General features: G+C 41.2%; 2 protein-coding genes across 9 annotated transcripts; one reads left to right on the forward strand and one right to left on the reverse strand.

The window, feature by feature from the left end:
- Positions 1-16,384: 16,384 nt before the first annotated feature.
- Positions 16,385-67,095, reverse strand: DCAF17 (DDB1 and CUL4 associated factor 17). 2 transcript variants are annotated; one of them, XM_089519767.1, is made up of 16 exons: positions 67,013-67,095; positions 66,427-66,503; positions 61,607-61,831; positions 58,313-58,416; positions 54,641-54,731; positions 50,762-50,898; positions 49,880-49,958; positions 46,750-46,839; positions 46,131-46,238; positions 38,869-38,974; positions 37,473-37,615; positions 35,301-35,410; positions 34,166-34,253; positions 32,393-32,476; positions 30,125-30,280; positions 16,385-19,512 (listed from the first exon to the last, which is right to left on the reverse strand). In XM_089519767.1, exons 3-16 carry the CDS (start codon positions 61,778-61,780, stop codon positions 19,324-19,326), a joined length of 1,659 nt encoding a protein of 552 aa, XP_089375893.1. In that variant the 5' UTR covers positions 61,781-61,831; positions 66,427-66,503; positions 67,013-67,095; the 3' UTR covers positions 16,385-19,323. The 2 variants fall into 2 exon arrangements, with proteins under 2 accessions (XP_089375893.1, XP_089375894.1); XM_089519768.1 differs by having other exon boundaries at positions 66,732-67,081.
- A 129-nt stretch (positions 67,096-67,224) lies between these two features.
- METTL8 (methyltransferase 8, tRNA N3-cytidine) lies at positions 67,225-108,196 on the forward strand. 7 transcript variants are annotated; one of them, XM_089523278.1, is made up of 12 exons: positions 67,225-67,374; positions 71,010-71,167; positions 75,215-75,537; positions 76,574-76,729; positions 83,957-84,048; positions 93,974-94,326; positions 94,909-94,958; positions 97,650-97,713; positions 99,519-99,658; positions 100,602-100,708; positions 100,800-100,865; positions 107,761-108,196. In XM_089523278.1, the coding sequence occupies exons 4-12, from the start codon at positions 76,587-76,589 to the stop codon at positions 107,946-107,948; spliced, it is 1,203 nt and encodes a 400-aa protein (XP_089379404.1). In that variant the 5' UTR covers positions 67,225-67,374; positions 71,010-71,167; positions 75,215-75,537; positions 76,574-76,586; the 3' UTR covers positions 107,949-108,196. The 7 variants fall into 7 exon arrangements, with proteins under 7 accessions (XP_089379404.1, XP_089379410.1, XP_089379405.1 ...); XM_089523284.1 differs by lacking the exon at positions 97,650-97,713 and having other exon boundaries at positions 93,974-94,180; XM_089523279.1 differs by lacking the exon at positions 75,215-75,537.
- Positions 108,197-144,179: the final 35,983 nt, after the last annotated feature.

Genomic DNA, 144,179 nt, shown 5'->3' on the forward strand with positions numbered 1-144,179 from the left:
CTTCCTTGGCCCAGCTTTGTCCTTTTTCACTTGCTGCACCATACTCCTGGAATTGCCTCCCTGAACATCTGCGGACTATCTCTTCTCTTATTAGTTTTAAATCTAAATTAAAGACTTTCTTGTTTTCCACAGCATTTGGAACTTTATTTTAATATTGTTTTATAATGTTATATTTGATTACATGTATTAGTTACTTTTATAGAATTCTATTTTATTTCCATAATTTGTTTATAATTACTGCATAGTTTTATATTTATCTTTCCTTAGATTGTACGCCTATGGCAGGATTTAATGTTTTGAATTGATTGTATCTGTAGAATCATAGAATTGTAGAGTTGGAAGAGACCGCAAGGGCCATCCAGTCCACCCCCTGCCATGCAGAAACTCTCAATCAAAGCATCCCCGACAGATGGCCATCCAGCCTCTGTTTAAAGACCTCCAAGGAAGGAGACTCCACTACACTCAGAGGAAGTGTGTTCCACTGTGGAACAGCCCTTACTGTCAGGAAGTTCCTCCTAATGTTGAGTGGAATCTCTTTTCCTATAACTTGCATCCATTGCTCCATGTCCTGTTCTCTGTTTATTGTGCTATAGAAATAAACAACAACAACAACTATAGGATTTTCTCCCCCAGGTGCCAAAACAACAGCTAATTTTGGATATTATGCACTTGGGCTTGTGGAAGTGGGTTGGATATGTTCTTCTCCCTGAACCATAGTAAGCAACTGTGACAGGGACTGGCAACTCTGAGCCTCTGGATGTTTTAAGTTCCCAGCTGCCCTAACCAACTCAGCCAATGGCAAGGTATTGTGAGAGAAGCAGCCCAGAAACATCTGGAAGGTTACAGATGTCTATGGGTACCGGCAGGACTTAACATATATTCTGAGATAATTATAAGGTGTCTTTGAACTTTGGAAATAGCATGTCTTAGAAGATTCTCCCTCCCTGCACCACACACAAACAACTATTTGCAAGACTTTTTAATTCAGCATACAAAGAATGAAAAATGTACACAACAATCATTTTGTGGAATTAGTGTGGCTGTGAGAGACATAAAATGTGAGTTCTCAGGGTGGTCATTCTTTCATGGGAATCTAGCCAAGACAGGGTCATCCTGTATCATGACACTTGCAGGGGAAACAGGCAGCTGGAATGTCCTGCAGGGGGAAAACATTAAGGACAATTCCAGATAAATGGTAACTAGTGCGACGGAGTAAAAGTCAATGCACTGCTATTTCAATTAGTTTCAGGGCAGAGTACAAAGTGGCAATTATTACCTTTAAAGCCCTACATGGTACGGGTCCAGGTTACCTAAAGAATTACTTTCTCCCATACAATCTGCCCTGTACACTCAGGTCCTCGGGAAAAGTTTGCTCCAACTGGCCAGGACTAGACTGGCAACAATTTCCTAGAGGACCTATTCATATGATGCCTCCAACTGTGGAATGAGCTGCCAGAATTGAAATGACAGTTAAAAATGCTTATGGCATTTAAAACAACATTAAAAACACACCTCTTCTGGCAGGCCTACCCAGTTAATTTTAAAACATGACTTTTCAATTTGTATATCTTTAAAAACTGTACTCATATGAATGTATTTTAATGATTCTCTAGTACAGCATTTTCACTGTTGGTTTTATGCATTTTTTTCTTTTTCTAAAAAAAATGTGTTTTGTATTCTAATATGTTGTATCACACTTCAAGCTTTGAGGAGAGGCAGGAAACAAATAAAGTTATTATTATTATTATTATTATTATTATTCCTTCTTCCCTTCCTTAATGGGAGGGTAACGGGAAAAGATGGACATCCTTCCACAGGCAAGCAAAAGCCTTTGTATATTAGCTGAACTGCTATGGAAAACCCATTTAACTGGGTGGGCATTCCTACCTTTACTGAGGCATTTAAAATTTGTTTTTGGGTTATTTGAATTTCACATTGTTAGTTTCCTTAAGTGTCATTCTTTGGGTGATACGCAAAGTACTTACCCATTTGAGGATGAAAATACCACCAGGTGCAAGAATAGCAATAGCAGCTTCATTTATATATCACTTCATACTGAACTAAGCAATCTCTAAGCAGTTTACAACTGTAAGCTAATTGCCCCCAACAATTTGAGTACTAGAGACCTTGAAAGGATGCAAGCCTGAGTTGAGCTTGAGCCCTTTTGCTGGTATTGAACTCGCAACCTTATGGTTTTGAGTGAGTAGCTGCAGTACAGGCATTTAACCACTGCGCCACTGCGCATTATGGATTTATAAACACTGACTAACAACTACCAATTAAACTATTTTGTACTATACATCCTATTTACCCATTTACTAAACTATTGTTATTATGTAGTATAATTCTTTCCTCTAAATATTCTTTTGTTATGTCTATCTCCTATTGTTTTATAATACACTATATATTTCATCTTTCTCCTCCTCATTCCTCTTTCGTCCCAGACTTAGATATAATTCAAACATAACATTATTTTCCTCTACCAATAACCTAACATGCCACTATTTACCCATTATTTGTTCATGCTAAGCTTATTACAACTTCTTCCCCCCCATTGCTCCTTCATAAAATTAATTACCAATTCCCAATCTTTGTAAAAACCTTCTAGCGATTTATTTTTGATCAACTGTGTTAGTTTGGCCAATTCAACTATATCATACAATTTCCACATCCATTTCTCTTTATCTTTGCCTTCCACTTTTGTGAGAATGTGATTCTTGCCACTGTAGACATATAAAGTAGAATCCTTCCATATTTTCTCCCATGCTTTCTTCAAACAAAAAAACTATGGATGGACAAATACTATTGAAATAACTCTTTTTATTAGGTGGTATTTTCTAGAAATTAGATGAGGTATAAAAAGGCACTCAAAATTACCTTATTATGTCTGTTTGGGCCTCAGCTACTGTCAAGATTGGCCATGCTTTTAATCATCAGATCTGTAGTTCAGCATATCCAGGCTTAAATGAGGCAAATAAGAAACATTGTTCATGGAGTGGAGCTGAGCAATTAAGAATTTATTCTTAGTATAAATAATGTTTCTCCTAACACTGATGAATAATATTGCAAATGCAAAACATATTTTACAACATGAGGATTAAGACTACTGCTATTTGGATTTAAGTGACATACAGCCTAGGGGTACTTCTATGTCCAGAATGTAAAGATTTTTATGAACACAATCCCACTATACCCAAAGCAGGAGTTCTGTACCTTGCTGGGCATCCTTTATTTTTCCTTTTATGGAAAAATAAAGAGCCAAAGAAGGCTTCTTATGTTAGAATATACTTATAAATATGTAGCTGAACCTTTCTCATATACTTTTCTTAACATTTATTTATTCATTTTTCATTTCTTCAAAGAATACATTATTTCATCCACCAAAGTTTCACCTCGGCTTCTTATGACCAAGCCAATGTCAGGACTTGGCATAATCTGGCTCCTCCCTCAGAAGAAGGCCTAGTGAAAACCTTTTAGAGACTGAGTACCCAAACTGCAACCCAAAACCTACTTATTTCTCACAAAGTGCCAACACGGCAATTTAACCTGAACACTGAAAACAACTCATACATTAACATCTCCAGGCTTCTTGGAGTGATCTTCCACTATCTGTTTTTGCCGCTGGGGCCAGCGAGGGGGGGGGGGGTGAAGTGCGGCTCCCAGGCATTAATGTATCAATCCATGTAAAAGTCGACCCAGGATTTTAAGGTCAAATTCTGAGCATAAATTTCTTGACTTGTCATTGAATATATATGGTATCTCATACCTAGCACTATGCAGTGGGCCCCTGTTATCCACTAGGGTTTGGTTCCAGGACCACTCTGTAGATACCAAAATCCATAGATGCTCAAGTCCCATGATATTCAGTGGCATAGTAAAATGGTGACCCTTATATAAAATGGCTAAATCAAGGTTTGCTATTTTGAATTTATATATTTTTAAATATTTTCAAGCTGTGGATGCTTGAATCCATGGATAAAGAATTTGTAGATACAGAGGGCCAACCATATGTGGATACGGAGGGCCAACTGTATTATTTGCTCTTGTCCCTTACCACCATTCTTGCTTTGGGCACCCAATGAAGATTGTGTCTCCTGGGCAGAGATGTAAGACCTCTTTTATATTCTGTGAAAAGCTAAGGACACTGATGGTTTTAACTGCATTCTGTTATTGTGCGCCTTCAAATAATTTCTGACATATGGTGACCCTAACCCTTGAATGTTTTTTTTCCAAGATTTGTTCAGAGGAGGTTTGCCATTGCCTTTCTGAGGCTGAGAGCATGCGACTTGCCCAAGGTCACTCAGTCGAGTTCATGGCCAAACTGGGAATTGAACCCTGGTCTCCAAAATTGTAGTTCACACTCAAACCACTACACCATGCTGGCTCAGCCTTAATTACAAACTCATATTATACAAATACCTACATAAACACAATCTTTTGTACCTTTGCAGTTATAGGAAGATCCCAGATTTCAACTCAGTTGATAAATGTGTAATTTCTGATGTCTGTAATATAAGTCTTCCCTAATCTGCTAACTGCCCCAGTGTGTTTGACTACAGTCTACACTATCCATGGCCATGTTTGGGTATGATGCAAGTTGTAGTTCAGTGCATTTGGGTGGGTGCTATGGAGAGGATGGTTGGTTTCTGCTTCTTTAGACCAAAGGAAACCAGAAAGTGACTCAGGAATGAGAACATATTGTTTGCTTCTTATGCCATGAACCAGAAATACACAAAGTCAATGGTGGGCAAAATGTCTTCAGTAAGGCATCCTCTCACCTCCAGTTCTTCTAATCAGAGTTAGAGAAAGGCTTTTACAGTCAGTCCTCTGTATCCAAGAATTCAACCATCCACAGGTTGAAAATATTTTTTAAAAAAATATAAACTGAAAAACAAATCTTGATTTTACCATCTTATTCAAAGGGCACCATTTTACTATGCTGTTGTATTTAATGGGACTTGAGTATCCAAGGATTTTGGTATCCATGGAGGTCCTGGAACCAAACCCCAGCAGACACCAAGGGCCCACTACTAACAAAAGGCTATGCTCAACTTTTGCATAATTTTACAATGAAAGTCAGTTTCCTCCTCTTTGGAGCTGTTTAGAGAAAAGAATATTTTAACTGATAAATTTCTATCCAAAAAGAAGCAGAGGGATTGATTTGTTCCCCATATTTTAGTATTTTTACCTTGTTCATAATAATGTAGGTATTTCTGTTGTTCTCTCTCCGCCACCTATATTGTTTTACAGTTTTTACTTGTTGCCTTTTGCTATTTCACCAAGGTGGCTAAGAGCTCATCCCACAAGCAAGACTAAATCCTTCATCCTTTCCTTTTCTTCCTCCCCATCTTCCACATTTATATCCCTTCCCAGGTACTGGAACTAAGGTTGGTTTAATTAAAACAAAAGCAATTAAAGTAATTTATAAAAACATAAGTAAAAACATTTTTTAAAACCTGTTAAAATTGATAGAATTAAAGCCATTCAAACAGAGCCATTAAAATACAAAGGATACAAAACAGCAAAACAACACCACTAAAAGCTTTTGCGGTCAATTCCTAAAAGTCTGTTGGAACAGAAAAATTTTCACTTACTAACAGTTTGGCAGCAAGGAGGGGACCTCTTGGCTTCTCTAGGGAGGATGTATAAAGCCCAGGAGCAGCAACTATATTCCCCTAAAAGATGCCAGGAAGATGGCAGGCCTGAGAGAAGGGTCTCTCCTGAAGATCTTAGAGCCCAGACAGACTCACAGTGGGGAGACAGGGTCCTTCAAATAGCCCAAGCCCAAGTTGTAAAAGGCTTTATAGGTTATACTAATACAGCCACCCCTACTTTTTTGCAGGGAATCTGTTCTGCCCCCCCCCCCCATGAAAACATAATTTTTGCTTATATTCAAGCTTCATTGGCTTGAATATAGGCACACACACCATTGTTTCCCCCTCCGTTTGTCCCTTGTGCATAAGTGAGGGACGCGAGTTCAAAAACCATGAGAACGGAGGGAGGACTGTACTCTGAAATGCGCCCAGAAACAGGCCAGTGGCCAGTGGAACTGTTGCAACAAATGAATAGTGTGCCCCCTGTAGCCAGCGCTGTTAAAAATCTGGCTGCAGCTCTTGGGGCCAACTGAAGTTGCTCAGCCCTTTTCAAGGCAGCCATATAGAATGTTTTAGTGTAATCCCAATGGGATGCAATTGAAGCATATTCACTGTGTTCAAATCAGGTATTTCCAGGAATGGGCACAATTGATGTCCTAGATTTGAATCATGCAGATACATTCCTGGTCATGGTAGAAACTCAGGCCTCCTGGTTCAAGACTGAGTCAAGGAAAATACAAACCTGCGTTTTCAGTGTAATCCCAGCAGAGACAGAATCTCTATTCCTTGGTCAATCTTTCAATTGATTAGGAGGATCTTTGTTTTGTCTGGATTAAGCTTCAGTTTTTTTAACTTTCAGGTTTTTTTACTAAACTGGGCTTTGCATCAGTAACACTTCACTTTTTATTACTTTCAATCTCGAGGCAGGACAACTCCTCACTGTCCTTGTGCTCCATTTTGGGGACTCAAGAGTGAAGACAAACACTCCCTTTCACTGGCTGTTGATGACACATGTTTGGAAAATTTGGATACATATTTTAGGCACAACTGTCTTCATTCTTCTAGAAGCCAAGACTTTGCTTTGTTGTTGTTGAAAATGCTCTTTCTTTCCAAAGGGACCATATGGAAGCTTTCAGGAATATTTTGTTACTCTTCTCATATTACTTTCTATTGAGGATACTGAACAGTTCACAAGATGATTTCCAAATTATATCTCATTTGCATTGACTGAGACAGACAGGAAGGTAAATCTATTCTAGTTGTAATATCTACCATATCAGTACTCGGCCTCACAGCCAGCATATGACTTTGATGCATGGCGATACAATTCTACAGTATGAAATATAAACTTATGATTACAAAATAACTTAATTGTACCAAAAAAATTAAAGAAAGAAAGAAAGAAAGAAAGAAAGAAAGAAGACAGACAGACAGACAGACAGAGAGAAAAAAAAGGAAAACATATCAACCAGGCAGATGCTGGATGGAATATTGTTAGTGTGCTTTTTCACTTCTTTAATTTCCTCTTCAAGAAAGCAGTTCCAACATTCCTCAGGAAATCTTTAATGGGAGCCTTTGACAGATTCTGAGCCATCTTAATTTCTCTTTTCTTTCTCCTCCGTCTACTTCTACTGGGTCTCATTACAGATAAACCTAAGCAAAGCTTTAAAGTAAATGTGAACAGAACACAACATAACCTTCATATTAAGAAACGTTATATGAAGAATCTGTTAAAAAATGTAACAAAGTCTGGAAATCTTTTAGGTCAGTGCTACTCAAAGTGGTGGTCCCTGGACCAGTTCCTGTCCCTCAGCAATTGTCAGTTCCTAGCAGTGGCATTATTGGGTGGGGTGGGTGTTGTAGTGGTGTGGACCGCATTGGGTAACACTCCGGGGGGGGGCACTCAGAAGGCTGGGTTGGGAGCAGGCGGCTGCTTCTGGGTCCCATGTGGCAATGGCCCCGCAAACATGGAAGGCTGGGGAGGCAGCTGAGAAGACAAAGTGCTCCCCCCACCTCACTGCTGCAGTGCCATTCTGCACACTGCAGCGAGTGGAGGGAGTGCCCTTTTGGCCCTGTCCCTGGAAGCCCCACCCTCATAAGCCATGCCCCTCTGCACCAGGTGACACTCTGGGTATGAACACCACTAGTCCACAGCACATTTCAAGGAAAGAAACAGTTGTAACCACTGAGAACAAACATGATGCTGATCCTTGGCCCATTTGGGAAAAAAACCCCTCTCAGATAGCCTGGGATATACAGTCAGCCCACCTTATTCATGGATTTTTTATCCAGATTCTTGAAAATATTCACAAAAAGTCTAAATTCTAAATATTGTACCAAACCTTGCTTTTCCATTTTATATAAAGCACACAATTTTACTATGCCACTGTATCTAATGAGATTCAATTATCAATGGATTTTGTTATCCACGGGGGATTCTGGAACCAAACCTGAGCAGGTAACAAGGACCCACTGTACTGTTTTAGGTGGTTTTCTGTTTGGCAACTTCTCCTGACATCTGTAGTAAGAATACAAGGCTTTGACATTTTTATCTGCTTGTATTCATCCTTGCTTCTTCAATGTCATCATGGAAGTCCAAGTCAATGAAGTTTGGACAGCCTTGACAGGATTCCGTTATCCAATAATCTCTTATTTTGTTTAGGTTCAGAATATTACAATTGTCCTTCGCTAATCCTATAGGGCAGTTATATTCAAACAAAATGCCCTGTTTAAAACATATGAGATTTAACACGTTTTCTTACTTATATCTATCTTACCTATATAAGATGGACAATTAGGATATTCTACTGGAGTTAAAAAGAAGACGTCTTGGGATTTATCACTTTCAGCACAAACCATACAATGTCTAAAGATTCCCTCAGTGTTTGTACTTTGCTGGAAATCAACTTGTCTGGATCCTTCATTAGTCGAATTCATTTCCTGATGACATTCTAAAACTAATAATGTTGGTACAACCAAATGATCCACCATCAGAACTGAGTCATCAGTGAAGTATAATTCATTGTGTGCTTACCTGTAAGGAAGATGTGCCAGAGTTAACCTCCACTGTATATTTTGAGACTGGCAAGAATCATGTCTACATTTATCGATTCTCTTCATTCACAGCGATTGCCTCTTGAGTAGATTTGGCAACCTCTGTGATCACCATATCTCCATGTTCATCTGCCATGTTGTCCTCTAGGTTCAGAATTGGAAGGCAGGGCAATCAACCAACACTACTGTTCCAGGCATCTGGTAAATACAGTGGACCCTTGTTATCCGCTGGCTGGGATTTGGTTCCAGGAACCCCCGTGAATAACAAAATCCGTGTATGCTCAAGTCCCATTAAATACAATGGCATAGCAAAATGGTGTCCCTTATATAAAATGGAAAAATCAAGGTTTGATACTTGAATTTGATACCTTTTTTTGAATATTTTCAAACCGTGTATGCTTGAATCCATGTATAAAGAATCCGTGTATAAGGAGGGCCAACTGTAACTCAACTTAAAAACAAAGTCCATCAGTTTAGCAATCTACTTGGAAATATTTGGTTTTGGTCAGCCAGATCCCCAGGAAATAAATAAAGCAGATAGTGCTTTGTGATTTGAAAATAAATAAAACTGTCTGCCCACCAGGTATTTTCTGAAGTGCTGTAAAGCCCCCAGACATGACAGTCCTTCCCTTTCAATGACATAATTTGTTCAGTGTCAGTAAATGCTTCAGATGCAAAAGCAATTGTTAATTCCTCCTCCATTTTTAACTGTGTTAAGAAAGCACTCAAACTACATTCAGAAGGATTGGTTTTTTTATTTTAAATTCTTAATAGGTTTGTAAAATATTTACTTTCTTCTGGAGCTTCCTTAAAAATGTTGTGTAGCAACATGTCTGTCAACATGAAAGCAAAAAGAAAGAAACTGCTGAATCGTAATGATTTAACTTAACTAATGAGTCACTGTTAGAATAATAAATGACCACTGTCCTCCTGGTATCAAAGGAAGTGCTAGATGTTCTGAGCCAATGTGTGATTCTTTGAAAATGTCCTCTACATGCTGCATACCGTTGAAACTGTACATGCTTTTTCCACAGATGATGTAATAGAGCCACATTTACAGCAAACTATTTCACAAAATGAGAATAATACAACGACCTAAGATAGACCAAAGTCTGCCTTTATTCTGTTGTTCTGGTGCTTTTTTTATAGCTTCTACAAAGACTAACTTACATGAAATGTTCTTTTTGTGTATCCTCAACATGGATACAGGGACATAGTGGCTTAGTGGTTAAGATGCCAGTTCTTATGATCAGAAGGTTGGAAAATTGGCAATGCAAGGCCCAAGTGCCACGTGATGGGGTAAGCTCCCATCACTAGTCCCAGCTTCTGCTAACCTAGCAGTTTGAAAGAATGCAAATGCAAGTAGATAAATAGGTACCACTTTGGTGGGAAGGTAACAGCACTTGGTGCAATCATGCTGGCCACATGACCACCAGATTCATCTTTGGACAACGCTGGTTCTTCGGCATAGTAACAGAAATGAGCACTGCCCCCTACAGTTGGTTACGACTAGACATTCTGAACATGTTACCAAGTTGTAGAAAACTGGCACGAATGCACATTGATAGTAAAACCATGTTGTCAATGTTGATGTAACCCCCCACCCCCCAGAATAGTATCATATTCTGTTATCATTTTGCCATGGACTAAGATGTCATCCTGGAAGTATTAAACTCATGACATAACAGCAAAAAGAATGCATTTAATTTGGTGAAATACAGAAACCATAGAAGCCAATCTTTTTCAAATGAAACAGACCTTCTGGTATGACAAAATCTGTGTACTTTCAAGATTTTATAATCAGAGGAATCTGGTGATGCCCTGCAAGACTTATCTAAAGTAAAGAATGAATCTTCCTTCAAGGAAAACAACATTCCATTGATATAGAGCAAAGAATGACAATATACTACTATGTTAAAGTTTACATCTCTAAAATGAAATGCAAATGTGAATAGATCCATTTTGTTTTTGTTTTTTCCAATATATCTTAATTCAGATGAATTAACAGTTCAAAATGCCTGCCTTGCACAATTTTAATGACTCATCTTTTAAAGCTTGCCATGGTGTTAAGGAAACTTGCCTCACCTGATGTTTTACAGATAGTACATTAACTTCCATTTGAATTTTGTGTCCGAAAAACTTGGCAACAGCTGTAGTATTGGGGAAAAAACACCTGAAAACTGGGTGGTAATCTTTACCTCTGGTTCATGCTTCCTTTGTAATACAAGCTACATGCTATTAGAGCCCAAGGCTATGTGCTCTCACCTCTTTGATGATCCCACCTTAATACAGAAATTTCTTTTTTTTTTTTTTTTGGTCACATGCACTTTACCTTCTGCAATGTGGCTCTTAAAACTGGCTTTGAAACATCTACTGACAATAGGAGGGTCAACATAAGCATCTGGTTTTACAGTGCGCTCGTGTCATACGTGGGCGCCTTTTATGCAGCTTTCAGCTTCTGCTGAAAGCCACATGACAGAACTAGAACTAGAATGGCACGGGTGCCTGTGGCACGCGCACAGCACTGCGCCGCATGCATGAGCCCCATTATTTTTAATGGGGTTTGAGCATACATGCTATTTGCTTTATGTGGGGAGGGGGGTCCGGAACGGATCCCCGCATAAAGCAAGCGTGCACAGTTTATCTGGAGTAAAACTCAAGAAGAAAACAAAACTAGCCATCATACCAAAATATGATCTAAACAATATCTTACCAGAATTTATCGACAATATAAGGAACAAATTTGTGTTACTACAATGATGAATGCAAAGAAATAAAAGACAATAACAAAAAAGGAAGAATGAGAGACATATTCCACAAGATACAAGAAATTAAAGGAAATTCGAAACCAAGGGCTGGGACCCTCTATGACAATAAAAATAACATAATTCAAGACCAAGAAGGAATAAAAAGATGTTGGATGCAATACACAGAAGAGTTATATAAAAGAGATGACAAAATACAAGACACATGGAACAAAGAGCCATATGAAGATGAATCTCAGATTCTAAAAAGTGAGATGGAAGTTGTAATAAGGGAAATGGCGAAAAATAAATCTCCAGGAACAGATGATATTCCAGTCAAACTGCTGCAGTCCACATTGACAGAATGGATTGGGCTAACTAACATATGTCAACAGATATGGAAAACAAAACGATGGCCAACAGATTGGAAACAATCAATATATATCCCCATCCACAAAAAAGGAGACACAAAAGACTGCTGCAATTATAGGACCATAGCACTAATTTCCCACATAAGCAAAATTATGCTCAAAACTCTGCAACATAGACTCCAACCATACACGGAAAGAGAAATCCCAGAGGTCCAAGTGGGGTTCAGGAAAGGAAGAAGCACTAGAGATCACACTGCAAATATACGATGGCTAATGGAGCGCACCAGGGAATGTCAAAAGAAAATCAGCATGTGTTTTATAGACTATAGCAAAGCTTTTGACTGCATAGCTCATGAAAGGCTGTGGAATGCCCTTAAAGACATGGGACACATCTGATAGTCCTGATGAGGAATCTGTACTCAGGACAAGATGCTATTGTTAGAACAGAACATGGAGAAACAGAATGGTTCCAATTTGACAAAGGGGTCAGACAAGGCTGCATCTTATCACCCTACCTATTCAACCTATATGCAGAACATATTGTAAGAAAAGGAGACTTGGACAAAGAAGGAGGAGGAGTGAAAATAAGACGTAATATCAACAATCTAAGGCCCGTTACAGATGGGCATAATAGTACGGACTCAGTCCGTACTAGGGTTAGAAGGGGACGTCACTTCCGGACGCCCCTAACCCTAGTACGGACTGAGTCCGTACAAAATGGTGGCGCCCGTTCCACACAGGGGCCGCCATCTTTACGTAGCGGACACACTGCGTCTGCACGTCGCGCAGCGCATATGACGCTACAAGTGCGCCATTGGTGCCTTGCGGCATCATAGCCGTGATGCATAGAGAAGCGCCATTTTGGTGCTTCTTTTTAGCTGCGCCGGGAAGCCTCACGGTTTGGCCGCTGGGGCTTCTCGGCACAGCTAATGACAGCGCAGGCAGAGTGCCGCTTTTCGGCGCTCTGTAATGCGCCTAAGATACACATACAACACCACAATACTAGCAGAAAACTTCTCAGACCAGGAACAACTACTGTACTAAGGAAGATCAAGGAAGAAAGTGCAAAGGCAGGCTTACTGTTGAACATAAAGAAAACAAATAATGAACATGGAGAATCTACACAATTCAACCTAGACAATGTAGAAATAAAAACAGATTTCTCTATGTACCGTGGTAAAAGATTTCTCATGCTTGGGGTCCTAAAATGCAAAGATCTACAAGTGAGCACAAAATTTAAAATCATAAAAGCCACTGTATTCCCTGTTATCATGTATAGATGTGAGAGCTGGACAATTAAGAAAGAAAATAGGAAGAAAATCAATGCATTTGAGATGTAGTGGTGGAGAAGAGTGCTGAGAATGCTGTGGACAGCCAGAAAGACAAACAAATGTGTCCTACAGCAGATCAAGCTGGAAATCTCCCTGGAAACCAAGATGACAAAACTGAGGCTGTTGCACTTTGGCCACATCATGACAAGGCACAGCTCACAAGAAACAACAATAATGCTAGGAAAGGTGGACAGAAGTAGACAGAAAGGAAGGCCACATGCTCGATGGATGGATTCTATTAAGACAGTCAGGGGTATGAAGTTATAGGGACTGAGTAGAGCAGTGGAGGACAGGGAGTCTTGGAGAGGTTTCATCCACAGGGCCGCCATGGATTGAGATCGAGTCGAGACTACTCTGGAGCCAGGATTCTATTCCCAGCTGGACCATGAAACTCATTGGGTGACATTAGGAGTCACATACTCTCAGCCTCAGGGGAAGACAATGGCAAACCTGCTCTAAATAAATCCTGCTTTAACGGTGCCATAACTTGGAAACGACTTGAAGGCACACAACAAGAAAATAGCTTATCAGGAATTACGGTGCAAGGAGACACAGAGCCAAGAGGCCAAGTTCATGTTCTCCTTATTTTAACCTGGAAGCTGGAGCCAGAATACCATAAAGGCACCAGATCCTGTCTGATGCTAGAAGCTAAGCAGGGTCAGCTCGAGTTAGTACTTGGATGGGAGACTGCCAATGAATACCATGTGCTGTAGGCTATATTTCATAGGAAGGAACTGGCAAAACCACCTCTGAGAATTCCTTGCCTAAAAAAAACCTTGAGATTCATGGGGTTGCCATTAGTTGACTGGCAACCCAAAGGCACATACACACATGCTAGAGCTTGATGGTTTGTGCTTCTTAAGGGTATGTCATCCTTATTACCATGAAAATGCATTTCTAAGAGCACATATACAGACACCCTCTCCCTCGGTATTTGTTGCAAATTATCTAATAATAATAATAATAATAATAATAATAATAATAATAATAATGTTTATTTATATACCGCTTTTCCAAATTAGATCAAAGCGGTGTACAACAGGAAGTACAATACAAAGTAAAAAAACAAACAAACAAACATAACAGGCCTCTCTCTCCCTCAAGATGGTGGTCGGAAGAGGGCTCTTAGTCTTTCAGGCCAGGCCTCTCTCTCCCCAAGATGGTGGTCGGAAGGAGGGCTTTTCTTCTTACAGGCAGGCAGTTGGAGCTTGCCTGCCTCTCTTCCCCCAGGATGGTGGCTGAAGGGAGGGCTTTTTGCTCGGGACACCCTGAAAAATCTGTTTTGCCTTGGGATTCCCACAAAAGTAATTTTGTTTGCTATGTAAAAATTTCTTTGCCAGGCCAAACTGAAATGGAAGAAATTTTTTTGGGAGGCACTGACATGCCTGCACTTCATAGCTTGAAAAGTCGGAGAAGAGGCCAAAGAAAGAGATTTAGCACCGTGTACAGTAGTCTCATCCCATCAACAGCTGTAGTCAAAGGACGATTTCTTAAAAGTTTCTCTTGGACTTTGGATGAGGTTTTCACGGCAGCTGTATCCCTAATAATTTTCTCAGCAATTCTACCAAAATCACAAGTAGCAACGAGGGAATGTGAGCAGTGAAGGACATATTGATCAACTAGCTCACCTGGCGGTTAAATTCTTGAATAACTTTTGTAAATTTCAGCAGGCATGTTTATAGGAAGGTTAAAGTGACTAAGGAGAGCTACTTTATAAATATTTGTGCAGTGGGGTCACAGCAGCAGGAAAGGGTAAATGTTTACGTATCGTCTGACCCAAAGCAATAAGTCAATAAATCTGCAGTAACATCATCGGTCTGGATAAGCTGATAATTGCCAACATATATCTTCCCTTGTTTCTCTTGAAGAGGTGGTTCCCCTGAGATGGGCAGAAAGAAAGATGGCAGGCACACATAATCCTTATTGGTTGATAGATAAGAGCAGAGGCTGCAGTAAGATCAAGAAGGAAGGGATGTGAATATAGTGCCAGCTGCAAAAGCAGTAGGCCTTGCTTGATGCCTATGTCTCTGGTGATCTGAGAGCAATAGCAGAAAGAGAAACAGGTCCACAGTTGAATCGCTAATATGATAGGATAGTTTGCTGTTTTATTAGTTCTGTGGGTGCCCTTTAAAAGTTCATTGCCATTTGTTTTGTGTCTGCCCTTTCGTCAAAAAAGCAATTCTAGCCGTTTCTCAGGAATTCTTTATTGGGAGTCTCTTGCCAAATACAGCAGTCTTTCTTCCTCTATCCTCTCTTTCTTCACTGCAACGCTTTGGCTTGTCAGACCTTAAGGGCCTCATTCTAGACAAACTTAGCCAAGACTCAAAGTAACAGTTAACTGGAGATAACAACTGGCAACCGTCCTCCATTTTGAAATGAGGGGGAGGGAGCAAAAAAGCAGTAGTTGAACCTCTAGATTTGATAAATTTGTAACAGAATAATTACTATGTTGGGATTATAAACCTCCCAAATTCCTTTGATATAAACATGACTTTTGGAAGCAGAATTCTGGTTTGACTATACATAGTGTAGCAGATGCGCCAGATGGTTTGTTGTCATATAGAAATGCAAGGTGTATGACAGACAAAGCACACACAGTCTGTGCAACCATGCGCAATAGCTGTTTTATGATCAAAACATTAGCACCTTTATTTAAGAATAATTTTAAAAATACAGCTCTCAAGGGTTTAAGTAATTTTGCAGGAGCAGCTAAAAGATTGAATGGCACACTATCCCTTTCATTCCATTCGTATCTGTGTCTTAGGTACTTCACAAACACATTACACACTGTCTCTGTAAAAAATCTATATAAATAAAAATATAAATATCTGTTTGTTCAAAATCTTAAATCTCTGAAAGTTCTTCACCAATTGCTTTGAAATTTTGAAACAACGTTCCATTTGAATACACACATGTTTTTATATACCTAATATGTTTTTATATGTAGATGTCACACCTGTGACTGGTAATAATGTTTTTTTTTAAAAAACATCGCCATCTGTTGGATGTAACAGCAACACACCCCAATGGATATGCCATTTCAATTTAAGAGACTGCAATTCCCAATTCGGTTGGCGTTTGCAATCACCATCAACAAAGCTCAGGGCTAATCTTTAGAATTGTGCAGTTTAGATCTAGACATGGATTGCTTCTCACATGGACAATTATATGTTGCATGTTGCAGAGTCGGCAAACCAGACAATTTCTATATCTACACAGACAATGGAACAACAAAAAATATTGTATAACCACAGACATTGTGAAATTAAATATTAGAAATATGCGCTTTCTCTTTTCTTTCTTTTCCATTTAATCAGACTGAGCCACAGCAACGTGTGGCCAGGTACAGCTAATAGTTAATATAAAGACTGCCCATAGAAAATACACTAGAAAGTTTCAGGGTGTTTTTAAGGGGGCATAAAAGGATTTGAATCCCCTGCCTGTACTGATGCCTAGTATTGACAGTACTAAGGTCAGTGGAGCAGGTGTACTGAGATGCAGTGGCAGTGATGTGCTTGTTTTGCTGGAGTGTGGATTCTGTGGTGCAGTTGCTTCCATGACTTCAGAGGATCCTTAATTCAGGTTTGAATGAACCATCATGGTTTGTGCCTGATTGACAAACTCTAGTCAGGAGGTGCCTGCCAAATTTTACACCATTTTTGTATTTCCCCTTCATGGCTGGGCATGGAAGCCATTGTGCTTGTATAGCAGCAGCAGTATCCATTCCCAATTCGAAAATTATATATAGCAGGGTTAGGAATTGGGCACGCCTCCAGATCTTATTGAACTGCAACTCCCAACACCCAAGTCAACCTAGCCAATGAATGACAAGGATTTCTGAGAGATGTAGTCCAACAACAATCCAAAGACCACCCCATTGCCATCTATGATACTGAGTTTCTTTCTCTCTGTAGATCTGAAGTCTGAAACACCATTGCCATTCAACAACTGTAATGTTCCCTTTATTAGAAATCTAGAATGGAATTCTTGAGATCTCTTCTGACAAAACTTCCAGTTAGCTGTCTCTTAAACTTTTCATATTAAAATTTCATTTTGATATTAAAACATAGGACATTTTTTCAATACAAAACAGTGTTTGTAACTATGGCTGAAAATATTAGTTTGCATTCAATATGTAGCTCCATTTGTAAATTTTCATGTGTATAATTTGTAAATTTTAATGTGTTCTATTTTGTTTGTTCCCCTTTAAAAATAATTGTAATGACATATTTTAAATATTGCTAATATTATTACAGCTTAGGCAGTAAACATCTATTTACAAACTTGAACAAGAACATATACGTCTGTTCCTCATGAGGTACTTCAGTTCTCTGCAGCCCACTGCTATCACGATACATTGGACAACTTGCAGAAGAAAGATGAGAATTTAGATATTAATGTCCATCACTAAACATGCTTAAAAATGTGATTATGGCAAAGTGGTGATTATAGATATGTTTAGGGAGGACCCAGGGGACAGCGTTTTTTAAACAGGGTGACTTCCACCCAATTCCTGGTGTTTTAAAAAAAGTCTCTCCTGAGCGTAAAATGGCCAAGGAAAAATGGGTGCAGTGTTTCAGGTTTTCCTGGTGAAGGGGGCTAATGCACCCTTCCTAGTCTTCCATAGTTGCCCATCCTTGAGTTACATCACATTCTTTATCTGCTGGAATTTTTAAAAAAGACAACAAAGAGCACAATTATATACACCAGGACTTCGTGACACAGGTCCAAACACACTGCAGAAATAATCTGGTTTGAGACCACTTTAATTGCCCTGGCACAATGCTAGAGAATTATGGGAATTGTAGTTTTGTGATACATTTAGCTTTCTCTGTCAGAGAGCTCTGGTGCCACAATAAACTACAATTCCCAGGATTTCCTAGCACTGAGCCAGGGCCGTTACAGCATTCTCAATCTGGATTATTTCTGCAGTTTGTTTTGGACCCTAGTTAATTGCTTGATTACCAAACATACAATCTCCTACTCAAACCAACTGCCAAATATCTGTTAAATTTAACAATGCATCTTGAATTTTATCACACCAAATATCTCATATATCAACCTGGAGCGGTGAGAGATTGCTGTGATGTCCCATAAAGACCTTGGTATATTTATAGACATAAGGAACAATCTTCTTGAAGTATTGACAGAAAAAAGCTATGGATTGTATGTTAAGCAAATCTGTGGTTTTTCTTGTTACTTTGGTCACAATACAGTGATCAATAGTCCACAGGTTTTAAAACACTGTCAGCGTGCTATTTTTTAATGTACCTGTTCTCATTGTCTATTAGTAAATATGTATTTTCAGCCACAGGGTGATTGATTTTTAAAGAGAAATTAGTATATTGGAAAAGCTTTGTGTGGTTGAAAAAAACAAAACAAAAATCTTTCAACATTCACAACAGGAAATGGTACAACTCATATTCATTCCCAGGAGCATTTTTTCCCCCAGAAATGAATTTTCCTTTTACAGATATTCTCTCACAATCATGTCATAGCTTAAAAGAGACATTTCTGGCAGGAAACTTGCATTAAGCCAATATAAACAGTCTGGAGAAATGGAAAAAATAGGATCCTCCCAAATTCATACAATAGTAGGATGAACAGCCAAACTGATTTCTTGCGTCATTATCATGATTTCCAACTCACTGCTAGAGAACTTTATACAGTTTTATAAACACACAGAACTTTATCCAACCATAGCCACAGTGCCCGGAGAAATTACTTGTTTTGTACTACAATTCCCAGCTATTAGCACTATTTTCACATTAATAAATGACCTATTATTATTCACTTATGAGATGTGAAGGTGGTTGAAATTTTCTTCTTTCCTACTTGAAGTTTTTTTTAAAAAATAATAATATATATATATATATATCAGCCAAGATCCTGCACCAGGAGATGTAGCTATGGTGATATATCTACAACGCCTCTCACCGCTATCCTCCTCATAGGCTCATAGCCCCTGCCTCCAATACTCAGGTTTTGAAGAGTGAGTAGTGAGTAATGGTGTGTCCAGCCCTCTTCCAGCTTTGAGGTGCAGAGGAAGATAGTTGTAACTAAACCTCTCACGTAACAGACTTTTAAAAATAAATATTGCAATGCAATCTTAATTTGAGAAGGACTTCCTTTACCCAGATGAAGTTGAATAATATTTTTTAATTACCACAAAGAGGCTTGCAAGTCTTTGGTTGCTGTCCACAGAAAAGCTACTATAATAAGGGAAATTCTAGAAATATTCCAAAGGTCTTCCTATTTTTTTACAAAACTGTCGCTCTCCTTTTTCCTTCCTTAAGTCTTCATCTTCATTTGAACTGGTGCAGATCATTTGGTAAACATAACAATTGAAGTTCCTGTTGGACTTTTGTTCAATATGCAGAATCACGTTTCTGTCAAAGTAAACTTCATGGCTGTATGTCTACAAGGTAAACAGTAATTTTCAGTTTCATTAGGTAAGGTGGGGAATGTACTCATATGACATATAGATGGGTTGCGGTGAGAAACAACTCAGACAAGCCATCACATATTTGTTTCAGAGTTTAACTAGTGAACACAGCTCCACTTCAGACTCTTTCAACAACGTACTCCTTTGATGTCTTGGGACTACAACTCCAATCATCCTCAGTATCCTTGCTGACATTTGGGATATTCTTCAGACTAGGATATCCTCCTAGCCACATTGGCTGGTATGGCATGGAGTTGAGGAAAGATGTGACTATGGGTAAATAGCCTAATGTGACTGCAGTGTTCTAAAGCTGACAAGTGTCAAGGCTGATATTGGTTTGCCTCCTATACTGGGAGCACTGAGGCTTGTACAATAAGGTCACCACGGGTGTGTCTGTTTTCTGGGGTGTGAAAAATGAGAGAAGTGAGCCCTGGGGCTGAATTTGCCAGCACTGGAGGAAGTAGAAAATAGATTTTTTTTGAAAAAAATACTTGTTTGGATTACAACTCTCAGAATAACCCCACCCCAGGTGACTGGCCATGTGGACTAGAGAAATCTGAGAGTTATAGAACCTCAGAGTATCACTTCCAAGTTTTAGCAGAATGTAGGTGAAGCTTGGTACAGGAAAGATGGCACTTCATTTCTACAGAGATAGTGAGGCTTTGGGATTAAAAGGAAATGCAGCTGGCAAGGCAGGGTGGAGAGAGTAAAAAGAAGTAGAGTTAGGAGGCTTTCCCTGATGTGATACAAGATCTCTGTCAACATCTGAAAGCAGGTTCCCACTTCTGCTTGCTGCCTTGAATGTGCAGATTTAACAGCCCAGGCCTTAAATCAATTACATTCCACACTGGAGCACATACTAACTAGGAGATATGAGGGTTAATAGTAATATGTGGAGAAAGACCAGGGAGTCAATGCTGTTATTCCAATGTCTGTGGAGCCACACAGATTGACATTTACTTCTGGAAAGTGATTGGCTTTACCTTTGAAAACATAAGTGGTTCTACTATAATTAGAAATGTATATTAACTAATTTTTGATTAACACATACAGTGGGCCCTTGGTATCTGCTGGGGTTTGGGTCTAGGACCCCTGTGGATATCAAAATCCATGGATGTTCAAGTCTCATTAAATACAATGACATAGTAAAATGGTGTCCCTTATGTAAAATGGCAAAATCAAGATTTGCTTTTTAGAATTTATATATTTTAAAAATATTTTCAAGTCATGAATGGTTGAATCCATGGATAAAGAATCCATGAATACAAAGGGCCGACTATATTTCACAAATTTGACTTTGATAACTTTAACTAAGCCCACTATTAGACTGAATTTGTTTTACTATCAGCAAACATGCCTGCCTCCATTTGAAAAGCTGTTAGTTTTGTACCTTGCTTTTTTAAAAAAAATTAAAAAAACGTTTTATGTGTCGGTTGTATATTCATGCAAGCAGATAGTCATTTAAAAAAGTATCAAATCAATTTTATAAAATTGCAAAAGTACAGGAGTGGGGGGATAAAACCTCACAGTCACCAGACAAAAAATATAGTCCCAGCCAATTTGTGTATTCAACCCAGAAAGCTCAGCTTGAGAAAGGAAATACACTGGTACCCCGGGATACGAAAGGACCGGGTTACGAAATTTTCGGGATACGAAAAACGCCGCTTGGAAAAAACTGTCCCGGGTTGCGAATGATTTTTCGGGTTACGAAATTCTTTTCGGCGCGAAATTCAAATGATGCAAAGTGCAGCGATAGGCTTTCCAGGGATTTAAAGGGCTAACGGCTAACCCAGGGGGCTGGGTTAGGGGTTAGCTTTGGCGCGATTTTTGAATTTCGTTAGCAGCAGTGATTGGCTTGCGAAATCAAGCCAATCAATTGCATTGGCTAACGAAATTGGGGGGGGGTGGCTTGCCTTGAGAAATAAAAGCTGGCTTCCATCGATCTGCCCCCTTTGTCTGGCCCTGCGGACTGGTGACAAAGAGTCTCTTTGGAGCTCTAGTCTTGGTTGCGGTTCAGACTTTTCCTAGCTTTCTGCCTTGGGACTTTTGGACTTTTTCTGGCTTTGCCATATCTTCGGATCAAGACCGGCCATCAGCAATTTCTCTACCGGTAGGTTGATGGATTTTTACCTTCTTCTTGTGGGGTGGGGTGGGCTGAGACAGTGTGACCATGCTTTTGCTCTGGGGTGCTGGGGTGCTGTTTATTTTTTTTAAATTTTTTTAATTTTTTTTTAATTTTTATTTTTTTTATTTTTATTTTTTTGGTGTTTTCAAAGTGTGGATTGTGGGTTTTGCTACTGGCATGTTCAGATTTGTGGATGATGGGCTAGAGCTGCTGGGTTGCATTTTTGGGGGTTTTTTGCTGTTTGGGTAACATGCTCTGATGTGTGGATGATGGGCTAGAGCTGCTGGGTTGCATTTTTGGGGTTTTTTTGCTGTTTGGGTAACATGCTCTGATGTGTGGATGATGGGCTAGAGCTGCTGGGTTGCATTTTTGGGGTTTTTTTGCTGTTTGGGTAACATGCTCTGATGTGTGGATGATGGGTTAGAGCTGCTGGGTTGCATTTTTGGGGGTTTTTTGCTGTTTGGGTAACATGCTCTGATGTGTGGATGATGGGTTAGAGCTGCTGGGTTGCTTTTTTGGGGGTTTTTTGCTGTTTGGGTAACATGCTCTGATGTGTGGATGATGGGTTAGAGCTGCTGGGTTGCATTTTTGGGGTTTTTTTGCTGTTTGGGTAACATGCTCTGATGTGTGGATGATGGGTTAGAGCTGCTGGGTTGCTTTTTTGGGGTTTTTTTGCTGTTAGTGTGGCATGCTCTGATGTGTGGATGATGGGCTAGAGCTGCTGGGTTGCATTTTTGGGGTTTTTTTGCTGTTTGGGTAACATGCTCTGATGTGTGGATGATGGGCTAGAGCTGCTGGGTTGCATTTTTGGGGTTTTTTGCTGTTTGGGTAACATGCTCTGATGTGTGGATGATGGGCTAGAGCTGCTGGGTTGCTTTTTTGGGGTTTTTTTGCTGTTTGGGTAACATGCTCTGATGTGTGGATGATGGGTTAGAGCTGCTGGGTTGCATTTTTGGGGTTTTTTTGCTGTTTGGGTAACATGCTCTGATGTGTGGATGATGGGTTAGAGCTGCTGGGTTGCTTTTTTGGGGGTTTTTTGCTGTTAGTGTGGCATGCTCTGATGTGTGGATGATGGGCTAGAGCTGCTGGGTTGCATTTTTGGGGTTTTTTTGCTGTTTGGGTAACATGCTCTGATGTGTGGATGATGGGCTAGAGCTGCTGGGTTGCATTTTTGGGGGTTTTTTGCTGTTTGGGTAACATGCTCTGATGTGTGGATGATGGGTTAGAGCTGCTGGGTTGCTTTTTTGGGGGTTTTTTGCTGTTTGGGTAACATGCTCTGATGTGTGGATGATGGGTTAGAGCTGCTGGGTTGCATTTTTGGGGTTTTTTTGCTGTTTGGGTAACATGCTCTGATGTGTGGATGATGGGTTAGAGCTGCTGGGTTGCATTTTTGGGGTTTTTTTGCTGTTTGGGTAACATGCTCTGATGTGTGGATGATGGGTTAGAGCTGCTGGGTTGCTTTTTTGGGGGTTTTTTGCTGTTAGTGTGGCATGCTCTGATGTGTGGATGATGGGCTAGAGCTGCTGGGTTGCATTTTTGGGGTTTTTTTGCTGTTTGGGTAACATGCTCTGATGTGTGGATGATGGGCTAGAGCTGCTGGGTTGCATTTTTGGGGGTTTTTTGCTGTTAGTGTGGCATGCTCTGATGTGTGGATGATGGGCTAGAGCTGCTGGGTTGCATTTTTGGGGTTTTTTTGCTGTTTGGGTAACATGCTCTGATGTGTGGATGATGGGCTAGAGCTGCTGGGTTGCATTTTTGGGGTTTTTTTGCTGTTTGGGTAACATGCTCTGATGTGTGGATGATGGGTTAGAGCTGCTGGGTTGCTTTTTTGGGGTTTTTTTGCTGTTTGGGTAACATGCTCTGATGTGTGGATGATGGGTTAGAGCTGCTGGGTTGCTTTTTTGGGGGTTTTTTGCTGTTTGGGTAACATGCTCTGATGTGTGGATGATGGGTTAGAGCTGCTGGGTTGCTTTTTTGGGGTTTTTTTGCTGTTTGGGTAACATGCTCTGATGTGTGGATGATGGGCTAGAGCTGCTGGGTTGCATTTTTGGGGTTTTTTTGCTGTTTGGGTAACATGCTCTGATGTGTGGATGATGGGCTAGAGCTGCTGGGTTGCTTTTTTGGGGGTTTTTTGCTGTTAGTGTGGCATGCTCTGAATTGGGGATGATGGGCTTCATTTGCTGCTTTGATTTCTTCATGGCTGTGCTGTTTTCAAAGTGTGGTGTGAGACTTTTAACACTTTGGCTATGGTCACATGTGGCCAGAGACTCTCACCATAGGGTGGCATTTTCTGATTTGGGGGTTTTGGCCTTATGGGCTTGTGTTCTTGTGTGCTTTGGCCATGGCTGTGATGATTTGAGAGTGTGGGGTGGGACTTTTGCAAGTTTGGGCCAGAGAGTGTGACCATGGGGGTGGGGGTGGTTTCCAATTGTGGCTTTTGCTCAGTGCCTGTGCCTTTTGTCCTTTTTAGGCTTGAGCTACAGTATGGCTCCCAAGCCAAGCGGTGAGAAGAAGAAGAGGACTCCCTTGTCCTTGGAGGACAAGAAGGACATCATCGCAAAGCACGAGAGGGGCGTGCGCTTGGTGGACATTGCCAAGGAGTATGGACGCAACCCATCGACGATTGGCACTGTCCTCAAGCAGAAGGAGGCCATCAGAGCTGTTGTGGCTCCAGCGAAAGGCGTGACGACCATCGCCAAGCAGAGGACACCGAAGCATGAGGAGATGGAGCGCCTGCTTCTCCTCTGGATCAAGGAAAAGGAGCGAGTCGGGGACACTGTGACCACCTCGGTCATCTGCGAGAAGGCCACCGCCATCTACGAAGACCTGGCCAGCAAGGAGGCAGGCGAAGGAACTTCTTCGCAGGAGGAGCCAGCCACCCCGGACTTCAAAGCATCACGTGGCTGGTTCGACAGGTTCAAGAGGAGGACCGGGATCCACTCTGTCGTCCGTCACGGCGAGGCGTCCAGCGCAGACCACCAGGCCGCTGAAGCATTCGTCGTCGCGTTCAAGGCCATGGTGGAGGAGGAAGGCTACGTCCCGCAGCAAGTCTTCAACTGCGACGAGACGGGCCTCTTCTGGAAGAAGATGCCTCGCCGCACCTACATCAGCCAGGAGGAGAGGAGACAGCCAGGCCACAAGCCAATGAAGGACCGCTTCACACTTGCGTTGTGTGCCAATGCCAGCGGGGACTGTAAGGTCAAGCCCCTGTTGGTGTACCACTCCGAGAATCCCAGGGCCTTCAAGGCACACAACATCCAGAAGGACAGGTTGCCAGTGATGTGGCGCTCCAATGGCCGCGCATGGGTGACACGCCTCCTTTTCGTCGAGTGGATCAACAGTGTCTTCGCCCCGACAGTGAAGCGGTACCTGGAGGAAGAAGATTTGCCCCTGAAGTGCCTCCTCCTCTTGGACAATGCTCCTGCGCACCCGCATGGCCTGGAGAAGGACATCCTTGATGAGTTCTCCTTCATCAAGGTCCAGTTTCTGCCACCCAACACGACCTCCCTCTTGCAACCCATGGACCAGCAGGTGATCGCCAACTTCAAGAAGCTGTACACCAAGCACCTCTTCAAGCGTTGCTTCGATGTGACCGAGAGCACACAGCTGACCCTTCGTGAGTTCTGGAAGCAGCATTTTGACATCGTGGTGTGCTTAAAGATGGTGGACTTGGCCTGGCAGGCGATCACCAGGCGCAACCTGATTGCTGCATGGAGGAAGCTGTGGCCTGATGCTTCTTCCTTGGAAGGGTCACAGTCCGAGGGTGCTGAGCCAGGTGAAGAGGAAGAGGTGCACGAGATCGTGTCCATCGCGAGGTCCCTGGGACTCGACGTGGACAACGAGGACGTGGAGGAACTCCTCGAGGAGCACAACGAGGACCTGACAACAGAGGACCTGAAGGCCTTGGCGGCGATGCAACACTCGGCCGTGGACGAGGACGTGCTCCACTTCGACAGGGGCCAGCAGGAGGAGGCTGCGGGGGCATCTTTGCCAACGGCAGACATTAAAGACATTCTGAGGCAATTCCACAATGTGGCTTCCTTTGTGGAGAAGCACCACCCTGAGCAGGTGCTCACCAGCCATGCCATTGCCCATTTTGATAATGTCTGCCTTAGCCATTTTAAGAACCTGCTTAAGGGCCGGCAAAAGCAGACATCCTTGGACCAGTTCTTCCCTAGAGCGGGAGAACCGTCATCCAAGAAGGCAAAAGGTGACCCTTAAAAAAAAGGTGACCCTAAAAAAAAACACCAAATTCTTTTTAAAAAAATGGTTAACTTTGTTAAATTGGTGGCATTGGCTAAATTGGCTGAATTGGTTAAATTGCTTGAATTGGCTAAATTGGCTGAAGTGGTTAAATTGCTTGAATTGGCTGAAGTGGTTAAATTGCTTGAATTGGTTTAAATTTGGCTTTTTGGGCTGCCCCTCTCCTCCTCCTCCTCCTCCTGCCTCACTCCGAGATGCCAGGACCAGATGCCAAGACCAGCAAAGATAAGAAAAACACTTTTGTACTGTATGGTCATGGCTGTGATGTTTTCAAAGTGTGAGATGTGTTTGGCCTTGATTTGATGTGGGCCAGAGAGTGTGACCATGGGGTTGCTTTTTTAGATTTGGGGTTGCTTTGGTCATGGCTATGATGATTTGAGAGCTCCTCCTCCTCCTTCTCCTGCCTCACTCTGATGCCAAGACCAGCAAAGATAAGAAAAACACTTTTTTTCTTTATCCTTTAGAATGGGCCTGACCATGGGGTGGCATGTTCAGATTTGGGGTTTCTGGCCTTTGAGTTTGGGTTCTGGGGTGGCTTGGTCATGGCTGTGATGATTTCAAAGTGTGAGATGTGAGGTTTGCATGTTTGGCCTTGATTTGATGTGGGCCAGAGAGTGTGACCATGGGGTGGCATGTTCAGATTTGGGGTTTCTGGCCTTTGAGTTTGGGTTCTGGGGTGGCATGGTCATGGCTGTGATGTTTTCAAAGTGTGAGATGTGTTTGGCCTTGATTTGATGTGGGCCAGAGAGTGTGACCTTGGGGTGGCATGTTCAGATTTGGGGTTTCTGGCCTTTGAGTTTGGGTTCTGGGGTGGTTTGGTCATGGCTGTGATGATTTCAAAGTGTGAGATGTGAGGTTTGCATGTTTGGCCTTGATTTGATGTGGGCCAGAGAGTGTGACCTTGGGGTGGCATGTTCAGATTTGGGGTTTCTGGCCTTTGAGTTTGGGTTCTGGGGTGGTTTGGTCATGGCTGTGATGATTTCAAAGTGTGAGATGTGAGGTTTGCATGTTTGGCCTTGATTTGATGTGGGCCAGAGAGTGTGACCTTGGGGTGGCATGTTCAGATTTGGGGTTTCTGGCCTTTGAGTTTGGGTTCTGGGGTGGCATGGTCATGGCTGTGATGATTTCAAAGTGTGAGATGTGAGGTTTGCATGTTTGGCCTTGATTTGATGTGGGCCAGAGAGTGTGACCATGGGGTGGCATGTTCAGATTTGGGGTTTCTGGCCTTTGAGTTTGGGTTCTGGGGTGGCATGGTCATGGCTGTGATGATTTCAAAGTGTGAGATGTGAGGTTTGCATGTTTGGCCTTGATTTGATGTGGGCCAGAGAGTGTGACCATGGGGTGGCATGTTCAGATTTGGGGTTTCTGGCCTTTGAGTTTGGGTTCTGGGGTGGCATGGTCATGGCTGTGATGATTTCAAAGTGTGAGATGTGAGGTTTGCATGTTTGGCCTTGATTTGATGTGGGCCAGAGAGTGTGACCATGGGGTGGCATGTTCAGATTTGGGGTTTCTGGCCTTTGAGTTTGGGTTCTGGGGTGGCATGGTCATGGCTGTGATGTTTTCAAAGTGTGAGATGTGTTTGGCCTTGATTTGATGTGGGCCAGAGAGTGTGACCATGGGGTGGCATGTTCAGATTTGGGGTTTCTGGCCTTTGAGTTTGGGTTCTGGGGTGGCATGGTCATGGCTGTGATGTTTTCAAAGTGTGAGATGTGTTTGGCCTTGATTTGATGTGGGCCAGAGAGTGTGACCTTGGGGTGGCATGTTCAGATTTGGGGTTTCTGGCCTTTGAGTTTGGGTTCTGGGGTGGCATGGTCATGGCTGTGATGTTTTCAAAGTGTGAGATGTGTTTGGCCTTGATTTGATGTGGGCCAGAGAGTGTGACCTTGGGGTGGCATGTTCAGATTTGGGGTTTCTGGCCTTTGAGTTTGGGTTCTGGGGTGGCATGGTCATGGCTGTGATGTTTTCAAAGTGTGAGATGTGTTTGGCCTTGATTTGATGTGGGCCAGAGAGTGTGACCTTGGGGTGGCATGTTCAGATTTGGGGTTTCTGGCCTTTGAGTTTGGGTTCTGGGGTGGCATGGTCATGGCTGTGATGTTTTCAAAGTGTGAGATGTGTTTGGCCTTGATTTGATGTGGGCCAGAGAGTGTGACCTTGGGGTGGCATGTTCAGATTTGGGGTTTCTGGCCTTTGAGTTTGGGTTCTGGGGTGGCATGGTCATGGCTGTGATGTTTTCAAAGTGTGAGATGTGTTTGGCCTTGATTTGATGTGGGCCAGAGAGTGTGACCTTGGGGTGGCATGTTCAGATTTGGGGTTTCTGGCCTTTGAGTTTGGGTTCTGGGGTGGCATGGTCATGGCTGTGATGATTTCAAAGTGTGAGATGTGAGGTTTGCATGTTTGGCCTTGATTTGATGTGGGCCAGAGAGTGTGACCATGGGGTGGCATGTTCAGATTTGGGGTTTCTGGCCTTTGAGTTTGGGTTCTGGGGTGGCATGGTCATGGCTGTGATGTTTTCAAAGTGTGAGATGTGAGGTTTGCATGTTTGGCCTTGATTTGATGTGGGCCAGAGAGTGTGACCATGGGGTGGCATGTTCAGATTTGGGGTTTCTGGCCTTTGAGTTTGGGTTCTGGGGTGGTTTGGTCATGGCTGTGATGTTTTCAAAGTGTGGGCATCGATTTTTGCAAGTTTGGCCTTGCTTTGATGTGGGCCAGACAGTGTGACTTTGGGGTGGCATTTTCAGATTTTGGGTTTCTGGCCTATGGGCTTGAGTTCTTGTGTGCTTTGGCCATGGCTGTGATGATTTGAGAGTGTGGGGTGGGACTTTTGCAAGTTTGGGCCAGAGAGTGTGACCATGGGGTTGCTTTTTTAGATTTGGGGTGCTTTGGTCATGGGTGTGATGATTTGAGAGCTCATCCTCCTCCTCCTGCCTGACTCTGAGATGCCAGAACCATCAAAGAGAGAAAAAAACTTTTTTTCTTTATCCTTTAGAAAGTTTAGAATGGACCTGTCAGTCATTGTTAAGATCCTTAGAAAGTTTAGAATGGACCTGTCAGTCATTGTTAAGATCCTTAGAAAGTTTAGAATGGACCTGTCAGTCATTGTTAAGATCATTAGAAAGTTTAGAATGGACCTGCCAGTCATTGTTAAGCTCTTTAGTGCCTCAGGCAACTTGTATTACATTGTATTGTAGGGTACTTAGCTTAATAGGCCTCTATTGTGACTTTGTTTTGACTTGCAGGTTCAGTCTGAGGTCATGGAACGCATTAGTTATTTTCAATGGGAAAAGCGTTTCGGGTTACGAAATTTTCGGCTTACGAAAGGAATAGCGGAACGAATTAATTTCGTAACCCGGGGTAGCAGTGTATACACATCTGATAACAATGTGGTAGTATGGCTCCAGAGAATGGTGGCCGCTGTTTCTAGTCACATCTTTGTACAATGGTCCCTTGGTATCTGTGGGGGTTGGTTCCAAGACCCCACATGTATAGTGAAAAATGCAGATGTTCAAGTCCCTATTAATAAAATAGTCTAAGACAGCAGCAAAGATGGGAACAAGCCCCAGTCACCAGGCAGGCATTACATATGTAGGGAGAAGAAAGAAACCCAGATTGCCCTCCCACAACTTTCCAAGTTCACCTCCACAATCTGGCTGAGCAGTCTGAGGACAGTAGCAGAGAGAGCAGTAAGCCTAGGCCACTAGGCTCCAGGCTCACTGCCTCTGGAGAGCCCACCAGCTGCTTGCTTTTGCCTTGAGAAGCAAGGAGGTGCACTGCTGCTTCATTCACTTGCAAGGTGGAAATTGGTGGTTGGCAGGCTTCCCTGAGGGAGTGGGGAGGAGGCAGAAGACTGCTTGTCTGGCAGCTGGAACTTGCCACTACCTGCAGTGCTACCCTGGGACTACTTGGCCAGGCTATTGAGGTGAGCAAAAGATTCACTGGGGGAGGGCAATTTGTGTTCCTTTCTTCTTCCTCCATATTTTTTCTGAATATTTTGAGTTTGCAGGTACAGATACAGATACAACAGGCCCACTGTATACCGTTCCTTTCCCCTCCCTCACCTTGCTTTATGAATTCTACATTTAGAGTCTTCATGGTACCGACAAATAGATAAACCACACCAGATTGAATTTATTACATTTATAATCTGCAAGGTATGTAAAGCTATTAATCAGAGCTTTCGTTAGCATGTTATATACTCACCACATCCCAAGATTCTACAAAAGGAATGCTCTTAAGTTGAGTCCCATGCTCATTACTGTGAAGATCAAGATGAGCTTTTCCATCAAATCCTATCTGAGTAACTGCCACAATGGACAGTAGATTCAGCTCATCTTCATAATCCACGATTTTGAAAGTCTTATTGGAGGGGAAAAAATGAAACTAGCTTAATGGGCAGTTCACATTTTGGACACTTATTTATAGTGCAGAAAAAAGAACCAACAACAGGAAGGAAAAGCAAAAGTAAATGTCCTGCTTTATAAAATGTGCATGAATTGCTGCTGCTCATAGCTATTTTTCCAGTCACCATCTTTTCAACACATTTCACTCAGGGCTTTAGAAGGTGGTGATAATTCCAGAGGTTTTAGACAGTGTACAGTTGATAAGATGGCCACATGGGAAAAATAGGTTTGGGCCTTTGTGTAGAAAAGAAAATTACAGCAGGTGTTGCTTTTGATGCAAGCTATACCTGTTGGAATTCCCTTTTCCAGACAACTATGGATACAGGGAAGCCTTGTCCTCTTCTTTGTGTGGCCACCCTAAGTGATGCTAAGTTCCACAGAACTACCTTGTTCATTCAAAAGAGCTGCTCCAGTCCAAGGCTCTTGTACGTGGAAAGGAAGATGAATGTATGGATTTGAAGCCCTGTACTAGCAAAGGTCCTACTCAGCCATTATTAAATATAGAGGACTGTTCACAATCTATATTAGTGAACAGAAGGGAAAAGAAATGGCAATGAAAGGAAGAGAAATACCATTAGGATTTAGACATATAGATGTACTTGGCTGAGGCCGAGCCAGGCTGGCCACATGATGAAGTAGGTAGGGCTCTTTTATCATTATTAGTTTTATGAAAGATGGGATTTCACTAGGTCTTTGGAAGTAGGGTCGTATATGAAACATTTAATAAATAAATAAATAAGGTGTATCTTGTACCATACGGTACAGCTGCTGAAATATCCTGTTCACATATTAAAGGTACAGAATCTGTGCCTTTTCCCCATGTAATCACCCTAAATATAATATAGGCTGTATTTGCACTGCAGAAATAATGCAGATCTCTTTGTTTCCTAGTTGGCTGGTGATTAGCAAGGATACTCTTTTTTTTAAAAAAAATATAAAGATACTGTGATTGTGTTCACAGAAAAAACTGATTTAAGGGATGCTAACCTTGTGAAGTTTTAGTACCTGTGACATCTGGCATAGTTCTAGGGACCCTGAAGGGAGATGGAATCAAATTGGCTGGTGAAAATTTGGGGTATCCCATTTTACTACTTGCTGTATTGCCTACAACCAATTTCAAGCTATTTGAGAGAATGCAGTTCATGACAAGATGGTAAATAACACAGGGGAAATAGTACGGGTCTGAGCAATGTGCTCCCTGCATCATTAGCAACTATTTTTGGAAACCATTTTTCACCCTCCATCAGGAACTGTAGCCGAGATGACACAGCCACAAGAATTCTAATTCCTCAGCTTCTGGAAACCATTTCCAGCCTTGTTTCCATGGAAATGAATATCATCTGGCTGAAAACATGGCAAGGGTTCTTCCATGGCCTTTAAAACCTGTCGTTCATTTACATTCGACTTACTAAATTTAAACAGAGAGAGAAAACACACAAGCAGGCGGAATGTCACCCATTAAATATCTCCTTTCTTGATTTTGTGGCCTAAAAGACATTTCACAGTGGAAAGCTGTTGGTTTAAAATGTTTTCCGATATTTAGTAGCGGAATGGATTTAAATATTTGTCCAACATTCATGATTACCTGGATATATAGAGTGCTGAAGAGCCTGCCGTATTAGCTGCAAATTCCCCTGCATGCAGTTTCTTAGCTTTCCCTTTTCACTGCCTTATGGCTGAATCTACACTGCAGAAATAATGCAGTTTGACACGGCTTTAACTGCCCTAGCTCGGTGCTATGGAATTCCAAGATATATAGTTTATTGTGTCATCAGAGTTCTTTGATAGAGAAAGTTAAATAGCTCACAAAACTATAAATCCCAGAATTTCATAACATTGAGCCATGGGAGTTAAAGCGGTGTCAAATTACTCTATCACAAAAGGTGATTGCTCATTTCATTCCTATATAAATTCAAAGAATATGTTTCAGAGTATTTTAAATAAACGGGTTATTGTTTTAAGGGGCTGGATATATGAGTAAGGAATATTTTATATGTATACACAATTCATTTTATTGCTGCATTATTCAAGATAAATCTTTGATTGATAGCCTCAGAATTTAAATTACCTCTTGTTCAGGGTCATCATCCAATAAGTTAAAACGCTTCTTCACTACTCGGCCAGAAGCTGTTACAGTTACAGAGTTGTTAACCTTCATGATTAAAAATATAGAGAAAAGATGAGAAAAACAGATAAATAATAAACTAAATAATAATTAACTAAAGCGTTAATTTTGCTTTAAGCTAAATACATGTTCCTAACAATACCATTGCTACTGATAGATGAGAGACTGCTTTGCGCTTTTAAGGGTTAAGAAACCTGAAAACTGCACATGGCTCTTAGAGAATAGGCACTATAATTAAAAAGCATTTGAGAGAACAATTAAGTCAACAGTACACTCTGAACTGTTGCAACAACAATACAGACCAGAAGCCACAATCTTGAAATGTCATGTTTCAGCATTTTGGTCTTTCAAAGCCAAAGAAGCCACTTTGAACTCTTCAGTGATGAAATACTTTGCTGCTGTTCAAAATTATCTTAGAAGCACTATTAAGTTGATTCTCATGCAAATATCAGCTATATTTTTCTCTCATAAATATATACCAATTCATTAAAACAAAATAATTCAAAGTAGTAACACTATTAAATATCCTGTTACTCAGTGCTCAGTGTTAGATCCAATCAACATCTCTCATTATTTGGGACTGTGGTTCAATAATGTTTCCTTGAAAATGTCTCAAGTTTCCTTCCTACCTTACCAGCCATAAGTCACATTATGAAAAAGAAGTAGCGAAGGAAAAGAGAGAAAAACATACCAAGGTTACCAACTGTAGAATCTAAAGCTCATGACTACTGAAGGCCTATCCCACCTTTTTTAAAAAAATCTTTTTAACCTATATGTTCTCATAATTCAATCTGCAATGCCAGGGCCAGAGGCTCTTTGTTTTAATAATACAGGAAAAACGAATTCTTACAAAACCTAATCCTCCCATCCAGGCACTTGTTTTAGTTCTCCCTGTCACAAGCAAATGCCTGAAAAATACTATAAAATTTTGCAACTTATGCCTAGGGTGAAAACTTTCTAATGTTAGCAATTTATTATTGATCAAATCAAATACTGCCATAGAGACTATTATATATGATGATGCTAACTTACAACTGCCTAACCTGTATCTGAAAAACATACTTTGTAGATCTGTTTGCAGGCTGATTTAAATTGCAATGCAGAAAACCACACAGTCTTCAAATGTAATTCACCACAGGTTACAGTGAGTATCTTCACCAGGGGTATGTCTGATCTTCTAGACATTTTGCCTTACAACTCCCATTATCACCATCCAGCAAGGACAATGGTACAAAAATGGGGGAGTGGCAGTCTAAAACATCTGGAGGGCCAAAGGTCCCTCATTCCACTTTTAAGTCTTTTCAAAACTATGTTCCTGAAGTCTACTTCCATACACCTTTCAAGTAATTTGAAAGCATTTTAAGGCCACTCACTCAAGCAGTTCATGGCTTCCGCACACCACCATGATCGCTTACTGGTGTGACAACTAAGGGTTAATTTATACAAGCATCTTCATTATCTGCTAACTCTCAGCTGAACTGAAAAGTACAAACACTGACTGGTTACACAACTCTGACTACAATGATTAATCTATAACAGAGAATTAATATATGTAAGTCTACAAATGATGAAGAGACACCTGTGAGCCAATAGTAATGTGTCCCAGTTAGATCATTCTTCCTCAGTTCACTTCTGGGTCAATACTTCTACAACATACAGAATGCACAAATATAAAAAGGTAATATTTTTCATACGGTTTTCTTATTATAATCTCACATTATTTTCCCGGTTAGCTTCTATGATAAAGTCTTCTTTAACTTCCTGCTGTTCAGCATTATTTTCCATTTCTTTCAGTTTCAAAACTCTGTTGGGGAAAAAAAAAGAAAGAAACGAAACGAAGGAGAATTTCAGCTCAAAGAAGGTACAATGCAGGAACTCATTTTCACCCAGACATAAGTTCTGCATTCATTGAGAGAAATGTAGATATGGACAAGTGAATTATAGAGCCAGTTTAAGCATCTTTTTAAAGGAGCAATGGAATTAAGACTCTATGATGTGCTGGGCCCTTTTCTAGCAGATTTAACATTTGGTTGCCTTTAAAATTTCACCTTTCCTCCCAAATGACTTAGATGGTCAACAGTCTTATGATTTTAAATGTGAAGGGGGTAATGGGCTGTAGTCCTTTGGATGCTGACACCAGGCCTTGGTATCTCCTGCTAAAAGGATCAGGTAGCAAATAGTGCAAAACACATTTGTGCCTAAGAGCTTGGAAAGCGACTATCAGTCAATTAGATGACACCAGGCTGTAAGGAGCTATAGTGTGACCTAGTTCAAAGAAACTTTTTATCTTATGTTCTGTTATTATGGGCTATGGTAGGGGTAGGAATTATGCAGCCTATAAAGCTATTTTATGGGTCCCTCCCAGATTCACCCACCAGAAAAAAAGGGCAAATTGTTGTTCCTTGATGAGTGATTTTTCCTGAAACAAGGCACAACTCTTCCCACACACACATTTAGAAAATCAAACTAACTTTTTAGAAAATCAGAATGTGACATAGAAGCAAAGAGAATCTTACTAGATTGGACTGATGGTCTATCTAGGATTCTTTTTCCAACAGTTGACAGCCTAGTTTATCTAAAAAGCCCACAAGCAAAACCTGAGAGCAGCAGTCCACTCCCTTTCTATTCCTCAGTAGCTAGTAGTCACAGGTATATGCCCCTGCAAATGGAGGTTCCATGTAGCTGTTGTGACCATAGGCTTATCTTCCCCAAATGTGTCTATTGACTTTTTTTTAAAGCATCAGCCAAAAAAAGTGAAATCTTGGCCAATAAATTCTTGTAATCTTTCAGTAAGGACTGGAGAATTATTCTATCACAGTTTAATACAGAAAAGCTTTCAACAAGCTCTTACTTAATCAAATTTGGTCCTACATGTAGTATCCTTCCAGAACTGTCTGGGTGGAAAAATATCCAGTCAGGCTCCAATGAGCAACATTTCATTTCCTGTACACCATTCTTTGCCTGAAATGATAAAATAGAAAATTGAGGATGTCTAGAACAAATACTGAAAAAAACACATATCATGTTAACAATAAAAAACTCTGCCATGATATTTGTATCCTGATTGTCCTACCAGGAGATCTGGTGGTTCACTGTAAATGGTGCCATTCCCAGTCCAAATCCACAAATCCACCATATTTCATCATCTTCTCACAGGCAGGAAAAGGCCATTTGATTCAGGTGGGTCTTTGGCAACTGACCATGGTTGCTCTTAAAAGGGCTCTTAATGGGGGGGGGGGGGGATGACTGGACTTTATACTGAAACGGTTTTAAAATGTGCTTGGAGCCCCCTTTTTGAGAAAAAGATAGGACATAAATACAATCATTCACAATATTATCCATTGTCTTATACTAGGCATTATTTTGAGTACTTGAAAATTTGTGATGTAATTTGGACAAGAAACTCTCCCACTGATGCAGATCACAAGCATTTCACACCATTATTATGTTGATTGTTGCTGTGGCCGAATTATCACCTGATAACGAATGGTGATGACTCTCTCTATAATCTTAGAGCCTTATTAAACAAGAAAAATCCCAGTCAAAAATGTGATTTTAAAAGTAGACCGCTCCCCCCCCCCCCCCCCCCGCAAATGTGAGATTTTTTCAGACATGTTTGCACCACACAGCAATTACGCAAAAATAAAGCAAACAGAAAGTCGACTTTTACTTTTGGCAACCTTCAGAGGTATCCCCTCACACTCATTTTCATTGTTTAGTAAATTGGCCAATAATCAACATTGAAGTATGACTTATTTCAGCCATATTTTTTATTCCTTTAGGCCTGTTTTAGGGCCATGGAAGTGACCCCCCCCCCCCCGCCAGAAGTAACATCCAGAATTCACATGAAATAGAATTGTGTGGTAAACTTCACAATGTATATCACATTTTAAGCAATATTTTAACCTATAATCCTATTCCTAGGGCATAGTAACTGGGGGATTTAGATGAAAAATACACAGGGCCCTTGGTATCTGCTGGGGTTTGGTTCCTGGATCACAAACCCCCCCTCCTCCGGTGGATACCAAAATACATGAATGCACAAGTCACATTAAATACATTGGATAATAAAATGGTGTCCCTTATAAAAATGTCAAAATAAAAGTTTGCTTTTTGTAATTTATATTTTTAAAAATATTTTCAAGCAATTGAGGATTGAATCCATGGATAAAGAATTCATTGATATGGAGGGCTGACTGTAAGCCATTTCCCACCTAATTTGTTATATAAAAATGTTAACAAAGTGCAGTTGGCTTGTTTGTGACAAAAACAACAAAAAAGCCTTTGGAAGTAAAAAATAATTAATCTGAAACACAGTTTCCTGATACAGCATTATTGGATATGACACCATTCCTAAGGATTATTCTTAGAAGCAAAAGGGAGAGAGCACAATTCCTAATTTTACAATACACACCCCAGGTATCACTGCAAGTCAAAAATGGAATGTTCTCAATATAACAGGAAATATTAGCAGCTAATATTCCTAAATGAGAACCAGTGTGGTGTAGTGCTTTGAGTGGGGGAGTACAACTCTGGACACCAGGGTTCGAATCCCCATTCAGCCACAAAAATGCATTCGGTGACTTTGGGCAAGTCAAACTTTCTTAGCTTTGAAGCCCCCCGGAATAAATCTTGCCAAGAAAATCCTGTGATAGGCTAGCCATAAGTCAGAAATAACTTGAAAGTACACAATAACAATGTTCCTAAATATACTGGCATAAGACACCTATTTTTGCAATGGCAGAACATCTACATTCTATATGATTATGGGACAGGTATTTTGCCTTTTTATGGATTAGTCATCTCATACTCATGTCTGACATTATAAAGATGCACTCTGGGCATTGGTTATCAATTTTCTTTTACACACATACAAGCACAGACAGACAGAATAATGTAATACTGAAAATAATCTGTATAAAACTCTCTAATGAAATTGATAATCAGGAAACGTGGAAAAAAGCTCTTGATTCTCCTTCTCTCTCTCAGGACACAAGTGTGTAAAATCCTGTGAAACCATTACCAAAGAGTGGTCTTTCAAAGAACAAACATGGAAGATTCCTTTTTGACTTTTCTTGTTAGGAGTGATGATGTAATGCCAGGGGTATCCTCCAATCTGAAATGTGCTTTCCAGGGACGACACTTCAAAAAGCAAATCAGGAGTATCTGTGAATAACATTGGATGTTAAAAATCCTAGTAAGATGAACAGTTTTATAAATCCATATGCTCAAGTAAAACTGTAAAGATTGATCAGTTTGTGCTGAATGAAGAAATATGCCTCTTACTATAGACATGATCTAATGTGGTCATTCCACAAACAGAAATGCTTCTATCAGCCAAACTGGAAAGGGCAGCCCCCACTCCAAAACTTATTTGGGTTTCCTCTGTGTCAGTTACAGTAACAGCACATTGCTTTCTTCAAAAACAGCGTATCTACTTTACCACAGAGTTGTACAGACAGAGGAGGACGTTAGCTACATAGCTGCATACACTTTCAGTTGATATGGCCACAAGGCCTAACTGGCTCCTCACATGAACAGTATGTGGGCCTGAAAACATGTCACATAGTTCTTTGCAATTTGAAGTGGAAAAGATTCCATGAAGGCAGGATGTTCTAAAACAATAGTGCAGTTCACTGAGATTTACTGGTAGATCACTAGATGATCTGAAGTAGATGCACAACATCCTTTGGTAAGCTTCACATTTGTGTGAGGCACAGAGACCACAAAGAAGAGGTTGCTTACCTGTAACTATGGTTCTTCAAATGGTCATCTCTGCCCTCACACAAACTTGCCCTAGCTCCCCTCTTTCAGGTCCCTGATTTTACTGTGGACTATGTAATTGAGGAGACAGTAGTTTGGTGGGCTGGAGTATGAGTTATATGCAGGAGAGGGCAGGGTATCTAGCCAAGCTACTCAGCTCTAGAAGTCTCTGAAGGGGATCTCTGCGCAGGCACAAAATCCATTTGTTAAGGGCACAGATGATTACTTAAAGAAGCACTGTTACAAGTAAAGAATCGTTTCTTTCAACAACAACATATTTTTATACAGTGTGTTTTGTAATTGACATTTGGATGAGTGGCACTTGGCAAGTTTTAATGCTGTAGCATTAATGCTGTAACATCCTGTCCCAAGCATGGGACAGGATAGCAGTCCCAAGGAATACATATATGTTTAGGCTGAAATCCCATAGTGACTTACCTAAGAGTAAATCCCATCAAACTTAATGAGGCCTATCCTTGTGTGTGTGTGTATGTGTTAAAGCATTACTGTGATTACCAAAAAAGATTTATGGATCACATATAAATTAAATTAAAATAATAGAGCACTATGATTAAGAAAACATACACATTATAAAATCACCATTGACAAAAATGTGATTTTGCTACATTGATGAAACTATTAACTTTCATAAATACCTGTTATTTTAATGTTACATGGAACGCCAAAAGGGTATTTCCCCACAATCCCAATTTTGCCGTTCCAATTGTATTCGTGTCCCAAATCCACTTGGTGCTGCATGAACTAAAAGTAATTTAAATCTGATTAATTTTTTTGCCACATATATGATGAGGTTCTGATGTAAGGGACATTAGAAAATACACATACAATCAGGTATATACATGTGCATCACATCTTATATAGCACATATACATGACAGCATATATGTATGTTCACCAGAAGGGATACATATAGCAGAATCTTATACATATCTCATTAAAAACTGCCAATGAGATCAGTACAACTTACTCCCAGACAAATGTGTTTAACCCTGTTATTGTTAATTATTGTAGTTGTTGTTACTACCATCACCTATAAATGAAATAATGGTATTATTTGGGGCTTTATCTATATTTTAATATATTGAGGCTTGAATCCAAAGGTGTTTTGCTAATGGAAAAATCTCCTCTCATAGAAGGGACTCTGCTTACTTTGCAGAAAAGTGCTGTCTGAGAAAAGTGACCCCAAATTCAGAGAAGATTTTCTCCTTTTTGCAGGCTACTGGGCAAGACTCTGCAAACGCTTCTTCTTGAGATATTTTAATGACTCACCAGAGGCTCATTCTCAAACCTGGCACTTTCCAGGCAGCCAATGGCTGTGTTGGCAAAAAAGATGAAGAGAGTTGCAATCCAACATATCTGGGGGGCACTAGGTTGAGGTATACTGTACTAGAGTTGGCACTGGGATGGGCAACTGATGGAGCATGGGAGCTATAGTGACCCCATGCAACAAGGTTTCCAGTTTGTGAATCCACTTCAGGTTTCACTTTGAATTGTGTCTCTTTTACCACCTTTCTTTACCTCCAGCTGTTGGGAAAGCAGGGAGAGAGGGAGGGAAACAGGAACGTTGGGTACTTACCGTGACACGTTCATTTCCTGCAGAGAAGGGTCCTGGCATCCTGTAATCTGGGTTTAGCTCCTCCTATTTGCTCCTGTAGGCAGGGACTATAAACAAAAGACCGGCCCCTATATAGGGAGGAGCTAGCCCCCCGAGCCTCAGTCAATAACAAGCCAAGCAACTAGTAAGGTAAATCAAGGAACTGAACTTTAGTAACATCAGCTAAGGGTTAACTAGAACACCTTAGAAAAAAAAATAGTCCAAGAACAAACAAGAACTCAGAAAACCAATCCAGCAACAAGAAGAAGAACAAGGCAGGTCCACCAACAGGCAGGCAGGGTCGGAGGCCGCAGGCAGCACCCGGGTGGGCAGGATGCCAGGACCCTTCTCTGCAGGAAATGAACGTGTCACGGTAAGTACCCAACATTCCTTTTCCCAGCAGAGAGGGTCCTGTCCTCCTGTAATCTGGGATTTACAAAAGCCCTCTCGAACTGGGAGGGAGGTGCTGCTAGGAGACTGTGGGCCCTGACACAATCTGTTGGAGGACCCTCTTTCCAAATGACGCCACAGCGGACTGAGACACGTCCAGTTTGCAATGTCTTATGAAGGTTGAAGGTGACTTCCATGTGGCCGCCCTGAAATGTCTGACAGGGAGGCGCTAGTGGCCAGGGTCGCAGAGGTAGATGCACTCCTGGTTGAGTGCGCCATCACCCCCTCGGGTGGAGAGAGATCAAGAGTTTGGTAGCTCTCTTGAATACAAGACCTGATCCACCGAGTTGAGGCAGATAACTTGTATCCCAAAGAGCCTGGAAAAAAGGAAACGAACAACATTTCAGATGACCTTAAGGTTGAAGTCCTCTTGATGTAGATTTTGAGGGCTCTGCGCACAGCCAATGTGTGCCAGGTCTTTTCCAAGTCCTTCTTAGGACTGGGGCAGAATGAAGGCAGGAGAATGTCCTGTGACACCTGAAAGGCTGAGTTCACCCTAGGCACGAAGGTAAGATCTGGACAAAGGCACACTGAGACCGGCCTAAAATATACAAGTCATTATGTACCGACAGGGCCCCAGCTCTGACACCCATCTGGCGGAGGGAATGGCCGTGAGGAAGATGACCTTGAGGGAGAGGTGTTTGAGGAAGGCCTCCCGAAGGGACTTGCTCGGCCCAACCGTCAGTGCCTTTAAGACCGTGTTCACACCCCAAGCTGGAAAACGATGTCTGGTGGGCTGGCCCTGTTGGAAACTCCCCTCAATAGCCATTAATGTGAGGATGGCCGCCATTCTAGCTGCTCCCGTATGGAGCAGAACCGACGTGATGGCAGACACCTGCCTTATAACCATGTTGGGTCAAGTCCCTTCTTAATGTCATCTTGGATGGGCTATAGCAGGTCAGCCACTGAAAACCTGAAGCAGTTGATGAGAACTTGTCTAAGCGGTGGATTATGAGATCAATCAGAATAGAACCTGATCTAATCTGGACCTATGGCAGCTTCCAGCCTATCTCTGATCACCTTGTCAACTGGTTATAGTAATGAAGGTGATATTAAGGTGATTTCACCTGTAGCAATTAAGACTTAGCACTCTGAAAGAGGAATGTTAATGTCTGACCTCCAATTAAAATTTAAAACAATGTGCAGTTCTTTACTGGAACATCTGTGAACCTGTGTAAAATAAGACTAATCCCATGGTTAGGCAAAGAAGACACTGGATTAACCTTTATCTCACAGACATTGGTGAATCCATGTAGAACAGGGCATGTGGTCAGAATTAAGTCTGATTTCATCTGAGGATGAACTAGTCTAGAGGCTTCAAAAATCACCCCAACTCCATGTAGCAGGCTATCATCAACCTGTATGAATGCTGAGGGGTCTCCCGGCTGAATGAACTGCTGATTAAGGAGTCACGAAATGGGAACAGAGGGCTTGGCAAGGATAGCCCTCTGGTATCTAATTTCGAGGAGAGAATCTTCTCCACAAAAAGGATCTGTCAAAGGAACACAAACCTAAATTTTAAATAGTATAGTGGGCCCTCGATATGTACTGGAGTTGGATTTAGGACTTTGCATGGATACCAGATCCATGGAAGTTGAAGTCACAGAAAATATAATGGCATAGTAAAACGGAGTCTCCTGTATAAAATAGTAAAATCACAGTTTGTTTGTTTTTTGGAATATATATATATATTACAAGCTGTGCTAGCAGAAAAACAAGGCATAGGCACTGGGAAGTCCATTTTCCCAGCCTCAGAAGGCAGTGGACAATGGTGTTGTTAGGGCCAGACCTTGGCATGAAACCCAGCCAGGGATAAGACATTCACCCACACAGCAGCTAACCTTATAACCATAAAAACCATAGAATCATGGAGTTGGATGAAACCACAAGGATCATCAAGTCCAACCCCCTGCCATGCAGGAAATCACAATCAAAGCATGCCCAACAATATGCAAAGGAATTTTGTAGCATCCTGAGACCACTAAAAGAAAGAGATTGGCAGCATGAACCTTCATGGCCTTGAGCCCAATTAATCATATGCAAGATAGACCTTGTACAATAGGCCTATCCAAGTCAGGAAGCAGTTGAATGGCAAGCCCATCAGCAGGCATTCTTATTTAAAATGTAACTATCTAGACAAGGTAAGAGGCAATTGTGGTCTTTGTGGCAGACTCCTTAGGGCTCTGTAGGATGTCTGAATAGGATTTGAAGCAACCTCTTAGCAGAAAAAACTGACTATATTGTTTTAAAACACTCATGGAGGAAGGAGGGGTTTCTCCCCCCATGGAGAGGAGTCTGTCTGTTTGTTTTTGATACGAGTTTTTCTTAACCCCCTGTATTAGTGAGAACCATCTCATGGAAGAAACTGTATTTTTTTAGTTTCTTCCCTTTAACAGACATCTCTCCAAGAAAGAAGGGAAGGCAAGGGAAGCCACCTCTCCTGAGGCTAGCTGACTGAGGTTCCCTGTGTTTTATAACAGGAACATAACCCTTATGACAATGAAGTGGAGCTTGGTTGGTCACCTTAATCCAAAATATCTATCACCTCATATGAAATGTTTTACCAAAGATCCTCAATGCATGTAAGCATTAGAGGTCTGCTGAGTGACCAGAGGCCTTCTCCTTGCTTGAGTCACCCTGTCTATTAGCATTTAAATGAATCTGAATTGTTAAAGCTTATGCTCTTAATGAGAAGTGCTATGGCTGATAACAGTTTGCACAAAGGAGGTAGAACCATGTGCTCATCTTATGTCTTAGGCTGTTCCAGCAAAAGCAAAAGGGGCTCTGGCCCCAATGGAGACAGAGATGGAGGCCCATGAGGAAGGAAGAAAAATCATCATGTTGGCTTATGGCTAGCCCCTTCCCTTGTTGAATTAGTTTCCAGGCATCTTCTCTGGCCTGGAAAAAGGAGAGGGGGGTGAGCAGAAACAGCACAACTCAAACTTCATGGGCTAACAGTAATAAAATGAACACCAGAAAAAGTTAACCAGTATCTCTTGTAAATCTGAACCCCCCAGACCTGGGGGCTCTCCCCTCCTTTATTTGCCCCATCAAGGGAGGCTGCCAGGGCAGTAGCCTCTTCCAGGAACTGAGGAAACTGCTCATGGGTTAGCAGTGACTGAGGAGCATTGCTAAACATGGGTAGATAGCTGCATATGGCCTGTAGTGTAGCCCTGATACTCACAGGGCACTTTGTTTTATTTATGTTTGAAACAGTCCCAACTTCAAGCTGGGGTTTACAAGCTTAGCCCTTATTATCTCAGGCAGGCTTTAGTAACCTGGCTGCATGATAGAAGCTGGCTTGGTCGTCAACTCCCTTCCCACTTGCATAGGTAGCTGGGAAGGGCAGAGGGGCTGCTGTGGGACATGGCCCCCCATTTACCTGAGGTATGTCTGTATCCTGAGAAAGGGTAATATTTGATGGAAAGGAGAGACCAAGCGCTCAAGCTGCTCTCTCAAGAGTGCCATAGTTTGGGGCAGCCAAACACAATTGGGGGTGAAGGGAACTCTCCACCCATGATATCCACAAGTGGTTTAACCCTTTTTGTTGTTGTAATTTTTTGGGAGGGAACACAGGAGGATTTGTATCCATGTGCTCTCACATAGTATCCTTGGGTTGGAAGAGACCCCAAGGGCCATCCAGTCCAACCCCATTCTGCCATGCAGGAACTCTCAATCAAAGCATAACCGATAGATGGCCCTCCAGCCTATGTTTAGAAGTGGGTGGCAGAGGCCATGCTCTCTCTGTGGAGGACATGAAGCCATATTTTGCTTTATTGTGGGATGGTCTGTGGCAGCCAAAAAAGACCATTTTAGAGTTGGAAGCTTCAGCTCCTGGTGGGCCAAGTCTAGCTTCCTTTACAGCCATGCGGCTGTACAACACAGAAGAGGAGTCCTCTGCTTCCTTACACACCATCACATTATAAGAATTCAAAATGAAAGTGCAGGAGCCCTGGCAACACTACCATGTGCTTCGCAGTCTGCAAAAGGATCCCCCACACCTGTTGGGGTCCTGGGTGCTATTGGGGCCAGAGAAGGGAAGGAAGGGGGAGACCAAGGGTTTATGTCCCCATCTGCCCTCCTGGCAGAGTCCCAAACCTTATGCTAGGCATAGTGCCTGCAATGGCCATGGCAGAGGCTTCATGGCCATGCCTGCCCCGAGCGAGGGCATTAGATCTGGCAACGGTTATATGGTGGCTAGAGAGAGAGGGCCCCTGGTACTCACCCTTATCCTGTGTCTTCTAGCTGGCTTGACTCCCTGGCATTGGCCCTGTTTCAGGCTGTGCAGAGGTGATGCAGAGAAAACCCTTGCCATGGCTTTTGGCTGGCCTGTCCCCTGTACTCTGGCCCCGAATGGACTGAGCAGCGATGTTGAGAAGGGAAGTTTCTATAACTTCCGGCCAGTTTCCTCACTGATCCCTGGCCTTAAACAGGCTGGGCAGAGGTGATGTAGAGAAATCCTTTGCCATGGCTTTGGCTGGCCTGTCCTCTGAACTCTGGCTGGGCAGAGATGCTGAGGAGGGAAGTTTCCATGACTTCTGGCCAGTTTCCTCACTGATCCCTGGCCTTAAACAGGCTGGGCAGAGGTGATGTGGAGAAACAGAGACATGGAGGGGAAACCCCTCACCATCTGTTCCCACGGCTCCCATGTGCTGCAATGCTGTTTGCAGAAATCTCCTGTGCTCCCACCATGAGAGGGGGCAGCTTGGAGGAGAGGGAGAGTCATTGGCAAAGCCAAGACCTTTCTCCAATCCTGGGAGCCCTTGCCATGTTAAGTCCTTCTTCATGCTCCCAAGGCAGCAAGAGAAATGAAGAGAATAAAAGGACTGGAGTGGCAGTAGTGAAAAAGCTGCAGAGCAACAGCAAACCCATCCCAATGGGTCTCTCTCTGAAGCCAGCTCCTTCTGTTGAGCTGGCAGACCCTGAGCTAGGGAAGCCTGAGCTAAGGATGATCCTTAGCCAGTGCTCTTGGGGTCCTCTGCCATAGCCACCACCAAAGAAGGGGGGAAAGGCAGGAGAGAGGAGAAGGGAAGGCCAAGAAAACTCTCAAACCGCTTTCGGAGAAGGAAAAACCTTGCTGGCTCGAAGAGACACATCCTGCTAGGAGCATAGGCAGGAACAAGACTGAGGCTCAGGGGGGCTAGCTCCTCCCTATATAGGGGCCGGTCTTTTGTTTATAGTCCCTGCCTACAGGAGCAAATAGGAGGAGCTAAACCCAGATTACAGGAGGACAGGACCCTCTCTGCTGGGAAATGTCAGAGAAGAAAGCAGAAAGATGAAGCCAACTAAGCTAGAACTATCTCCTCTACCTCCTTAGAGAGCCTATACCCAGCTTAGGTGATGACATCAGGTATCCAGCACCTCTTACTAGACTCTGCTTCCTGCTGCTCAGCGATGATGGAAGTGAGGTGTTTCGTTTTTTTCTTCCCCAGCCATCCAGCTGAAAGAGAGCTGCCCACCACCAGTCCAGGCACACTTGTTAAGCCTACACACCTGCTCCCACTTCCCCCCAACTGTTTTCTTCAGCTCATGCTGCTGCCCAGCCAAAACATTCCCTTGCGTAAAAAGAAAATAAATATCCTTAAAAAGGTATATTCTCCCATTCAATATAGGTGTCTCCCCACCCCCATCTGACAGGTTAGGGATCAGAGCACTGTAGGTGTCACATTTTGATTATTTCTGCTTTTTGACAGGTGGAAGGCGATGCCTCTAACCCTTTTTGAAAATCGTCTCTCCTATTCCACTGAGGTCTCCTCCTTACTGTTTGTTCTAATATTGCCAATTGTGCTACCTTAGTATATCACATACACTGATGATGCTGTAACATTACCATTAAGCAAGAACCTTCTCTTACCTGCTCAGATATAGTCTGGAAGCTATAGAGTCTGACAAGACCTGTACTGTGAGTCACAATCAACATACCATGAGACATTGCAGCATCTGTCATGCTTTTTCCAAATATCTGATTTGAAAGAAAGAAAGTATCTCATAAGCACAGAGATCAGTAGAAACCTTCTGCATTTGACAAAATCATCAGAACTACAAGTTTCCCATAATGGAACAAACAGCAGCTGGAGGGGGTGCAACAATGATATTTATCTGGAAAAACTAGCAGCATGAAGAAAAGATTAAACCCCTCCCCTAGCGGCATATTCTCACGTCAGATCTAGCCTAGTTTTGTTAACATGTTAATGGGAAAGTAACTGGTGCTTGGACAAGGCCACAGTGTTGTTCCTCATGTGTCTCATTCATTAACGTTTTTGAGAAGTGGCTATATTGTATGACCTAACGGGTAAAAGTACAAAAGTATAATTTTTGCAGTCTCTTTCAGCAAGTGTGACATAACTGTGGGAAAACGAAGTTGAGCATTCTAAGAGATCACAAGAAAAAAAGGTAATTGTGGTGATGTATTCTGATCCACATTATGGTACTACAAGATGAGCGAGAAATCATCACTGAGACAGTAAACGTACTTTTTTGTCCAGTTCTAGCATTCCAATAAATGACAGTGGCAGAACTCTGAAGACAGCAAGAATGAAGAGCACAGATTGTTGGATGCCTGCCTAGGAAGAAAAACATTATAAATAATTATATATCAGTTTGTGTGACATGACAGACAACAGACAAATGTGAATTGTCTTCATTTCCCCCTCAAGACACATATAAAAATCATGCACATTTACAAATATTTTATACACTTTTCTTCCATTTCACACACACAGGCAGAAATTCTACATTACACAGCCATGTAAAGATTCTGCAGGTGGAACCTTACTACAGCTCACCATTCAGCACTCATAGGATTCATGGTTTTGCTGTGATAGCCCCCTCACAGGCATTCCATGACTAATGAGGAGGGGAGGATGTTAGAGGAACAGCTGGCTCTGTCCCATATGCAGACGCAGAACAATGACATCTTCCTATTGCCAGGTGCTTCTCTAATTCCTTGAACTTGACACCAGCCACAGAATGGCCATTCAAAGGGGCTATCACAATAAAATATTGAATCCTGGGGGTGGTTTTCGTCACTGCAGTGTGTGGAAGACGAGCAACCTCCACAATGACAAAAAAAAAGGCATACAGAGGTGTAAGATGGACCTACATTTGCATATATCACTAACAGGATACTGGATGTTGACTAATTGCTGATCACTAACAACTTTTCCATATACAAAGGGATCTTGTAGCACCTTTGAGACAAACTAACTTTTAGTTAGGTCAGGAGTAACTATGACTAGCATAGTTACTGGTTGGCACCAATAATGATCTCACCGTCTCCTTGTGGCCCCGCTGGAAACGAGTAATACTTGGCTAAGAGTGGGATCGTGTCAACCCAGAATAACATCCCTATAGTGCATTTGTATGCACTAGGTTGCCCAAGGCTCCCTATGGCTACTACTTGGATGCTTACCTAGCACTAGAGAGCTTCGGCTGATGTGCTGGGATGACCTCTTTAAGTTACTGCTGTGGGGCCAATTGGGAATACCCAATTCAGGTAATGATTATGACAAACCCGGGATGAGACATGAGTACTGATTGTGACGATCAGACAAGGTAGAGAGAAAATTACTGATTTTGACGGAGCGGACAAGGTTGCAGATAGACTGATTGTTGCGGACAAAGCAAACCATTGGACATTCCTCAAAGATCTTTATCTTCGGATGTGGGAATCTTGTGATGATTATCACCCTGTGTCACGCATATAAACATCATTGTGGGCATAGGAGTCATGCAGTCACATTACCAGCAGACCTTAAAACAGGGGTCGGCAAGCTCCAGCCCGCGGGCCGGATCCGGCCCGTGGGCGCCTTTCCGCCGGCCCCCGGTCCCTCCTGCCGCCAAAATTGCCGCCAATTTCGGCCGCTTTCGCCGCCATTTTGAAGGGAAAAATGGCGGCGCCCATTAAGAGGCCCGCTGCGGCCTCCGAAGCCCTGAAACGGAGCTTCAGGGGCTGCACCGGGCCTCTGGGAGGCCCGCTGCGGCCTCCGGAGCCCTGCAACGGGGCTTCAGGGGCTGCACCGGGCCTCTGGGACGCCCGCTGCGGCCTCCGGGGCCCTGCAATGGGGCTTCAGGGGCCGCACCGGGCCTCTGGGAGGCCCGCTGCGGCCTCCGGAGCCCTGCAACAGGGCTTCAGGGGCCGCACCGGGCCTCTGGGATGCCCGCTGCGGCCTCCGGGGCCCTGCAACAGGGCTTCAGGGGCCGCATCGGGCCTCTGGGAGGCCCGCTGCGGCCTCCAGGGCCCTGGAACGGGGCTCCAGGGGCTGCACCGGGCCTCTGGGACGCCCGCTGCGGCCTCCGGGGCCCTGGAACAGTGCTCCAGGGGCCGCACCGGGCCTCTGGGACGCCTGCTGCGGCCTCCGGGGCCCTGGAACGGGGCTCCAGGGGCCGCACCGGGCCTCTGGGAGGCCTGTTGCCATCGCTGGGGCCCTCCAGGAGGGCTCCGACGGTGGCAGCGGGCCCCTGGGAGGCCAGTTACCGTCGCTGGGGCCCTCCAGGAGGGCTCCGGCGGCGGCAGCGGGCCCCTGGGAGGCCAGTTGCCGTTGCTGGGGCCCTCCAGGAGGGCTCCGACGGCGGCAGCGGGCCCCTGGGAGGACAGTTGCCGTTGCTGGGGCCCTCTAGGAGGGCTCCGGCAGCGGGCCCCTGGGAGGCCAGTTGCCGTCGCTGGGGTCCTCCAGGAGGGCTCCGGCGGCGGCAGCGGGCCCCTGGGAGGCCAGTTGCCGTCGCTGCGGCCCTTCAGGAGGGCTCCGGCGGCAGCAGTGGGCCCCTGGGAGGCCAGTTGCCGTCTCTGGGGTCCTCCAGGAGGGCTCCGGCAGTGGCAGCGGGCCCCTGGGAGGCCAGTTGCTGTCCTTTGGGCCCTCCAGGAGGGCTCCTGCGATGGCAGCGGGCCTCCCAGAGGCCCGTTGCCTTTGCTGGGGTCCTCCAGGAGTGGTCCGGCGGCAGCAGCGGGCCCCTGGGAGGCCAGTTGCCGTCGCAGGGGCCCTCTAGGAGGGCTCCGACGGCGGCAGCGGGCCCCTGGCGTCAGGAGCCAGCAAAGACGGGGAGGCCTCCAGCACTGGCGGTCCCTGCCGGCTCTTTCCCGGCCTCTGACAGGGCCTGGGGCCCCGTCAGGGGCCGGCAAAGAGGAGGTGGCCTGGCCCCTGGGGGTGGAAGCTCCGCCTCTTGGGGTGGAAGCTCCACCCCCGGCACGCAGCCCCGCCCCCGGGGGTGGAAGCTCCACCTCCTGGCTTCGGCCCCCCAGTTGTCTGAGGGTCACCAACCTGGCCCCTGGCTGAAAAAGGTTGCCTACCCCTGCCTTAAAACATGTTGTGGATGGGCCGCATGAGGCTTGGTCTCCCTCAGAAAACTCAAAAAAGAACTGTCCTGGGTGATAGTTTTCTAAATAGCCTATGCTACAACTTCTTTTGTTTTGTTAGTCTCAAAGGTGCTACAAGATGCCTTTGCATACTGATATGCCAGACTAACATAGCTATGTCGCTGAATCATGCCATATAGAAACCTGTACCAGTAGTTGGCTCCTATATCAACAGAATGCTGGTCTAGCCAGACCTTTAATCTGATCCAGCAGGGCTTTTCTTAACATCTTTTCCTTTCAAGACAACATACCTGCTGTGCAACCCCTGAAAGCTTCTGCTGAGTTGACTTAACAGCCATAACCTCTTGAGGAGTGTCCCAGCTCAGATATCTATTGAGAATAAAGGGTAAACTGACCACTTTTCAGCAAAATAAAATACAATATATTTCTGAAAAGACTAAAAGCCATGTTTTCAAAGTTCTTTCCAAATAAAGCGCACTTGCACCAGTAGTGTTAGCTAAAGTGTCAAGTCCACCCAAGACTGACAGGCCTGCTATGAACACTTCACTCTTTCAGATGACTTAATCTAGGGGCAGGGAACCTCTGGACTTCCAGATGTTTTAGACAACAACTTCCACAATCTGTTACCATTGGCTATGACGAGCTGAGGCATATGAATTCTTTGCCCAATAAAAAGTACCATTAAGACCATTCTGGACCATTTCCTTTTGATTAAAGCAGCAGCCATCTCTTGCAACTTCTCTAAGCATTCTGTTATTAAACAAGAGGCCTGTCACAATTTGATACAGGTTTTCAGCCCAGTCTTACATACTTTAATAGGAAGTCTTTGCAACTCATTATATTTTGAATTGCAGACATACAACCTATCTTATGTCTGTTTACTCAAAAGTAAGTCTCCCCAAGTACAGAGGTCAGAATTATGTGGCTCTTCTTTTGGACAGCAATTCCCAGCAGCCCGTTCCAGGACAGTCAATGGCAAAGAAAACTGGAAGTTGCAGCTCAGCAACACCTCAAAGGACAACACAATTCCGACCCTGCCCCAGTAAATGGACTCAAGATTGTAGCCAAAAGAAGTAAGTTCCACTGACTAACTTGTCAATGAAAAGGATCAGGCTTTCACTCCTTTATTTCCAGTAATGTGAATAACGTTCTAGAAAGCCTATCTTTATTACCTGAATTTGCACTGGGATGTGAGATACACTTTTTCAAGTATTTCTCCTGTAGTTGCAGAAAGACGAAAAAGCCAGTTATGAGCTGTCAGGACTGCCAAGGAAGATTTGTAGTCTGATGGACTGGGCAGCATTTCACCCTGAATTGAAAGGATTTAGCTATATAAAATGTAGAGAAAAGTCATACAGTATATACATAATGTTTCACAGTTAAAGTAAAGCAAATACGCAATTGAAACATTTACTTGGACATAGTAAAGTACACTGAAACCTAGAGGACAAGATTCCAAGTATTTAATTATAAGTTCCAAGGACAAATCACTGAACTACAGAAATAATTATCTGAAGGTGTAACTAAAATGGCCAGATGAGAAGGAGCTGGGGTTCATTTACCTTTAATAGTTGTGTGATAAGGAACAGATACTGAACTTCCCTATGCAGAAGCCCCATTCTCTTTTGTTTCTATTCACAGTAGGTCAGAGTTTGGAAATGCTAAATTTTTGGATTATAGATCCCAAAATTCTCCATCCAGCATGCTCACTGGGAGTTAACAGTCCAAAAAAAGCACTGACCTAGATGTAGGTGAAATTACATAGAAATATAATTGCTATTTCTTTGTTATTTGGATGTTATTCTTTATGTGCCAATACTGATGGTACTGGACTGGCATTAAACTTATCTTGCCTAGTGCATCATGCAAGGGCTTGGTCCCCAGTAGAATATTCCATCCCCTCAGCCATAGAGTGCTGCTGTCTACCATGTCATTGTCTCTTGGTGAAACAGGAACAACAGTGACCAACCTCAAGGAGTTATTCCAAGAATGGGCAAGACAGGGGTCACAATTCTATTGTTGTTTTAGGAGCAACACTCCTTTTTTCCTTTCTTTCACCATAATGCCAAATGAGAAACTGTTTCTGAAATTTCCAAACAACATAGATAGAACAAATGGGCACAAGTGTGCCTGTCTATACACTAAACATAGTGTGCCCCATGTGTCTTGTGTAAATAACAGTTCTTAGATTATGAGTGCATGCACACACACAAGCAAGTATCACTTTATCCACTAACAGAAGAAACACATATTAACCACAGAAGTGGCTGGCTGCTCTGCACTTCTGCTTTGGCCTTGACTATGAAAAGCAATTTTCTGTGCAACACATGGGCTACTGTTAAAAAATAACCAGCAGGACAAATCTCCCGTGGGATCACATAAGCAGCTGCACAGGTACCTGGACTGTGACTGAGATTTCCCAAAAAATGGTACTAAACCAGCATGGGCAGCTCCTCTGCTTAAGCGCACAGACTGCAGACACCACCCCATTATGTATTTTACTTTCTAAGTTTTTATTTTTTTTTAAGTGGGGAATGCTCAATTTATAGGCCACATGTGTCCCCCAAGAGCTTTCTGTGGGTCCTCAAGTTCTTGTACACACAGCCCAAATTGGGAGAGGGAGAATAAACTTAAATTTGGCATATCACCACTGTCAGAGGTTTCTAGGAATGGTAAATATTTCTGAAACATCCTTAAACACTCCCCCCATTTTTAAAATTAGTCAAAAATAGCTGGAAAAGGAAATCAAAGGTAACTTTTCATTTAAAGGAAAGTCTGATAAAATACAATAAATATTGATCAGTTAGAGGGGAGTAAGTCATTTTTAACTGTATGTTTAGTGTTTGTATGTATGTTATATGTTTGATGTTTGTAATGTGATTATGATTGTAAAGTCTAATTTAAATTTTAAAAAAGAGAAAAAAGTAATTTCTCATTTCATTCCAACCATTTTGGGGGAGATGTAGCTTGCTGTGGCATGAAAACTCCAACCCTGTTCTAATAGCCACAGATAAAACCACTGTTCACTGTTAAGGATCAGGGGTTTGCAAAAATTAAACCAATATAAAAAGCAAAAAAGGAAAAGGGCATCCCTAAATGCAGCTGGTGATGGAAAGGCACTTTACACACTGCCTATCAGAGCAACTACTGTTCAATAAGCATATTTGCAGAAATCTAAACAGAATAAGGCTTCAGGCCTGTGTATACTCTAGTGAAGAGTGTCCCATTGAGTTCTGTGAAATTTACTTCAAAGTAAACCTACAAAGGCACTAGACTGAAATAGACTATTAGAACATACCAGTGACTTGCATTTTCACTGAGAAGCAAACTAGAATTGGTTCTATATAGCCATATTCAGGCATTCTAAATGCAGACCAAATAAATAAGCAAAAAAAAGGGGGGGGGAGGAACCATGGTAGCCCCACCCTATCCTTAAGAGGAAAGCAACAGCAGCTGCTGTCTACAGAGGCTCACCATGTAATTCATAAACACTGATTTCCCAGAGTTTTGAATTCAATGGTGAGCTTCCACATTGAGGAGTGTCTCCTCTTCAGATAATGACTCACCATGTGGTAGAAGGGGCAACAAAGAAGAAGGAGATGGCACATCAATCGCACATGTTTAAGACCAGGAGCCCTTTTACATTACACAGTTATAGTACTAGGCTTCCACTGTCACTGCTATGTTTCTATCTTGTGGAATCCTGGGATTTACAATTTAGTGAGGCACTAGAACTCTCTGGGAGAAAATGCTAAATACCCTTCCCTAAACTGCAAGCTTAAGGATTCTACAGGATGCTGTCATGGCAGTTGTAGAATCATAGCACTATATTTATGCAGTGTGAAAGAGCATGCTTGAACAGGGAAAGATAGAAGTCATTTCCTAACATTACTGCACATTCAATAAAAATGAAGAAGCAGGGCTATGCAGAAAGAAGGGGTAGGCAACGCTCCCTGAACAGAGTTTGTCCCCATTACAATTGATGTGTCCATGAGGATGCAATTATTGGGAGAAATGTATAAGTCTGGCACAAAATGTAAAGGTTTGGGCTTCAGACAATGTTGATAGCTTGCCCATTATAGTACAGACATTACACAGCTTGGTTCTCACTAACGGAATCCTGCTACATGAGGAAACACCGACACCCTCCCCCATGTGTTAGCCTTCAAATTCTTAAGTTCCAAGGAACTGTGGGAGTAGTAGTCTAAAACATCTGGAAGGCCAAAGAGTTCTCATCCCTGTGCTAGGTGGTACTAAGCATCCCTCTGAATGGCACACACAGAGATATAAGGAGTCTCCCAACCACTTCGCAATATATACAATAGGCCCTTGTTATACACTGGGGTTTGGTTCCAAGATCCCCCATGGATAATAAAATCCGTGTATGCTCAAGTCCCATTAAATATAATGACATAGCAAAATTGCGTCCCTTATAAAAAAATGGAAAATCAAGGTTTGATATTTGAAATTTATACTTTTTTTGAACATTTTCAAACCGTGGAGGCTTGAATCCATGTATAAAAAAAGTGTATAAGAAGGGCTGACTGTAGTGTCTCCCCATCACACTCTGGCCATCCTATTAAGGGAGATTTTGCTACTGCAAAATATCTTCCACCAGCAATGTAGCATAATAAACGAGTATCCAGTTTCAACAGCCTAACTTTAAATTTTCAGAGCACATATCTGATTTTGCTTTGCAAACGATCAACCTTCTTTCTTTAAGATATTTTATACATATTCAGCCTCCACAATCCTGAAAGGAAGGTCATCTAATGATGGATTTTTCTCCATGCATAGTGTATTAGAACTAGGCTACCAGAAGATTCTTGTAAATAAGTAAATAGCTGAGCAGACAGGTGCTGTCCACTGAGACTTCAATTTACAACATACTGCTTATTTCAGTCCCATAAGATGCGCCATAGAGATTATTTCATATGTTGGACGTCTAATTAAAAGGCGGATGGGAAAAAAACATACACTAAATAAGACACAAGGGAGTCTGGTCCATTTTCTGCTAAACAAAGTTGTTTTGTTCAAAAAAAGAATCTTACCACTGGACATTCCAATAATAAAACATCCTCTATTTTTTCCGATTTAGGGCATGCTGGCATTTCATAAATTATCCTTGGCTCTGGTGTGATGCTAAGAGGTAGGAAAAAAGGGAATTCAGGTGTTTCACTTTCCATTATTCAAAAGGAATATGCACTTTTTATGAACTATTATCAATCCTTCCTCATGCCTTGTGTGAGCTGCCTTCAGATCTTCCTCCCAGTTTTGTAGCATTGTTCCCTGATCCTTATTCAGAATGCGAGAGCCTTCCTCTCCTCTCTTCTTCTTTATCACAAGATTCTTCCAGCAAAGGCTATTAGATGTACCTGCTCATTCTGCCTTTTCCAAAAAGAGGCCCAGGTACATTGTAGCCACCAATCTTATGGACAATGCCCAACTATTCCAACCTGCAAGGTCTATCTTCGGGGCTGATGACAGCTGTAATGCAAAACCTCTGGAAGATGCCAAGTTGGGGAAAACAGCCATGTCCAATCAACTCTATTTTCATCTAGTGTCGTAGCAAAAAATCATTTAATTTTGCCCACAATACTGTATATACCCATGTATAAATCTAGAAATTTTAGTCAAAAAATTGACCCCCAAAACCTGAGTCAACGCATCCATAGGTCAATGTAAATAATGTACTTTAACTCTTATTTACAAAAGGAACCATGCCCTGGTGAAAAGCAAGAACAAAATCTGTCCTGGAAGCATTGCACCCCCCCCCCCCCCCGCCTTCTACTCTCTCATCCATCCGGCCTTTAGGATGAGCACAAACAGTTGTGCCTGCTGGAATTTTGTAAGTTGTTTGGCATTGTTTTCCTTGATTCATCCTTTACATCCTCTGTCACATGCCCCTAAGTTTTACCCTCGACTTATACGTGAGTCATATCAAAATCTATAATTTTCGCCCCATAACCTATCCTCGATGTATACATGGGGTTGACTTATAGTTGAGTATTCATACAGTATATGGTAAATAAATGAACTGTTAGAGAGCTGCAGTCCAACAGGAGTTGGGCTGCCTTGTGTCTTTCTGGAGTTCTACCTGGATGAGTTCCAGATCCTGGTATCCAGATTCGCTCATGAGAATGAATGGGATGATATTCTGTTCTTCCTTGCTATATTTCAACAAAGCCTTTATTTACTGATCTAAAACCATTTCTATAAAATCACAGAGAAAAATTAAAGCTACACAAAAACATGGGCACAGTAAAATCCCAAATCACATGAATTCTCAGTTGAACTGTAAAGTGCCAGAAGTAAAAGCAACTTTAAAGTTTTTTGGCATGCAAGAAGGACACAATAAAACAACAACAATATTTACACTCCCAGGGAATGGAAACAACTATAGCTTCTGTTCTTTTCTCTTAGCTTTGGACAAAGCAGTCTTAAATCCACTGACAGCCACCCAAGAGGGATTAGGAAAACGCAAGAGAAGGGATGCTCTCTGCCCCAAGGGCACAAATTGCACCTACAGAATGTTCTGCAGGCATCAATCTATCAGTAGCAGCCAAGAGCCCTGGAATGGGACATCCTGTGGGAAATGACAGAGATTGGATTGGATTTGTTGTGTAGTGGTTCGAGCATTGGACTATGACTCTGGGAAGCAGGATTTGAATTCCACAGGTGATTCCCTGGGAAACTACCAGGTTACTTTGGGTAAATCACACTCTCAGCCTCAAAGGATGTTTCTTCAAACATGCCAAGAAAACTCTATGACAGGGTTGCCTTAGTATGCTGCCACAAGTTGCAAACAACCTGAAGGCAGATAACAACAACAACAACAACATTGTATCCAAAGCCCTTTCATCTTCTGGAGAGGTCTCAGAATCAGAATTCTTCTGCCCTGGTCTGGGATTGACAAAAATAATTTTTCCCTACAAACCATTAGGGGGAGAGCAAATGAAAAAGCAACCATGTGGCCTCAAATAAGGCAAGACTTCCTCTTCAGTGGCCTCACACAACATGCATTCCTCTTGACATGAGCCCACAGGGCTTTGGAAGTGGCAAACAACCTGCCACTTCACACACACTTCAATCCTGCTGACAATTACACAGTATGCCAGTTTGCCAAGCACGTGCACAGCATCTCTCAAAGATGCTGCCATTTCAAGGACATGGATCTGAAAGTAAACACCAGTGAAAGGGTTGAATTCAACATAAGGAAGGCAAAAGGAAAAGAGGAAGGACGTCAGGGCCCTGAACTGCCTGAGGAGGGCAGCTGAGAATCTTGAAAGAATCTCATTCATAGGTCACTATAAGTGAAAATTGACTAGATGGCAAATAACAATAACAAATGTCTGCTGGGATCTGTAGTTGTAGCCCTGTACAAATTTAACTGAAATAATTATAAATTTTCATATTTAAATTCCAAAACTGCTAATTATTACTTCGAAAGGCAATCCAACAAGGAGGAAGAAATCCTGGAGTTGACAATAAATAAAAAGGGCAACACTAAAGTATCAGCCTAGTTCTCCAGTTTGCTTTTAAAATTGGCCAGCTGGAAGTTTGTGGAAAATCTGTAAATTGAACACAGCTGCCAACAGCCAAACCCATCACCTGGTGATCAGAGATATAGGATAAATGGACATGGAGATTCCATTTAGCTAACAGAGGGGTGAAGAAGACTGGTGGCCAATTGGCCCAGGACTATGGCGACCAGATGCCGCAATCCTGGGGCTGGCTGCTGTTACAGCCAAATGAGCCGCTAACAAAGAGCGCTTTTTCAATACTCCTTTTTTGGCCGGCTTTGAGTGGTCTTTGAGTGGCCGCAGAGCAACTTCTGGCTGCTCCAAGGGCGTGCATCATCTACATACCCTGCCTCTGAAGCAGCCAGAAGCTGCTCTTTCCTGCCCATTTGTTTTGAGCTATGGCTGACCCATCTTCCATTAATTTGTACATTTTTTTAAAAAAAATCTAGAACAAAGACCATAATAACACCACATGGAACTGAATTACATAAGCTAACTTTGTGTCATGTGACTATTTTCTCTTGATTCCTCAGGGCCATTTAATTCACTAGCTGACTTCAAATTCCAGATAGTCTTGTGGATTGAAATGACTACAATATACTTATGCATTTAAGATGTGTGGAGAAGAGAGCTAAGGATACCATAGACTGCCAAAAAGACAAACAAATAGGTCCTAGAACAGATCAAGTTGAGCTCTCCCTGGAAATCAAAATGACTAAATTGATTCGGTCATACTTTGGTCACATTATGAGAAGGCATGACTCATTAGAAAACACAATTATGCTAGGAAAGGTAGAAGGCAATAGAAAAAGACTCAATTGGATAGACTCAATTGTGAAGGCCACGGCCCTGAGTGGGCAGAACCTGAGCAATGTGGTTGAGGACAGGGGGTCTTGGAAATGTTTCATTCATGGGGCTGCCATGAATCAAAGTCGGACTTGAAGGCAGTTAACAACTGAAGAACAGCATAAAACTACATATTAAAATGATTATATTATTTACAATATTAAAACAATTTAAAGCATACACTTAAAATGATATAAGCAGTTTAAAAAGTTTACAGGCTTCCATTATATAAATATTTCTGTATGGGATCCCTTTGTTCCAACAGGACAAAACTACTCAATTCTTCACAAGATCTGGAAGAATAATGCATTCCTAATGGAAATTTTTTTTAAATATTAAAAATGCTATAGTTACCTGCTCACACAGCGGCGATAATTATCAAAATAGATCCTTCCACTCTGATAAGTTATTGGGGATGTAGAATGACCAATCCAAACATTTCTGAATGTTGTATTTTCCTGAAATAAATCACAGTGATAAAGAAAGGTCTGTGGTTTAGAAATTTAAAATGTCCATAAAAGTTCATTATGTTTATTATTTTTTTAAAGAAAGTATATGATGTTTTCACCACTGTACTAAAAGTTCCTAGGAATTCAAACTCCTGACTTTATTTTTAAAATGTGTTTCTATCTCAAGGAAAAGATTTTGTTGCTTATATTTTGTTGTATATTTTGGAGTGCAATTGATAAATCACAGCATGCATTTGAATATAAAGTCTAACCAAACAATCGTAAATCAGTGGTTCTCAAACGCTGGTCCTTCATATGTTCTGGATGTCCATTATCATTATCATTATCATCATCATCATCCTTTTTCTCCTTATTTATGTTTTGCCTTTTCCCCAATATTGGGTCCAGACGTGGGTCCAGACTATCTGAAGGATTGTATCTCCCTATACAAGCCATTTTGAGTGCTAAGATTGACAGCGGAGAGCTTTTTCTCAGTACCACCACCTTCGCAGGTGCAGTTGGTGAGGACTCAAGAGAGAGCCTTCTCAGTGACTGTTCCCAGACTGTGAAACTCCCTTCCACAGGAGATCAGGTCAGTCCTCTCTCTGTTCTCTTTTCACTGGCAGCTGAAAACATTTTTATTTAACCAAGCTTTCGGTGGATGAATTTAACTTGTATAGTGTGTTGTGCTATTTTAATGGTTTTATTGATTTCATCTAGGCAGTTCTTACTTATGTTTTAATATTAGTAATATTTTTTAACTTTTGTAATCAGTGTTTCAGTTTTCTTTTTAAATGTGAGCTGCCATTAGTCCCATTTTGTGAGAAAGGTGTGATATAAATCCCCTAAATAAATAAATAAGGACTCAAGGCAGCTTACCAATTAAAATGATTACAATATAATTAAAATCATACAAAGAATCAACATTAAAACAGAATTAAACTATTAATCTTATCAGAACAACTAAAAGCACACACATAAAAAACACACAGTTAAAACAGTACAGTGTAAAACAATACAGCACCCACTTACCCTAGCTAGTATGATCAATGTTCAGGAGTTATATGAGTTTCAAATAACTGGACAACAAGAGTTTGAAAGCCACTGTTTTAAATAATATCTACCATCATATAGTCCTGCTTACTCTATCAGTTGTTCTGAAAAACTCACTTCAGCATTTAAAGAGCAAACAATGTCTAGCAAAATCAGGTTGTTTCCATTACTAGTAGAATAACTGACAATGGCCTGTTACAGACTGCCAAAATAAAGCTGCTTCGGGTCTCTTTTGAGGTATGCTGTTTACATGAGGCATGCATCCTAAGAATCCGGAAGCTGCACCAAAGCTGCCCTCTAGTGCTTAGGAATGGAGTGTGGTTTTGGCGCGACCTCCGGACTCTGAATCATTTAAATAGCATGCCTCCAAAGAGACCCGAAGCAGCTTTATTTTGGCAGTCTGTAACAGGCCAATGTAAACATTAACAGGAGCGCTGCTTTGGCGCAGAAAACTTAACAGATCACACATAATAACACAGGATGCAATACTCTGTGTACTTATTTATTTTGTTAAAAATATGCCCAAAGTTTCTGCTCACTACTGGAAATCAAAGAGCCCAGCAACAGTAAAATCAAAGAGAAAGAATTACAATTAAAACATAAAGCAGAGGTCCTCAAACTGTGGGGTGGGATCCCTGGGGGGGGGGGCATGAGAGCTGTTCAAAGGGGGGGTTTTGCAAAACTTGGATGTCCTGATCCCTTCTCCTCCTCCTAAATTTTTTTATGTGTAAAGTTTACACATGTTGAGCTAAATATTGAATTTATTTAAATAAATTTGTTCTAATTTGAATGATGTTATTTTGATATAAAATATGATAATACATGAACATGGAAATAAAAATCCACATACTAAACAAATGAAATATTTTTATTCATAGACTACATTGGACGGAACATGATGTCCACACATAAATACTGTATAATGGGGATCATAATGGTTGAAAGTTTGAGAACCACTAACAATTTGAGAACCACTGACAATACAGTTGACCTTTGGGGTCTGCGGACTTGCCATTGGCAGATTCATGGACAGCAAGCATGCGTTATGCCCAATGGTGATGTGTGCACATGGGCACACCATTAGGGACAGTCACATTGTCCTGTGGCAGTGGGCCGCACTGCCATTAGGTTCTGTTGCGCCAATGGCGGCATGGCCGCATGCACATGCTGCCACTGGGGACAATGTGGACTTGAGGATCTACGGATTTTGGCATCCGGGAGTGTGTGCATCTGTAACAGACCCCTCACGGATACTAAGGGCTGACTGTACAATTAAAGCATTAAAGACAGCTGGTGACCCATGGTTGAGCAAAAATTGTAAATAACGATGGCCAGAATTCTGTTGGGGATTTACGGTGCTACAAAGATCCCACTCCAATGCTCCCAATCCCCACCTACTGGGAAGCAGCTACTGGGGTTCATAGGGTCTGTTTCTCTGTTGATCAGGAAGCTGACTAACAGTCCATTCCAACCCCTTCCTGTGAGTGATCTCCAGTGTGACAGAAATAACCAGGAGGCCTGTCACAGTTTCCCCTTGACAGAGAGATCACTCACATGAAGGGAGGTAGGATTGATTGCCACCTGCTTCTTGAGTGACAGGGGAATGGACTGTTGTTAACCACTGAATGTACTCCAGGTGTTAATCCAGGCTTTAAAAGAACTGTCCTGTCTGCTGAAGCCCATTACTAAATAGTTTCAGCATCTTATAAAACTCCTTTTTAGCTAACAAAAAGCTAAAATGGATTTGTTGCCCAACAGGCATAGGAACTACCAGCCACTACTGCCTTAAACAACAAAAAGTACTATTAATCATGATTCAGTACCACTTCCAGAGGAAAAAAAAAGAAAACTTCCTTAGTATTACTTCACACATTATGCATTGCCTTCATGGAGAGGATATCAATGTAGAAAACAGCACTACATCAATGTACAGAAGATTAGAAAATGGCGATTTTAAATTTCTATGCAGAAGAATTCAAGGAATATAATGTTAGGGTGGGCAAAGTATAGGCTTCCATGTGCTGTTAGACTACAACTCCCACCATTACTCAACACTGACTGTTCTGACTAGAGCTGACAAAAGCCATAGTTACACAATATTTGGTATGCTGCCCCCCACCAGCAGTAATGGGCTGAGTAGTGTTACCTGGCATATTAGCTTCTTCAGGATTTCCATGTTTTTTCTATAAACCAAACCAGAATCTTTAGTGTAAAATCCCTGTGACCTTCTCATCAGCAGACAACACATATTGTGAATTTTGCATTTATCAGAGGAGTGGAGTCTTGTCGTAGTAGCTGAGGTAGATGAATTAGAATCCATTTTGGAAAAACATCCAACTTTCACTTTGCTCACAACTCTTTCAGAAGGTGGCTAAAAAGAAGAAAATGTATGATGATTCACTTTTCCAATTCAAAAATCTGTTACAGCAAAACGATGTCTGTACAATCCTACATATACTGATTCAACCCACACTCATTTTGTTCAAGAGGGTCTACAGGCTCCTGCAATCCTATGCTCTGTTACTCTTCTGTGAATTTCACAGAACGCAGTGGTGGTTACTACTAAGGAGATCGTACAGTGCCTTTTAACTGCTTGCATGATAAAAGCCTCTTCGGAAAGTTACAATGCTCTTCCGAGTCTAGAAGACAGAAACATTACTACGGAATATTTTATTAGTTTCCAAGCCTCTGATGCCATTCTTTATTATCAGTTCTAAAGCAACCTTGACTCTTTCATCGCACTTTTCCTATAATCCAAGACTACCTTACCTATCAAAGGAGCAACGAATTTTTAATTCTGTCAGTAAAATGTTGGTTGTAATCTCAACACTGGAATCTCTGACACATCTACTTGGAAGGAAAACCTAATGAGCACTCTCAGACATTATTTTTAGAACAAACATACACAGGAGTAGATTGAGTGCATCACTGAAAGCATAGTCAGCCTTCCATATCCACGGATTCTTTATCCACAGATTCAACCATTCATGGTTTGAAAATATTAAAAAAAAAACTTTAAAATTCCAAAGCGCAACCCTTGACTTTGTCATTTTATGTAAAGCACAGCATTTTGCTATGCAATTGTATTTAATGCGACTTAAGCATCCAAGGATTTTGTTATTCACAGGAGACCTGGAACCAAACCCCAGCAGATACCAAGAGCCCACTGTATGTCGCATGTAGAATAACGTTATAAGAAATACAGTCACCCTCCCCATAGGTGGGCTTGCCTCCCGCGGCTTTGAGCTTATGTGGAAGGCAAGCCCCAGCAGGAGTAATAGGGCATGTACCTGCACGTTGCCAAAAGCACTTGCCCCACTGTTTTCTACGGGGCTTGAGCATTCGCTCTTTTTCCCATATGCGAGGGTGGTGGTTGTCTAGAACAGATCACCCACGTTTGGGACGGTGGGCTGTATTTGCATAGAAACTACTGTCCTAAACATGCTTACTCAGAAAGAATTCCTATTGCATCCTTTGGGACTTTCTAGGGATTAACACAATTGAATATAATAGGATTCAGTTCAGAGTAAACATATATGAGCTGTACTGAAAATACCGAAGTGTGGGAAACTCAAAAGCTCTTCTAGTAGTTTTCAAAGAAGTACAGTTGACTCTCCTTTTTTGCAGGGGCTTGAATATAGGTGCAGGCACACACCCCTTTCATTCCCCCTCCGTTCACCCCTCGTGCATCAGTGAGGGACATGAGTCCAAAGACCACAAGAACAGAGGGAGGAATGTAGTTCTGTTTGTCTCTTACAGTATACTAAGGAGGAATGGAAGCGGTGGAGAAAAAAAAGCGTAACAGCACCTATAAGATTAAGGGTGCATCTACTCATTGTAGAAATAATGCAGTTTGCCAACACTTTAAGTGCTGCAGTTCAATTCTATAGAATCCTGGGATCTGTAGTTTTACAAGGCCTTTAGCCTTCTCTGCCAAAGTGTGCTGGTGTCTCACAAAACTACAAATGTCAGGATTCTGTAGGATAGCTGCATGGCAGTTCAAGTGGTGCCAGACTGCATTATTTCTACAAGTGTACATGCACCCTTACTGGTTTTTATTTTAACATGAGCTTTTGTAGATATAAACTCATTCCTTTGGAGGCAGTACAGAGAAATATCCAGATCTCAAGATGTAAAGCACATTTACACAGTTGTGGGAATGGGATTGGAATGAAATGTAATGGGAAATCACCAGCAAATATTGGGTGCTGTTAACTATATTTCAGAGGAAGGGACTGGCAAAACCACCACTGAGTATTACTTGCCTGAGAAAACCCTGAGAGCCAGCATGGCATAGTGGTTTGAGCATTAGACTATGACTCTGGAGAACAGGGTTTGATTCCTCACTCAGGCATGGAAACCCACTGGGGCAGCTTGCTCTCTGCTTCAGGGAAAGGCAATGCCAAACCTCCCCTGAACAAATCTTACCAAGAAAACCCCATGATAGGTTTGTCTTAGGGTTGCTGTAAGTCAGAAACAACTTGAATGCACAAAACAAGAAACCATTATGTGTTTTAATTGATGTGTTTCAACTCATTTTGTTTGTTTGTTAATTGTTGTTGTCCCCCGCCTCAATTCATGGGGAGAGGTGGGTAAGAAATAATAATAATAATAATAATAATAATAATAATAAACATTATTACAGTGGGCCCTTGGCATCTGCTGGAGTTTGGTCCCAGGACCCTCATGGATAACAAAATCTGTGGACGCTCAAGTCTCATTAAATAATGATATAGTAAAATGGTGTTCCCTATATAAAATGGCAAAATAAAGGTTTGTTTATATTTTCAACCTGTGGATGGTTGAATAGTGGATGAGGAATCCATGGATATAGAGGGCCAACTGTATTATGAATTTCATGGGCTCGCCATAAGTCAACAGGTGACTTGAAAGCACAAACACACACACACACACACACACACACACACACACGTGCACACACACACACAGAGTTGATGTGCAAAAGCATAAAATCTGCTTACCAAAATTCAGTTACAGTCATAGAAATTATACAGAATAAAATGGAGGGAGAAAAATCTTAGGCCATGTGCACGCAAATGATTTTGCAAGGACTCAGCAACTGGTGTTATATCTCCAGTGAATGTGAATAGGGGTATCTAGGCTTCAGCTCAGGCAGAGGACAAGCTCTGGCTGCTGAATCTTTCAGGGGGGCATTCACACTCATTTTCTTTGTCCCAATGAGATGCAGATTGCCATGCTGATGCATATCAGGTTTGTTGTTCCCATTTTGTTTTGGGTTCCCAAATGTCATTGTAATCTCTTTGTTATTCGTACATGCCATCGTTTTGAGATAAAACGGAGGTGCCTCCATTCCCCTGAATGATACACAGAGTGATCAGAATCAATTCAGAAGCTTATTCACACTGCCAATGAATCATAGGCCTGTTACAGACAGCCAAAATAAAGCTGCTTCGAGTCACAGTGGAGGTATGGTGTTTCAATGATGCATGCGTCCTAAGAGTCCAGAAGCCACACCAAAGCCATGCTCCAGTCCTTAGGGCTGGAGCGTGGCTTTGGTGCGACTTCTGGACTTTTAGGATGCATGCATCATTGAAACACCATACCTCCACTGTGACTCGAAGCAGCTTTATTTTGGCTGTCTGTAACAGGCCATAGAATCATAGAATTGGAAGTGATCTCTAGGGCCATCCATCCAACCCCCTGCCATGCAGGAAATCACAATCAAAGCATCCCTGACAGATTGCAATCCAACATCTGTTTAAAGACATCCAAAGAAGGAGGCTCCACCATACTCTGAGGGAATGTGTTCCACTGTCAAACAGCTCTTACTCTCAACAAGTTCCTCCTAATGTTGAGGTGGAATCTCTTTTCCTGTAGCTTGCATCCATTGCTCCAGGTCCTGTTCTCTGGAGCAGCAGAAAACAATTTGCTCCCTCTTCAATATGACATCCCTTCAAATATTTAAACAGGGCTATCATATCACCTCTTAATCTTATCTTCACCAGGCTAAACATAACCTGTTCCCTAAGGCCCCATACAGACATGCCAAAATAAAGCTGCTTTGGGTTACTTTGGAGGTATGCTGTTTAAATGATGCATGTGTCCTAAGAGGCTGGAAGCCACGCCAAAGCCACACACCAGTCCTAAGGAGTGAAGCACAGCTTTGGTGTAGCTTCTGGCCTCTTAAGAGGCATGTGTCATTTAAACAGCTTACCTCCAAAGTGACCGGAAGCAGCTTTATTTTGGCTTGTCTGTATGGGGCTTAAGTCTCTCCTCCTAAGGCATGGTTTACAGAGCGTTCACCATTTTGGTAGCCCTCCTCTGGACATACTCCAGCTTCTCAACATCCTTTTTGAATTGTGGAGCCCACAGGATGCAGATTGATGCAGATCTTTCAGGAAAACTCAGGGGGAAACCTCAGTATCGAATATCCCAGATTAAGTGGGGGGTTTTGCCAGCCCCCCTCTCCAAAGTGCACTGAGTACATTCGGGACATGTGTGAACAACAAGGATTCAACCTGGATTCATCCCAGATTATTTTCATAGTGTGAATAGGCCATAAATTTCATCCCTATTTCAAAGGAAGGAACTGTCTTAAAACCACCTCTGAGTATGCCTTATCTAATGTTTGTAAAAGGGCCGGATTGGGATGTTGCTTCATTTTAAAATGTTTTATAAGTTTTATCTTTTTTTAAAAATGTTATTTTATTCTTTTAATAGCTATCTGTTTTAACACTGTAATATTTTAACTCCTTTTTCATGCACCTCTTTTCTATGTTTTTAACGGTACTGTTCTTTTAATGTTGTGAAGCTGCTCAGAGTCCCAGTTCTGGGAAAAGAGTGTGATACCAATAAATATAATAATACAGTAATAATATCCTATGAGATTCATGGGGTCACCACAAATCAACAGGAGACTTGAAGGCACATAAACACACACAGAGAAAGAGAGAGCTGGTGTCTGAAAGCATTAAATCTGCTTACCAAAGTTCAGTTTCCTTGGTTTCAAACCCTTCCGAGAGGATTCCTCTTCTTACATGTTAGAAAGGCTTTCCCACACACTGCAAGGAACAATATACAATATAAGAAAATAAATAATAATAATAATAATAATAATAAATTATTTATACCCTGCTCCTCCGAACAATCGGCTTACATTAAAATAAAATACAATATCAATACAATATCTTATAATAACATTATAACCCTACCCCTCCCCAACCCTCCCATCAGTAATAATACAATTATTAATTATTAAACAACCATTAATAGTTAAATAATTAACAAACACCGAGTTAGGAACCTGGCCTCCCAAAACAGGGTGACCAGAGGTGGTCCTCCTTTTCCAGGACATGTCTCATATATCAGCCTTGTGTCCAGCCAGGAGGCATTACAAAAACCAAAACAAAACCATCCTCCATTTTGAGAGTGACCAAGAAGCATGGATTGACATTTCTAGGGGTGGTTTTGAGCTTGTTATTTGGCCATGTCCCTCCATTTTAAGGGAGCGTCCTCCATTCTGCCCAGCCTTGTCCTCCTTTGTGGTGAAGAGGGCTCCACTTTCACCCACCATGAGCCCCTAAAAAGCACCCCAACAAGGGAAGCAGCAGCACACAGGAAAGGGAGTTGTTACAGGACTACTAGCCATCTTCTTAATGGCCGCTTCGCAATGCTGAGTGGGAAGGGTAGTTTCCATAGCTACCTTTCAAAGAGAGAGCCTGCGAGCTCCGGAACTACCACTCCCAGGATGCACTGCGCTCCCATTCTGGGCTGGGATAGAACTTCAGAGGAGAGGAGGAATCTGTCCTGGCTGCAATGCTTTTTCTGCACAAGCAAGGAGCCACACTTTGAAAAGCATAACAGCTGCATTTGTGGAAGAGGTTGAATGAAGGATATCCGGGAAAAGTTTCCTGCAGTGCAGAGTTTTAAAAGGTATAGTTTTGTGTTTTTTCCCCAATCAATCAATGATTTGAGTGCATCCACACTGCAGAAATAATCCAGTTTGATACCGCTTTAACTGCCATGGTTCAATGGTTATGGAATCCTGGGAACTGTAGTTGGTTGTGGCATGACAGGAAAGGCTAAATATCTCACAAAACTACAATTGTTTAATATTTATACACGACAACAACAACAACAATAATAATAGACAATACTAATGCTTATTATTATTATTATTATTATTATTATTATTATTATTATTGGGATCTCAAGATTCCATAGCACTGAGCCAAAGTGGTGTCAAACTAGATTAATTCTGCAGTGTGCGGATGCAGCCTTACTCTAGAGCAGTGGACCTCCGGATGTTTTGGACTTCAGCTCCCAGAATTCCTGGCTATTGGCCAAGCTGACTGGGGCTTCTGGGAGTCCAAAATACCTAGACAGAGGACCAAAGTTTGGGAATCCCTGCTCTAGATTAAAAAAAAGTCACACACCAATAGTTTTGCTTTCTATATATTACTTGGGGATGATCTGTAGAGCCAGCATGGTGTAGTGGTTTATGCATTGGTCTGTGACTCTGCAGAGCAGGGTTCAAATCCCCTCTCAGCCATGGAAACCCACCTTGGGCAAGTCACACTCTTTCAGCCTCAGGCAATGGTAATACCCCCTCTGAACATATCATGCCAAGGAAACCCTTTACAGTCACTATACGTCAGAAATGACTTGAAGTTACACAACAACTATACACACAGACACATCCACTAGGTGACCTTGGGCAAGTCACACTCTCTCAGCCTCAGAAGAAGGCAATGGCAAACCCTCTCTGAAGAAATTTGCCAAGAAACCCCCACGATACAGTTGCTTTAGAGTCACCATAAGTCAAAAGACTTGAAGACATTCAATAACAACAGAAATACAGGATTCGATTCATGGAAATTTTGCTTAGTACAGGATGAGTCTCCCTTATCTGAAATGCTTGAGACCAGAAGTATTCTGGATTTTGGGTTTGTATGTTGTTTGGATTTTGAAATATCTCAATTTGCATATGCGTACATAATGACATATCCTGGTAATGCGACCCAAGTCTAAACAAGAAATTCATTTATGTTTCACATACACCTTATACACTGAAGGTAAATTTTGTACATAAATTTGTGCATGAAACAAGGTTTGTGTACATTGAGCCATCAATATTTCAGCCACACATTTAAAATGTTTTGGGTGTTGGAGTTCCCAATAAGGGAAACTCAGCCTGTACTGACTTTGCTACTTTACTTCATTTGATGCCCACCAGCTACTCTTTCCTGGATGGGGATAACCTGGCCATAGTAAGTCTGTGCACAGGCCAGAGGCAGCCAAAACTATCACAAAACCAGTCCCCCAGTTCTTAGAGATGTGGGGGGAAATTTTGGTTTAAAAATGAAATAGAGCTGGAAAGGTACATGGAGCCCATGGGCCATACTTTGTGCATCCTGCTTTCTAGGAGCCACGTGACACTAGCTCTGAAGGAATTGCCCTGGCTGCCAATATGCTTCTGCTCTGAATTGAGAGTGCTGGAAATGGCATTACAAGCCCTAAACAGTTGCTCTGGTGCTGCAACAAACTACAGTTCCCATAATTCCATAGCATGGAGCCATGGAGTGGATTTTTTCTGCAGTGCGGATGCATCCCTAGTGTCCCACTTTTTGAATTCCCTTCCTTTGGACGACTGATTAACTGAAATGTGGCTCTTGACTAAACTTTTCAGGGTCTAGGGACCATAGCCTAACTAAGGCCTCATCTGCACTGCAGAAATAATGCAGTTTAACACTGCTTTAAATGCCATGGCTCCATGCTATGGAATTCTGGGATTTGTAGTTTTGTGAGACAGACTTCCTGGTCAGAGAGCTCTAGTGCCACAACAAACTACATATTCTAGGATTCCATATCTAGGAGCCGTATCAGTTAAAGCAGTGTCAAATTGTATTATCAAGATAATGTTGAATTGGAATTAAGTTGTTGAATTTTAAACACAGACTGTTTTAAAATGTGTATATTTTCTTTGTCCTTTTAAAGGGTTGCATGTTTTAATTAATGTGGTTTAGCTGATGTTATTAATCGCTGATTTGTTGTTGTTCCCCGCCATACTACTACTAATAAATTATGCAGTGTGGCAGCTGCCTAAAAGTTGTGAAGTTCTGTTTCAGTGCTTATGGTTTTAACTGGTTCTTATTTATTTTTAATTGTTTTAAATTCCAATATGGTTTTACATTGTTTAATGTTTTTCTTTGTTTTCTGTGTCCTGCTCTAAGGTAATTTCACAAGAGACATAAATATTTTAATAAATAAAATAAATGACATATATTTTAGAAATCATGCTGAATGTCTGACTTGAAGTAAATAGATAGTTTTACTAACTATGCTGCTGTTATATTTGTTTCATTTATAGTTTTGATTATTTTAACTGGGTCTTGTTAACCACCTTCCCTTGAAGGATGTTACAATAGGAAAAGGCATGTATTCCCATATGACTTTTGTTTAGATTTAATTCCTCTATTGGAGTCTCTGCTGTCTGTCTTGTATTTCCTTGCTGGCTATCTCACCAGTTGAAAATAACCAAGTTGTGACAGCTGACCAAATATTACCAAAGAGTAGTTAAATATTTCAAGTATTTTTATTGAAATATTGGCAGAATATGTTTTATGTATCAACAGGTTTGTTACATATGCTAACAGTAGAAGCAAATTAAGTATCTTTCATAATGTTATGTTATATAATTTAAAAAAATTAATTCCATTATTACATTATTTGGAGGGCCACACAAATCCCCCCCTTGCATTGCATGGATAGAAGTAACTTTGTTAAACCTTAATGTATTATTATAATTTCTAACAATGTTAGGAAACGTTTCTGTTCTTGTGAATGATTAATTGAATTGAACACCAGCCTTCTGCAACCTAGTGCCTTCCTGTTGTCCTGGATTACATCTCCCATTATCATCCACCAACATGGCCAACTGAGAGTTGTAGTCTGTCTAGCCCACCTGTAGAATACGAGACCCTAAATCCAATTGCTATTCCCAACTACAGTAGAACATTGAAAATAGATTTACCTAAATGTTCACTTACCATTCAGCAATTAGATCCATGAGTTTACTCTAATTGGGTCTAGCAACTGGATTTAGACCATAATTGAGGAAGGCTTGCCCAGAACTACAAATGTTTTTCTTTCTCACTGATGTTGGCCATTGCCTTTTTGCTCTGTTACAAGGCATGCACTGTTATAGGACGTTTACCAGTAGATGAGCTTTATTGTGCTTGTTGTTGTTGTGTGCCTTCAAGTCGTTTCCAACTTATGGCGGCCCTAAAGTGAACCTATCACCGGGTTTTCTTGACAAGTATTGTTAAGAGGGGGTTTGCCATTGCCACCCTTGAGGCTGAGAAAGTGTGATTTGCCCAAGGTCACCCAATGAGTTTCCATAAGTAACAATTCTTGCTAATGAATAAATAATAAATAATGAAAAAAGAAAACTGCTGTATAAATCACATGTGCCCCCCGATACTGTTTTGGCACCTACACTCAGTCTTACCAACACAGATACAAATGCACCCAGCACTACATAAATGAACATTTCTTTTCTCTTCCAGAAGGGAAATAGATCCTCTGTCCTGTCTGTCTGCAAGGCCCTATGGCGCTAGAGGACATTCTGGCACACTCCTGCACCATCCAATATTGCTGCAGAGTGCTGAACTAGTGGCAGACATCTTGGAAGCTGCAACCGAATATTTGGTCATTCTGGTTACTTGTGAGTATAAAGTGCTATCTTGTTCCATGCTAGGAAATTCTCTATGTGTTTGTGTTTGTGTGTATGCATGCACCTTCAAGTCACCTATCGACTTACAGTGACCCCATTAATTTCCTAGGGTTTTCTTAGGCAAGGATTATTCAGAGTTGCCTTTGCCAGTTCCTTTCTTTGAAATACAGCCTACAGCACCTGGATTTTATTGGTGGTCTTCTGTCCAAGTACTAACCAGGGCTAACCTTGGTTAGCTTCCAAGACCAGGCAGGATCTGATGCCTTTAGGGTATCATAGCCCCTGCATTAACCAGCACCATTTTTGTCTTCTTGGAATATTTGAGGCTGTTGACAAGCATGTCAGCTCTACACTAGTTTCACTGCCAAAAATCTTTTTCAAATACCATTACTTTCTGCTGAATCAGTAATGTTGAAATGCTCCTCATCTATACGCTAGTCAGTGTCAAGGAATCTGTCCCAGTGCTTAATGGTACAGGAGTGTGTTAGAAAAGAGCATTTAGATATTATTGTTTATTCACAGAACTAAGGATCAGTAAACTACGTTTTGTGACTACAACTCCCAAAACCTCCCAGCAGGTGTGGCCACTTGTCAAACTCTTGGTAGAATCCCACCATTAAAGCAAGCTGACAGCCTGACCCTCTTAGCTCACAAGTGTTTTTGGTCTATTGATTTGTCTAATCTTTATTGAAACCACCCACACTGTACTCTGTAACCACATCCTGTGGCAACTGATTACATGGATTGCATTATGTAATGAAATGTTTTTCTTTCCAGCATATTGCATAGTTTCCTCTTTGCCTAATATAAGGTCATGCAGGTGTTTGATCCTTGCTGACTATTTCCAAATTCTTCCTAAATTGTGCGTGGGTTGGGCTATTTAAATCTAATAGAAATCAATGTTTTAAGTCTTCATAACATATGCCCCACAGCCAAAATAGATGTGCTAGCAACAGATCTGTGTGCAAAGTTTTGCCTGTTATTGAATACCAGTAAGGCAGCTTACTGCATGGGCAAAACAGTTTGAAGTGCAAAATGAAGGGGCACATGCAACTCTCCTTATCTACACTCACCCCATATTTAACTGCTGGTCTGACATTAGTCAAAGCTCTGAGACCAAAAGTAGCTCAGTCAAGAGGAAATCAACTAAAGCAGACATAGGCATTTTGCAGACAGGTTGTATAGGGTCCTTGGGCTCTTTTGAAGTACTGTTGAAGTGATTAGTTCAGATCTCTGGCAAGAGCAAGTCTGTCTTCCTTGTAGGCTGCTGGGTGGGGAGAAGAGCAGGGGTGGGCAATTGCCAGGGAACCAGGGACTAGACCCCCATCTCCTGGGGGCATCATCTTGCCTCTTAATAGTTCTTGCAAATATATCTACCCTCATCTGAGACCTTCTTAAAATAGTGATCAGTCACTTCCTGTTACCATTTTGAGAAGGGCTGTGATGAAGATAAAGGTATTTGGAAATGCTGGAGGTGTTCTGTGTGGCACTGGGTTGTTGTTGTTGTATTTTGTCTTGTTCTGGGGCCCCAAAATCATGCTTCTTTAAAAGAAATTAGGGGTTAGAGGCTCTGAGAGATTGAGAGGGGCTTTAATGGCTGCAAAAGTGCAGTAATAGAACCACAAGACATAGCCCACCCTTGGAGTAGAGGGGAAAAAAGGGGATGGAGGAATTTGAGAGTGAAAATGGTGCTCATTTTTGGCTCTGCCCCCCCCCCCTCACTGACTTTGACTCCATCATTCCTTCAAACATCCTTCAGCAGATTGTTGTTGTTGTGTGCCTTTAAGTCATTTCTGATGTACAGCAACCCTAAGGTAAATCTGTCCCGGGTTTTCCTGGCAAGCTTTGTTCAAAGGGAGTTTTGCCTTGGCCTTCCTTGGAGACTGAGAGTGAGACTTGCTCAAGGTCACTCAGTGGGTTTCCATGGCTGGGCAGGAATTTGGTTTCCAGAGTCATAGTTCAGCGCTCAAACCACTACATCATGCTGGCATAACAGATTACCTCCAAGTAATATTGTCCTCAGCAACAAGAATAAAAACTCTTGCTATCCTTAAGCCTAATGAAATAAACATTTTTCAGATAGAAAAGTTTGGAGAAGAAGAGTTTTTCCCCCTTTTGCCAACCTATGTTGCACTATAAATCCACACCTATCTTCTATGTGGTTAAATATTCATATTATTTCCTGAGAACAAAGATTTTCATTTTTCATTAAAGGGATGTTATGTTTTCCCCCCAGAAATGTTTCATTCTAGAAAAAATGTTTGGAATTATTTTCAACACCTTAAATTGAATTCAATCTAAATTAGTATGTTTTGATTAGCTATACAGTATTTCTCTTTTTACTTTATGCTCCTCAACCCACTTTCAAAAAGGTAGCCAGATTACAAATAAGACTGTGCCCTAAATACCATTGTTAGTCCTGACTACAGTAGACCCTTTGAATCAATGGGATTTACCTGTATGTTGATGCACCATTCAACACATGAATCAATAGGTTTACTCTATTTGGGTCTAACCAATAGCATGTCAGTTATTGGGTTTCTGAGAGAGATTAATATTTTTTAGAGATAGCATTCAGGGAAAATTTAGTTCTAATTCTAAAATTGCCATATTTATTGATACTGTACCTATTATTGAGCTAATAATTTTCTAAAAGTTGGGCCCGAGTTACTTGAGGGAGTGCCTCTCCCTACATAATCCGCCCTGCACCCTCAGAACAACAGGGAAATTTTTACTTGATTGCCCCAGGGTAAAACTAGTTACAACTCACCGGAGGGCTTATACGACAACAGCCCCTACTCTCTAGAACTCTCTCCCAGAAAAGATCCAACTCTGTCCCACATTAGAAGCCTTTAAGAAGGCATTAAAAACTCACCTTTTCCAAGTAGCATACCCTCCCGATTCTGTTTAGATTAGGAACTTCCCCCATAACTGTTGGTTTTAATGATTGTGATATGGCTTAGATTTTATGAAACTGTGAATTTGTAACTAGTGAGGTATTTTATTGTTCTGTACTGTGACATGTGTCACATACTCACTATATTGTAAACCGCTTTGATCTATAGGAAAGGCAGTATATAAAAAAAGTTTTTATTTTTATTATTATTTATTTATAAAACACTACATTTTCAAATGGCAAATCTTCAATGGAAAAATATTGTCAGAGAAAACTTTCTTTTCCATAAGCATTATTGTGTTTTCTAGTGAGTCATGTCTTCTCATGATATAGTCAAAGTACAACAGTCTCAGTTTAGTCATCTAGGATGAATTAGGAGGAATTCAAGATTGTTTTGTTCTTGGTCCCCTTTATTAGTCTTTTTAGCAGTCCACATATTTCCCAAGCACTCTTCTCCAGTACCATATTTCAAATGGGTTGATGTTCTTCCTGTCAGCTTTCTTCACTGTCCAGCTTTTACAACCCTACATAAAAATTGGGAAATATGATGGCATGGACAATCCTACCTTTAGTATTCAGTTATATATCTTTACACTTCAGGATCTTGTATAGTTCCTTCATAGCTGCCCTTGAGCACTCCCTGGCATAGATCATCAGTCCTCCCCCCATTAAAATCCCCTCCTGTACATTGGAGGACATTCTGCCAAGGCCCCCTCCCCACACACACTGTGTTTGACCCAACAGAGTCTGGAAACCACTTGGATGTTACTTTCAGGTTTGAAAAAACAAAACAAAACAAACTACTTAATTAAAAAATGGATGGAGACTGGAAGAGTCTCAAAATGGCCTCAAGGGCAGTATGCGATCCATGCACTGCACTTTCCTCACCCTTGGACAATCTATTCTCATTCAGAAACACAAATACTTTGTTTTTTCAGCCATAAACTCGCACCATGTTGGGGCACATTCTGAGCAGTCAACCAAGTACAGTACAAAACAGCATGAATGTTTTTTGCTATATTATCGTTTGCAATTTGCATAGTATTATTTTCTATGTGAAGCGTTTAATAATGAAATATTTCTCATGCAAAAGTATCAGTCCATTGAAAAATCTATTTTTTCCCTCCTGCTATTCCTGTTAGATATTCTTGACCATCATGTGAGCTGTTTTCCATGTTACTACATTTCCGGGCTATTAGTACTATGACGTCTACCAGGAGTGGAACTTCTCCTGTATATTGGGCTTGAGTTTCCCTTTGTTAACATGCTTTGGATAGAAAGCCGTTCTGCTTCTTTATTCATCTCTACTTCAATTGCCACTTAAACTGGTGGGACCTCCATCAAGGCCTAGCACATCGCATCAGTGCTTCCATCTTAACCTGGGCTTTTTAGAGCAAGAAACATGAGTCTGCAAGCTGCTGGTAGAAGAGCCACAGGATGGAGACAGCAACAGAGGTGTTCCAAAGTGGGTGCCACAGTCCTGCACTGGCACTGGTCTGCTAATGTGCATTTTCCATGTTAAGTCAGAGTATCGGGGCTTCTTTTTGCTCTGGTTTTCGGCCTCAGAGCATGGTTTCGTTCCACTTTCCACCTGCTTTCGCCTCATGCATCTTCTAAATGTTCCACCTTCAAAGCGGCTGGAAACCACTTTATTTTTCCATATGTTTCACCCCTTAGAATATTTGGAGGTGGTTTTGCCATGAAATATGAAATATTGCTTAGAAAATTACAATATAAATCATAAAAGTGCTGAATTGTATGCTAGTCTGTGATTTCTATGATTAAATTGTTCAAATACTTACTGTAGTCCTGTTTAAAATACAAATCCAGGATATAATTTTGGAAACATTTCCTGGAGAGGGAGGGAAGGAGGGGTGGGGTAGATAATGAAAATCCACTATCTGTATGTATGGGTATGTGTGTATCTGTATACACATACCTGCCTTTAGCAGCTTTGCTTGAGTGATTAAAACCATAAGAAAAGCTGGAGGAACAGAAATGTCAAGCAGAAGAACAGTGTGTATAACAGAGCAAGGTGTTTCTTCTGTGATCATCATTTGATATTGTGTGCGTGTGCACATGCATGTGTGTTCTGAACTCCCGTTTTTGAAACACATTGCTACTATTTCTCTCTTTCCGTTGAAAGCTGTCACACTTAAGCAAACAATCCAATAAGCTGATCTGACTGTACTGCATTAGAGTATCTTTGTCTCCAGCAAACACTTTGTAACATACATTGTGCTTCTTTCTAGTCAGACTTACCATTGCTTGAATTTAGAAAGCGGTGAATAAGTTTATGTAAATCTGCTGTCTTGAGGTAACACCCCATGCAATTGATGAGATGGACAGTGTCTGCCAAAAGCTTGTGCCATAATAAAATTGGTTAGTTTTTAAGGTGTTACAAGGTGCTTTGCTGCAGCAGACTAAAAAAGCTATTCCTCTTGTAAATGCAATAATGACGTCTCAAGAAATATATCTTTTTATTTTAATTTTTGTTCCAGAAGTTTTGTCGAAATGCACTTCATTGAAAGGGTTTGTCTTTCGTATCTGAGGAACAGCATTTTACCCAAGAGGTTCCAAAGTAAGAAACGACCAACGGCTCCCCTTGGTTCACGGATTTTGTTAGATCCAGATAAAGTTTTTGATCATAATATGTGGTAAGATCAAAGGAGTTTGCTACAGCATCATCTGTTTGACTATTAATGTAGATATGAGTGTTTCAATTCTGTGTTATTACTAGTCAACCAAATACAGGCTACAGAAAAAAGAAAAATGGGTAATAAAGCAAGAATACAATAAAAGGTGGAATCAGAAGAATAAAAATACTTACAAGATATATCAAAATTGCAGCATCATAATATATACAATACATTATATAATGCAAACAATATATACAAATACCGTGCTTACAAAGATAATTATCAAGTCCACATTTCTTGTAAGAATTTTTAATCTAAATTGTTCTCACAGGCAATTCTGAGTAATGCTACTTTCACTTCAAACAATGATACATTAACCAGGACCAACTTAATTGAGCTAGGCAGCAAATTTAGCTACAAGATCTAAACATCTTACTAAGTATCTGTCTCATGGAATTTCATACAACTTACACTGTAATGCATAATGTGTGGTGTCCTCAATCACTTGGCTTCCACAGATATAGAGCTACTGTTCTATGGAAATTTTCTTATGGGAATATGCCTTCCATAAAGTTAGTCTTCGATGGGCTGAAGCAGACAGCCTTTGGTCCTGATTGGCCTGGGACCTTGGCAACCAGACAGCCCACTCCCAAAGTGGGCCACTGTCACAGTCCTGAACATGCTGCTGTCAGGAGCTGATTTTTTTCCACTCCTTTTGTGCAGCCACTTTGGGAGCATGTAAAATCAAAGTTCTTCAGATGTGCTTCATTCCTTGGTAACCAGATACTTTGGGAAGCAGCCATCATTTTCTTTATATCCAGCCTTTCCCCCAGGCTGGGACTCAAGGTGGTTTACAAAAAGACAGAGAGTACAATAAAACACATATTGGATTTTAAAAAACCCATGCAAAATAAAGATCAAAACAATATAAGTTGAGTATCCCTTATCTAAAATGGTTGGAAACAGAAATGTTCCATATTTCATATTTTTTCAGATTTTAGAATACCTCTATTCAATATCTTGGAGATAGGACCCAAGGCTAAACACAGAATTCATGTATGTTTCATATATCCCTTATACACATAGCCTGAACGTAAGTTTATGCAGTATTTTAGCAACCATCCTAACTTCCCTAGGGAGGGAGTTCCACTGTGTGAGAGCAGCCACAAAGAAGGCCTCCCCCCGTGTTGCCACCAGCCTTGGCTGTGAAGACAGTAGGATAGAGAGAGGTGCCTTCCTTGCAGATCTTAGAGCTTAGGCAGGTTCATATGGGAAGCAGATATCTTAGCTCTCCTACACATGGTATTACCAGTGATGTAGACTCAAGTCGATTGACTCAGACACAAGTCAGACTCAGGTTGCTTGAATGACTTGGCATGGATTCAACTTGGCATTAAAAGACACAAACTTGACTCACAACTTGTATATTTTTAGCAACTGACTTGTGTCATTCACTTCGTGCAGCAGGCAAGATTCACCCCCAGAAAATACAGTGGTACCCCGGGTTACGAAAGTAATTCGTTCCGCCGCCGCTTTCGTAACCCGGAAACTTTCGCTAGCCGAAAAAGCCCATAGGCTTTAATAGCGAAAGCCGCGATTTCGTGCGAAATCGCGCCGAAAAGCACCAAAATTTCTTTCGCAACCCGGAATAACCTTCGTAACCCGGAAACAATTAATTAAGTGAATTTCTTTCGTAACCCGGAAATTTCGTAAGGCGGCGCATTCGTATCCCGGGGTACCACTGTAGTCATGTTTCTTGGAGGGCAACAGCAACTGTGTTAGGCAACATGTATAGCACAAAGACCAATCCCTTGAAAACAGACAAAGCTTCTGCTTGCATTCCTTTTATTCAGTGCAGAGCTTGGAAAAGTTAACTTGCACTCGATTAGCAGCTCCCAGAATTATCCACCCAGCGATGCCAGTGGTCATGCTGTGAGGGATTCTGGAAGTTACAGTAGAAAGTAACTTTTCCAAACTCAGGCCTTGAGACTGTAACCACTTTAAGCAGTGGGCTTTGGCTGCTGGCACACAGCAGAGTAAATGCAGTTTGACACCACTTTAACTGTCATGGCTCTGTCCTGTGGCATCCTGGGCTTGGTAGTTTGTTGTGCTAGTGGTCTCTGACAGAGAAAGCTAAAGATCTCACAAAACTGCAAATCCCAGAATACCAAAGTATTGAGACATGGCAGTTAAAGCAGTGTCAAACTGCATTGATTCTACAGTGTAGATGCAGTCTTTACTCAGTTTAGAATATACAGTATTTACATTAGATGACGGGGGATTCTGGAACTTGTAGACCAAATGAATAACTTCTCTAAACTCAGACCAGAGTCTGTAACATTGCTAGCAGTGTGGTTTGCTTTGAGGTTCATCATCAATCTGAGTAACAATTCATCCCAAGTTAAATTCTATTTGCATCCTATTAAAGATTCTAGAGCAGATAATTAAACAGAGAGTCTGTGAACATCTAGAAAGCAATGCCATAATCACAAAAAGTCAACACGGGTTTCAGAAAAAGAAGTCATGCCAGACAAATCTAATCTCTTTTTTTGATAAAATTACCAGCTTGTTAGATGAAGGGAATGCTGTGGATATAGTATATCTTGATTTCAGTAAGGCTTTTGACAGGGTTCCCCATGACATTCTTGAAAACAAGCTAGTGAAATGTGGGCTAGACAATGTAACTATTACATGGATTTGTAATTGGTTGACCAGCTGAACCCAAAGGGTGCTCAACAATGGCTCCTTTTCATCCTGGAGAGAAATTACCAGTGGGGTCCCACAGGGTTCTGTCCTGGGCCCAGTGCTGTTCAACATCTTTATCAATGACTTGGAAGACAGAACTGGGGGTATACCTATCAAATTTGCAGATGACACCAAATTAGGAGGAGTACCTAATACCCCATAGGACAGGATCAAACTTCAGAATGGCCTTAATACAGTGTGCCCACATTATACGCGGGCATGCTTTATGTGGTCTTGAGCTTATGCGCTCAAGCTGCGGGGCGCACGCAGGGCGCAAGGGGCGGTGCATCCCATTAAAATGAATGGGTGCACGCACCGGTGGATCCCGTGCACCGCTGCGCATGAGCCCCATTGTTTCCAATGGGGCTTGAGCATAGGCGGAATTCACCTTATGCGGCGGTGTCCGGAATGGATCCCCCACTTAAGGCAAGGGCAGACTGTAGATTAGAAAGCTGGGGCAAAGCTAACAAAATGAATTTCAACATGGAGAAATGTAAGATACTGCACTTAGGGCAGAAAAATGAAATGCATAGAAATAGGATGGGTGACACCTGGCTGAACAAGACTACGTGTGAAAGGGATCTGGGAGTTCAAGTAGACCATAAGTTCAACATGAGTCAACAGTGCGATGCAGTAGCTAAAAAGGCCAATGCGATTTTAGGCTGCATCAATAGAAGTATAGTGTCTAGATCAAGGGAAGTAATAGTGCCACTCTATTCTGCTTTGGTCAGGCCCCACCTGGAATATTGTGTCCAGTTCTGGGCACCACAATTCAAGAAAGATGTTGAGAGACTGGAGCGTGTCCAAAGGAGGGTGACTAAAATGATGAAGGGTCTGGAAACTGTTCCCTATGAGGAACGCCTTAGGGAGCTGGGGATGTTTAGCCTGGAGAAGAGAAGGTTAAGAGGTGATATGATAGCCCTCTTTAAATACTTGAAGGGATGTCATACTGAGGACGGAGCAAGCTTGTTTTCTGCTGCTCCAGAGACTAGGACCCGGAGCAATGGATGCAACTACAGGAAAAGAGATTCCACCTCAACATTAGGAGGAACTTCCTGACAGTAAGGGCTGTTCGAGAGTGGAACAAACTCCCTCAGAGTGTAGTGGAGTCTCCTTCCTTAGAGGTCTTTAAACAGAGGCTGGATGGACACCTGTCGGGGATGCTTTGATTTAGATTTCTTGCATGGCAGGGAGTTGGACTGAATGGCCCTTGCGGTCTCTTCCAACTCTATGATTCTATACACTATAAACCCTGATATGAAAATAAAAAGTGTTATTTTATTCCTTGCTGTTTCTTGTAGAGAGGCAATCAATAACTATGCATTCTGCTGTCTGCCAAAACAATATGTAATCTTGTAGGAGATACTAGATGTCTTTGATAACCTTTCCCTATCCATGCCATGCGTATGTACGTGTAATACGAGGATAATCTCTTTTAGTCTCAAAAGCAAAATTACTCAATATTATAAGTATTTTCAACAGTACGATTGGTATCACCTCTCATCGCTGAAACCAAAACTGGTGGAATACTAGAGGACAGATACTAGAGGACTGATTACAAATAATGGAAATGGAGATGGCAACATTTTTCTATAATCTTAAGAAAGTAAAGCCAAAAGAACATGAACTCACCTATGATAAATTTATTGGTGCTTTGTAGATGGCAGGAATCCATCTGCATCTAAAGGAGATGCGAGTAGGCACTCATTTGCTTCTACCTACTCTTTGGAAGACTATAATGTTCAGGTAAGTTAGGACACATGAATGATGGAAGAATGAGAGACAGCCCAAGTGGAGTCCTGCTGACTACTTTCCTATTCTTCCAATGATACTGGTTCACAGTTTGGATGTGCTCTTGGATCCATCCCTGAGTTGGGATTCTCAGGTTTCCTTGGTAATTGGGCATACTCCTCTGCAGAGAAAGCTAGTTTATCATCAGTGCCCATTCCCAGAGTTATCTGATCTGGCAATATCAGGCTGAGTCTCCTTTATCCAAAATGCTTGGGACCAAAAGTGTTTTAGATTTCAGATATTGGCATACATAATGAGATATCTTGGAGATGAGACCCAAGTCTAACATGAGTTTCATTTATGTTTCTTATACACCTGGCCTGAAGGTAATTTTATACATAGCATTATTTATACATAACATTTTAAATAATTTTTGTGCATGGAACAAAGTCTGTGTACTCTGAATCACCAGAAAGCAAAGGTGCCACTATATCAGCCACCCATGTGGATAATTTCGGATTTTGTAGTATTTTGGAATTTGGAATTACGGATAAGGGATGTTCAACCTGCAGTGGCATATACCTTAAATCACATTTGAAATGCACACAGAAGCTTCACCTAGTCCAAAGACCAGTTAGATTGTTGACAAGGGCTCATTAAAGGAAGCATATGAGTGCCAGCTCCACATTCAAAATTCAGCTTGTGACCTACAGGGCTAGGTTGTCTGAAGCCCTGCATTTTCCCACATCAGCTTTTTCAGGCTCTGAGCTTTGTGGAAAAGGTCTTTTGGTCCCACAGATGTGTCTGGTGGGAACTTGAGAGAGGGCTTTCTTTATGACTGCTCTCAAAACTCCCTCCTTAAAGAAGCTATGCTGATCTCTCTGGTCTTTTCCTTTGACAGGGAAACATTTTGTTCTTGTTCTGAAATGCTTTTGAGAACTAAGGGGTGAAACAGACAGGACAAATGGTCTGCCTTCGGGCTGCATTGGGGGTGTGGTGTTTAGACAATGCACGCCCCAAATGCAGTTTAAAGCCACCCCAACCAGGAAGAGCCAGCTTGAAAAGGAATGGGAAAAACACTCCTTTTCAGAAGGCAATTTAAAACATCTGTGAAGAACTAGATGGGGGCCGCAGGCAATGTGGTTGCCACGGATCCAGGGCTAGTGCTGCCAGGGCAGTCCCAGTCTCCCGTTTTGGGTGATCTGTTTTACCAATTTCTTTTCTATTAACATCCCATGGTATCTAGAACCCAGGATACATTTGTGTGGCTTAAAGAGCTCCCTCACCTTGGGATTTCACATTTATTGTAAAGGATTGTTGATGTGAAAATTGTAGTACAGTACATCTCATAATCTGCTAAATTCTCTTGGGGAGAAGAGTGAACTTAAAACCTATCGCTTTAATGGAGACTATCCTTCTCTACCTATCATTTATCAAATTCTTGACATGGGTTGTGATTTATATCTGGGCAAGGGATGAAAACCAAGAGGCTGCAATCCTGTGAGGGGCTGAACCATGCCAGGTAGTGAATGCTGCATTTTAAAATTAACATTGAATGTTAAAGGGTAATAAGATATGTCAGCATATTTCCACCCTAATGCAAGTATAATCTTGAGTTATATTGAGGTGTGCCATCGTAGCCATTAGTGCACATTACCCTAAATACTTACCAGCTTCTGTGGCAGGCCTTAAGGCCTAGCTGGTAAATTGTTAGCTTCTGTGAATTTCTAGAACTGAAACCCAGGGGGAATATCTTAACATTGCTCAGCATTTTCTGCTTTGTTTTGGCATAATGTTGTGGTATGGTGCTGGCTTCAGTAATCCTTTACTTCAACCCGGCTACAGTTTGAACGCCATTATTTCACTGGAGAGATTTAAATCTTTATCCCACTCAAATCCATCTGTTGCACTATATAATTAAAAGCTCCATGCAGCTTACTTCTGGATGCTGTTTTGGTTGCATTTTGTGGCTCACTAACACATGGGAGTAATCAGAAGTATTGCTTTAAAAAACAAAAACAGCGCCCAGCTGCAACCTTCTTTTATTATATTCATATGCCTATTAAGTACATTTCTGTAATAATCTATATGGAATGCTTTGGCTCACCAGGAGGCTAGATTTTGATAGCTATAAATCTGTGCTGAAACGGCAACCATGTTGTTTAGCTAGTATGTAACATGCCGATGTTTCATTTTGGCATATTGAATCACTGTTATTCAAGACTCAAAAGGCACAGACAGATCATGAGCTCACAAGCTTGCTTTCTGTGTTTGTGTGTGTGTGTGTGTGTGTGTGTGTGTGTGTGTGTTCAAAAAGACAAACTATTAAATGGAAGCAGCCCTGCACATTCCATCATTGCAAGCTAAAGAATGTATAGAGGGGAAGTCTGTGAAATGTCCCACAGAGAAAGCAACAAAAAGACAACATACCACAGAGACATTCAAATGCTCAAGTGCTACTGTGGACTGTGAGGAAGAGGGCATTACCAGGAGCTGTCAGCACAGGGCCTGCTGGAATGCAGAGCTGCTGGAACAAAGCAAAAGAATGGAACATAAGAATGGTAGGAGTTCCAGAGTGCATCAAGGCCCACTTTAAAAACCAAGGCAGAAAATGGAATCTTGACTATATACAATGCGGCTGATTGCATGTGGTGTGCTTAAGGGAGGGGGAAAGAACAGAAAAGCCTGTGGAAGCTTTTAGAAATAAAAAGCATATTTTTCTTCCTGCAAATTGTATATTTTTTTCTTTTCTTTTTTTTTCTCTCCAAGGGACCACATGCAGTGGTCCCAGGAAGAAGAAGAAAGAGCCAAGGAAAAAGCCACCGCGAATTCTCTTGTAAGAGTCCAGTCAGAGCTGCAAGGTAAAACTTCATCTGAAAAGTGAATATGTCAATATCTGTTTACATACTAATTTTTAATGTTAGTCTCTTCGTTTTCCTGCACATTGCATTAATAGTGACAAACAGGATCTTTGTTTACCCTTGATTTGCAGTTTTAACATCTCACTCATCTCTGACCTCCAATCTGCCTCAGGCACTGGGTTTTATGATCTCTATGTGATGTACACTGAGCTCTGGGTTAACTGGAGACTCCACGTTGTTGCTGTATGGTTTTTTTAAATTTGTAGTTGAGCTTGCAAAAGGGAACATAGAGCCAGTGTTGATGTATTGGTTTGAGCGTTAGACTATGACTCTGGAGACCAGGGTTCAAATCCCTGTTAGGCCATGGAAACCCACTGGGTGACCTTGGGCAAGTCACATTCTCTCAGCCTCAGAGGATGGCAATGGCAACCCCCCTCTGAAGAAACTTGCCAAGAAAACTCCATGATACAGTCGCTTTAGAGTAGCTGTAAGTCAAAAACAACTTGAAGGCACACAATAACAGCAGCAACAACAAGCTGAGAACATGCAAGGACAAGGGACCCTTTTATAGTACTATGATTATTACACTTTTAACTGCCATGGCAGCATCTTCTGGAATCCTGGGGTTTGCAGTTTAGGGAGGGACATTTAGAATCCTCACTTGGTGAGCTCTAGTGCCTCACCAAGCTATAAATTTCTGGATTTCACAAGATGCAGCCTGGCAGTAAAAATGGAATCATTGCTCTATAACTGCAGTTTGGGAAGGTACAAGATATACTATGGCAGGAGTGGAGAACTTGTGCCTAGGGACTGAATTCCAATTTAGGAAGGGTCTTGAGGCCAGATTCCTGCAGTAGGTGGGGTGAGCCAGATCAAAGAAAGAGAGCTGAATACATACCTTGCCAATTTACATCAGTAATGCAAAGTATTGTATACCTTAGTCCTGTCCATGTCTTCTCAGGAGTAAGCCTCAGTGCAAAACTTAGCCAGTTTGCTAGTCAGAACTGCTGTTCTTCATAAAACCTCCCTGTGCTGTGAATAAAAGTTCTTTCCTTGCAGAATCTTCCTGGTATGGAAATCAGAGCTCGTTTCAGGAAAAAATCTTCTTGATCTGAAACCCAGTTTACAGCTGTTTCATGCAAAATCTTGCTTTCATGTCACAGAGTCTCAAGAAATAGATTGCTCAATTGCACACTGTAATTTGGAGGAAGTTTTTTCTACCAGTTGAAAAACCACTTCTTAAATTGGTTACAGTGTATTGTCCTCCTTCACACTACTTATCCACACTGAAGTTAGATTCACCTAAACCAATCTCTGCCTCTGGTATCTGAATCCAAATTTGACTATGTACCAAATTGGTGTGGATGGTACAAACTGGATTGGTACCAAGGAGGAAAGTGGCACAGTAAAAGCTGCATGATTCAGCAAATTGAACCCCAAATCTAACACAAGTTGCCCTTTAGTTGACCATACAACAATTTTTTAAAATATATATGCTTTGGTAATGGTTAGGATTTAATTCTAGCAAGTGTGTACTCAGTATTGTCTAGTTTCAAACCTAACTGCCTGTTTCCCCTGCTCCCCTCTTTTTTTCTTTTTTTAAACATGTTAGCATTTGGCAATGTTAGCATTTTAGCAGAAATTTGCTGCCCATTTTTCAACCTTGGGAATTTAACACCAGGGCCTTAGCTCCCTTCTGTTTTCCCAACTTTTTTCCTTCCTCGGGAATCTTAGCAACTTCATCTAAGAGAGCCCTCTCTTGTTTTCTTGTCCTTAAAAAACAACAACTTCCCAATGAGTTGTGTCAGGTCTCCATTTTTGTTTCTAAGAAGTCCCCCTTAAAAATTTCCATTTGAAACTGGGCATTGTAACTTGGATGAGAACAGAAACAGAGATGTCTGCTGTCTTCTCCTGGTAAGATATGACTGTTCCTCATCACTGGGAAGCCCCCTCTTGGAGTTTCAGCTTGAAACTGGGCACAACAACTTAGACAACAGTGAAACTATTCTGTCTAGTTTTGAAGCATCTAGCATCATGGCCTGGTGCATTGTGCCTGTCGCAAACAAACATTCTCTTTTATTATAACAGATTTTCATTTAAAATTTATTCTAGTAGCAGTTAAAAAATAACAAGCAATGTTCTTTCCCCACTGATTTGAATAGGCATAAACACTTAGAATTTTAAATAAATACTCTAGGCTGCCCAATCACTGTTGACAAATGTGAAGTGGAAAATGCATAAATCTTGATGGAAGAGGACTTCCTGTTGCTTATCTTACTGCATGCTATCTTGTTTCATTAGCAAATAACTATGGAGAATAAAAGGTTTAAAATCAAACAGATGAATGGAGTTCCATGTGATCAATTCTTTATCTTTATGAACTGCCTTTTCAGAAACATTGATATCTGTTTAATATTTGAATAACAGTTATCAGTATGTTAAAATGGATGGAATTTGATTTTATGATGCTTCTGCCAAGAATGGTAGCTGTATATTGATTTCTGCTCCACCTCAATGTTGGAAATACATGTTGAGTCTCCCTTATCTGAAATGCTTGGGACCAGAAGAGTTTGGAATTTTAGATTTATTTATTTGGATTTTGAAATACCTGTATTTTGATATACCTATATAATAATATATTTTAGAAATAGGACACAAGTCTAAATACAAAGTTCATTTATACTCCTTGTACACATAGCCTGAAGGTAATTTTACACAATATTTAAAAATAATTTTGTGCACAATGTTTGTGTACACTGAACTATCAAAAAGCAAGGTGTCACTGTCTCCATAATCCATTTTAAAATAATGGATTTTAGAATATTTTGCATGTCAGAATTCCAGATAAGGGAGAATCAACCTGTAATGAGTTACAAGTGTCATCATTACATGTAACCCATTTCTTCTTTCTAATTAAGCAGTGAGTTGAATTGACTGATTTTATTTGTGTGTAGTACAACATCTATTACAAAATACTATTTTAATATTTGCTAAATAAATTGTTAGCAAGTGGAATGCTCACATAAACGGTAAATGATAAAGGAACAAACCCAAATATTAATCAAATAATGTATCACAACAGATGAACATTAGTAGTGTCAAGTAAGATAACCACTGATCTTGCTAGTTCTCTTAATTCACTGAAGAAACTCTATTTTCTGTGTCTTTGTGCACATTCTTTTTCTCCCAGTTCTCTTCTCGCCAATTAAGTTGATACATTTATTCTAAGTTTATTTTTCATATAACCCCTTTGTTTAAAATCTAAAGTAGGAATAAGTGAAAACTTCTGAAAATAATATTCCTCTTAATCTTTCAAAAGAATAATTTAAAGATGGTGAGCATTCACCAGAAATTAAATAAGCTTGGCACAGGCAGTCGCTTATTGCTAAGATATATTGAACTTGGGGAGCCATTCTTTTCTTCATGAATGCCTGCATGTTTAAAATGGGAATAGGTGAACATTGCCAATAATGTTTCCTCCTAAAGCTTCATCTTCTTTCTGCATGTGGCAGCACATTTTGACCTATTTATTGTTAACAATGAGCTAGGCTGAAACTAATGAGCAGGTTATTTTAGGTCCTCGGAAATCACTGTAAAAAAGCAATAAATAAAAGACAGCATTTTCCCGATGTGTTGCAGTATTGCTAAAAAGGAGTATTGTGAAGGTCCTTGCTACAAAAAAGAAGAGTGAGGATGAATAAACTGATAGGCATTCAAGCACTTGTGTGCTTTATTAACATAGTCAGCTGCTTCTTAAGCAATGCTTATTAGGCTAGGAGGAGCCATTGCCTTTCATTTTTCAGGAAAGTAGGAGTTTGTGTCACCATTTTCTATGAGGCTTGGTTTTGATTTCTCTTCTTTCAGAGCACACTGAAAATTGGCAAACTCCTAACCAAAATGGAACACAGTCATCAATGACAACAAAAAGCCAATAGACATGTCTGATGATTTACATGGAGAAAAAGTTCACATGGGGACTTGGCTTTAGAGTGAAATACGGGGAGAGGGATTAGCTCAGTGACAGATGGCAAGATTTGCATGCTGGAGGTCCTGTGGTCAATCCACAGTATCTCCAGATAAGTCTTGGAAAAGTCTATATCTGAAACCCAGTGTAGATGAGGAAAGGGAATCCCATCCCTTGTGTGGACCAACCCTTAACCTAGTGAGGTCCCTGGATTGCCTTTCAGAGGTTCCTTTGTTGCAAGGTTCTGTCCCTTCAGGAGGGAGATAACACAAGAACATGGGATTTCCACATTCATTTTTCACACCGAGAAGGGGGGGGGGGCTTGAAGTGTATTTACCTGGACATTCAGCTGACACTTCAGGAACCAGCTGAATGCTCACAGCTGGATTTATCAAACTCTAGGAGTGTAGGCCAGGCGCTCTTGGCATCATTCTCCCTTTGCCTGCTTACATGGGAATGTGAGTAGGTAACAGAGCCAGCTCCTCAGCAAAAGTACCAGCTAGATAACCTTCTGTTCACAATTTGTGGTGGAGGGGACCCAGATATGTCAGGGGAGATAGTCATACTTTCTGACACCTTGTGGTCTGCATGGGGTCCACCATCCCAAACTGGTTCCTTGTTCCTGGATGATGTTGAACTACATGGGACAGGTGTGAAATGAGATAAAATGGTAAACTGCATGTGTGATCTCAGATACCTGCTGTATCTCTCTATATTGTTTGTTGTTATTGTGTGATGTGTCTGAGGTCAAGTTATTTCTGTTTTATGGCAACCCTAAGGCAATCCCATCACAGGGTTTTCTTGGCAAGATTTGTTCAGAGGAGGTTTGCCATTGCCTTCCCCTGAAACTGAGAGCACGTGACTTGTCCAAGGTCACCCAGTGGGTTTCATGGCCATGCTAGGAATGGAACCCTGGTCTCCAGAGTTGTAATCCAGCACTCAAACCACTAGGCCATGCTGGCTCACACTGGATCTATATTACAACTCTGTTATATTGGTGTTTGATGCAGACTGATGTTATAAACACAAAGGACACAGAGTATTCCAAAGCCACAGAGCTGCATTTGAAACACTTAACACTGAAGTGCCATGGAAATGAAATGGGCTCTAGTGCAGAGTCTTTGACACTGTAAGGCAACATCCCATATTCTTTATAGGTGATTGCAAAAGATTAACCAAGATGTATGCAATATAGTTCTGTGGGTACTTCCCATTCAATTTAACAAGCATTTGCTTATTTTTCTTTCTTTGAAGAACTGGAATTATTCATTTATTGTCAGAATTTCTATCTTGCCTTACACACACACACACACACACACACACACACACTAGTACAATGGGTAATATAAAATAAGCAATAGTGAATCTTCCAAGGAAGGCTGGAAAATATGCATACGTTGACTTGGTCAGTGGTCCAACTTTTCCAGTGTTGAGTACCAAATCTCTTCAAAACAAGTTGGTTGAAGTGTCTGGCACAATGGCGAGGTGATTTAGGTGTTCCTTTTTAGCTAGTTTGACTTGTGTCTCAAATGCATAGTGTTGTTGTATATCATGGTATGTGCCATGTTTTGTATTTACATGTCTTGTTTTAAGCCACAAATTGCCCTACAGACAGTCAACTAAACTGGTATATCTTCTCCATTTCTGGTCTGTTTTTCTTCTTTCCCTTTTATCAGTTCCTGTTTTCTAACATTGGCAACAGGGGGCAAAAGCCACTGTTGCAGTTTCAGATTTCATGAGAAACCATGGTTTAAATAAGCCAGCAACAAGCTGTGGGTTCAGATTATGGTTTGTGGCTGGTTAGCAGAGACAGGTTTCCTCACTGTAATCCACATTTTAACAAAGCAAATTGTGGTTTGTGATGTGCAAATATAGTCATAGTCATCAAGTTCTGAAAGAGTTTAATGCTCTTTGATCAGCTTTTCAGATAAAACATTTAAAAGCTAGTTTGCGGATGAGACCACTGTTTGCATTCTAAATATACAGTGTATATTTAGTGAGCTTGACTTTATATACAGTGATCTTGAGTTTTAGGTTCTGGAGCAGTTAGTGTAAACCAAAGTTATCAATCTGTATTTATATGCAAGTAGGCCCTGCTCATGAGATCTGGCCACAACAGGGAAAAGGGAGAGCCTTGAAGAGTAATTGGTGAGGTTCAGACTTTAAAATACTTTCGCATCTCTTTCCTTTGTCTTCTAGACATGATCTTTGATGCTTATTTGTGGATTAATGAATGGCACTCTTTATCTTTCAGTTGTTTTCAAACAGTAAAGGATGGTTTTTGTTCAATATTGTTTACATTTCAGCTAATTGCAGTGGAACATTGAAAAAAACAAGACCAGAAGACCCATTTGGATCCTTCTGCTGCAATTTCTTACTGTTGTTGTTAGCAGCCCTTGAGTTGACCTCAACTCATGGTGACCCTATGGATGAGACATCTTCAAGCCCCCCTATCCTCCACAGCTCTGCTTAGGTCTTGTAGACTCAAGCTCATGACCTCCCTGATTTAGTCTATCCACCTAGCATGCAGTCTTCCTCTCTTTCTACTGCTTTCAACATTACCTAGCGTTATTGTTTTTTCTAGTGAGTCATGTCTTCTCATCATGTGTCCAAAGTACAACAGCCTCAGTTTGATCATCTTGACTTCCAGGGAGATTTCAGACTTGATCTGTTCAAGAACTCATTTGTTTATCTTTTTGGCTGTCCATGGTATTCCCAGCACTGTTCTCCAGCACCACATCTCAGATGTGTTGATTTTCTTTTTATCCCCTTTTTTTACTGTTCAGCTCTCACATCTGTACATGTGATGGGGAATCCAATGGCTTGGATGATCCTCACTTTAGTGCTCAATGTTATATATTTGCACTTTAGGATCTTATCCAGTTCTTTCATGGCTGCCTTTCCCATTCCTAGGCTTCTTCTTCTTTCTTGACTGTCGTCCCCATTCTAAACAATGTTTGATCCAATATATGGAAAATCTTTAACTATTTCAATTTCTTCATTAACTAGGTTGAATGTATGTAGATCCCAAATGTTCATTATTTTGTTTTCTTTGGGGCTGTACAAATAGCCCCTTCTTCAGCCGGATTGGGGCTGTGGCAACCGCATGCTGCGGCCCCGATCTAGCCTTTAGAGAGCACGAAAAGGAGCCATAAAAAGCGGCTCCTTTTTTAACCCTGGAAAGGGCATCATAGCTGTGGCACTGCGGTGCTCGTTCAGCACTGCGTTGTATGGATGTAGCGCCGGAAGAGCCATGGTGCCGCACGCTGTGTGGAGTGGCATATGGTGTCATGGGGCCCTGGGGGTGGAGTCAGAGCATGTGTCATGTGGACGCAACACCCCAACTCCGCCCCCAGGCCAGCCTTAATGGCCAGTCTGAACAGGGCCTTTATGTTCAGTAGCAAGCCATAAGCTCCCCTGCTTCACTTGTTTAGCTCAAGGATGGGCAGAGGGCAGCCCTCAAGGTGTTATTGAAATGCAACACTATGATCTCTTATCATTGTCTATGCTGGCCAGGCTGATGGGAGCTGGAGTCCAAGAACATCTGGCAATTTTCCCTATAGAGTCAGACCTGCCATTTTTAAAGCTAGAAAACAGTACTTTTTAAAAACAACTATATCTTTGAGAATTCCGAATTGGTTTCAGTTGAAGTGTCCTGAAGACATGGGAGTGGTACAGACCACGCAAAAGTGCCGTGCTGGCACCATTTTAGGGTTATGGACTGTACGGCAACCGCACGTCACGACATCACTCCGGCAGCGCAAAAAGAACCTGTTTTTTCTGGGTTCTTTTTCCTCCAGAGTTGCAACGTGCGCTTTGGGGTAAAAACAGGTGCTGGCAGGCCGCCGTTTCTCGGCAGCCTGTACTGCACCATGGTCAAATTATTTGCAGTAATTCATGCAGCCACATAGAATCATGTTCTCTTGATTGTTGCCCCATCATGGCTGATCATAGGGAGCCAGAAGGTGATGGCCAAGTGGATCCAAGCAACTGGAAGTGCTTTTGTACTGAGGGAGTGGTACCCCTTGCCTTTAAAGAGGCCAGGGTGCAGCTGCTCCTAAAGAAACACACTTTGGATACATAGGGGGGATACAGCCAGGTGGCTCCATGCTGCCCATTTTTGCCCCTCCTCATTGCCGCACCAGCCACATGGCACCAACACACTCCCTAAAAAGGGGCCGCCCTAAGCGGCATCTTTTAAAGGGCATCATAATGGCGGTTGTGTGCTATGATGTCCTCGCTTCCAGCGAGCACCGTTTGGGTGTTCGGATGCCTGTGTGTCATCATTGCACATCCCATGTGGGGGCGTGGCAAGATGGCGCACAGGCACTGAAAGTAGGGCTGGATGTGTATGGATGCCCAGTCCTACGGAGCCCTAAAATCGGCCCCAGGCTGGTGCAAAGCACCAGTCTGTACAGGGCTATAGTCTTTAACAATATTTTGCCATTAGCAAACACTCTTTTTAGAGGGAAAAGTCCTTGAAAATGTTGTGACAGTGCAACTGTAGAAACTTCAGGATGATAATGTTTATCTACATCTATTTCAATCTCAGTTCAGGCCAGAACTGATCTTGTCTTGATCAAGAAGGCAAAAAAGATGAACTTTCAGTGCCTTCCCCTTGAAATTTGACATGTTCCAACTATTACAATTGGCCCTCAGTATCAGTGGACTTGTCATCCACAGAATCAAGCATCCATGGATGGCAAGCCTGCATTGTTTCCAGTGGTGGCGCGTGCACATGGCTACACTGCCATTAGGAACAGCCCTCATTGTCCCATGGTGGCACATGCACATGGTCATGCCACCATTAAGTCCCATTGTTCCCAACACAGCTGTGCTGCCACTGGGGACAACAGGAGCTGTTCATAAAGGCAGTGCAACCATGTACACATGCCACCATTGAAGTTCCATTGTCCCTAATGGCGGTGTGGCAGTGCTCATTGGGGACAATGGAACTTGAACATCTGTGGATTTTGGTATCTGTAGGGGTTGCTGTAACGGACCCACCCACCCCCAGATACCGAGTGCTGGCTATACTTGTTTTTTATATATGTTAAAACATATTTATGAATATCTACATTTTTATGCATTTATTTATTAACATACATAGTTTTGACATTTTGGATCCAAATCATATTCAAACATTTGTAACCAAGTCAGTAAATAAATAAGTAGAATTCCCCAGCCGGTGAGGAAGTCAGGGATTTGTGGATTTGTAATCCAAAAATAACATATCTCTGCTCTCCTCTTGGGCTATCAATAGTATTTTGTGAGGGAAGCCTATCTTTCATATTTTAAAAATAATAAATGTATAGTTCTTCTAACAAAAAAACTAAGTATGAAAATGTATGGATATGAGTGAGTAACAATGGTAAATTCATTGTGCTTTTTATCATTCATTATTTGCCAAATCTGTAGAGCAAGATGTTCAAAGAGATGAGCCATGCAAGAGCAGCAGTCTTTGAATAAGGGTATTATAGAATAAATATAGCATATCCACTAGTCATAATTGGTTCATGGTAATATGATGCAAATCTTTTTAATCATTCACAACCAAAAAACCAGATTGGCTATGCTCCTCATGCTGTAATATTGTTCATGTGAGCCCCAGCAACTTCAAAGAAATAATTCGGCTATTAATTTTTTATTTTTGAGAAGTAAAAAAACTGCTTTAACTTAATGTGACTCTATTGTATTATCAAATTAATTTGTATTTTAATATGTGTAAGTAAGTAAATAATGTATATTTTAATATGTGTAATTTATTCTATTTTTACTGCTAGTTCTTTTTAAATTATATTGGAACCCGTCTTACATCCCAACTATGGGAGAAAGGCTGGACATAAATCTGTTAACCAACTCACTAAATCTCCACCTTTATCTTTGTTAGCAGTGTTTACTTGTAACTGTTTTTTCACTGTTTCACATAAATTGTGCCCATCTGTGTGTTTTTACATCTAGACAAGTACGAGAGGGAAGCCAGTAAATACTGGGATCAGTTTTACAAGACCCATAAGAACAATTTTTTCAAAGATCGCAATTGGCTGTTCTTGGAATTTCCAGAAATTCTTCCAAAAAGAAAATGTGACGATTACATAAAAATGGATACATCAATAGAAAAGAACTCTCACTTGACTTTGACCAGAATACATGAAGACAACTGCCTTTGTGAGCATAATTCTCTTGTAAAAGGTTCTTCTGTACAAGGAAGTAATATTAGTTCATGCCACCACTACCCTGGAGATGATCACCATAGTGTCAAGTGCTTCGGAAAAGAGTTCCCTGGTAGTAATGCTATTTACAGAATATTAGAGGTAAAGTATGTTGAGGTGGAAGGTCATTTTAGCCCTGGGGACAACTGGGTCAGGGGCCCCACAGATATACTCACATGCATATGCTTACTTCCATACACACATTTCAGCGTAGATGTGCTGCTAAGACCTCAATATAAACTTCCCTTCCTTCCCCGTTGAAATCAGGGACATAGAATTGCAAAGATACAGGAATTTTATTTTTATTATTTAATTGTTTTTTAGGATGAGCTTTACAATTATACATTCTTAACTGTACTTTGCAAACAATACAGTCAAAGGATACAGGAATTTTAAAGTGTTTCTACTCTTTCTCCCCATCTCTTAGAAATTTAGGAATTATTGTCTTTGTCTAGTCATTTTTGTATCCTAGTAAAGTAACTTCTTAGTATGCTGTCAGATGGGTTGGTGCCCTAAATGATACTTTTAAGTGAAGAGGGTTTGTAGAAATATAGCTTGAGAATTTTATAGAAATCGTCTTTAACCTGCTCCAGGACTTGAGAATAAATTAGAAGGGGGCACAAATAATGCATTTATAGCTTTCTTTTCTTTTCTTTTCTTTTATTTATTTATTTATACTTCCAGGTTGGCTGTGGTGTTGGAAACAGTGTTATTCCTATTTTGAAAGCTGTTTGGTAAGATGTTTCACCTTGACTCAGAGCCAAAGTCATCTGATAAAATAATGATGCAAGAACAATGTGGTTTGCTGTATTCTGTGCTTGAAAGTTTTACTGTATGTCAGGAATGGGACACTCCTCACTATTTGCTATGTAGGCTAGGACTGATGAGGTGTTGCAGCCCAAAACTGTCCAGAGGGGCACACAGTTTTCATTCTTCCTGTAGTGTGTTCCTAAAGAACTTACTTGATCATACATCTCCTGTGACACATCCCCATCACTGGTACAAATAAATTATTATGATTAGCCAGACATTATTATGCTGGTCAACTCAGTCAGTAACAAAGATGTCATCTATCTTGTGTTCTTGATCCTGCATAGTAGTACTATGAGCCAGACTTCCCCAGCTACCACTCTCATTCACCCCAGGCAGCATGATCAGTGGTCAAGGATGATGGCAGCTGTAGTTGCCAAGTTAGAAGCCTGCATTAAGCACACTAACTACTGAAGGTCTTCTGACAGTGGTGTAGCTCACAGATGCATGATGATTTCTTAACGTCTCAGTAATGGATAATTCACAGTATGAAAAGTATTGCTAACTCAACCAATCATTTGATGTTACTGTCTCCATATAACGCATAATCCACAGTCAGTTTCCTGAGTAGATATTCATAATATCTACTTGACACTTCTCTTTGATATTTCACTTCACTAATTTATAATAGTGGCACAACTCTAAATGAGTTGTTTAAGAGCAAAAGCTTTTATTTTTGTAGATTTATCTTTTGTTATGAAAAAATCATATTCAGGAAAAAATGGGGGGGGGGGGACAACCAAATTAGTTCAAAATTATAAGCCAATAGGCCAGAGGGGCCTCCAGGCCAAATAAATTATCTTGTAGGTTGTATGTGGTTCATGAGCCACACTTTGCCCACCCCAATGTAGAGGGAGGTCATAAATCATTAGAACACCTGCATTGCATGTACAAGGCCCTGGGTATTTCCATCAGAGAGGGTCAGTTTGCAGGTAATGGGAAAGACCTCTGCCTAAGTTCCTGCATGGCAACTGTCAGTCAAAGTAGATAATGCTGGGTTGGACAGATGACTTGGCAGAAGTCAACTTTATGTTCTGATGGCAAATTGTTTTTATATCTGTTGATACACACTAGCTATGTGTTCACACTTTATGCTTATCTCTAGTTTATGTTAGCAGTGATTTGTAGTTCTAGCATGAACTGCCCCGCAGAAAAACAGGCAAGCAACATTATTGGTCTCTTTCTCTTCTGTTCCTTTCATAGGTTCAGGGTGGGCAATTAGGGAAACATGTTTTGGGGTGCAAGCATAACAACAAGCCATGGTTTAAACAAGCTCCAGTTCATAAGGCAATGACAAACAATCACTTCTCATTGTGATTTGTGGCTGGCTAACAAACCATGTTTTTTTGCAGAGATAATGTAGGATTAAACAAGAAGCAGAGTTGAACAAACACACATCTTGGCTTACTATGATGTGTGAACTCAGCATTCTATTTCTCTAGAACTGATTTACATGTTCAGCAGCAAGTTGTCAAGCCATAATAAACAAAGTGAGATCCATATGAACTTGCCCTCTGTAGTTCTGTTTACTTCCAAATACTTTTACTGCAAATTAATAATTCTGCTTGCTGTTGCTGGTCGTTCTTAATAGAGAGAACAAGAAACCAGTTGAATAAATATTACTCTTATTTTAGGGTTGTTTTGTTTGCTTGAGTAAATGTTTTGTCTTATTCTGTAGAATGCCTATTTTTTTCTCCATGCACAGTTACTATTAATTAGTGCTGGGGAAATACATCTATATGTTTATTAAAAGTGTGAGAGGGAACATGGAGCTGTCTCTGCAGTATTTGAAGGCTGGAGGCGACAGGGGAGCTACTATTATAACAAAGCCAACCATTTTTTGTTTCATTCAGCTACAGTGACAATTAAGATGACAATATCTGCACTTATGTTCCCTGGGGATCCCCATTTCATTGTACTAAAAATCTGAAAGTATCTTCTGCCACAGTCTTATACCAGAGAAGGGTACCATTGGCAACTCCTTCTGGACAGAATTGTAAGAATACAACACAAGTAATCTTGTGACAGATCAGACATAACATATCAAGGTGCCAAAAATCTTTTTCCTAAGCTATTTTACCACTTCAGCCTTTCCCCCACAGTTCAATTTATTGTCATTGCATGACTTTAAGTTGTTTCCAACCTATGGGGGTCCTTATCACGGGACTTTTGGGGGCTGAGAGTGTGTGACTTCCCTGAAGTCACAGACTGAATTTCCATGGTTGAGCCAGGAATAGAACCATGGTCTCTAGAGTCGTAGTCCAATGCTCAAACCACTACTACATTTCTTTATACCCTTCCCCATTTACCCCAACAACATTTATGCAATGGATCATTTTTGTTTGTTGTTGTGTGCCTCCAAGTCATTTCTGACTTATGGTGACCCTAAAGCATCATGGATGTTTCTTGGCAAGTGTATTCAGAGGAGATTAGCCATTGCCATCCTCTGAGGCTGAGAAATTGTGACTTGCTCCAGGTCACCCAGTTGATTTCATCGTTGAGGGGGAATCAAACCCTGGTCTGCAGTGTCAAAACCCTAGTCTGCAGAAGGCTTAGTGTCAATTACTGTTGCTTCACAAAATCAATTGGGAAAATTATAATTTATTTTTTCCCAGCCATATTCCAGGAGTCTTTCTGTATTGCTGTGATTTTGCCTCAGGAGCAGTGGAACTGATCAAGGTATTTTACATGTAATATTTGTTTTGGTGCATAGATTGCATCCCTAACTCTTGATTTCAGCAGCTAACAGAATAGGCCTCTTTTAAGATACAGAGTTCTAAGATTGCAACAGTTTAGAATTTATTTCTTTTTCTCTTTAAACATCATGGCTGTGCAATGGAAAAAAAAAGTAGTATCACTTGAGCGGATTAATGTAGTCACCCTGTCTAAGCATGCACATAATTCAGAATCAGAGCTGCTACTCTGTGTTCCCCTGCCTAATAAACCATGGCAGTTGGATGGGAAGTCAGGGCCTTTTCAGTATTGGCACCAGTCTTTGAGAGTGCTCTCTTCAGCAGAGGAACCCATCTGGCTTCTTTCCTGCTGCTTAGCCCAAATGTGGCTTGTACTTAAGATTTACACTAGGTACATACCAGTCAGACTAGATAATGCTGGGTTAGATAGATGAATACTCTGATTGGGAAGAAGGCAGCATGTTCCAGTGGTGAATTGCTTTTATATCTGTTGATACACATTAACTGTGTTTACATATCATGCTATCATGCTTATATCCACAAGTTGACTGTTACTGTTGTTTGGGGCTGACCCTTTTTGGAAGCTGTATGGAATATGGGGACAAGTGTAAACATTCTTGCAAACAAGCTAGTAAATTTTGAGTTAGACAATGCAACTGTTAAATGGATTTGTAACTGGTTGACTGGCTGAACCCAAAGAGTGTTCAGCAATGGCTCCTCTTCATCCTGGAGAGAAGTGGCCAGCGAGGTGCCATAGGGTTCTGTCCTGGGCCCAGTGCTATTCAACATCTTTATCAATGACTTGATGAAAGAATAGGGGGCATGCTTATCAAATTTGCAGATGACACCAAATTAGGAGGAGTAGCTAATACCCCAGAGGAGAGGATCAAAATTCAAAATGACCTTAATAGATTAGAAAGCTGGGCCAAAGCTGACAAAATGAATTTCAACATGGAGAAATGTAAGGTACTGCACTTCAGGTGGAAAAATAAATGCACAGATATGGGATGGGGGGGACACCTGACTTAACAAGGCTACATGTGAAAGGGATGTAGGAGTCCTAGTAGACCACAAATTGAACATGAGTCAACAGTGTGATGCAGCAGCTAAAAAGGCCAATGTGATTTTAGGCTGCATTAATAGAAGTATAGTGTCTAGATCAAGGGAAGTAATAGTGCCACTCTATTCTGCCGTGGTCAGGTCTCACCTGGAATACTGTGTCCAGTTCTGGGCACCACAATTCAAAAATGATGTTGACATGCTGGAGTGTGTCCAGTGGAGGGTGACCAAAACGGTGAAAGGTCTGGAAATCTTGCCCTATGAGGAAAGACTTAGGGAGCTGGGTATGTTTAGCCTGGAGAAGAGAGACAATATGATAGCCTTTTAAAATATTTGAAGGGATGTCATACTGAGGATGGATCGAGCTTGTTTTCTGCTGCTCCAGAGACTAGAACACAGAACAATGGATGCAAGCTACAGGAAAAGAGGTTCCACCTAAACTTTAGGAAGAACTTCTTGATAGTAAGAGCTGTTCAACAGTGGAACACACTCCCTCAGATAGTGGTGGAGTCTCCTTCTTTGGAGGTCTTTATACAGAAACTGGCTGGCCACCTGTCAGGGATGCTTTGATTGAGAGTTCCTACATGGCAGGGGGTTGGACTGGATGGCCCTTGTGGTCTCTTCCAACTCTATGATTCTATGGGTGCAGGGAGGCTTAAGTATTTTTGCTTGATAGGAAATATTCTAATTGGTTTAAATTTCTCTGTTGTTCTTTCACTTGGGCCATAACAGTCACACTCATCCTTCGACTCCTCTCGCTGTTTTGCCTTTGTTCATGACCTGTGCGATAATGCCTCTCCCTATCCCTTCCCAGATGAGAGCCTGGATGTCATTCTCCTCGTCTTTGTTCTCTCTTCTATTCATCCTGACAGGTGATTGAAAGCTGAAAGGGCAGGGTGGGGGGACGATAGCAAGTGTGGTTCACGTCTCTCTACTGTGAGTAGATTTCAGGGCTACCTAAGGGAGATGATGAACAGTATTACATTCTCTTACCTAAAAGAATGTCTTCATGTCCCATTTCATGTACTGTGCTTTGTCACTTTCTTGTGGCTCAGTCCTTGGAAAGTTACTTTTAAAAGTATCCTGTTACTTGGTAGTTGGAATAAAATTTGTAATTGCATGGGGTATACTGTTTACATTACTAGTTATTGGTTGTTAGAAGACTAATTTGTTGTCTTTCTTAACAACACACATTCTTATTTTTATGGTTTTAAAATTAGTTTAAAATACAAAACTAGTCTCAAATTCTCTAAAACAATTTCTCAGCAAGATAGGATTTTTGTAGTAAAAAGTAAACTTTACTTGTTATACTTCCCCAAAAAATCTAATACAGCTATAAGTAGTAATTAGAATTTTTTAAAAAAATAATTTTTAAAAACCTGTAGATAAAATGATTATTCAAACAATAATGCATTACAGCCAAGGCTGTTTTCTGTAACATGTTACTGCCAGCCCTTGGGCAAACTCCATATTTATTTAAGAAGATGGACATTCCAAAGTGTTAGTAGGGGACCTCTTCTTTTAAAAGACCCTGACCCCCCAAATACCCAAATTGATTCCCCCCCATCCTGCTTCTTATAGTATGTAAGCTGCTTTGAACATCTTGACTTTATTTGAAAGAGAATGGGAAAGCAGGGTATACATTCCTTAAATCAACAGAGAAGACCTGTCTTGTTAGAGTTGTCTAATGGAGGCAGGCTATTTGCATGCCCAATAGTGGGGTTCAAAAGCAAGATGCAAGCTACTGCTTTATGTGGTTTTATTGTTAAATATGTATGTGTGTTGATGGGGTGGGATTCTGTTCTCTTTTCACAGGATACAAGGAATTGTAAACAGGCTGGCTAGATTATTGAAACCTGGAGGGATGATGCTATTTCGAGACTATGGAAGATATGATGCTTCTCAGCTACGTTTTAAGAAAGGTATGCTCAGGGAAATAAGGGCTTTCTTTGTTTATTTGTGATTCATTAATGAAAATGGCATCCTCTTTTTCCTTGTTTCCCCTCACCCTAGGCTGCTGCCTGTCAGAGAATTTCTATGTAAGAGGCGATGGCACCAGAGCTTACTTCTTCACTAAAGGTATTTGGGCCAGTACCATGGTGGGATGTTGTCAGGTGGCCTAGAGCAGGAGAGTGGTAGCAGGAACTTTGGTCTAGGAGTTACTGTGAGAAAAAAAATAAGATTTCCTCTCAGAATTCATTTTGTCCATGAGTTGTTGCTACTTTGTGCCGAAACAAAGTAATATTGAAATTTTACTTTTCTAGATTACAACTTCCACTGGCCATGCTGGCTGGAGGATTCTGGGTAGACAGTCCAGAAAAGTAATTTTTCCATGCTCTGGATCAAAGTAAGCCTTAATGATTAGATATAATAATTAAATAATTATAATAATCTAATAATTCAGCTTTAATAGTTAGATCTTACCATAAGACCAAGTGATTGGATCTCCTCGTGTAATCTTGCTTGGAAAATACTAGCCAGGAAATGAGCAATTGTGGTTTAAGGACACTGAAGGGAAAGGTGACATTTTAGTATCACCGTGACTAAGCTGAAGTTAGCTTATATTGGACACATCATGAAATGGCAAGACTAATTGGAAAAGACGATAATGTTTGGTAAAGTGGAAGGCCGTAGGAAAAAGAGGACGACCACACTGCAGGTGGATTTACTGTCAGGAAAGCCATGGACTGGAGTTTGCAAGACCTGAGTAGGGTTGCTAATAACAGTGTCTCTTGGAAGTTTCTCCATTTACTGCCATAAATTGAAAACAGCATGATAGCACATAACAACATGAACAACCTGAGAGCACAGACCAGAAAGTTAGAATTTGGGAAAGTGACATTTTTGACAACGACCTCAAAACAAACAAAGAAACAAACAAACAAAACCCTCCACTGTCAGTATCACTATGCTGAATAGATTCTGGAAATTAGAGTCCCAAAAAGTAAACTTATTAAAACCTGAGCAGGTCTGTTAATAACAGGGTCTTCATAGGGGTGCCCTAAGTTGAAGCCAACTTGACAGCACAGAGCAACAACAATTGTGTCTCACAGATTCTGTGATGCCAGTCAGTCTCTCACTAACATTCCATATTCAAGGCAAACTTTGAAGTTTGCGTGTGTCACAGTCTCTTTCTCAATAGTCAGGAGATGTTTATAGAAATAAGGCTCCCAAGTAGAGAGTTCCTTTCTCTCTCTATGTGTTCATTAAAATGGAAATTCATCTATGATTGTATGTGTAGTGGGATTATACTTGGAATTTGCCCTCTCTTCAAGGACTCAGGGCAGATAACAGTACCTCTCTAAAAACACTTGATAGAAGCATTCTTTTAAAAGACAAGCACACAAAATAAACTGAAAATAAATGTGTTGCTTTTATAACTCACAGTTTTTATTCTTCGGCATCAGTGCCTTCTTGCATAATGGTTTGTGTAAGACAAATGTTGAATAATCCAATCTCCTTGATGGAGGTTAAAGAAGCTATTAAAGAGTGCAAAAAAGATGGTGGGGGGGAACCAGTCCTGATGGTTTCACTGCATTGTTTTATAAATACTTAATTATAATATGTAATGAATAATATCTTAGATGAGAAACTACCAGATACATGGGGGAAAGCAGACATTGCCCTGCTCCCAAAAGATGATAAAGATTTAATGGAGCCAAAAAAACTATAGGCCTATTTCATTGTTAAAGATAGATCATAATATTTTTGCATTGATATTAGCAAATCAGCTTTAAAAACGTTTAAGAAACTGGGTAGATGAAGACCAAAGAGGGTTCCTCCCAGTTAGACAAAAGAGGTAAAATATAGAATATTATTAGATGGACTGGAGTACAATGAAAGACATAATGACAAGAAATTAGCATTACTTTTTTAGACATGGAGATGTCTTTCAATAATGTTAATTGGCAAACAATATTTAAAATTATGGAAAAAATTAATATGGGTACTAATTTTAATAATTAGGTAAGGAAAATATATCATAACCAAAGGACGCAAATCATAGTCAATGGTGAGAAAATTAAGAGTTTTGGAATAACCAAGGGAACAAGACAGAACTATCCACTCTCCCCACAGTTATTTCTCATAGTGATGGAGGTGTTAATTGCAAATATTAAAAAATATATAACATTATAAAGGGTATCAGAATTAAAGAACACCACTACAAACTAAGAGTCTTTGCAGATGATCTCATGATTATGTTGGATAATCCCTCAATGAGTATTGAACACTTAATGCAACTATTGAAGGAATTTTGAAGAAAATACGGGATGTAGACTAAATAAAGATAAATCAACAATAATTGAGAAAAATGTAAATAATTTGGGGAAACAAGAGGTAATTAACAAATCGGGACTAAATATAGCAAAGAAAGTTAAGTATCTGAGTGTGGTAATGTCAAATAAAACATCAGTTTAACTTTTTGTTTCAGATTATTCCAATAATTATGTCAGATAAGACTTATCAAAATTCATATGGAGAGGTAGAAAACCCAGAATTAAACTTAAAACAATACAAAATGTGTGTGAAAGAGGAAGATTGGGAGTTCCTAATTTGAAGCTTTACTATGATGAGAATTGTTTAACATGGCTAAAAAAATGGATCACCCCCCTTCTCTCTCTCTCTCTCTGTATGTGTATATATATATATATATATACACACACACACTTTTTTCTCTATTTTTTCCTTTTTCTTTTTTCTCTTTCTTTCTTCATTTTTTCCTTATTATTCCTTTAGATTGTTGATATTCTTTATATTATATATTTCTTTTTTCTGTTTAACTGTACTGTTTGTAACTTTATAAATTTCTTAAACAAAAAAAGGATCATTCTCGAAGATAAGAGATTATTAGAAACAGAAGGTGAAGGGCTTAAGTGGGGGTGGTGTGCCTATTTAAAATATGATAGTGAAAGATTAAATAGGGAATTTAGTAATCATTGTATAAGAAGATCCCTTTTGAGAATATGGAAAAAATATAAGTTAAGAACCATTCCGAAAATATCCCTTTGGAACTCCCCAACCGAAGTATTCTATAGAAGAGAGTCCCTGATAGAGTATAATGGCTTAGATATGGCGACATATTGAAAAAACAAAAGGGTGGGAGATATAATGAAATCAATGGAAGAGATGGTAAAAGAAGTAATAAAACATCAATGGTTTCTTTATAGACAAAATACACGAGGAAATGATGATGGATGGTAAAATTAGAGGCTTTCAAAAAGAACTAACAGACATAGGTAAAATTTTGCATGGAGAAGCAAAAAAGATCACTGCAAAATTATGTAACGTCCTCTTGAGATAAGCTGGGCTTGATGCCCGAAAAAATATCCAAAATGTATAAAAAATTAGATAACAAATGTTGGAAATGTGGAGTAGTGGCACAGACTTTTTACCACTGCTGGTGAACAGGTCAGGAGGCTAAAGAATATTGGAATATGATTAATGAAGCAATTGGTGAGATCCTGGGGAAAACAATCCAGATGCTGAAGGATGTTTACTAGAAACTTTTGAGGAAGACTTGGAAAAAAATCAGGCAAAATATTGTTTTATTTGGTATCCTCAGCAAGAATAGTATTTGCTCAATATTGGGGTGGGGGAGAGTCATTCCAAAGGAAGACAATTGGCTTAATTAAATTATATGAAATGTTAGAACTGGATAAACTTATTAATGGACTGAAAAATGAATTAAGTTATAAGAGGAATATACTTTGGATACCAGTAATAGAATATTTAGAGAAAAATTTGGGTCCTTTAGCAGTAATAGGTCTAAAAGACCAATAAAAATAAATTAAAGAGCAGGCTAATCGATAGAGAGTTAGATATTTATAACTGACGCGTCCATAAAGAGGGGTTAAGACTCGAAGAGGAGTCTTGTTGAAAGTCTATAGACAGGACAGAATAGAAGTTTAGGAAAATTTTGAGTTAGTAATATGGGCTAGAGTACCATTGAACTATTGACATAAGGAGGCCAGAATTCAATTAGAAATAGTCGAAATAAAACAAAGTAGGAAGTTATGGTGTATGTGTTTGTATGAAGGAATGTATAGGAGAAGAAGAGTGTAGTATGTAGTAAAGTTGATTGATAAGAAGTTTAGAATGGAGATTGAAAGAGAAAGAAAATATAATGAATGTAAGAGATGTATAGAATGTGATTGTTGAAAGAGTGTTGAAAAGCATTGTTGTCTGGGTTGTTTTTTTGTTTTTTGTTTTTTGTTTTTGCAGGGGGGTGTATTCTTTGTATTTTTTATTTTCATTTTATTTTTTCCTTTATTTTTTCTTTTGTGGTTTTTGTTTGTGTTTTTATGCATATTTTAAAATTTAATAAAGCATGATCAGAAACATGAGTCCCTGCTCTGCTCTTATGGGTGTCTACATCATCACATGGACATCAGGAGTATGGTTTCTGACTGGCATGCAGCCTCTCTGTTTCTTTTGGAATCCTGTGGCAGATCTTTATCCACTATGCCCATTGCTTGTGGAAGGCTCTGAATTAGACATCTTGCTCTTTTTAATCAGTCCCATAAAAGACTATTCTTTTGGATTATGAGATGTGACCAAATTTACATGTGCTTCCTCAATATTTGATGCTAGCTGTGACAGCTGGGAGACAACTGGGTGTCTGGAAGAGTGCTTTCAAACTCAGTATGACTAATGGATTTTGTATACCACTAGGCATGAGATTCTGAAGTGCAATTCATACAATACCATGAAAAGTTTTCCCTTTCTGAGGGTAGTTTCTGCTAGTTGGCTGCCAGAACTGGAAGAGAGAATCATCTCATTCTGGATGGGATGTGGTTTGCTTATTTGCTTATTTAAATAACAGGCATATGGTTAGGAAGACCGACATGAATTCTTGAATTACAAATTTCAGAACTACTGGCTAGTCTTCAGAGTTTGCATTATTTATTCAGTTAATCAATTATAATGCCTGAGGATATGCTCAGGTGTTGTTATGTATGGCAGCTAGCATTTAGCCTTGAAGTGGCTTCTTGTGCCAGACAGCAGGACAGAGCTGTATACATTTGTCCCACTTGACAGCTTTGTCCTGATAGGTCAAAGTTAGAGTTGGCCCATCCTCCAGACATAATTGTACTACAACTTCCATCATCTCTCACCATTAGCTATGCTGAATAGGAATGATGGACATTACAGTCCAACTACAATTGAAGGACCACAGATGATTAAAACTTAAGCTATACAGTTGTCTTTTGCAGATTTGATTATTTGCTGTTTTGATTGGTGTGTTCTCTCTAGGAATCTCTAGGTCCTCGAGTGCAACTCTGCCAGAAGTTGACCATAGAGTTGTGTTGTAGAACCTAGAAGTTCCTAGAGAAGACACTTCTCTAGGCATTTGTAGGTCCTCCAGCATGACTCTAGTCAATTTCTGGCAGGTGTTGACCATTGAGTTGCACAGGAGGACCTAGAGATCCCTAGAGAGATGTTCCCTAAGGTAAAAAGAATAATGTTTTTTTATTTGCAATTTTTCCACATTCACAGGGGTCCTTCACCCCTAACCCCAGCGAATGTGGAGGGACCACTGTACTGTACTGCATGGAATTAAGAATATGGTCTTGTGCTGAAACTGGGATGCTGGAGCATGCAGAGGGACTGTGGTTATTTCTACACAAAGGGCAAGTTATGAGCCTTTGCTGCCACAGAATCCTGTATAGGATTGACATATGTATAAGCATCATAGTTACAGTGTTGCACAGTGAATCCAGGCCCAACCGCCCCCCCATCCCCACTTACTGGGAAGCAACCACTGTGATCAATAGGGATCTCTTCCCCTGTTGATTGGGAAGCAGCTGATTATCATTCCCACTCCCTCCCACGAGTGATCTCCAGTGCAACAGGCAGAATCAGGGCCCTGTCACTGGTGCAAGGGATCACTGGTGCAAGGGATGGGTAAGACTGCTGGCCAGCTGCTTCCCAAGTGACAGAAGAATGGACCTCTCTTGATAGTTCAGTAAGTGAGGATTGGAGGACTTTTACAGTCCCTACATAGTTCCTAAACTAGGGGCTACTTTGGGATCATGAATATATAACAGTCATGAGCACATAATGCAAGATTACATATTTGTAACTACCACAGAGGATTCCAGCCATTATGAATAAATAAACTGGACATACTGAGGGAGGAAGAAAGGTGAAACATGTACACAGAGGCCACATGCTTTGCAGACAAATGAGTCCAGAGTTCAGTGCATTTAAGTTGCCTCACGTGGGAGGCTACCATTCTGTGGTAATGGGATTGCATGCTGATGGCAGCACTGCTGCTGGTAGGGTTTCCCATGTCACAGGCAGAAACCCTATCACGTTACATTGAAAATATACTCCTAGCAACAGCAAAGCAAAAAGTGAGCTGTTCCAGCTCATTACTGCAAAAAGTACCTACGTGCCAAAATAACTTGTTAGAAGTAACATATAATTTCCATGCTCTGTTAAAAATCCTCCAGTTAAGAAGAGCCCATCACTCTGAGGCAATCTGTTTCACTGTCACAACACTCTTAAAGAAGTTCTTCCTCTCTTTTAATTTTAATTCATTGGTTCAGGTTCTGTTCTCGGGAGCAGCAGAAAATGTATTTGCTTGATCTTCCATGTGACAGCCTTTCAAATATTTGGAGACAGATATATTACCCCACAGTCTTGTCTAGCTCAATATAACCAGCTCATAGGGCTTAGTTTCCAAACTCTTGACCATTTTGTTTACCCTCCTCTGGGTATGTTTTGTGGGAAAGCTAGCAACACAGCAGATGTGACATGAGCCATTCAGTTGAGGAAGATCCTGGAGAATCAGGTGGAGGGAGGGGGCAAGGGATAAAACTTGTCTTGACAGGAGTATGCAGTCTTACCCTTCCCGAGATAGATGGCTAATCTTTCATAGTTTTTTTGGACCTACACAATGAGCTACTTTCTAGATAGATCTGTCCTTATTGACTTAGTGTACCTCTTTGCTTTTATTTTATAAATACAGATGAAGTCCATCACATTTTCTCCTCTGCTGGCTTGACTGAAGTACAGAATCTACTTGATCGGCGTTTGCAAGTAAACAGGAAGAAAAAGGTGAAGATACATCGTGTCTGGATACAGAGCAAATTCCAAAAACAAGTGCAGCTGGCTCAGAGCAGACAAGAAGATGCTCTGGAGAAACACAGTACTTAGCCTGAATGTTTCACTTTCTTTTTCTAAGACATTCTGTGAAACTGGCTCAAAAGCCAGGAGGACTTTTGAACAGATTCCCCCCCCCCCCTTGATAAAATCTGGACTCAGTGTAATAAAACAAATATGGCTAGTTTAGAATACACATCTTTTTTCTCTTTAGTTCTTTTTTACTAACAGCAACCAACCCCTTTCACATGTAACCATTTGTTTCTGAAGCCAAGTAAGTGGGTGGAGACAAGATGGGAGAGAGAAAAAACTCTAATACAAATAAATAAATAAAAATTAATAAATAACTGTCTATTAATTTACTTTTGGTGTATCTCTCACATGTTCTCACCAAAGGGTTTTCAGTTTTTTGAATGTTGCTGCTGCTCCTGGTGCTATCTTGAGCTACTTTTTCTCTGGGGAAATAATCAAATGGGGTGAGTCTTGGTGCTAAAGGGCTTACTTAGAGGGTATACAAAAGGAATTAGGGCTGCATGCAGCTCACAGGTCACATTTTCCCTTCTGGAATGCATCTTCTCATACGAAGCTTCCTGTTACTTAATTTTCTGCTGAAGCCCTCCTTCAAGTTTCTCCCTTAGTTTGGCACTGTTTCAGTGTCAAAATGGTATCTTTTAAGTGTTGGGCGCCATGGCTGTGGAATCTTCTCCCCAAGAGACCTGCTTAGCGACAGCGTTGCAGTCCTTTTTACATGGAGAAAGGACCACAGAAACTCTACATAAATTCAACCTATACAAAGGAAATGGAAATAGTTAAAGATTTCCTGTACCTTGGATCAAACATTGATTAGAACAGAGACTGCATTCAAGAAATAAGAAGAGACTAGAAATGAGAAGGGCAGTAATGAAAGAACTAGACAAGATCCTATAGAGTACAACTGACCACTAAAGTTAGAATCATCCAAGCCATTGTATTCCCCATCACCACATACAGATGTGAGAGCTGGACAGTGAAGAAAGTAAATAAAAAGAAAATAAACTCATTTGAGATGTGGTGCTGGAGAACGGTGCTGAGGGTATCGCAGACAGCCAAAAAGACGAACAAATGGATCCTTCAACAGATCAAGCGTCAACTCTCCCTGGAAGCCAAGATGATTAAATTGAGTCTGTCATACTTTGGCCACATCATGAGAAGCCATGGCTCGTTAGAAAAAGCAATAATGCTGGGAAAGGTTGAGGATAGAAGTAAGAGAGGAAGAACCATATGCCAGATGGATAAACTCAATCAGGGAGAGCATAGGCCTGAATCTACAAGACTGAAGTAGAGCAGTGGAGCACAGAGGGTCTTGGAGAGGTTTCATCCACAGGGTTGCCATGAGCCAAGGTTGACTCAAGGGCAGTCAACAACAACAATGTGCAACATGAAGGCACACACGCACATGCCCACACCATGTTTATCCATCTGACTTTCCCTTTAGACCTGAGCAGCCAAACAGTTTCATAATGAGACCTGCAAATATGCAAAACTGTACCTGGAATACAACTGGAATGGGATTTTAGTAGAGTTGTCCCTTCCCTTACGCAGGGGATCCGTTCCGCTCCCCCCCCCCCCCCGTGTAAGGGAAAAAATGCAGATGTTCATTCAAGTGAATGGGGCTCGTGCCTGTGGCAGTGTGTGGTGTGTGGCGACGCGTGTGCCATTGCCTTTTCCAGTGCACAGCACTGCTCCTTCCAGCGTGGCTTCCAGCATATGATGTGGGCGCACTGTACTATGCTCCTGTTAAGAGCCAAGCTGCTACATGTCAGTGACATCACTAGGGTTGGTGTCATCCGGTAACTCATGGTATCACCTCTCCATTAACTTCCCATTTCACACCATACCGAATCCTTAGTAATTTTTTTTTGCACTAATGTTACTTATAAATTGTAATTCTCATATACCACTGAATGTAATGCTAATAGTTGTGACATAAACAACTAGCAAAATTAAAATCATACCTTCTAATTTCAATATCATATGCACAACCTAAATGTATTTACATATACATAGTGAATATTTGGTTAAAATGTGACATTTGAAAAGAATTTTTTAAAAGAATACTTTATTTTTTTAAAAAAATCTATTTGAAATTTTAAATTTTAATTATACAAAATTCTGAGGCCACTCCTTTCTCCTCCCACTGAGCTTCACCCCACTCCCACCATCTCTTAAACCATTTCAAAGGGAAGCAGATGAATGTCACAACCCATTTCTGCCAAAAGGTAGGCATTTGAGGAGCAGTGGTGTCACCCTCCCCCACTTTAGGGTGTTACCTGGTGTGGTCTGCACCCCCTAGTGATGCTATTGCTACATATTACACACATTGAAACTTCCAGACTTTCTTCAAGGTAAGTTCTATATAAAATGCATTGCAGAAGTCATGATGTAACTAAGACTTTGATGGCTAAGTAGCTGATGCATTCAATGGAATTATGCAAAGGTGCCTCTTTGCACTAGCAACATCCTACTGGTAACATATGTGTGTGTAAATGTGGCTTAAGCATGCATATGTCTTTCTTTGGACAGGGTGCAGGAAGCTGTTCTCTAGCCCAGGGGGAAATAAAGTGTGGCTTGTAGTCTGCATGTGGCCCTCACTGCCATTTTTGTGGCCCCCAGTGGCCCCTGGAGTTAAAAAAAAGTCACATGTTTACCCAAAATGCTCTCAAGAAGACTTAGGGTCCATTCCCACTGAAGGAATAACCCACGTCCTGATTCGGCTCTGCCTCGCTATATCAATCGATTCCAAAAGGCCCCTTGTTCCCACCATGAAAATGGGGCCTGTTTGGAATCGATTTTTTGGGAGGGCACGCTTGTTCCCCTTGGGGCTACAAGCAGCCCTTCACCCCTTCATCCAGTGCCCTCTGGACACCTTCGGAAGGTCTTTCCCTTCTCTCTCCCTTTTTCTCTTGCTTCCCTCCCCTCTCCTCCTCATGTTCCTTCCTTCCTTCCTTCCTTCCTTCCTTCCTTCTCCCTCCCCCCTTCTTCTTCCTTCCTACCTTCCTCTGCAGCTTCCCCGGGGCTGGCAGCATTTCTGGCACTGCTGCTGCGAGTCCGCTACTCGCATCGTGCTGACCTGCATGGCAACAGCACCAAAAGCGCAGCCAGCCCAGGGGAAGCCACGGAGGCCCAATAGCAGCGCTGGCTACCCCGCCAGCCCCAGGAGAAGTGCTGGTGCAGCAGCAGGAAGGAAAGGTAGGAAGGAAGGGAGCCGGGAAGAGGAGAAGGAGGATGGGGGTTTGGGGTCCTTATTTTTTTTAAAAAAAACACACACCAAAAGTAATCGCGAAATCGGTAGAACGGTTTAGCAGCTATTCGCCTTTGCAAGTAGCTGCTTTGCCTATCTATCAATTTTGTGATTAGTTTTAACTTGAAAAAAAGGACCCAAAATGGCAGCACTGGGTGTGTGTGTGACATCTGGAGATGGATCACACACACACACACACACACACACACACACACCCCTCTGCCATTCTGAAAGAATCGATCCCAATCTGACATTCCCACGTGTTGGATGTGGATTGGGATCTATTCCTATCAAAAGAATTGCAAAAGAACCGGTAACAAAATACCCCAAGATTTTGGTGTTTACCCCATTTTTTTCTCCACTGGAATCAATCAGATGAGGATCTGAATCGATTTTCAGTGGGAACTGGGACCCTTTAAATTGATGTAGGATGTGAAGCTTTTGGTAGTGGGAATGGGCCCTTAGGGGACATTTTTGCTCCATTTTGGCCACTGCTGGACTATTTTAGGCCCAGGGGAGGTTGTTACTTTTCTTTACTTTTTTAAAACTATTTTTATTGATTTTCAAGTCTTTATAAAACAGTGTAAAATAATATCATATATAACAATAACGATAGGATATGATGTTACTCAGTGATGATTAGTTTGCAGGATTCCGTGGATGGGATTAGTCTGGAGTCAGTTCAGTCTTTGCACTAAGTTGTAAAGTGTCTTTCCAGAGGTTGCGGTCAGAGTCTGGAGGTTGGAGGTGGTGTGAAGGTTCATTTACAGATTCAATAAAGAGTTTCCAATCCTCATAGAATGTGTCCTGTTTTGAATGTCCGTTACAAAGTCTCATTGTAGTGGAAAGTTTTTCCATTAACTATAGGTTCTATACCCTTTCCCACCAGCCTTCAATAGACAGATTCCTATGTTACTAACATTTGGCCACGTCAAGTTTCACAGCCGTGGTTTAAAAAGTGCAAGTGAGCTGTTTCTAAAACCAGAAACAAAGCAGAAATTGTGTCCAGTCACTCTTGTTATAAAAAAAAGACTCCTTGGGCCCAGGGACGTAGCCAAAGGGGGGGTTCTTGGGGTCCGGACCCCCCCACCATAGAAAAATGAATGGTGCGTGCTGCTGCGCCGCCGCACCCAAGCCCCATTATAATGGTGGCACTTAGTCTGGACCCCCCTTCCTAAAATCCTGGCTACGTCCCTGCTGGGCCTAAAAACATGGCACCCTATAAGGTGTTGGGGGGCATTTGATGACATTTTTTAGTTTTTGGCAGTGGGAAATGCTGGGGGGTGTCCTCTAGCCTTCCAAAGTTGTCCATGCTTTCTCTGGCCCTTTGGGGTGCTTGAGTGGGGTGAGCTGTCAAAAAAGAGATTGGGGCTTCCATGCAGCCTGATGGGCACTTTCTTCATCCTGATGTAGATACTGAGTAACTCTGGAGGACAGAAAGGAATTGTGGAACACTGTGTACCAAAGGCCATGTTATTAAATAGTTATTTAACACAACACATTTTCTTGGTATCACCTGAAAGGAAAGATTGGAGCCACAGCAATGCAATGATTCCTATGCACAGTCCAACTGTAAGGATATACTGAATGCTCCTGAAAGCTGCTGAGAAGTTTGAGGAAAATTTTAGGGCCATGATACTGACATGCAGTTGCCAGTGTAGGACATCTGCCAAGGCAACCAAAGCACTCCAATGTGCTGCCCAAATTCCCACCCTTATTTTAAGAACTCCTGGGCAAACATATTTTTTTCTCTCTCAGTACCTACATCTCCGGATTGGGACAAGTGTTTGGTAGTAACTTAAGAAATCTTTTATAACTTTGTAAGGCACTCTTCCTTGGGTGTTTCAGCATTAAAAACAACCCTGCTGAATAGCTTAAATGAAAGCGAGTGACTTGCCTCAAATTATATAGTGAAATGTGACTTTTAGTTGTCCTTATCCAAAGTCAACATTGGTTATTTCACTAGTGTGTTGTCTGTAAGTTGCTTATGCATGAAAGAGCTGGCTTGAAGTAGTGGTTAGTGTTGGACTTAGCCTTGAGAGATCTGAATTCAAATCCATACTGAGCCATGGAACTCCCTGGAAAATCTTCACACTATCTCAGCCTGACCTATGTCATACAGTTGTTGTGGATGTACAGTAGGAAGAAGGGTTTCTGTGTAGACTTTCTTTTGCTCCTTGGTGAAAAGTAAGATATAAAAGCAACAAATAAATAACTACTGTAAAGGATCAAAATCTCTGACTTTTTCATATGAGCTACATCAAGATGTTTCTAATTTTGCAATGGCTGGATTAGGCAAGCTTGCATTATTGTTATTATGCGCCTTCAAGTCTACTCTGATTTATGGTGATCCTATCCTAGAGTTTTCTTGGAATATTTGTTCAGAAAGAGTTTTCCATTACCCTCGTTTGAGGCTCAGAGAGTGTGACTTGCCCAAGGTCACCCAGTGGATTTCCGTGGCCAAGCTTCATTACTTCTAAGAACCAGGATTTTTTTTTTAAGTTAACAGAATTTTTGACTCTGCCAAAAAGGGGCCAGAATCCTGTTGGACAGTTATGAATACATAGCCTTGGTTGCATCCACACTGCAGAAATAATCCAGGTTGACACCACTTTAAGTGCCATGGGTCAATGCTATGGAATTCTGGGATTTGTAGTTGTGGCACCAGAGCTCTCTGACAGAAAAGGCTAAATGTCTCGCTAAACTACAGTTCCAAGAATTCTGTAGCACTGAGCCATGACAGTTAAAGTGGAGTCAATCTGGATTATTTCTGCAGTGTAGAGTTATATACTGGTGACTGTTGCATATTCACGTAGGCTATTTGAAATTGTGAAAGTCCCTCAATGCCCACATACCGGGATGCAGCGGCTGTAATTGACAGGGGTCTGTTCCCCTGTTGTTTGGGAAACAGAACAGTTCCTCCACTTGCATAAGTGATGTCCAGAGTAAGGGGGAATTGCAATGGGGTCCTGCCTGTCACACCAAAGAGACCTTACAGGAAGGGGTGGAGGTGTCAGTCAGCTACTTACCAACTGGCAAAGGAACAGATCCCTGTTGCTTGCATTGGGTGCTTCCTTATACATAGAGATGCCAAGGGGTATCGGGACGAGATTCACAAGTCTTTAGCCTTGGAGTTTTAACTAAGTATAACTAATTTCTCACAATAAATAGTAAGGTATAAATGTTTTATTAAATTAATAATAATATGCTTCTTAAAAGTAGCTTTTTGCCTTACATTTTGGGGATTGTTTAGGAGGGGATCATTTCACTTGAGCAATAAGTGCACCTCAGACACTTGAAGGGTTTGAGAGCATCATTTCCATCATAGTTTTCTAATATTTGGGCTGAGGGATCCAAACATTAGGATACAATCAAGGCATTTTATTGTGCGATCATAGACCGATTAATGCCAAACACTAAAAACAAATAATTCAGACTGCACTGTTACTCAGAGAGCTGAACTAAAGTATCATAATTAAATGAAATATAAGAAAATGTATACTTGAAATACAGAAGAAAGACTTTCCATGGTAATCTTAATCAACAAATACAAGTATCGTCTTCTGTCAGGGCTCCAAATTTAATAAAAATTAAGAGTATTAATTAAATGTGACACATCACATGTGAGAAGGATCCACAGGCAGGCTTGCAAAATCCACTTCTACACCATGTGCATTCAAGACAGCACCCAGTCCTGTCATTCATGCTATGACAGAATGATCGGCATGAACATATGCAGACTTTTAACACTGAAGCAAAATGTTTTGTGCAAAACATTTCTATTTATATCTAGATTGGACTCCAAAAGAATCTTGTCTAAATGTTGAGTCCCTTTAAAATCACAGTGTCAAACTAACAACGATGTGATAAAATCTCTATTTTTTCCCTAGTCATCTTGGAAAAGATTCAAATATTTCAACGCCCAAATAAAAGCTAGCATTGTTGCAAGTGGTCCTAAGGCTATCTTTGAACCAGTGTTTGGAAATTTTACTTGTCTTGGATTACAGCTCTCCAAGATCATGTGGACTAGAGGATTCTGGAAGTAAATCCCCTTTCTTTTCCTAATAATGGTCAGAAAAGAAAGTGGGTTTAGATAATTAAGACACAGATTATTAAAGGCAGTTTTGTAAATGAAAAAAAAGAAAAGAAAATGCAATTATTTTACCAGAGAAGAGGTGTCATCTGACTACAACCATGTGTAGGTCTAATTTGAAATGCTAGAAAACTACTACTGTTAGATTAGGGTCTCAAGAGAAGAACAGTGGGCAATATGGTTGTCCTTTCTCATTTATTCATTTTCTTTCTTTTCTGTACTTTGATAAGTCAAGGGGTTTGAGGACTGGAAACGAAGAGCTGGTGCTATGACTGTTTATAATCAAGACTTGATGCCACAAGGAAAAAAGCCAATAGTATTTTGTATTTCCAATCACAAGTATGGCCTATTTATGTGTGAACAAAAATTAGTGGAGTGAAAGGATACCAAGCTACACCTACTGAAGTGTGAAATGCTGTTTATTTTTAAACAGGAGTTCTCACTTTCTCACACACAAGGAGAAAAGCAAGTCACTCTGCCAACAAAGACTGTACTTGACTTTCTAAAAGTTAATTAAAAATCAATAGATATTTCAACAAGAGTCATTTCTTGGGGTTTGATAATTGTTATACCTCAGTGAAGGGGAAAGCAACCCCTGCCTCTATTAATTTAATGGGGTGGAGAGAACTCTTATGAAGAAGCAATGCCAAAGAAGAAGGCAATGGCACACCTCTTGAACATAACAAGAGAGGTAAATAATGGTTGGAATTTCAATTTAAAAACCAGTCTTCTTTCACTGCATATTTGCTACATCTTCATCTAATCTAGAAGAGATTGTGGTTCTTTTTTAAAAAATAAATGTGACAATAACATATCCTATTTGACTGGCTGGCATGTAGTCAAATTAGATGGGAAATGGTTAAAAACAGGTGGTTGTGGCATAAATCTGTTTTAAAAAAACAAATGGCATACTCCTGGTGGTTGTATACTTCACATTTTTAGTCTGTCAAAGATGTAATGGACACTATTCAATATGTGCACAATTGGCATTTTCACAGGAAAGCATGAGGCTAGTGTTTGGTGGTTAATCCCTATTTCCCACACAATTGATGGCATGATCCTTTGGTTCTATCGGTTGCTAGCACAGTAGTTTTCCTTTTTTCTGTGGAGTTGCTGTGTTTCACAAACATCAAGTCCTGAAAAATTAGCATAAAATACATAGGAAAATATACTACCTGGCGAACTTGATAGATGTACATCTCCTCCCCTAAACTACAACTCTACTTGTAAAGAAGCAATGCAGGACTATGGCTGTTCTCACACTGCAGATTTAATGCAGTTTGGCATTAAATGGCAACTATCATGGCTCCATTCTATGGAATCCTGGTTTGTTGTGGCACCAGAGCTTTCTGACAGAGAAGGCTAAATATCTCATAAAACTACAAAACCCAGAATTCCACAGCACTGAACCATGATAGTTAAAGCAGTATCAAACTGCATTAATTATGTGGTGTAGATGCAGCCTATGACATCCCCAATGTTCTGGTGTAGCCCAACAGTGCCCTCTAAAGTATCTGGAATATTTGTCACCCTGTTGGGCAGCTTGGATACGCCTGATGCTTTCTTTTGTTCTCCAGTATCTCTCCAAAGCTTAACTTCTGTCGCATAATAATTTCAGCAGTTAGAACTGGCCAGCTCCTTTATAATTTAAGGTGAGGATCATAAAAAACGTTGATTCTTATTCCTTGGCTGCACCACTTTGCATCACAAATGGACAATATTACTTTATTAGACATGACCACTATCTATCTCTGTACAAAGGGGCTGCCTTTTACCTAATCTAGTTTCCACCTGTGTAAAATGTGTTCCTTCCTCTGGGACTTTCTTAATAACATTCAATTGAAGCCCAAGATGCTATATTTCAGATCACACACTCTGCCATGAACTCTGCATCCTCCTGGGAGCCCAAGACTCGACTTTACTGACTTTAGTAGAACTGTGTGTGTATGATTGTTGTATTCCCCTTTCTCCCTCCCCCTCCCCCATAAATGCCTTTTTCTAGTTGGACTTTGCCTTTGTTATTTTAAAAAGGGAGTTTCTCATTAAACCTCCCTCTGAAGGCCTGCATGGTTGCAAGCTTATCCCCTTGCTTGCTTAACATTTTCACAAGGTTTTGTTAACTTCTGTGTTCCCAGGTTTGGAGCAAATCAATCAATCAATCAATCAATCAATCAATCCCTTCCTCCCCACACAGCTGGTCAGAGCTGTTGTGGAAAAACAGATTCAAGAGTGATAACCATGAAATGAAAACATGGGTGCAACAGTAGATTTATTGATGCTTTATGGATGTGGCAGAAATTTACAGCAGAGAAAGGTGTAAATACTGTAATGTCATTAGAAAGTCCCATAAATGAAAAGTGGTGTTAGAATTACTCTTTATTCACGGGATAAGGATGGAATTATGGTGACATTGTGTGACGTTGTCTGATAATCTTTGTGGAATTGCATGATAGTGATGGGAATATCCTGCTATGCTTCTGTCACTTTTGGCCATATGAAAAAGTCCATAGATGGGTTCCACAAGCCAAAAGGGAGAATGCCCTTAAAGTCATCAAGTCATCAAGTGTATGTGCACACTTCCCACCTTGAGGTGAAGCCCAAAGTATGCATCTCTTTTTATATCACCCCAAAGGCAAGCTCTAACACAAGGATGTGAATTCTAGAGGAGAAGCTGATTGAGAGAATGGGATCCACAGAAAGATGTAAATACTATGGGAACAAACAAAGCTTCAAATGTCTATACACCAATACACAGACTTCCGGAAACAAACAAGATGAGCTTAAAATCCCAGTGCAGGAAGGCAAATATGATTTTATAGACATAACAGAGACCTAGTGGGATGACTCCCATTATTGGAATATTAAAATTGAAGGGTATAAACTTTTAAAAAAGGAATAGATGTGACAGAAAAAGAGGAGGAGTCACATTACATGCCAAAGAAAAATACAGGTGTAAAGAAATCCATGAGAATGATTAGACCAGTTGAGAGAGCCTTTGTGTAAAAATAAAGAGAAATAAATAAATGCAACAATGTGATGGGCTTTTACTGCAGGCAAGCAAACCAAACAGCAGCAGTATAACTGGGGGATGGGGGTGGGGGTGGGCTGCACCGGGTGATACCCAAAATGTGGTGACACCCAGTTGTCTCCCTGTCTCCCACGGGCATTGTTTTTGCCCATGTGTGCACTGCTCTGCCACATGGGGTTTCTCTGCTCCTTGCGGGTGCTTCTTGAACCACACCACCTCTACCTAGGTCTGTGCAGGCATGGTTGCAGCCCTCACAAATGTCCTTCCAGTGCCAGTCCTCCAGAAACCCCACCAGAAGTCCCCCCCCCAACCAGGTGTCACTCGATGCGGGGACACCACTGCCAAAAAGAGATGGTGGATGATGCTTATCAGAAACAAATCGCAGAAATCTCAAAGATGCAAGAATTAATAATTATGGTGGGGAGGACTTAAATTAATCTGATATCTGCTGGGAGACTTTGGGCCAAAGCAGGCGAGCAGGAAAAAGCAGCCAGCCTGATTGCCCCAAGGCTATGGCAAACACACGTTACAGCCCTGAGGGTGCCTCTTGCTGCAGCCCCAATAGGCTCCATCTTTGAGATGGGGTAGTCTGGGGCTGGAGGAACATCCCTGGGACCGTATGTGGCCCACAGCTCACATTTTACCCAGCCCTGTTCTAGAAGCTACTCTGAGGCAGAGGATGGAAGGAGGAGATGTAATGTGACTTCTGGCCAACCACTTAGCAAAAGAAGGAGACCTCTCTACCTCCCGTTGAGATAAAGCTTAGAAATGCAGACAAGCTTGTCTAGCCAGGCTGCTGTCAAAATGTTTACATTTGTCTGCTCCTGCCTGTTTGTACAAAAGGATTAAGCTAAAGACCCTAGCTGACCTTATAACAGTATTTGCCTGGCCTCCTATTAAGGAGAATTGTGACCTCTCTGGGACCACTTGAGCTATGTGTGCCACTCTATGCCCACTTGCTCTGTATGACACCATTTTGTACATTGCTGACAAGTATTTTTGTTGGCCAAGCCTGCTCTCTCCACAGCTGGGCAAGGACTTGGGAAATGGGATTTAAAATCTCCCCAAGCAGTTGGATAGACTACCATCTTCTGCTAGTATCTGCAAAGAGGGAAAACCCTCCCTCTAAAAATACTTATGGAGGCCATGATGATGATGATGATGATGATGATGATGATGATGATGATGATGATGATGATGATGATACACAGTGGAATCTCTGGAGGCTTTCTTTACATTAGGACCTGAGCAGTTGATATCCTTATTTATTTTCAGCTTTCATGAGGCTACAGCACAAACTATTTTTCTTTTGATTATGATACTTCACCCACTTTTAACCACAGTCAATGATCAGTGGATTATATAAGAATAAGACAAAGTAGCTTTCAATAAAAACCTGTGCTCATGGAGGCAATTTCCCCTCTTGTTTTAAACATAAAATATTCAGTCTTTTCTTGCCATGATGGTAGTAACATTCAATTAGCTATACCAATTCAATTACAATCAGTGTAGTCCACTTCTATTTGCATAAAATACATTGTGTGGGCACACAATGTAGCTTGCATTCCTATTTTCTGTTTAGAAGGTTGATGTACATCCTTCATTTTACTCTCCATCACGCACTGCTGAGCTGTCATTAATGATCTGTGTGATGACAAGATCAGTTATGTAATATAATAATGTACATTTTTAGTTGCATGTATTTTTAATTGTTCAGAACAGTGGCAACAACAACAACAAAAAATCAAAGAAACTCTTATTTATTTCATGCCACACATGTGCATGCTTTACAAATATCAAGAGCACAGGCCCCTGCCCCCAAGGAGGCTACTATGTTAAGTTACTTCATAACAGCAGTGGAAACACAGCACACAAGGCTGTGTTAATTGTGAACCTTAGAATTCAATGGACACTGAAAAAGAGACTATAATTTCTCAGCCACGATTAAATTTCTTTTATTTGTTCTCCCTCACTTACCCTGTATGTAACTGGTTTAACGCAACCACCTAGGTAAGGTTTTTGATTTTATATAACTTGGCCATTATGTAACCATGCTTGAGCTAAAATTATTCTGACTTTGGCGGAATGGGTGCTGCCATTACAACATCACAGTCAAACAACACGGTGCAGACGTGATGTCCTGGCACCGCTGGAGGGTATCGCTGGCGTGGCCTTTAAATGGCTGCGCCAGTGATGTAAAGAGAAAGGGGCCAAGCGGCCCCTTTCTCCCTTTCCCTGCTGCTGTCAGGGTGTCCTTGGGGCATGAAGCCCCAAGGACACCCCTTTCCAGGCTGCTGGGAAGTGGCATTTTGCCGCTTCCCCAAGGCCAGGAAAAGTGGCAGATTGGGGCCTCAGGGGCTGCTGCTGTGGCTGCTGAGGCCCCGATCCGTCGAGGAAAGGGGCGGGTGCAGGCCACCCCAAAGGGGTGGTATGTATCCCACCTATAGTTAAAAAGGTGGATAATCGTTTCTAAATTCTCAGCCTTTCTTCTTTCATGCAATTATTCAAGTAAGGCATACTTCTGGTCTATGATGATGTGTAATTTCTTCACAATGTTGTTAAATTGAAGGGAAATATTACAGATTACTATGGTATTTGGAGAACTCCAAGATATATGAGCTATATCTAGTTGCATGCACATTCTAGTATAAGTTATATTACAATATTGCCTGCTTTATGGTTCCTCTAATGAGGAGGACTTTTTCTCAACATTTATAAGAACATCAGGTATCAGAAGCTTGACTTTAGTATTCAAAATAAATTGAGCTAAAGATGTTTCACTGGCACAGTAATAATCATCTTCTTTAACCATCTTCAAAACAGAGCTGAAGACCATCCTGTTCAGAGAAGTGTTCCCAGGCATTGCATAATTGTCACTTGCTTTTTGTTGTTCTTTTGTTGTCTGTTTTATTGAATCATTTCCTGTATTGCTATATATTTTATATGTATTATCCTACTAGAGAGGCCCCTTCCCCACCACCTTTCCCTTCTTTTGTGTCATGTCTTTTTAGATTGTAAGCCTGAGGGCAGGGAACCGTCCAATTAAAAAGATTGTATGTACAGTGCTGTGTAAATTTACAGCGCTTTATAAATAAAGGTTAATAATAATAATAATAATAATAATAACAACAAAATGTTATAACATCACAAGTCCCACTTATTTAAACACAGTAAATAGTGAGGGATAGCACTGCTATCTTAACATCTTGAGGGCCACACATTGCCCATCTCTGGCTAGAAGATAGAAGAGGCCATGGAGTCAGGGACTTCCCCCTCATGCTTTGTAGTCCATTGTGTACATGGATTTATGTACATTAATAAAAATTAATAAACACAATTGCATGTGTAATAATGTAGAGAGATAAGCAATTGAACCGGAATTGCAGGTTCCAATTTTGGGGTGAATGTTAAAGTAGTGCTATTAATTTGCTAGTTGAGACCAGCCATCCTATTTGAGACTAGCCATCATGCCAGACTAATCTTATCTCCTTTTTTGATAAAATTACTAATCTGGTAGATGAAGGGAATGCTATGGAAATAGCATATATTGATTTCAGTAAGGCCTTCGACAAAGTCCCCCACGATATTCTGGCAAGCAAGGTAATAAAATGTGGGCTAGAAAATGCAACTGTTAGGTGGATTTGTAATTGGTTGAATGTCCAAACCCAAAGAATGTTCAGCAATGGATCCTCTTTATCAAGGAGAGAAGTGACTATCGGGGTGCTGCAGTGCTATTCAACATCTTTATCAATGATGTGGATAAAAGAATAGAGGCTATGCTTATCAAATTTACAGATGACATCAAATTAGGAGTTGTAATTAATACCCCAGAGGACAGGATCAAAATTCAAAATTACCTCAATAGATTAGAAAGCTGGGCCAAAACTATCAAAATGAATTGCAATAGGGAGAAATGTAAGGTACTACACTTAGGGTGAAAAAATGCATCCAAGACGTCAAAATGGCGGCGCCCATGTGGATGGGCACTGCCATTAAGGACGCGCTCCGCATGTACTAGGAAGAAGGGTCGTGAGGAAGGTAAGACCCTTCCTAACCCTAATACGGCCCTTCCTAACCCTAGTATGCGCGGAGTGCGTACTTTATGGCGGTCTATAACCCGCCTAAGTTTAGCCTAGAGAAGGGAAGGTTGAGACATGATATGATAGCCCTGTTTAAATATTTGAAAGAATGTCATATTGAGGATGGAGCAAGCTTGTTTTCTGCTGCTTTAGTGACTAGGACATGAACAATGGATGCAAACTACAGGAAAAGAAATTCCACCTCAACATCAGGAAGAATTTTGACAGTGGAACACTCTCCCTTGGAGTGTGGTAGAGTCTCCTTCTTTGGAGGTTTTTAGACAGAGGCTAGGTGGCCAACTCTCAGGGATGCTTTGTGTCATTCTCCATGACAAGGGGTTGGACTTGATAACCGTTGAGGACTCTTCCAAGATTTTATGGTCCCTCCCACCACAGAACCTCCAAAATAAATTGTGAGCTTGGTTTCACAAGCACCTTGGATTACTTGGTCCTGGCACATGCCAACTATGCCATCAGCATGGGCCAGACCCTAGTCAGTGGAGAACAGACAGTGGCCTGGGTAAGAACAGGTTTCATCAGTGTTCCGGTGGAGTCATCACTAGGTCAGTATCTGCTCCAGATTCCACTTTAAAATTATAGTTGGTGAAATGCTGGAGGATTATTTTAAAAAAGAAATAAGAGTCTCTTCCCCTCCTTTCCTTTCTTCATGATGAGGTACATCACTTGTAACACTGCAGCAGATTTTAGGGGGGGGGGTATCTGGAATAATTTAGCAGCAGCAGAATGGGTCAAAACAAAAACCTCTCCACAAACAGCTCCTGTTCAGTGTTTCCCTCTTGAACAGTATCCGAATAATTAGCATTTTTAAAAATGGTGGTTCTTTCCATTTAATTGGTTTTACAGAATCCATTTGAGATGTCAGCAGCGGCTGCTATATGGTACACCGTACACCGTACTTTTCCCCCAAATGAGAGAGTAACCCTTGGAAACTAGTTGGCATGTGATACATTTCTGTGGAGTATAATAAGGGAGTCATGCAGGACTTTGAACCAAGTGCAGCAGATTTTCTTAGTCATTCACTAGTAATGATCGCCTGGCCTGACTGGGATTGCAGGCAGATCTGAAATTGTATAAAGATATTAATAACATTTCTATTCAAGATAGGGGGACTTCTTGTTTCATTTGTTCAACATTTAAAATACAGTTTTAACCTCTGTGGCTAAATGAAATAGGAGGAATGAGGGAGAAAATATCATTTTTCTTGTGTAAAGAGATCTTGTTCAATTAAGGTCTTCATCAGCATCTGCCATGTAAGCTGTAGAGGACATATCAATCTGAAAGTATGACAAGAACATTTTTGCCTCCTTCCAAGGAGAACAGATATGACACAAGAAGGTCTTGACCTCATCCTGATACCATCAAGTCCAGTCCCATCTAATGACTAAAACACAAAACATGCTTTGTGGTCCTTCCTTCCTTCCTTCCTTCCTTCCTTCCTTCCTTCCTTCCTTCCTCTTTGCCTTCCAATCTGAATATCTTCATTATAAAACAAAAGCTGCAAATAAGCAATTTCAGTGCCTTTGGCCAAAGGTGGAGGACTTTATCACACTACCCAAAAAGACAGGAGCATAGTGATATGCTCCTGTCAATATCGTGCAATTACGCTAAGATTTTTACAAGACGTATTGCGATATCACAGTTATTGTGTGATTATCCCATGAATGAAGAGGCATTCTAGCACTGCTTTTTATTCATGGGAAAATCCTGTGAATAAATTGGCACTAGAATGCCCCTTTATTCGTCGGATAATTGTGCAATAACTGTGATGTCGTGTGAAAATCTTAGTGTAATTGCACAATATTGACAGGAAAATAGCACTATGCTCCCGGCTTTTTTTGGTAGCGTGATAAAGTCCTTTGTCTGAAGGGCCAAATTCCACATTTAAAAAAAAAAAAGGATTTCAGGAGTGGCATTCCAGCAGTGGTGAAGATTTGGAGTATGGGGCAAAAGTCATAGCAAAGTGAACTGGGGCAAATATCATTCTGACCAATTTGGATATTTTCCCACTGAACACAGGCCATGTCTGCACAAGACAAGAAACTCTGGGGGCAGCCCAGCATATCCTGGACCCACAGATGCCCTGACCTGTCCCCCATTCCTGCGCTGTGCCAGCTATCTGCACAGATGTTCCACTGAACTGCCCGGTGATCTACCATCGCCACAGGTTGCTTACTTCTGAGGTCAGAACAAGTCCCCCACTGAAAATCATATGCTAGTCACTCATTCTGACCTCAAAGCGAGTGACCTGAAGCAGAGGTGGATATACTGAGTAGCTCAGTGGAACATCTGTGCAGACAGCTCTGATGGCATGGGAACTGAGGTCTCCCAATCTTCCAGGAAAATTTTGAGTAACAGGTATATTTTTAAAATCTATTTTAAGGCTGTTATACCTGATTCTGATGTGGAACATGCCAGGCATCATCCAGACTATTCACATCATAACTGGGGGTAAATGGGCATTTTGTCTTATGCTGACAAGACCATTAAAAGCCAAGTTCGAGTTGATACATGTATACTCAGGTGTGAGCCCCAATGCAGTCATTTTCATACCTACAAAGAACAGCTCAGTTCCATGCAACAGCTTTCATGAGAGCAAAGCAACTCTCCATTCTAAATACCTTTAAATGCCTTTGTCACCGCAGAAAAAATATATAGGCTGAAAAGAAAATCCGTGAGGGACATATCTGACTTTTAGGCCAGAGGATCTTAAAGACTTAAGGACCATCACATCTTTCCATATCCTCCTGCTCACTCCCTAAGATAAGGTGAAGCCTTTCTCTGTGTCCCATCTGAGGCGGAGGCACATTGGAAGATGACATGACAGATGGACATCTTATTCATTATTCAGACTATGAAACAGCTTGCCTTGAGAACTACTTTCTTCACTATTTCTCAATGGTTACTAACAACTTTTTTATTTTAGCAGGTTTTTATTACACATAACGTAGCAGATAATGTTTAATGTTTGAGTCAAAACACCTGGCGTTACTTCCATATTGAATTGTTTTATATAATGTTGTTCTTGTTAAGCTGTAATTTTACATGTTACTAGCAGCCTTTGGTGGTATTTTGGAATAAGTAGGACAGAATATTAATCAATAATAATAAAGGGATATCTCTAAGGCCTGGTACAAACCACCGCTTTGCAGTGGCTTTAGGGCTCAGGAGAGCAGAGCATCCGCATGGTCCGTGCTCTCCCGGTGCCATTTTGAGCACGCGCACATTCAGATGGCATGCGTGCCGATGATGTGCCTTGTGTGCTGCATCCAAATGGCATGGTGCACAAGAGATGTCACTGCGCTGCTCCAAGGCGCTAATGGTGCATTGGCAGCAGCACAGAAAGGAACTGTGTTTCACAGCTCCTTTTAGGAGCGGATCGTTGCCGTGCCCGTCTGGTTGCCGTGGCAATGATCCAGGGGAGAAAGGGATGGCCTCTGGCCGCCCCTTTCTTCTCATCTGTACAGTCCCTAAGTGTCTGTGACAGCCATACATCATTGGGGCATCATGTTAGATGCTTCAAAACTTGGTAAAAATGTTGCTCAGGTTGAAGTGCTGCTATGTCAGAGACCAGTTTCAAGTTGACAAGTGTACATTTCCAAAGGTGAAACTTCCTAGAAGCAAAAGAAGGGGCCTATTATAACCTATTGAGAAATTGTGTTAAATGTCTCAAAATTTGACAATACAGCTTCAGTCTCCCTTATCCAAAATGCTTGGGACCAGAAGTGTTTTGGATTTTGGATATTTTCAGATTTTGGAATATTTGCATATATGTAATAAAATATCTTGTACATGGGACACAGTTCTACACACAATATTCAGTCATGTTTCGTATTGACCTTATGCACCTGAAGGTAATTTTATGTATAATATTTTTAATAATTCTGTGCATGAAACAGGGTTAGTGTACACTGAACCATCAGAAAACAAAGGTTATATTATCTCAGCCACCCGTGTGGACAATTTTGGAGTATTTCAGATTGCAGAATTCCAGATAAGGGAAACTCAACCTGTGTTTTTATTATTTCATCAACATTTTTTTCTATGGAGTGGAATCAGGAGAGCAAGGAATAAATATGCGCATTTTTCAATAGCTGGGTAGGCAGCAAAGGTGCCCAGGAACTGCAGCAGTTGCCATTATTCCTACTGGGATCTGCATCCTATGTGGCCTTACCTACAGTGGTCATAAAACAGGCAGTTTTCCCAGGCCCTCTGCTGCTGCTGGGACTTGTGGAAGGCCTTGTCTACACTAGTTGGTAAGTTCCAGGCTGGTTCACAGCACTATGCTCCAGAACTGGTGGCACAGCGTTCTCTGCATGGGTTGGCTAGGCCAACACCACATTGGCATGGCTGGCCCATCTCTGGAAACACTGGCATTGTGTCCCTTACCTGCAGGAGCTCCATGGACAGGCCTCCCAGTGAGCTGTTGCTTCTCTGGAGAGTGGGTTCGCCTGTGCAACCAATGAAAGTAGAGGGTAGAAGAACCCCCTGATCACATTGTGAGGCTCTCTGGAGTCCCCTACTATGAGACTGAGATGTCCCTCTGCCCTATCTACTGCATGGGTAAGCCCATGCTCTGGAGAAGTGGTGACACATCCTCTGGAGAAGTGGTGCTCAGCATGGGGAAGGGGGATGGTATAGCACCTGGCATGTGAACAACTGGCTTGCCCAAATTGGGCCTAATCCAGCTGTTCCCATTTGGCCTAGCCCACCTGCCTCCACCCCACAGGTATGGAGTTGGATGCCAAAAGCTCTCGCTGTGTGTTTGAAGTCAGGCTGTATAAGAAGGCAAGAAAGTTTCAAAACCCACCCATTCCCCAGCAAAATGAGTGGGGCATTTTGCTCTCTGTGTGTGTTTTCAGCTCCCTTCCAGCAAAATGAGTGTACATGAAAGGGAAAGGGGGGGAGGGGAAAAAAGACTAAAAATCCCGGGATTCCTTTGGTTGAGTTATGACAGCTAAATTGGTATCAAACTGCCATAATGGTGTGGTAAGCATACATCCTATGTTGGAATATAATTGAAGTATGTAATTTAAAGACCTAGCCGTATTAGTCTGGAAAATCAGGATGCAAAGGGATCTTGTAGCACCTCTGAGAGTAACAGAGAAAAAGAAGCTGGTGGCATTGGAGTAAATTATTCTTCCTTTACAAGCATTCAGTGACTTGTCCCAGCTAGAGTAGACCCACTGAATCTATGGGACATACACAAGCCTTGACTTAACTAGTTTTGTTGCTTCAATGGGTCTGTCTTTCCAATATTTTGCTTTTTGTTATAGGTAGAAATTTGCAACCCTGAGAAGCATCTGGAATACAGATTGGTCAGGTGCAACTTGTTTATTTGCTTTGCTATAATCACAAAGTCCATTAATTGAAGTCATGTGTAAAAGCAGTATATACAGCATTACAGCACAGGGTGATTTTGAACATATTTTGAGTCTAAGAATATTTTTCTTGATACTAATTTTAAATGGGTTGAGAGCCAACATAGTGCAGTGGCTTGTGTTGGACTGGGTCGCTGGGAGACCAGGATTCAAATCCGTGCTCTGCCATGGAAAGCTACTTGGGCAAGTCACACTCTCTCATCCTCAGAAGTCAAGGGCAAACCCATTTTGAACAAATTCTGTCAAGAAAATCCTGGGATAGGCTTGTCTTACTGTCAACATAAGTCAAAAGTGCCTTGAAGGCGCACAACAAAACAGATTTCAAATGGAGTGCAGTCCTTTTACAAGGTACTCCTGGTTATTGCAAGCTCCCCTCCCCCATTTCAGAATCAATTTGGATAGTAAAAATACAATTTATTTTTGGGTCCCAGAACTCTGCTAGCCAGATACTTAGCTGTAAATGCTGATCTACCTTATACATACCAGTTCCTGTCAAGAGCTGTATTTCCCAAAAGCTTAAATTAGAAGACGATTTTGCATATGGGAAATAATCCCTTATGAGAACAGAAAGTCTTCAAGCAGTGAACTCCCTCAGTCTCAAAGGAAGACAGATACATCTGTACTAATAGATCTAACAGGTTCAGTACGAAATGACTATCTATAAAAATTTTGAGCAATATTTCAGCAAAATTTTTTTATTATTATTATTAAAAATATCCCTGTAGTTAGTTATAACCGCAAGCACATTTTTCGTAAACCCAGTTTACATGTTTCAATTCACCTACAAGACTAAAACTCTATGCTAATTAACTTTTTGAGCCTTCTAATGCACATGCACTCCAGTCAGAGGTGTCATTATAATCCAATTACAATTATGTTGTTTTAGTGCTGTTTGTGTTTTATAGTTGCTGATTTTGTCAGATTACTAAGGATTCTGTGTAATCTGGTACAGGAGGAGGTCTATAGGGGGGTGACACCATGCGTTACTGCATTGGGTGACACCAAACATAGTGACACCACTGCTTACCAGTCAGGATACTGGTGCTGCTTTCTCTGTTTTGCTCCAAATGATATGATAGGGCCACTGTGCATACATTCACCACCATAACATATAGTTAAAAGCCCTTTCCTTCTAAACAGTCATTTCCTACATACTGTCTGAAATAAAAAAGTCAGCCCATACAGATAGGGCCTAAATACCCTAAAGGCACCAGATCCCATCTGATCTTGGAAACCCCCAAATAACAACAAGTTTTGTAGGCTATATTTCAAAGGAATAGACTGGCTAAACCACCTCTGAGTATTCCTTGCTTTTAAAAGCCCTATGTAATTAATGGGGTCATCGTAAGTCAATAGGTGACTTGAAAGAACACACACAAACAATGTCAGATAGAAGGACAACAATGAGAGAGCTAATTTGCATAACCTCCAACATTTCACAGATGAACACTGGGACACATGTGGCCAGGCAACACAGGGACGTAGCCAAGGGGGGTTTCTTGGGGTCCGGACCCCCCCTTCCATTAGACAAATGAATGGTGTGTGCTGCTGCGCCACCGCTCCCAAGCCCCATTATAATGGTGGCACTTAGTCTGGACACCCCCCCTTCCTAAAATCCTGGCTACATCCCTGGGCAACATCAGAGTGTGGTCAAGATACCAAAAGTTATTGATAAGGATGATCTCACAATGTAGGAAAGGCTGCAGCATTTTGCTATGGCCTGAGTTTACTGGGAAAGACAATAGTCTGTCACCTCCTCTCCCCACTACTAAGTTTACAAATGATTTTTGCACTTGGAACTCAGGACTTTATCACATGACACTAGTAGGAGAACTTTCAACAGGATGAAAGTATCTGTTGCTGATCCTTATCATGTCCATACTTTGCATTCCATCCATTTCTGAAGTGCTTCTTTTCTCAATCTAGTTAGTTTCCCCTTATGAATTTCCATGCACAACAGTTTGATTTCTCAGTCACATGATGTGAGTGGGCATGATTCTGCTCCTACCCCTCACCCCCCTCACTATTTCTAAACAGTCTGTTTTTCTTTTCTTTTCTTTTTTTCTTTTTTCAAAAAACTAATTGCATTGCCAATTGCGGTAAGAATAGAAATAATAAAAACTAAAAGGCATGCTGGGTAGGGCGTATGGCAAGAAGGTGGGGTTATGGAGGCTGTGTGAAAGGGAGATCACATAACCATGGATCACCAAAGCACTGTTGGAGAGAAAAGTGTGATAATACATGATGCAAAACCAGTATGCTTCCATTCTTAAACTAGTGGGATTGCGGCAAGACATTGGGCTGGTGAGATAAAATCCTCAGTTTGTAGCAGCGGAAGTAAGCTGAGGACAAAGAAGGAAAGAGGGAGGAGGAGAGAGAAACTGGGAAGCTGTTGAAGAAGTGGAATGACAGAAAATTAATTGGGACTGTCCCTGTCAAACTGGGACAGTTGGAAGGTATGAGTCTAGCTGCTCTAGAGCTTGACAAGGCAGAAATAACAGCTCCTTTACTAAGAGGCACAGCAGTCTAAACTGGTGTAGACCAGGAAACCTCTGCTACCTGATTCTGCTTCCTGTATAAACTGGTTCTTTGCACTGTGCAAAAGTAAACAGATAGACAATACCATTGCTTTTGTTGAGTAGTCTGGATACTAAAGTAGCCTGAAAGCAAAACGGGGCAACTGCAAAATAAGACAGTGGTTTGTGTATCCTCAGGGGACTTTGACTAGGCAAATAATGTTCATATGTAAAATTAGATGACTGAAAAAAATCACACACACTCCAGCCCTATGGTGTGACAAGGCACTATGCATAGTGCCTTCAGATATCAATGGACTGATGAAGGAAGTTCAGCCAAGGAGGTTTGAGAGTTTCAGGTGGAGGAGAATAAGTAGGGACGCTGTTAACCACTAGTCATTTATATTGTCTTAGATGGGATGGATTATGGCTAGTCGCATGATGATATATGTGAGACAACTAATTATTGATAAAGTATCACCATCACCACCTCTTGGCATTATACAAGGAGATAGGTAGAAAAGGAAGAGAATAACTTGTTGACTTCCAGACAGTAGTCATGCACTTAGGATTCAGAATGGCAACCAGGTCCTAATCACAGAATGAGAGAACTAAGTGTAATGTTTGGTAAAGAGTATACACACCATTATATCATTTTAACACCAATTTTATTGACTTGGCCTCATCCTAATAAATCCTGTGATTGGTAGTTTGAGGAGGGACTGCTACAGATACCTAGTGCAGTAATAAAAGGGAATGCACTAAAGCGCTAGAACTATTGGCATGCGTATCTGCTCTCACATGTGAAACCATTTATGAGGGCACGTGGAGATGGGCGGGTGGGCAGGAAAAAGAGGAACAGGTGTGCACCTGTTCTTCTTCCCCCACCCACCCAGGCCTTCAGTTGCTCCCAGGAGGTGGAAGCCCTGCCCTTGGGAGGTTGAAGTCCCACCCCCAGGAGGCAGAAAGCTTGCCCCCCCCCCCCCCGGCACCAGGTAGCATGTTTAAGTTTGAGCACTCAGTCTCTAAAACGTTTGCTGTCAGTGCACCAAACAATTATGTAGCAAAGAATTCTAGAGTCCTTCACCAAACCACAAACTGCTGCGGAAAGGCCAAATTGGGGCCGTGGTGTGTAGTTGCCGTGGCCCCAATCCCTGAGGAAAGGGGCAGATGCAGGTTGCTCCAAAGGGGAGGTCTGTTGAGCCCTTGAGATATCTATTATGCTGAATTATAGGTAGAAATGTATGAATAGGTTTAACACATTATGTGAAATATAATTCTCCTTTTGTAAGTGTTAATGCAAGAACTGTATGTAACTGACTGTGCAGATACGGATTTTTAAAACCATGTTTCCAATTAAGATCAAGGTTGATACATTAAATGTTTTAAAAGTACTACACAGTTATTTCATATCTTCTTCTATTATAGAGAGGTACAATGAGATCCCTTCCCCTATTTGCCTGAGAAAAAGAATGCTGAGTCAACATGTTTACACTTCTCTCAGATTCAAGAACTTCACAACACTTTTTTTCTTTTTAAGGTCAACCTCCTAACTTCCTTCCTGCTTTTCTGGCACTGAACTCCTTTGTACTGACAATACTGTTTATCTCTGTATCTTGCAGATGTGGGCTGAGACTGTGCGATAATGTTTTTCTCTATATGTAGCCATCTATAATTAGTTTGTATGTGAGGTGAAATGAAGACTTCTAGCTCACGTTCTCATATGCCACACCATACCATCCCTCACCAGCTTTTCCCCAATTGTTTCTGTTATCTTACCACTGCCCAGTCATGTGTGTTTGTTTTATATAGGAGATATTGGCCTAAATCCTATTGTTAGTTCCAACTAGAGTAGAGCCTTTGAATCAGCTGGATTTACTTATGTGTTGACTCACCTTTCAACAATTGATTGAATGAACCTCCTTTACTTGAGACTAATCACTGGAATTCCAACACCGTTGGTTAATATTTGTAAAATATTTTGTAAAATACATATTTAATGAGATTTAGCCCTGTCTTCTTCTCATTGTTGTCTTTTGGGGTGTTCTTTTTGGCAGGAAAATTTAGGATTGAATTAGGAACTGGTACTTGTTACACCACTAATGTTATTTTCTTTTCATTTGTGTTACCTTTTAAATGTAACTGTGTGACATCCTTAATATAAAAAGTAACATCTTAAATGTAATTACATTACTTGTAACTTCTTGCTTTCATACTCTGGCTAATGCACTACTGTGCAAACATGATGTCCACCATGCATATCAGGCTGCACTTGGGGAAAGTAGGATTGGTCCAGTGCCACAACACGTTCTGAATCTATTTAGGGATTGTATTGAGAACCTTAGGTAACTTGAATTAAAATCTGCAATGGATTCACTGTCCCACTTACATGGGATCTACTGACCACCACTAGTTGAGACAGTAAAAAGTATCTAATTTTCATAGATCTTGTTGGCTGGTGATGTATTGGGCTTGTCATGTGATTGATGTTATATAAGCAAAGGAATAAAGGATATTTCCCAGAGAGGGTCACTTCATGTGTGTGTGTGTATCTCCAAGGTGATATGGGACAAGCATTTTGAAATATGTCTTATGATACATAAGACAGACTGTGACCTTCTGCTGAGCGCAGTCAGTAGCAAGCCAATGTTTATCTGCATAATTTGTGGAATGGTTGTGAATCTAACTCCTGTCTTGTTGTTTTACTTTTGATGTTTTTGTAACCGTTTACATGGAAGACTGCTTCTTCATCTCAAGCATTTGTGATTCTTTCATTATAACACTGTTATTACACCTCAGGTGCTATTAACTCTTGACAGGTGTGTTTATGAGAACAAGGACCAGAGCCCTCATTATCAATCCAGTTATTAGCTATTCCCTTCGGAGAATCTTTTTGCTCTCTTGTACACACAGTGCCAGAGTATTAATCCCCCACTCATAGATGCAGAAAATAACTCAAAGTATGTACACTATCAACAGGGAACAGCAAGGAAAGAAGGGAAATGCCACCAATGTGTGGGTTTGGGGCCTATATACACTGTATTATATTAAAAGACAAAGACCATTCAGAAATAATAATAATAATAATAATAATAAATAACAATAATAGTGTTTTGCATAACCTTCTATTTCTTAAAAGTCTAAGCAATATTCTTTCATTCAGTTTCTGATTCCTTAATCTCTCACCAATGCTCTGCTTTCCACACCCTGTAAGCTTTCTTCTTCATCATTGGCTATGTAGAATTCTGTATCCTTAATGTTTAGTAATTGTTCAGACTATGGTGAGTGTAGGTGAAGTCCTTCCAGAGCTGGCCCTCAAGACCAGGACTTCCCGGAGGGTTTATGAGACCTAAAGCAGATGTAGTGTGTGAAAAGTACTGCTTCCCCTTACAAGGGCTGCTGTGACAGCACAGTTAGGGCTCTAAAGGTTGACATTAACCCAGCTGGACCACCTACAGGATTCTCTTGTCCTCCCCTCTGAGTGTAGAATCAAGGAATCATGGGATCATAGAGCTGGAAGGGAACTCATGGTCCATCAGGTCCAACTCCCAGCTCAGTGCAGGATCTCCAGCTAAAGCATCCCCAGCAGGTAGTTTTCTAGCCTCTTTTTGAAGATGTCCAGAGAAGGGGACCCCACCACATTTCTAGGCAATTGGTTCCATTGCCAAATTGCTCTTACTGTCAAGAGGATCCTTCTAATGTTCAATAGGAATCTACCCTCCCATAACCTAAAACCATTAGACCTGGCGCTAGCTTCTGGGGCAGCGGAGAACAAACCTGCAGCTTCACTCTCCTCACTGTGACAGCCCTGCTATCATGGCATTGTTTGCATGGGCCAAAAGGCCTGTGTCCCCCTCCCCCCATTTTGATGTCATCCTCTTCAGAAGATTCATGGCCCCAACCTTGGTTGTGGTGCAAGCAGTCCAGACCATGTCTATCACACCCCACACCAGTGGTGAGGAATAACATGCTTACAACAGAGGTTTTTTTTTTTTTTTTTTAAACCTGTTGCTCCAGATCTTCTGGAAAGATCTGGAGCCCCCTGTTTCCTTGCTGCCACTGCAGGTTGCCTATTCTGAGGTCAGAATGAATCACAGAATTGGAAAAGATCACAAGGGCCATCCATTCCAACCCCCTGTCATGCAAGAACACACGGTCAAAGCACTCCTGACAGATGGCCATCCAGTCTCTGTTTAAAAACCTCCAAAAGAGACCCCACCACTCTCCAAGGCAGCATATTCCACTGTCGAACAGCTCTTGCTGTCAGGAAGTTCTTCTTAATGTTGAGCTGAAATCTCTTTCTTGTGATTTGCATCCATTGCTCTGTGTCCTAGTTTCTGGAGCAGCAGAAAACAAGCTGGCTTCATCCTCAGTATGACATCCCTTCAAATATTTAAACAGGGCTATCATGTCACCTTTTAACCTTCTCTTCTCTAGGCTAAGCATGCTCAGCCCCCTGCGTCTCTCTTCACAGGGCATGATTTCCAGACTCTTCACCAATTTGGTTGCCCTCCTCTGGATACGCTCCAGTTTGTCAGCATCTTTTTTGAATTCTGGTGCCCAGAACTGGACACAATATTCCAGGTGAGGCCTGACCAAAGTAGAATAAAATGACCATTGTTGTGTGCCTTATACTGATCTCAGAAAGGAGCAAGTCACAGCAGTGGCAGGGGGCCTAGAAGGACACCTGTGTAGACAGTTGCTGCACCATGGGGCCAGAAGCCAAGGTAGCAGGAGGGGGGACAGGGCAGCTTCAGGGCCAGGATACTCCAGGCTGACCACAGAGCATCCTGGCCAATGCAGGGAAGGCCTATGTCTCCCCTCAGTCTTCTCTCCACCAGCCTGAACGTTCCCAAATCCCTCAGTCTTTCTGCACAGGTTTTTTTCTCTTATCTCTCTTATCTCTCTCTTGTTCCCTTTCTCTGAACTTGCTCCAACCCATCTATATCTTTCTTAAAATGAGACTCCTAGAACTGAACACAGTATTCCAGGTGCGAACTGATCAGCGCAGAATACAGAATCATAGAATCATAGAGTTGGAAGAGACCACTAGGGCCATCCAGTCCAACCCCCTGCCATGCAGGAAATCTAAATCAAAGCATCCCCGACAGATGGCCATCCAGCCTCTGTTTGAAGATCTCTAAGGAAGGAGACTCCATAGTGGGACTATTACTTCCCTCAGCTTGGAAACTATGTTTATATTAATGCAGGCTAAATTAGCATTCACCTTCTTTGCTTCACATTCCATTATATTGGTGAGTGATCCTGATAGTAGTCCAAAAAGATTTGGGATGACCTACTTTTGAGTGGTCAAGACCTATTAACTTTGATAAAAGTCTTGTTTCTGGTGGAGATGAAGACTGGTACAGTTTTAAGACAGATACTGCAACATGGCCATCTGCATTGGGATTCTCAATTTGGATGTTTTTATGCAAACTGTACTGATGAGGCTCTGACCATCAAAATGTATTATTGCATCATTCACGATGACCCAGGTGGAGAGGGGAATGGCCTCAGGTGAGCAATATGGCAGGATCTGGGAAGGGGCTAATGGTACACAAAGGAACTATGGAAGTGGATACTTGACAAGGCAAATAGTCCCAATTGCCCCTTCTGAGCAGCACTGCCCAAGACACTAGGTTGCCTAAAGCTAAGCCCTAAACCAAGGGTTTGAATCCCATCTCATGTAAACGACTGGGTGACCACAATGACCTTGTGCCTCACTCACATACTGTACAGTGGCAAATGTTAGAATGACTAACACTTGTATGTCTGTGATCACTGATTGCTTGCTTCTGTGTTTGCACACCTCCTGTTTGTTCACTTTTCACACTCACTGTCTTACTGTATAATTACAACCTGCAGCCATTTTTCTCTCCTCTCCCTCTCCTCCATTAGACCATGTATTTGATTATGAACAAGTATTAATTAGCAAAGTAAGTACTCTTATATGCTTGTTTTTAAGCTTGTTTATGTTCTCTACTAAACTGTGTGTGTGTGGGGGGGGATGAGATTGGCTATTGTTCACATTGTTGTTGTTGTTATTGTGTGCCTTCAAGCCAATTCTGACTTATGGCAATCCTAAAGTGAACCTATCATGGGGTTTTCTTTGCAAGTTTCTCTAGAGGGGGTTTGCCATTGTCTTTCCCTGAGAGCATTTGACTTGGCCAAAGTCAACCAGTGGGTTTACATGGCTGAACCAGGATTGAAACCCTGGTCTCCAGAACCATAGTCCAACACTCAAACCACTATGTCATGCTAGCTCTCCTTAAGCTTTGCCAATTTGTTCACCTTAAGTTTGGACAATTTGAATATTCTGCCCTGCCCAAGACACCTGGCTAGTTGAAGCCAAGCCCAAATTACACAACTCTACCTCACACACAGTCATAAAAAATCAGCACGCAGCACCATTCAGATATGATTTCCTGCTCTCATCTTTCTCCCCTTCCACTTGTGTATCCGATTTGAAGGGTCACTTTTCTCTGCTCTGTATGGGGGTGGTGGTTGTGGCCCTATTTGCTTCTGGGCCAATAGTGAAGCCAGGGTAGGTCCTGCCCTACTATTAGGCACAATGAGGTAGCCACTTCAGGGAGCAGATCTAAAAAGAATGTGAGGAAGAGAAGCTTCCTTACTTACTTGTTTTATTTTATCCATGGGGAGGAAGAGGTGCTTGCAAGACATCTTGTCCCATGTGCCAAAACAGCACGGGTGACTTTGAGTATTATGCACATTGATTTGGACAGAAGCCAGGGGACACCAATAACTAATGTGCCTCAGGCAGCAAAATGCCATCCCCCATCCCTGATCTGGGGGCAAGCTGGAGTGGCAAGCTGAACTCATTGAAAAAGCAGCAGTTCTGCCCTTAGGCTGGCATTATCCACACATTTCCTGATGTTGTTTGCTCTTGTATAATCACTGTATATGCTATAAAGCAGATTGATGACTTGCCAGGCATTTCCCCAAGAGCATGGGTAAAAGCAGCTTTTGGTTGTTCCAGTTTGGTCCGGACCTTCTGGTAGTATAGCTCCCTGGGTTTTGCCTAGTTTTGCTGGTTGCTGTCACTTCCACATCCACTTGTTCTATTCTTTTCGGAGGCTGTTTGCAGCAATTTTTATGTCTGCACTGGTGCTTTTCTAAAGGTTTTCTAAACCAAAATATGGTTTACTAAGATGGGCTACAGTTTGAGACGATTTTTAACACACACACACACACACACACACACACACACACACACACACACTATTTTAGGTCTCAATCCAGTTGTGAGTCCTCATTGGAGTAGACCCATTAAATCAGTGGAAATTACTTATATTTTCTCACCATTCAACAATTGATAGAATAAGTCTATTCTAGTTGGAATTAACCAACAGGATGCTAGCCATAGCGTAATATTGCAGAAGTGCTATTTTACTCATGAACTTTAGAGCAATATCGTTAACAAAATATTTTTTTTAAATTAAATTTTTAAAAAGTAAAAAGGAAAAGATGATAAGAGAACATATTATTTTGATATATCTCAGAATTAAAAAGAAACACATTTAAAGGTAGGAATAAAATTCAACTGTTTCCAGCATTTGCCAGGAAATCAACACCAGAAGCATCATTTGGATATTTTTTTAAAAATTGAAAATCTAAGAACTACAGGAAAAAATACTGAACGTTCATCAAACTCCTGTCACATTTACCTAGTATGGAGAAGAACTTTGAAGAGGAATGTGAAGACATTTGTGCATCAAAATGGCTATTCAAATTGTTTTGTCTTGTCACAGTTGAGGCAATTAATTCACAACTGATCTCTGCTGGCTGGTATCTCAAATGGTACTTGACCTTCACTGAACTCTGTTTTTTTTCACTTTCCTTGCCAGATATTGATCCTCATTCTAAACCTAGGATTGAGGAATGGGTAGCCATCCACAAATAAATTCTTCCTCAGTTTTATTTAAGGCTGGTTAGATGGGAACAATCCAGATGCTGAACTTCTATCAGGAAAAGAGTTCAGCAGATGAATCCTTAACAGAGGAATCTCCCTTACTATTCCACTGTGGTCCAAACAACTTAAATCTGTCCGTGTTGCTGTAAAAGGGAGGAAAGGAGCTCTGAGGGAAGGAGCTCTGAGGGCCAGTGTGGCGTAGTGGTTTGAGTGTTGGACTGTGACTCTGGAGACCAGGGTTCGATTCTCCACTCGGCCATAAAACCCACTGGGTGACATGCTCTCAGCCTCAGAAGATGGCAATGGCAAACCCCCTCTGAACGAATCTTGCCAAGAAACCCCCATGATAGCTTTGCTATAGGGTTGCCATAAGTTGGAAACAACTTGAATGCATACAACAACGACAACAAAGGCACATCCAGATTGATTAAAAAGCCAGAAAGTCCCAGATGTTTTTCTTGTTCTTTCTGATTTTCGTTCCGATTGCCTGAGTGCAGATGGGGTGGGATATAAATAATAATAATAATAATTATTATTATTATTATTATTATTATTATTCTGGGGTAAATAAAACATGTAATAATAATAACAACAACAACAACAACAACAACAACATGTTTTATTTACCCCAGAATATCTTCAGCCAGCTACCAATATGACCATAGACTTTTTATGCCAGCTCCCCAGGTTAGTTTATTTTAACTCACTATAAAACTGGAAAGAAGAGGAACAAAATCTGGGACTTTTCAAGCAGTCTGGATACACCCCCAAGTGTAATAAAGACAAGGAGTTGATGGCAGGAGAATCTTCTCCTCAAAGGGCGTTCTGGGGGTGGGGGAGAGAAATAACTACAACATAGCTGGAGACAGTGATGTCTCATGACTTTCCTGTCAGTGGGGCAGTTAATTGATTTTAGTCCAAACTTTAAAAGAGTTATCAAAAGTGCTACAGCCTATTTTGTTGTTTTTGTTGTGTGCCTTCAAGTTGTTCCCAGTTTATGACAACCCTAATGAGAACCTATCATGAGGTTTTCTGGGGTGAAAGTGTGTAACTCACTGAAGGTCAACCAGTGGGTTTACATGGCAGAGCTGGGAAGTGAACCCTGATCTCTAGGGTTGCTCAAACCACAATGCCACACTGGATCTCACTATAGCTATCACTATCTCCAAAATAGGTTCAGCACCTTATTGAAGCTTTACTTCAGTAAACTGAACTTCAGGCTAAAACCCAGAACGAATTCAACATCCCATTGCCATGGAAGCTGCCAGCCATCCCTGGCAGGAGGCTATAAATATTGTTTTGTCTCAGTCCAGTTGTTTATGATGCTTACGCATTGTTTGGCCTCGTGTCTGCTGAAACCCAGATGTTTAAAAAATACAGTTGTTTTGTCCTCTCACTTTTACTGTGTCTATCTGCGACACTTTCTTTCCAAGCAGTTATTTCTAAATGTACATCTATACATGCAAACCAACACCTGCAGGTTTGAGTGTTGGACTAGGACTCTGGAGACCAGGGTTCAAATCTCTGCTCAGCCATGTAAACCCACTGGTGACCTTGGGCAGGTCACACTCTTTCAGCTTCAGAGGATGGCTGTAGCAAACCCTCTCTGAAGAAACTGGCCAAGAAAATGCTATGATAGTTTTGCCTTAGGGTCACCATATATTGGAAACTACTTGAAGGCACACAACAACAACTGTTCTATTTCCCCCCCTTTTTCGTAGTACTTTATTTCTTTTATTTTTTTGCTGGTGGCAAAGTGAAAGTGGCTGCCCTATCACCTCTCCTCCTTCCTAAATTTGAATTGTCTTTTGTAATCTTCCCTTCCTCTTTCTGCAGAACACATCCCACCAATTTATTTTTTGGAAAATTTCCTATGAGCCTCCTTTATGCACATGTCTGTATCTACACCTATACCTGTCAGATGAATTTGCTGTGTTTTACTACAGTAAATTATGTTGAATGAACATAAAAGATGTGTTCTTTCTCCTGTATACCTCCTACTTCTTTCCAGTTACTAGGGAAAAAATGCTCTGTACTGTTCTAGAGCTTGGGTTTTGGCAAGGAAATAAGCATGAAATCACAGAATGAACCACATTTAATTCAGTGCTAGCATGGTGATGTAAGAGACAAAATTAAAGCCAAAACAGATTTACCCTTTTTGAATTTAAAGATGTTTTTAGATAGGTCCTGTTGAGAGAGAGTAATAGTCTTGGGCTGTAGCCATCTATAGAATTTAAATATGCCCCTTTCCAAAGCTGACCAGAATTCTTATTCATATAAAGTTTCTATTACAGAAATAATTAAAAGCAGATTTTTATTTTCCCTCTGGAAATAAAAAAATACTGTCTGTGGTTATAGTTCTTGTGTTTTGAATTAGAATTCCTCTCCTTTACTGACATTTTTGTCTCTGAGCATCTCAGTAAGTAAAAAACTATGACGAAAGGTGTGACTGTACGCACAGTTGGATCCTTTAATATACTTCCCATCTTCAGCAGCAGGATGGATTAATTTTTTTAAAAAAAATCATTTGTATTATGCAAAAGTCATATAATAAAAGAAAACAATTGCACTTTAAAAAATTCCACGCAATAAGGACAGAAGTAGAACACTGGAGACAAAAAAAAAATATCTGTACATGTACGGCACTGAAAGATATCCAATTATCAAAAAAGGCTGAATTAGGATACAATTGCCAGCTAAAATACTTGGAAAGCCTTTTTGCACTGCACAATATTTTATAGACAATAAAACACTTGACATTCCAAAGCACAGCTATTTGGGAGTTATAGCAAGAAGAAATATTATGAAATATTCATCGAATGGACTGCCTGGATAAAAACAGTGCCAAATTAAGTGGATGAAAGCTAAAGAATAATACCCAACATTTGAGATCTGGAGGGTAAAAGTTTAAAAAAATAGACTGAACACCAAGCTACCTCTATGCTGATTTTTCTTTCCATGTGAAAGTATATAATTAGGATTAATGGGTGAGTGTGATATAGCCTACTTTTTGCCAAGATACACAACTCAAAAAAAGTCTAATGCAAACAGCATTTACTGTATATACTCAGCTATAAGTTGACCTCATGTATAAGTTGAGGGCAGGTTTTGGGGCCAAAATTATGGATTTTGATATGACCCATGGATATGTCGAGGGTAAAACTTAAGATCATGTAATGAAGCATGTAAAGGATGAAGCAAAGGAAAACAATGCCAAAGAACATACAGAATTCCAGCAGGGATACTGAAGGCTGGATGGATGAGAGAGTAGAAGGGGGCCAGGGCAGATTAAATTCTTACCTTTCACTGGGGGATGGTGTGTGTGAGTGTGTGATTTAAAGTACAGCACTTACATTGACCCGTGGATAAGTCGACTCATGTTTTTGGGGTCAATTTTTTTAAATCTAAATTTCTAGACTTATACATGAATATATACAGTAGGTAAGTTTTAACCCATAGCTTTTCTAGGCTCCCTTGTTCCAAATTAGAGTTCAGAAAGGTTGCCTTTTTTGGACTACAACTACCAAAATCCCCCAAGTCGTATGGCCAGACTGTCAGTGTTGTGAAGACAAAGTGGGAGGGGGATGAGCCATGTATAATGCCTGAAACTAACTACATTGGGATATAAATAAATAAATTTAACTACATATAAATAAATAAACAAAATGTACTCCCAGTGAGGTCAACGGGGGTTGCTGCCAGGCAACCCTGGAGAATCGTTGAATCATAGAGTTGGAAGAGACCGCAAGGGCCATCCAGTCCAACTTCCTGCCATGTGTAGTACTGCAGGTTGTTGTTTTTTTTTTTGGCAGCTTTTGGTATACAAAAAGATTATGATTTCTAGCAGCCATGCATGTTTTTGTTTATTCATGTGAATACATTTCCAACCCATCCATCCTCCATCAATGAACCCAAGGCGGTACACATGAAGTTTCTAGACCAAAATGCAGCTTTTCAGCTGTTGCTGGAGTGCAACTCACAGCATTCTTCACAACTGGCTACACTGAATAGAGGGACTTGTAGTCCAAGTTTGTTGGAGGAGACAGATGATTACAACCTCTAATCTAGACCTTTCCTTTGCAGTTAGACTTGGCCCTGTGTCTAGCTTCAGCAAGATTGCTACACCAGGTGTTTTCAGGCTGCATCTGCACTGCAGAATTAACGCAGTCTGATACTGCTTTAACTGCCATGGGGCAATGCTTTGGAACTCAGGGATCTGTAGTTTTGTGAGCTATTTTGGGTTCTCTGTCAGAGAGCTCTGATGCCACAACTACAAATCCTGGGATTCCACAGGATGGAGCCATGACAGTTACAGGGGTATCAAACTGCATTAATTCTGCAGTGTGGCAGCAGCCTTGATCTTAAAGAACACTACTGCGGATAAGCTTTTTCAGACTAACCTCCAGCTGAATTAACCAAATTGATCCATTAACTCTTTCACCGCATCTCCTGATGGTCTCCTGGAATAATTCGACCTGTGTCGACCCTTAGTTACAAAATTTGTAAGTAAGTACACTGTACTGGAGATATTGTATTGTATCTTGATATTTATGTGTATTTTTAGCAGAAGGAGGGAGGGTTAAGAAAATCAGGGAAATTTTATTATTGTCTGTATATCTACTTTATTGGACTGTTGTTACCTGCCTAGATCCTGGAAGGGAGAGGCGGGATATAAATAAATAAATATATTGTTATTGATATTGTTATTGTTATGGCAGTGGCATCACTAAGGGGATGAGAGGGATGTGGACAGCACCAGGTGACACCCTAAGCAGGGGTGACACCACTGCTCCTCAAACATCTACTTGGAGGCAGAAATGAGCTGTGGAGTTTACCTGTGTCCCGTTAAAATGTTGAAGAGATGGCGTGAGTCTGGTGAGGCTCAGTCAGAGGAGAAAGGAGAGGTCCCAGAGGGGTTTTTTAAATTAAATTTTTAATGTTTAAATTATTCTTTTACATTTTATTTAAAAACATCACCTTTTATCAAATTTTCACTTCAACCACATGAAACTATGTATATGTAAATATACTGAGAGTGTGCATATGATACTGTAATTTAAAGGTATAATTTTATTTTTCCTAGTTGTTTTATGTCACAGCTTTTACCATGACATCCAGTGATATGCAGGATGTGGTGTGGTATGAGAGGAGGTCAATGAAGGGGTGACAGCATGAGTTACCACACTGGGTGATGCCATCCCTAGTGACTCGATTGGCTGTTGGTGGTTTAGTCTTGTCTGGCTGCTATAACTCAGTCAAACCACCACTCTTCATGGAAAATTAGAACAAAACCAACAAATTAAAATTAACATTTTTCCAAGGTGGATGAAAAATAACATACCTTTTTGCTTTTAATAGCCTATAAAGCTTTTGTGTACAAAGCTATTTCCTCAGTTATGTGCTGTTTGACAGATGTCAAAGGTAAAACCAAAGTACGTAACGGCAGTAGATTTAAGCATTGAACTATGACCAGATCCTAGCTCAGCCATGTAAATCCTCTGGGTGACCTTGGGCATATTACACTCTCTCAGCCTCAGAAGAAGGCAAGTGCAAACACCCTCTGCAGAAATGCGCCAAGAAAACCCTGTGTGAGTTTCGCCCTAGGATCGTTATAAGTCAGAAATGACATGAAGGCACACAACAACAGATCTTTAAGCATATTCTCACACCAGTTAGGAACCAGATGTTATTGTTGTTGTTGTTGTGTGCCTTCAAGTCATTTCTGGCCCTAAGGTTAACCTGTCACAGGGTTTTCTGAGGACTGAGTATGTATGACATACTCAAGGTCACTTAGTGGATTTTTATGGCCCAGGAGGGATTTGAACCCTGGTCCCCGGAGTCGTAGTCCAGCACTCAAACCACAACGCCACACTTGCTCTGTGTCTAGAGGAGGGCATAAATGAATACTAGTCATTATTTATGTAAATAATAATAGTAATAATAATAATAATACATTTTTG

Source organism: Sceloporus occidentalis, unplaced genomic scaffold (assembly GCF_023333645.1).
Source record: "Sceloporus occidentalis isolate IW3139 unplaced genomic scaffold, rSceOcc1.0.p SCAF_4, whole genome shotgun sequence".
Lineage (NCBI taxonomy): Eukaryota > Metazoa > Chordata > Lepidosauria > Squamata > Phrynosomatidae > Sceloporus > Sceloporus occidentalis.

Excerpts from the sequence above, each read along its gene's own strand:
- METTL8 (XM_089523278.1), top strand. The coding sequence starts at position 76,587 with ATGCACTTCATTGAAAGGGTTTGTCTTTCGTATCTGAGGAACAGCATT. Across the intron at positions 94,959-97,649 it reads CCTATTTTGAAAGCTGTTTG|CCATATTCCAGGAGTCTTTC; the intron begins GTAAGATGTTTC and ends ATTTTTTCCCAG. Across the intron at positions 100,866-107,760 it reads AGCTTACTTCTTCACTAAAG|ATGAAGTCCATCACATTTTC; the intron begins GTATTTGGGCCA and ends TTATAAATACAG.
- DCAF17 (XM_089519767.1), bottom strand. The coding sequence starts at position 61,780 with ATGGATTCTAATTCATCTACCTCAGCTACTACGACAAGACTCCACTCC. Across the intron at positions 58,417-61,606 it reads TGAAGAAGCTAATATGCCAG|GAAAATACAACATTCAGAAA; the intron begins GTAACACTACTC and ends GATTTATTTCAG. Across the intron at positions 34,254-35,300 it reads GTAGGACCAAATTTGATTAA|AGTTTTGAAACTGAAAGAAA; the intron begins GTAAGAGCTTGT and ends TTTCCCCAACAG.